General features: G+C 41.0%; 1 protein-coding gene and 1 non-coding gene across 7 annotated transcripts; one reads left to right on the forward strand and one right to left on the reverse strand.

Moving 5' to 3' along the window:
• Nucleotides 1-19,360: 19,360 nt before the first annotated feature.
• Nucleotides 19,361-19,467, forward strand: LOC131230119 (small nucleolar RNA R71). Its single transcript, XR_009163843.1, has one exon. It is a non-coding gene; the product is annotated as a small nucleolar RNA R71 (small nucleolar RNA).
• A 14,729-nt stretch (nt 19,468-34,196) lies between these two features.
• On the reverse strand, nt 34,197-106,854 carry LOC131228496 (uncharacterized). Of its 6 annotated transcripts, none has more exons than XR_009162983.1 (9): nt 106,698-106,854; nt 106,534-106,616; nt 90,945-90,983; nt 90,435-90,487; nt 90,265-90,328; nt 90,140-90,182; nt 89,955-90,002; nt 85,363-85,617; nt 34,197-34,607 (listed from the first exon to the last, which is right to left on the reverse strand). XR_009162983.1 is itself a non-coding variant. In XM_058224176.1 (8 exons), the coding sequence occupies exons 1-8, from the start codon at nt 106,779-106,781 to the stop codon at nt 85,453-85,455; spliced, it is 579 nt and encodes a 192-aa protein (XP_058080159.1). In that variant the 5' UTR covers nt 106,782-106,854; the 3' UTR covers nt 85,136-85,452. The 6 variants fall into 6 exon arrangements, 1 of the variants encoding a protein (XP_058080159.1); XR_009162985.1 differs by lacking the exon at nt 34,197-34,607 and adding an exon at nt 72,452-72,589; XR_009162984.1 differs by lacking the exon at nt 34,197-34,607 and adding an exon at nt 74,291-74,579.
• Nucleotides 106,855-144,179: the final 37,325 nt, after the last annotated feature.

A 144,179-nucleotide genomic window follows, 5' to 3' on the forward strand; every position in this document is an offset into this window, starting at 1 on the left:
ATCCCACCATTGAAACCCCTTTGGGTTACAGAAGTTTTGAATCAACATAATATTTATTTTCCTTCCCTGTTCAGGTCCTTGTGACCTTATGAATAGTATGGATGGGAAATAAATACCATGGTGGGCCAATTGGAATTTTACTGTGGAAGTCATTATTACCATTGCCATTTGTGGTATGGTCCAAATGATCCTTGGACATGATTCATTTTTTATGCTCTACAATGGTCTCTAACAATGGATGTACGGTGTAGTGGACTCGGCCCATTCAACTCGACCCATTCGACTTGGCCCATTGATTCGGCCCATTTGATACTTGATAGGACCTAATGTTATATATATATATATATATATATATATATATATATATATATTAGCCCATGAGTGAGGCCCAATGTGATGCGTATACGCCCTATAAGCGAGGCCCATGATGATGTATATTAGGCCCTTGTATGAGGCCGTGGACCCATTATACGATTAGCCCTATAAGTGTCATTCTTTGGGAGCAATGTTGGTTAAAGGTCCACATTGATGGGCAATGATGGTTAGACGTCCACATTGTGACCTTCCCTTAGGCCTTGTTAGGCCCATTCTCATCATTCTCTAGTGGGTTAACCCAAACACTTGGGCCCCATTGATTTTAATTGATCCATCATCGGTCATCCATCTATGAACCCTACCTTGCGTCGAGGTTGATTATCGATGCCGATTATCGGCGCCAATTGTCGATACCGGCTACCGTTGCCAATTATGAGTTTGTAACAACATAGTATTATGATACATACCCATACGCATCATCTGTATATTTGTTATGAGGTGTGATTGGCTATCACATATGGCATAGTGTAGGTGGTTTATGGGACTCCCTGATAGGTAAAGTTACCCCACATGAGCGCACAGTATGTGCAAAAGTGATGCATGATTGGACTGCGTGACTCATGCACTTTACATTTATGTGATTGTGATTACTGTATACCCTAGCAACATCAGGGTCATACCCTCCATAGACACATCATGGGTGGTCGGATTGGATACTAAAAATATTGTTACTAAGCATCGGGGAGCCATAGACGTCCTTGGATGAAAATTCCTAAACCCGATGATACTAGAGGATAACTCCAACGTCGAGACTGAGCGGATATATGAACACACGAGGACCGAATACTGAGAGGTCGCGTCTCCCACTGTGTCCTGGTCGGTTGAAAAGGGGTGTGACCTTACCCGCTCGAGGGTAGGGGAAATTACTAGGCTGAGTTTGACCAACTCGTGAATGGGTCCTCTATCGACGTGCCGGATAAATATTGATAGACTATTGGTCAGGCAGATAATGAAGTTTTTTATGCTTACTTGGACTGTGTGTCTGGGAAAGGGGCAGTGCCATTTGGAGTGTACTAAACCCTAGTGATTATCCAGAATGAGAACCGTACTGATATTTGATGCTCTAGTGAGGAGCTGCATTGATATGTGGATGAGGATTGGCATGCATGAGTTGCATTTCGCATCACATGGCCTTGATATGGCCGATAACATTCATATTTTGCACTGCATAGCCTTGATACGGCTGATTGCATTCATGTACTCATTAGCATGCTTACTATTATTCTGATATTGCATTCTGAGCACACTCATATTGCGTATACACTTACACCACCCTCTAAGCTTTCTATAAACTTATGCACGACTGATGCATGCAGGTGACGCTAGGACGCAGCCGTAGCTTTGCTACAGTAGGAGCGTGCAGTCGACCTTCAGGAGTTTTCGTTATTATTATTATCTTGTATTTCCCTTCATACGCATTGTACTCAAAGTTCTTAATCATAGTGGATTTTGTGATGGTGTTCTTTGTGGGTATTGTTCATGAGTTATGCTTATGGTTATGCTCATTACGAATCAAAATCATGTTAGAAATCCTTCTTATAGAATCCCAGGATCGGAACCTGGTGTATGGGTGCTGAGAGCCGAGAATGGGGTACTACGGATGTTGTCGGCGCCAAATTCGACAATCGAGAATTTTGTGAGCCTGGTTTTCGAGTTTGGGGCGTGACAGAAGTTAGTATTAGAGTATAACTTGGGAATAACCGAGAACAACATCACATGTTTGCTATGAGTTTAGGACGATTAGGTTCTGAGTGTGTAACCTTTGGATTTAGTTCCCTAACATGCGTGTGTACGAGAGATTCTCAAGGTTAATTAGCATCCTTGTTCTTTCCTATAGGATATCCCACCTAGGAGAGTGACTTGAGCGACTCTCACTCCACCACCTGAGGCTCCCGCTTTACCACCTACGACTCACGCTCCACCCCCAGAGATCCGTGCTCCCCAGCCTGAGGATGACGTTCCTCCACCAGAGACTGGTGTGAATCCGACCGTACCCGTGAGTGCCTCCCAGTTACAGCAGATGTTGCAGGCTGTGACGGCTGACCCTCAGCAATAGGGTAGGCATCTTATTGTTTCGCCAGCCCAAGCAAAGCAAGAGCGCGTGAGCACCCTTCTTCGAGAGTTCTGACAGCTCGATCCTCCACGTTTCCAAGGCGAGCCAGATCCGACAGCAGCCGAGAGGTGGCGCTCTGATGTGGAGAAGATTTTTAATACTATGGCATGTACGACCCAGTAACGTGTCTGGTTAGTCGTATTTCTTTTCTAGGGTGAGGCCGAGTACTGGTGGACCTCTATTACTCGTGTTATAGGGCCCGATTTCTTCTAGACATGGGAGGATTTTGTGGACCGATTCGACCAGCAGTACTTCCCCGACCACAATCGTCGACAGAGAGCGTTAGAGTTCGAGACTCTGGTGCAAGGGGACATATCCGTGGCGCAGTATGCTACCTATTTTATAGAGCTATCAAGGTTCACGCCGTATTTGGTTGATGATGAGGGGTGGAAGGCCCGCCGTTTCGAGAACAGCTTGCGTTACAGTCTTAAAGGCCGTGTTATTGGGCATTAGCTCCCAATTTTTCAGGTGATAGTGCGGAGGGCTCAGATTTATGAGACTGAGTGGGTCAGCGGGCAGAGCGATCGAGATCAGAGGAGGGGTCAAAAAAGGCAGGCCCCCTCCAGTAGCTCCCATCAGCATCGACGGCCACAGAGGTACATGAGCCACCCATCTGCCAGAGCACCAATGGCACAAGCGACACCTCCAGTGCCACCCCAGCAGCCATTTATAGGGACTTATTTTGGATGTAGTGGGACAGAGCACCGCATGTATGAGTGCCCCCACCCTTATCTGCAGCAGTCAAGAGGGCCACAGCAACCTCCAGCATAGCAACGACTGCAACAGCAGTGACCACAACCACCTCAGCCGCCGAGGCCTTAGCAGCAGCAGAGACAACAGTACAGGCTGTCATAGAGGTAGCAGTAGCAGGGACCTCAAAGGGGATAAACATCTCCCCAGCCAGCTCAGGCTAGGTTCTACGCGGCTCAGCAGGATCCGCAATCATCTGGAGGAGTCATTGAGGGTATTTTTTGTCTCTGTATGTATCGCACCTGTATTGTTTGATTCCGGTGCATTGTATTCATTCATGTCCGAGAATTTTTGTCATTCGACTGGATTACCGACAGAGTCTGCTCACGAGGGGCTAACCATATCGACGCCCTTGGGGAAGACTACAGTATTAGGTTGCTTCTGTTCGTCTTGTCTCATGTTAGTGGGAGAGATTTTCTTGCCCGCCGACTTATACGTGCTACCGATGTCAGATTTTGACATTATCTTGGGCATAAATTGACTTGCTGAGTATTACGTCATCTTGGACTATTTCGCAAGAACAGTCACGTTCTGCATACCAGGCTTACCGCAGTTTAAGTTCGTTGCTGAGCCCAGAAGAGATCCGTTATCTTGTTTGATGTCCTGTGCCGCTGAGGAACCTATTGCCACATATATTGACCTGTTGCTGATTGTTTGTGATTTCCCCGACGTGTTCCAGGAGATTCTGGGGTTGCCGCCTCGCCAGCATATTAAGTTCTAGATTGATCTTGTGCCTAGTACCGCTTCTATCTTGAAGGCCCCGTACCATATAGCACTAATGGAGTTGCGAGAGCTGCAGCGGCAGTTGGACGAGTTACGTGAGTTGGGATTCATTCGTCCGAGCAATTCACCTTGGGGAGCACTGGTACTCTTCGTCAGGAAGAATGATGGCTCGTTAACGCTCTACGTGGATTACCGCGAGCTCAACCGGGTCACGATCAAGAACAAGTACCTGCTCCTGAGTAGAGGTGGGCATCGAGCCGAGTCGAGTCAAGGTGGGCCAAGCATGGCTTGGCTTGTCCATGATGTACTCGAGTTCGAGCTCGAGCTCGAGCTTGGCCTCGAGCTCAACATTGAAGCTTGGCTTGTTTACCAAAGCTGTCGAGTCGAGTTCGAGTCGAGTCGAGTTTACCTCGAGTCAAGCCCGAGCTTGTTGGGTGAGAGAGTAATGGATTCTGTTCTTGATCCTCCTCCATTGATGAAAAATTCAAAAATCTTAAGAGAATCAAAACAAAACTCGATGAAAAAATCAAACAAAGCTTCGAATCGGATGAGGAAACCTGTAAGAACCGATCTGTTCTTGATCTTCTTCCACCAGTAAAAATCCAAGTACTAGAGAAGAAATAGAGCATAATATAGATCAGAAATCCAAGTAAAGCTCTAGCCAACCAGATCATTGGATTTCCTTGAAGCTCTAACAAATCTGAGAAGAACCCATCTCGGATTTCTTGGGTTTCTCGCCTAAAAAGTAGATCTCAAGAGATTGAAATCATATTATTGTGGAGCTGAAATAAAAACTGGTGGTGGTGGTCCGGGTGGACGTGCGGCTGGCAGTGGGCAGAGAAAGAGAAGAAAGGGAAAGAGAAGGGAGTGCATGCGGTCTGGTAGAAACTCTAGAGTTTGTTTTTTATTTTTTTATTTTTAAGTTTAAACTTAAAACTTATATATATATATATATATATAATATTTAATATTTAATATTTAATATTTTTATTAATCGAGCCGAGTCGAGCTCGAGTTCGAGCTTCGAGTCGAGTCAAGTTCGAGTTCGAGTCGAGTTGAAATGCCCCCTAGTCGAACTTGGCTTGAACTCAACTCGAGCTTCAAATAATTAGCTTGACTTGGCTTGAATCAGTCATTCAAGACGAGTCAATCTGAGCTGACTCGAGCCGAGTCGAGCGAGCTTTTCGAGCTAGCTTGACTCGTGAACAACCCTACTCCTGAGTATAGATGATTTGTTTAATCAGCTACAGGGTGCACAGTTCTTTTCAAAGATTGATCTGTGTTCCGATTATCATCATATTCGGGTCCGAGAGGAGGACATCCCGAAGACAGCTTTCAAGACACGTTATAGTCATTTTGAGTTTCAGGCATGTCCTTCGGACTGACCAATGCACTCGCAGTCTTCATGCAGTTGATGAACGAGGTCTTCCGTCTATATCTCGATCAGTTTGTTGTGGTATTCATCGACGACATCCTAATATATTCAAGGACCCGTGAGGACCATATGCAGCATCTGGAGATCGCATTGCAGACCCTCCGTGCCCACAAGCTATATACGAAGCTGGAGAAGTGCAAGTTTTGGCAGTAAGAGGTGAAGTTCCTTAGTCAAGTGGTGAGAGAAAGGGGGTCGCAGTGGACCCCTTGAAGGTCGAGGCAGTGCGTCTATGGGGCTAGCCCACGACTATGTCCAAGATCCGTAGTTTCCTTAGTTTGGCGGACTATTATCGGCATTTCATTGAGGGCTTCTCCTATATCACGGCCCCATTGACCAAGTTGACTTGAAAGGGCATAGATTTTATTTGAACTGACACTTATGAGTAGGCATTTGTGGAGTTGAAGGACCATCTCACGTCCGCTCTTGTCCTCACTCTTCCCTCTGGGAGTGATGGATTTGTGGTATTTACCGATACCTCACATATTAGTTTGGGTGTTGTCCTGATGCAGCACGGGAGGCCATTGGCCTTCACATCTCACCAGCTCAAAGTCCATGAGCTAAACTACCCCACACATGATTTGGAGTTGGCAGCAGTCATCTTCGCGCTAAAGGTGTGGAGACACTATCTCTATGAGGTTAAGTTCAAGCTTTTCTCTGACCACAAGAGCTTGAAGTATCTATTCTTTCAGTCTAAGCTGAACATGAGGTAAAGACGCTGGATGGAGCTTTTGAAAGACTATGATTTCAATATCCAGTACCACCCAGGCAAGGCATACGTGGTGGTGGATGCCCTCAGCCATCATCATAGGGCCTGGTGGCACACATGATGATTCAGGAGTGGAGGATGCTCGAGTATGTAGCAGAGTACGACTTCAATTTTGGTCTACAGTCTTCTATCGTTCAGCTATCGAGCCTTTCGATTCAACCCTCTCTTATCGCAAGGGTAATGAAGGCTCAACAGACAGACGAGTCATTACAGGACTACCAAGCAGAAGCAGCATCGAAGAGTCAAATAGATTGGCAAATTGCTTCTGATGGTGGATTTCGCTTCAGAGGCCGATTATGTGTCCCGGATATTCTTGAGTTGTGCAGAGATCTTATGACCGAAGCACATCGATCGTGGTTTTCTATCCACCCTAGCTCGACAAAGATGTATCGTGATATGAAGAGATAGTATTTTTGGGTAGGGATGAAGCGCCAGATCGCCAATTTTGTGGTCGAGTGTGACACATGCCAGCGTGTCAAGGCCGATCATCAGAGACCCCTTGGTCCATTACAGCCTTTGAGCATCCCGACGTGGAAATGGGAGCACATATCAACAGATTTCATCATGGGTTTGCCAAGGACTCAGTGTGGTCATGACGCCATATAGGTTGTTGTGGACCGTCTGACGAAGTCGACACATTTCCTTACGATTCGTGAGACTTGACATTCGGATCGGCTTGCCAGGTTGTTTATTGATGAGATCGTGAGACTGCACGGCGTTCCAATCTCGATCATTTCTGACCGAGACCCGAGGTTCACGTCTCAATTCTAGAGGAGCTTTCAAAGAGCGACGGGGTCTGTTTTACAACTCAGCACTGCGTACCATCCGCAGACCGATGGGTAGACTGAGAGGGTCAACCAGATCCTTGAGGATATGCTTCGGGCCTGCGTGATTGATTTCAGGGGTAGCTAGGATGAGCATCTACAATTGACTGAGTTCGTATACAACAACATCTATCAGGCGACTATAGGCATGGCTCCTTTTGAGGCATTATATGGCAAATCGTGTAAATCTCCGAGTTGTTGGACCAAGGTCGGAGAGTGGCATCTGCTAGGTCCCGAGCTTGTGCAGCAGACGTCAGAGGCTATCGATATCATCAGGCAGAGGATGCGCACAGCTCAGAGCTAGCAGAAGAGTTTTGCTGATCGCCGGCATCGTCCCTTGAAGTTTGATGTAGGGGACCATGTGTATCTCAAGGTCTCGCCCATGAAGGGTGTAGTTTGATTTGGAGCGAAGGGGAAGCTTGCCCCGAGATTCATAAGACCTTTTGAGATCACTAGGCAAGTTGGTACCGTAGCCTATCGTCTTGCCTTGCTATGTCAGTTGTATGGCATCCACAATGTTTTTTATGTCTCTATGCTGAGGAAGTGTGGGTCAGACATCGTTCCTGTTATTGATTGGTAGCCGTTAGAGGTTCGAGAGGACGCTTCTTACATTGAGCAGTCAGTCCGCATCTTTGATCGGAAGGAGCAGGTCCTCAGGACTAAGGTCATTCCCTAGGTGAAGGTTTAGTAGGGTCATCAATCTGTCGATGAGGCGTCTTAGGAGCGCGAGGCCGAGATTCGAAGCGTTATCCCCATTTCTTTGATGATTGATGATATGTTGTATCTTGTATGTTGTCTCCGATTTTATAAGATGATATTATGTTTCCTATTTCTTTTTGAGTTAGGTCTAGTTGGATGATTATGTAAATTTTGAGGATAAAATTTTTATTTGGAGGGGAGAGCTATAAGACCTGTATCCTAGAACGTACCGTTTCATAGGCTTTCGCGGTCTTCTCGGTCGAATTTCGGCAACTCTCGACCTGTATCCGACCTTTGCGTGCGATCCTAAGCTGAGTCTTACATACTGAAGTCGGCTCGACCCGAAACTTATACCCCTACGATGGCGCCATCGCCGTAGTTCCAACGCTGCGACTCTTGCACCGATCTAATACCCAGGCTAGAAGATGTGGGCCCACGTTCATTTCGAAGAAACGCTTCATGTTACGAATTTTAAGAGAATCTCTACAACTTATCTCATCAATCAATCAATCAATGTCAAGTACATATCATATCACAAGTATAAGTCAAGTACAAGCAACCCATCTCTCTCCCATTCCCAAAGTCAACTCTCTCTCTCTCTCTCCAACCATCCCTTTCTTACAACTCCATCACTCTTCCCATCACCCATCATCCCATCCCTTTTCACCCATCACATCTCTCTCCCTCTCATTTCTCTCTTCACTCCTAAGCAAAAAAAATTTTAAAAAAAAAAAAATCCAACGTCCAACTCCCCAAGCTCTCTTCCAAAACTAAGTGTGGCCCACTTTCCCACCCTCTCATCTCCCATCTCAACCATTCATTCTCCATCAACTTCCATTAAAATTGAAGGCAAGAAGCATACGAGTCCAAGGAGCTAAAGAAGGAGGCCGATAGGTGGGTGATTCACCGTCGATTTCAATTTTAGGGCCCACTTGTTGTGGGACCCACATTGATGTATGCAATGTAGAGAGGGGCCCATAGTGGCAGGGTCCCTCTATCTCCCCGTTTCCCTCTTTCTCTCTCTCTCTCTTCCTCTCTCCCTCTCTCTTGTATGGATGGTGTGTGTGTGTGTGGCCCATCATGAGCAAGTATTTCATCCATGTCGTCCATCGAGTGGGCCCTCATGGCAGTCCATTTGAACTGGCCTAATCGAAGGAAAACACAAGTATCGGTTTGATCTGAAGCTGATGTGGGCTGCACGTGTGGACCCACCATGGTATATGCATCAAATCCACACCGTCCAGAGGTCAGGACGGTGGGGCCTACCCTCATGGTGTGGTGGATTAAATCCACACCGTCTAAAGCGTCCAGACCCCCTGAACGCTGGACCTTCCATAAATAAATAAATAATAATTATAATATATTCTATTGATATATATATATATAACATATATTCATAAAGCTAAGATGAGGTGGGCCACACGTGTGGACCCACCACGATATATGCATCAGATCAGCCCCGTCCAGATCATCAGACCCTCTAGACGGTGGCTCTTTATAGTTTGTATATATATTATATTATATTATAACATAATATATTATATTATATTATAGTACATATATATCTAAACCTTCTGGAGGTGGGCCACGTGCGTGGGACCCACCACTGATGTATCTATTGTATTCAAACGTCCAGACTCCTAGATGGTGATGGATGGGCTACTCCTCATGTGTGGGCCTCGTCCACACGTCCAGTAAACTAGACAGGTGGAGCCCACCGTGATGTAACCAAGTCATCCATCCATCATGAGTCCACACCGTCCGTCTGATTTGAAGGTGGGCTTAGGATAGCCGCCGATGCTAGCTGCTGCTGCACGTGCAGCAAGCGTGTCATCCATGTCGTCCATCCATTTTACGGGTGGAGTCCACCATGATGAAAGCCATGCACGGTCCCACCATGATGCACATGTTGTATCCCTACCGTCCATCCATGTGACGACTGGCCCCACCATGATGCATGTGATGTATCCCTACCGTCTATTCATTTGGCGAGCTTGTTTCCAGGCTTGAGACTAAAAATAAAGCAGATGCAATATCAAGTGGACCACACTGAAGAAAATAGTGGAATGAAAGTCCACCATTGAAACCCCTTTGGGTCACAGAAGTTTTGAATCAACATAATATTTATTTTCCTTCCCTGTTCAGGTCCTTGTGACCTTATGAACAGTATGGATGGGAAATAAATACCATGGTGGGCCCATTGGAATTTTACTGTGGAAGTCATTATTACCATTGCCATTTATGGTATTGTCCAAATGATCCTTTGGACATGATTCACTTTTTATGCTCTACAATGGTCTCTAACAATGGATGTATGGTTTATTGGACTCGGCCCATTTAACTCGGCCCATTCAACTTGGCCCATTGATTCAGCCCTTTTGAATCAGCCCTTTTGAATTGGCCCATTTGAATCAGCCCATTTGATACTTGATACGAGTCGATGTTATATATATATATATATATATATATATATATTGGCCCATGAGTGAGGCCCAATATGATTTGTATATGCCCATAAGCGAGGCCCATGATGATGTATATTAGGCCCTTGTATGAGGTCGTGGACCCATTATACGATTGGCCCTATGAGCGCCATTCCTTAGGAGCAATGTTGGTTAAAGGTCCACATTTATGAGCAATGATGGTTGGACGTCTACATTGTGACCTTCCCTTAGGCCTTGTTAGGCCCATTCTTATCATTCTCTAGTGGGTTAATCCAAACGCTTGGGCCTCATTGATTTTAATTGATCTATCATCGGCCATCCATCTATGGACCCCGCCTTTGTCGAGGTTGATTATCGATGCCAATTGCCGATACCGGCTATCGTTGCCGATTATAAATTTGTGACAGCATAGCATTGTGATACATGCCCATACGCATCATCCATATGTTTGTTATGAGATGTGATTGGCCATCGCATATGCCCTAGTGTAAGTGGTTTATGGGACTCCCTAATAAGTAGAGTTACCCCACATGAGTGCACGGTATGCGCAGGAGTGATGTATGATTGGACTGCATGACTCATACACTTTGCATTTGTGTGATTGTGATTACTGTATGCCCTAGCGACATCAGGGCCATACCCTCCACAGACACATCGTGCGTGGTCAGATTGGACATCGAAAATATTGTTACTAAGTATCGGGGCGCCATAGATGTCCCTGAGTGAAAATTTCTAAACCCAATGGTAGCAGAGGATGACTCCAATATCGAGACCGAGTGGATACATAAGCTCACGAGGGCTAAATACAAGGAGGTCGCGTCTTCCACTATGTCGTGGTCGTTTAGAAAAGGACGTGGCCTTACCCGCCCGACGATAAAGGGCATTACTAGGCTGAGTTTGACCAGCTCATGAATGGATCCACTATCGACGTGCCGAATAGATATTAGTAGACTATTGGTCAGGGGGATAGTGAGGTTTCTTACACTCACTTGGACTGCGCACCTGGGAAAGGGGCAGTGCCATTTGGAGTGTACTAAACCCCGGTGATTATCCAAAATGAGAACCATACTAATATTTAATGCTCTAATAAGGAGCTACATTGATATGTGGATGATGATTGGCATGCATGATTCGCATTTCACATCACATAGCCCTGATATGGCCGATAGCATTCATGTTTTGCACCGCATAGCCTTAGTACGACTAATTGCATTCATGTACTCATCAACATAATCCCATATTACTCTGATATTCCATTCTGAGCATGCTCATATTGCGCACACACTTACACCACCATCTGAGCTTTTTATAAGCTTATGCACAATTGATGCGTGCAAGTGACGCCAGGACGCAGCCGTAGCTTCGCTACAGTAGGAGCATGCAGTCAAGCTTTAAGAGTTTTCGTTATTCATTATCTTGTATTTCCCTTCATACTCATTATATTTAAAGTTTTTAATCATAGTAATTTTTGTGATGGTGTTCTTGTGGTTATTGTTCGTGGGTTATGCTTGTGGTTATGCTCATTACGAATCAAAATCATGGTAGAAATCCTCCTTGTAAAATCCCAGGATCAGAACCTTGTGTATGGGTGCCGGGAGCCAAGAATGGGATACTACGGAGGCTGTCGGCACCAGATTCAATGATCAAAAATTTTGTGAGCTCGGTTTCTGAGTTTGGGGCATGACAAAAGTGACCACCACAGGCCTGTGAGTGACAGAATGAGATAACACTCTGATGTTCATCGTCTGGCACACATCTCCTTATGATTTGGTCTGGGCAATATTTAAACAAATATGGATCGTCCCAGAAAACGTTGCGCACCTCAGTAAAGAATTTCTTCTTATCTTGTGCAGTCCAATGTATCGATATGGAACATGTGGCAAGATAATTAGTAATATCAATGAACCAAGGTGAATGGGAGACTCTGAACAGTTGTTCATCAGGGAACATGTCATTGATATAGGTCACCTTAAGGGAATCAGAGGTATTAAGGCAAGAAAGGTGATCGGTCACTACGTTCTCTACTCCCTTTTTATCTTTAATTTCCAAATCAAATTCTTGGAGTAGAAGGATCCATCTTATCAGGCAGGGCTTAAAATTATTCTTAAAAAGAAGATACTTGAGTGCCGCATGATCTGTGTAGATAATGATCTTAGATCCGATCAAGTAGGACCTAAATTCGTCCAAGGCGAACACTACAGCTAAGAGTTCTTTTTTCGTAGTCGAGTAGTTCACTTGGGCTGGATTTATAATCCTACTCGCATGATGAATGACATAAGGCCTCTTATCTTTTCTCTTACCTAGAACCACTCCAGGAGTGTAATCAGAAGCGTCGCACATAAGCTCAAAAGGAAAGCGCCAGTTGGATGGCTGCATGATAGGTGCAGTGGTTAACATGCCCTTAAGCTTGGTGAAAGCTTCCTGGCATTGCTTAGTCCACTCGTATGGTGCATTCTTTTGAAGAAGATTACATAAAGGATGAGAGAGGAGACTAATCCTTTATGAATCGTCTGTAAAACCCTACGTGTCCTAAGAAGGATCGCACATCTCTGATGCTCTTGGGTGGAGGTAGGTTAGAGATAAAATCGATTTTTGCATTATCTACCTCGATTCCCTTAAATGAGATGATATGCCCAAGGACAATTCTCTTCTGAACCATGAAATGACACTTCTCCTAATTAAGTACCAGATTTTTTTCTTCACATCTTTTCAGCACACATTTAACACTTTCTAAACACTCACTGAAAGATGAACTGAAAACAAACAAATCGTCCATGAAGACCTCTAGATATTTTCCAATCATGTCAGAAAAGATACTCATCATACATCGCTGAAAGGTGGCAGGGGCATTACATAACCCGAATGGCATCCTTCAATAAGCAAAGGTGCCGTAGGGACATGTAAATGTGGTCTTTTCCTAGTCCTCAAGGGCGATTTCAATCTGATTATATCCCGAATACCCGTCAAGGAAACAATAACAGGAATGACTAGCTAGCCTTTCCAAGATTTGATCATTGAAGAGCATAGGAAAGTGGTCCTTCCTCGTGACGGTATTCAGCTTCCTGTATTCAATGCACATTCTCTAACCAGTAGTAACTCTGGTTGGTACAAGTTCATTATTGGCATCGGCTACGATGGTGATTCCGGACTTCTTAGGAACCACCTGAGTTGGACTCACCCATTGACTATCGGATATAGGGTATATGATACCCACATCCAATAGTTTCAGAACCTCGGCCTTAACCACTTCTTTCATGCTTAGATTGAGTCTACGTTGTGATTACTGTGAAGTATTTTTATTATCCTCAAGATATATACGGTGAGTACAAATCAAGGGGTCGATTCCCTTGAGGTCTGCTATCATCCATCCCAGGGCTCCCTTATGCTTAATGAGAGTAGATATGAGCATACTCTCCCGTTCTTTCTCCAGGTGGGCAGAGATCACCACCAGGTATGTCTCATCTTGACCTAAATAGACATATTTCAAATCAAAGGGCAAAGGTTTTAGGTCAAGCTTCGGCGGCTTGAGGTTAGACGGTAGAGGCACTACATCGGTTTGAGGTAATTCTTCAAATTGTGGCCTCCACCGGTTAACTTCAAGTACCAACACAGTATCAAGCAAGGCACACGTTTCCGTAATTATGTCATCATCCAAGTCATGGGAGTGGGCCAGGCACGTCTTTAGAGGGTTAGAGGATAAAGTCAAAGGCGTTCTATCTTTCACGAAAGAATCAATCATGTTAATGTCGTGGAAATCATCATCATTTATGGAATTTCTGTCGTTATTGAAAAATATGTTTGACTCCAATGTCATATTCCCAAAAGACATGTTCATGACTTCATTCCTGCAATTGATAATTGTGCTTAAAGTGGCCAGGAATGGGCGACTAAGAATGACGGGAATCTGAGTGCTTCCATTATTGATGGGTTCAGTATGCAGGATGATGAAATCTATAGGGTAGTAGAATCTGTCGACCCGAACTAACACATCCTCAATTATCCCTCTTGGTATACGAACAGAACGATCTGCGAGTTATAATGTGGTTAAGGTGGTTTTCAATTCACTTAACCCTAGCTGTTTATATACTGAGTAGGGAATCAGATTGACGCTCGCTCCTAAGTCAAGAAGTGCGTGCTCAATGCGGTAGTTACCGATCATACATGATATGGTTGGGCTACAAGGATCCTTGAATTTTTACGGCACGTCTTGCTTTAAGATGGCACTCACTTTCTCAGTCAAGAAGATTTTCCTTTAAATACTCTGTCGTCTTTTGGTTGTGCATAGGTCTTTCAGGAATTTGGCATATGAAGGTATTTGTTTCATGATATTAAGTAAAGGAATGTTAACTTTTACTTCTTTCAACACCTCTAGAATATCCTGAGAGTTAGAGAAAGGTTTTGGTGTAACCAACCGTTGAGAGAAATGGAGGAACTAGCTTCTCTAGAAGTTCCGGTTCTAATTTTTGTGGGACATCACTAGTCCATCAATGTTGCCCTCTTCTGGTTCATGAGGCTTTTTGGGCCTAACCGGAAGGTTTTTATCAATAATCTTCTCACTCCTAAGAGTGGTGCTGGATTTAGCATGCTCCATCTGATTTAAAGAGCTGTGATCACTTATCTCGTATTGCGGTTTAGGATTGAGGAGCGTTTATGAAGGAAGCATCAACTTTTCTATAACCGTCATATGTGAATCCATCTTTTGTATAAAATTTGTAAGTTCTCGCACTGCCTGAGCCAGCTCTTGTGTAGAATTTTAAACTGGTTCTTCTTGAGGTTTCCCCTGATCTCCGTAGAACCCCATTCTCGGCTCCCAGCGCCCATTCACCAGGTTCCGATCCGGGATGCTACAAGGAGGATTTTCAACATCAGTTTGATTCGTAATAAGCATAACCAAAGGCATAACCCACAAATAACAACCAAAAACTCCATCACATTTCCACTATGATAAAAAACTTTACAAGTACAATGACCATAAAGGGAAATACAATGATAATAGACCAAAAGCTCCAAAAAAAAGATCTGCTACGTGCTCGAGCCTCAGCGCTGCTGCGATCCAACGTCACCTGCACACAACGGTCGTGCATAAGCTTATAGAAAGCTTAGAGGGTGGTGAAAGTGTATGCTCAAGGTGGTAATGCAACTATGCAGTATCAGAGTAATGTGGAACATGCTGATGAATGCCAAGAATACCATAGCCGTACTAAGGCCATGCGGTGCAAAGGATGATGTCAGCCATACCAAGGCCATGCAATGCGAAATGTAACTCAAGCATACAAATTCTCATCTAAGTCCACATGTCAATACGGCTCAAATCTGGAATATCACCGGGGTCTAGTACACTCCAAGCCAGATTGCCGCCCCGTCGCGCGCAATAAGGTGAGTGGAAAAGACCTCACTATCCGCCTGCCAATATAGGGCTCGGCTCGTCAATAGCGGACCCATTCCTTCAGCTAGTCGACTCAACCTAGCATTGCCCCCTACTCTCGGCGTGTAAGGCCGCACCCCCTTTCAACCGACCACGACACGGTGGAAAGCGCAACCGTCTAATCGGCACTCAGCGCTCATTCACCCACTCGGTCTAGCGTTGGAGCAACCTCCGGTACCATAAGGGTTTAGGGACTTTCACCCAGGGGATATCTATCGCACCCCATGTAGAATAGTATTTCCGGTATCCAACCTGCCAACCACGATATGTCATGGCGGTTAGCCCCGATGTCGCTAGGGCGTATAGTAACCATATCACACAATGCGAATGCATGAATCACATTATCCAGTCATGCAGCAATCCTGCGCGTATCGGCGCTCATGTAGGGCAACACCCCCTGTACGGGAGCCCCTCAACCATCTGCCCGAAGGCATATGCTATGATCAGTCATTTCTCATATCAAGCATACGTATGATGCATATGATCATGAATCATGGAATTAAATATGTTATATGGGATAGATGATATTCATAATGAAGATGGGCCTAGACGGCCTACACATTACACACATGGGCCCAAGGGAAAGTCATAATGCGGACATTTAACTAACACTATACTTGCAATGGGGACGTCAAACCACCATTGCTCCCAAGGTGTGGCCCGACGTAGACATCATTACATAACCCATGTTGGGATCACACATTGCAATGGACCTTAGGTACATCCCATTGGGCCGTAAATACATCAAATGGGCCAAATCACATGGGCCTTATATTCATTAAGTGGGCCACATCAATGGGCCGCACCAATGGGCCTTATGTACATTGCAATGGGCTATAACCCGTGGGCCTTAGAGTGCGTTAAATGGGCCTACTCACATGGGCCTTATGTGTATCAAATGGGCCTCGCCAATTGGGCCCCATATGCACATCAAATGGGCCTTAACTCGTAGGTCCTAATACATCTTAACGGGCCTTAATCCATGGGCTCCTAACACATTAAATGGGCCTCGACCCATGGGCCCATAACACATCAAAGTGGGTCTCAATCATGGGCCAACAATAACTAAGATGGGCCTCCCACCAATATTATATATGATATAATATATAATATATATATATATATATAATACATATGATATTATATATAATATAATATTATATATATATATAAATATACACACACGCACACACCACACACGCACGCACGCACACACGCATGCACCTACCCACACATGCACGCACTCCCACACAGTGGGCTCCACATATCACAGTGGGCTCCACGTCCACTGTCCAGCGGACGGTGAAACACATACATCATTGTGGACTCCATGTGGGGCCACATGGGCCTAGATGAAGGGTGAAAACAAATTTCACCCTGATCCAAAACTTCTGTGGACCCCAAAAGGATTTCAAAGGTAGAAATCCAATCCCACTGTTTCCTACGGTGTGGGCCACCCGAGTCTTGGATCAAGCTGATTTTTGGGGTGGGCCCACGTCGGGAGTGGCCCACCCGATGGACGGTGTGCTCGATAAGCATCAAGGTGGGGCCAACTAGCCGTGGGTAGCCGTACGTGCGTCCGTCCGGGCGCTGGCGTGCGCAGGCAGCGTCGACACACGAAGATATTGTATATATATATATATATATATATATATATATATATATATATATATATATATATATATATATATATTTTAATTTCTTTAATTTAGTGGATTTTGGGGTCCACATCCAGTGAATCCACTCCGTCCAGTAGCCCTCTATGGCTCAAGACAAGCAAACCAAGCCCAATATTGGGCATATTTCAACGTATAAAAGATTTAGGGAAGGTTTCAATGGTGCAAACCACCATTTGCTACGGTATGGCCCACCAGGACCTCGAGTTGGCACCATATCTTGGTTCAACGCCTGAAATGGGGTCAAGAAAGGAATGGACGGCGTGGATTGAATACATGCATCAAGATGGAGCCTACACAAGTGGACCACCTCATTGGCTTGAAACCAAGCTAATTTTTTTGCATTTTCCAACAGAAACGTCCAGCGTCCGTGGACGCTGGACTTTGTAAATACATTAGAGGTGGGCCCTGCTTAGGTGGGCCACCTCATTGAGGATGGTGTGGATACTAAGCACAAAGTGGGCCCCACTTGTAGATGGCTTGAGTAGGATGTATGCTTCAGGGTGGGATCCATCCAAGTGGGCCATACAAGCATGATATAATCACACATAAAAAAAATGAAATAGAGAGAGAGAGATAGAGATAGAGAGAGAGAGAGATAGAGAGAGAGAGAGTGGGACCCGCGTGATGGAGGGACCCCGGCACTATGGGCCCTCCCTTGCACTAAATCATACATCAAGTGGGTCCCATTACATGTGGATCCATGAAATCGAAATCCAACGGTGGAGATCCCTTCTCCACTAAAATAGACGGTCTAGATGACCCTAAGCATGCAAGGAAATAAACATCATGATGGGGTCCATGGAGAATGGCCCCATCATGGAATGATCATGATGATCCAAGTGGGCCATCGGCCACATCTTAGGGTCCAAAGTGAGATCCAAACCATTGATCGGTTGGTCTCACTTGGCCCATCATAAAAATATCAAAATCTACCCTATCAAAACACCCACCACTTGATCCTCTTGCTCCCTTGGCTTCCTTAGCTCCTTGTGCTTCTCTTTGATGGAGGAAGATGAGAAATGGATGGTTGAGATGAGAGATGAAGGGGTAGGAAAGGTGGGCCTCACAAATGAAATTTTCTCACCATGGGAGGACTCATACGTATGGGATTTCTTGCTTAAGGGAGAGTTTAAAAATGAGAGAGACTTGTAAGGGAGAGAGAGAGAGAGTGATGGGTGATGGAGTGATGGATGGGAGAGAGAGGGATGGGTGTAAGAGGCTCTTTTTGACTTTTTTGGCAAAAGTTGTAAGAGGAGTTATGGGTTGTAAGAAACTTTTGACTTTTGGGGCTTGCTTGGGAAAGGGTGAAAGGTGATGTGTCCTTGACCTGATGGGATTGATGGGATTGATGTGACACCTCGTAGAGATTCCCTCGAAATTCGCACGCGCGGCGTGTCCGCGCACCGAACGCTGGCCCACATCTCCCAACCAGAGCATCGCATCAGCGCGTAGCATGCTCCATCTGATTTAAAGAGCTGTGATCACTTATCTCGTATTGCGGTTTAGGATTGAGGAGCGTTTATGAAGGAAGCATCAACTTTTCTATAACCGTCATATGTGAATCCATCTTTTGTATAAAATTTGTAAGTTCTCGTACTGCCTGAGCCAGCTCTTGTGTAGAATTTTGAACTGGTTCTTCTTGAGGTTTCCCCTGATTTGGATTTTTATTGAAGAAACCTTGAGATGTAACAATTTGTCCATTCCTCCAACTAAAATTTGGATGATTTTTCCAACCAGGATTGTACGTATTAGAGGTAGGTCTATTAAAAGGTCTTTGATAGTGTGTGAATGTTGTAATCACAGATGCCGTAAACAATTTCATTAACCTTATCCTTCTTTCCTTCTATGGCCTCGAATTTTCTTATGAGATTAGTCAATTTATAATTGAGATCCTCTTCTTTCAAGAGATACAATCCACCTTTCTCATTAGATTGAGTTGACCTAAATGTAGTGATCGATTTTGGGTAATAGTCCCATGATTGTGCGTTCTTAGCAAGTCTATTGAGGTAATCCCATATCTCATCGACATCTTTATTCATGAATTCTCCATTATACATTGTCTCGATCAATTGGCACATAGAAGATGTCAGTTCATCATAGAAAAACTTTGTAATGCGCCACATTTCAAAGCCTTGTTGTGGGCATGAACTGACAAGATCCCTGAACCTTTCCCAACATTGGAAGAATGTTTCATCCTCCTTTTGGGTGAAGTTCATGATTACTTTTCTAAGGATAATCGCTTTATGATGTGGAAAAAATTTCTTTATGAATTCCTTCTGCATATCATTCCATGTGCCAATGGATCTAGGACACAGTGAATGTAACCACGTCTTAGCCTTCCTTCAAGGAAAAGGGAAAGAGTTTCAGCCTGACTGTATCCTCAGATACATTAGGAAAGTATAAAGTGGTTATGATCTCATCGAATTCTTTCAGATGTAAGTATGGACTTTCTGATTCAAGCCTATGGAATTTAGGAAGGAGTTGGATAACCCCTAGCTTGATGTCCATATGTCCTGTATTTTCAGAAAAAATCATGCATGAGGGTGTACTTACCCCCGTCAGTTGTAAATAATCTCGTAAAGTACGAGGCGGGGGTGCTTGATGCACCTCATTCTCATCCAGAGTGTCCTCCACCCTAGGTGGAGGTAATACTTCCGATTGATTTGCAGCCATTACTTCAATTAATTCTGGGGATCTTGAGCGATGTCTAGTCCTGCGATGGACAGTCAACCCCTCAACTAATCCTCCTTCAGTTAAGAGATGTCGAGTGTTATCATGAACCCACTTGGGCATGAAACACTCACAACCCTCAGTTCAGATTCTAACCCTAGACCTAAGAGGAAGAATAGAAAGGAATTCTAGAAATAAAGAGGAAAGATGGAAAGAAGTTACCGAATTCGAAGTCCTAAGTTAAGATCCTGCAAAACAAAACAAACCAAGTTAGTTTCTAGAAGATAAAACCGAATCTAAAGGTTAGAGAAAGTAAGGAAATAAGGACGAAGTTACCATATTAGAAGATCTATCAAAAATCCTACGAAGTAGGAAAACAAGTTAGTTCTAGAAATCAATAAGAAAGGAAAAACTAGAAATAAAACCTAATCTTAAACTAATCTTAAGACTAATTAATTTTAGAAAAATGAAACCGTCAGTCCCTGGCAATGGCGCCAAAAACTTTTTCACTTCCCAAGTATATGGTTGTGATGTAGTAATAAACTCGGTGAGACCGAGGTCGAATCCCAAGAGACTGAACCCGTATGTAATCTGAAATTAAGTAGAACTAGAACTAGACTAAGATGAAATATAAATCGAATGAATTTGAGGAAATAATTGTGAAATATTAGACTAAAACTTAAAGAATTCAGAGGTAGGAAACTAGAGATTCAGAGGATCCACTTGTAGAGATCAGGAGATCTTATGCCTGTTTCAAGAACTCAATTGTTGAATATCTTTTATAAGTTCTTGCAGTCTTTGGAGTGTATTTTGTTGGCTAAGCTCTAGAGTTTGGAAGGAATTTTGAATTGAATTCTCTTAAATTATTTCTGGTTGAATTTTAAAGGTAGGGTATCCAAGAGAATAATCATTATAACATGTTGTTGGTTTATTTTCCTAGTTTTAATGTTTCCACTGGTTATAGTCATACTGATCATATGTGGGAGAATATGATGGATGATAATAATCCTCATTCCCACAATTATGATCGCGTACGGACTTATTAACCGATGAAGCATAACGTTCTAGTCGATTCTCAATGTCGGTTTGAGAAAAATCTTGAGATATAGGTTGTTTCTAAGCATAAGCATCTAATACTTTTTCACGGAACCTCTCGTTTTCTAAAAATAGATTACCATACTCACGTGCCCACTCTAGCTACTCTTGTTCGTTCATGGTGAAACCTTAATTCTGAATCTAATCCTAAAAAAAATAAAAGAAAAGATCTTACAACAGTATGGAAAGTAAGAGGAGAAGTGGAGTCGGTGGAATGTTCTGCACTCCCCTTTACGCGGCCGAGAACTCCCCTGCGTAACCTTTGTTACGCAGTCACGAAGACAGCGCCAAGATGCCCATTTTCCTTGCTTTCTTCCCAAAGGAATAATGTCCCCTGGGACGTTTTAGGGTGGCCTACAAGATGAACGGACTGGATCGTCGAAACGATCAGAGATGGTGGGCCACGAATATCGCTGCACGTCTGTTTGTGAAACAAAACTCGCGCAGCCTCTTGCGTTGTGACGTTGGTGAGGCTATGATCATCGACGATTGAGAAATCCACACCGTCCACTGCATTCTACTCAGAATTTCGGTCGGGAGTGGACCTTTTTTATGTGTTTCGGTGTGGCCCACAAAGTTTCCAATCAGCCGTCCGTCCTGCGTTTAAACGGTTAAAAACCGATCTCTGTTGTTCTCTAGAATTCCGTCACCTAGGAGTGGGTTGTGGCTACCCCACGAGACGAATGGACGGTTTAAATTGTTGATCTGGATGATGAGTGGGCCTCACAACTGAAAAAATGGACGGACAGCGAAGGACGCTGTCTGTTCTTGTGCAGAGGAGAGAGAGGAGTAGGGTCAACCTTGTGTTGACCGGACTCTTGGTCCGATGTGGCGCTCGTGAAGGTGTGTTATGTACACACACATCCCATGTGGGATCCCTCGTGATGTTCTTGAGAAATCTTCTCCATCATCCTCTCATGCACTTCATTTAACACGTTGAGACAAAACTTAAAACAAATCCAGATATCAGGCAGGCCCTAATTCACAGATCTATGGGCTGATCTATCCGTTGGGCCACTTTCAGAGAGATCCAATGGCTAAAATTTATTGTGTATGGTTAACTTATGGTCCTTAGGTCATATATGAAGTTTTGAGCCAAACGGATGGTGGGAACCCTATTGTCTTGCATTCTTGACGCCTTTCAGGCCACTTGAGCTTCAGTTTCTCGAATTTCTTAGACTTTGGTGTGAAAATCTGTCGATCCTGGTCCCTTGGGATCCGTCCCTTGCCTTGGTGAATTCTGAGCGTTAAATTCATGCTTTTATCATCCTTTTTCAGTCCAAGCCTATAAATTCACCTTGCAGTACAAACACAATTAAAATAGGCCATTAAACAATATCATGTTCGTAAACCCAGGTAATAACTGGGGTCTAATATGCAATATTTGACCCTCAACACTCTGCAGCCTGATCTACATCAGTCAAGTATGACTCTAACATGCCCGCACATCTTAACCGTATATAATATAAACACAAGCCCTCGCTCACACATGTGGCCTCGTGTTTGATTGAATTCAACCAACAACATACATAATGGCCAAATAGTAAACTTACTATTTCTTAGATCATCCTTTTTCAGTCCAAGCCTGTAAATTCACCTTGCAGTACAAACACGATTAAAATAGGCCATTAAACAATATCATGTTCGTAAACCTAAGTTGTATGTTGGCCATTAAATTAGTGACGACTATAGTTCAACAATCAATACCGTTTATTTTGTCACGTCCCACCATGGATGTGATGCCAAAAATTTTGATGTCTTATAACATCAAAATTAGTAACATAAAATGATAAAACTAAGAAAATTCATATATATTAGACTTATTAGACCTATTAATGCGGGGCATTTTCACAGCTCGAGTAGGGTGGCCTATGGGATGCAGGGACACACTTGGGGTGGTCGGCTCGTGTGAGGTGAGTGGCTTGTGTGAGGCAGGCCCCATTCATGTGAGGCGGGTGACTTGTGTTAGGCGGAACCCATGTGATGTGGGGCCCAAGAGGAGGTCGGCCAAGAACCTAACCCATGAGATGTGGGGCTTAGGCTATAAGTTAAAGGAATTAATTCGCCACGCTCTATCAGTTCGAATTTATAGAGCAATTGGTTAATTGTCATGCATCACCCAATACCAAGTCAAGTATCTGAGCCATGTCTAGATCTAAGTTGTTGGACCCTAACATGCTTGACACGATTATTTATCATGCCGAAGATATGATCGAATTTGATGCCATGCTTGGAGTGAGTGCCTATGGATCCAAGTACCCATTGACAGCTCTATCAAATGAAAAAATTTATTTTTTTTAAAAAAAAGGCTATGTTTTATTAGGATGAGTTTTGGCTAGTGACCCCAAAACCAGCCAGCTAGCTGGTTGCAAAGCTCCATAGGCCCCACCTTGATGTGTGTGTTTTATCTACGCCATCCATCTATTTTTCAACCTAAAATTTGAAGATCTGCCTTATTTTTAATGCCCTAAAATGAGATGACAAAAAAAAACAATAGTAAATAAAAATGTATGGACAACATGGATAAAACACATGCATCATGGTGGGGCTCACAAAGCTTTCACATCAGCTAGCTGGCTGGTTTTGGGTCACTATTCAAACCACGTCCATCTTCACCTCTTTGAAACTGAATAAATACAGTATATAAGCGACCTATATACGTCTTATACACTATACATGGTATTTACAAGGAGTCTATATATTGAAATATTATGTGGACCCACTTTCGTATTATCTCTACACTTTAATCTATCATGACCCTCTCCTTCATGGTTTTTTTTTTTTTTTTTTTTTTTGTTCTTAAAAAAAAAAAAAGCCGAAGGCTGATAGCTTGCAAGGGCCATCTGAATGTGTGAAATGAGCCCCCCACCTAAAGTGATGGTGCCTGTTGTGGTTGTGTGTGGCTCCACTTCAACAACTGATGGTGACTCTAATGGTGACTCTAGTCATTGTGGACAATAATGTGAGAGGACTGTTAAAGTGGGCCATAAAAATAAAAGTTTAAACTAGTTGCAGCACATCCATCCATCCATCCATTCAAAGGAAACCCAAGTGCATTGCAGATTATGAACCAGATGACATTTTTAATAATTGGATCTAGATGCTAAGCCCAACCTACTAGCATTTGGGTCGGGTTTGGGTTGGGTGTAGACCATGGTTTAAAGACTCAGTGACTTGGTCTTGTTCGGCCCTCAGTTGAGTGTCTTGGGGTATCGATCCTGATCGGGTTAGACTGAGTCCTTTTTCCAAATGGGCTTTTAGATAAGTTGTTAAACTTTAGTTAAGAAGAAAATTTTCAGCTACATTGTGAATTTGATGGGCTAGGTCTGAATTGACTCAAGTTCAGGTCTAGTGGGTCCATTTCTAAGTAGTCCAAATGTGATGTAGAACAGGTTGCGCATGATTTCATGGCCAAGATGGACCAGAAAAGGCCCGATCAGATGTGAAATTGATCCAGACCGTCAAAACCTTAAAACGAACGTATCTCGCAAATATGAATAAGTTATCCTACGTGCCCTATGTGATTTTGGGGTAGGATGAGCTACTTTAGCCACCCAACCTTCTATGTCATGTTGTCCATGCCGAATTTGCGAGATTCCATCAAATTGATGGTTGAATTTCCATTTTATTTTCATTTTTACTATTTATAGTAAGTTTTAGTTTAATTATAACTCTTCTTCCATTGGGTTTTAGAAGTTGCATCCAACATGAAAAGTGCTTAGAATAATTAGGAGAATCACATGGTTGGGCCAAACAGGACACTATTTTTGGCCAAAAACCTTGATGACTAGTAGGAATAACGACCGTCTATAAAATAGTAAGTTTACTATTTATAGTAAGTCACGATTTCTAGGAGTTTAAGTTGTAGTTTAATTCTGAAACTACTTCCAAGGTTCTGCATCCCTATTTAAAGGGTTGTAAACTCGCTTATTTCAATTATTAATCAATTCACGAATTTCTAGAAATTATTTCTATTTTCTTCTTTTCCTCATTGATTCAAGGTATCTTCGTGAGGAGTCTAGGGAAGCTCCGCGGATTCAGAGTAGTTATCCCCCGAGGAAGACGGTGCTTGACCTCATCAAGTTCATCCCTGCATCAAATTGCTGACTGACCCCTTCCAAAAGTCAGGTTTGAGTCAGCTGAATTTTAAGAGGTTCGACATCTAACCCATTTAATAATTAGGTCTGGGTTTTGGGCTCAAACTGGACAATTGGTCTGAGTCCATATTCATAACCGTTCATCATCGGATGGGATGGCCCATTGCATCAATCTAAAACCTATTTGCACCCTAGATTTCCTTTCTTGCAAGGTTTAAATGATGGACCCAACAGGTCTAGAACCTCTCAAAAACGAACCAACCCCCTACACGGTCAGATTTCGATCGATCAAAAATGGACCGGGTGTAATTGTGACTCAAACTCAATCTAGAACTAACCGTCAAAAAATATTTCTTCATGATACTTAATAGTAATTTCTTTTTTAATACCCACATTTTAAAAATCTCAAACCCAACCCATTAAAACTTGGGTCGCATCCAATTTTCTTTAGAGGATTTGAGGGCAATGAACTTGTTCTTAGAAGCTTTGAAATTTTTTTTGGTTTGGCTTTTTATGGTTCCTTTTTTTTTCAAAAGAAAAACAATTAAAAGGGTTTTTTTTGTTTTTTTAAAAAGGGGGAAATTATCAATGCATATCATCAATAAAACCCACTTTTAAGAGTTAAAAGATACACAGGCAGCCCAAGATACTTGATATGCAGGCACTCATAAACTATACACATGGCATACATGAACTCACAATCACAAGACTCCTTTTTCATGGGCATTTGTTTGTGTAAATAAGACATTGGATATTTTCATTTTTAACCGACTAACAAGTGGCGACCAATCTAATAGTCAGATAACCAAATAAGAATATTTTTAATTTATTATACATCTAAATTGAAAAATATAATTTTTACAATTTAAATCACTTAATGGCATACCTGTGTATCATTCAACGTATGCCGTCGGTGTATTAAAGCTCTTTCTCTCTTTTATTTTCTTCTTTGAGCATTGTCAGGCTGTCCTTTTCACCCATCATTTTCTACTCCCTCCTAACACCACTTCCTTCTGAAAATCATAATCCTATTAAAGAGAGGTTGGAATCTGCCTTCTTTCACTGGGACAAGCAGGCAGGTATTATTGTGACCCATTTACATAGTTTGGGGTCCCTTCTTTTCACAATCATACAAATTCTGGGGTCCACAATATTTATCAAACTAATCGCAGGGCCTGCCCGCCCCCTGTGGCGATATACTTTGCAATATCTTGGGGTTCATTTTTCAACTATCAGACAGATGCTTGTACAACCTTCCCCATTTTCCTGACCTATTAGTCCTAGTGTGGTTGCTTTTGTTGTTGGTGGTAGTATACGCATCATAGTATAGTAATCCAGACCGTTCAAATCGCTGATCCAATTGTCGATGGAACATATAATCCAGAAAATTATTATGAGAAGACGATATCTGAGCTTTCCCTTGAAATTTGGACCACTTGCTGTTCTACTTTAGCCATACATATTGTGGCTATAAATTGGAAGGTTGGGATTGCCTGATCAGTTTGAGTTTAAAGATAGGGTCCATCCATAGTATTCCCCATAATTTGGATGGTCTGGATAGAGTTGTGCATGAGCAGCACATGGAAGGAGGATTGGGAGTCTAGCCACATAAATGCCATGGCTACTCTTGCTTGGGCGAGGGTTGGATACCGATAAGGTCAGAAGTGAAATAGAAAGTCATAAGTTCACTAAAAAATCATGATTCCACTTTTAGGTAGGAAAATATATGTAGCTATGTGTGGACCCTCATGTGGGGAGCAATCACAACCACCTTAAAATTTATAAGGCCCCGTGGGATATATTTTAGATCCAACCTTTTAGTACGTAAATAAATGAAATAAAACAAAAATATTAATTGGAAACATACCCCTGAAGTTTTGAAATGGAATCCTTCCCCACTTTTTATATATGGGTATTTGGAAATTGATCTATCCATTTTTTTTTAATATCATAAAAGATTCAAAAATTTGGAGGCAATAAACCAGGCACATGGGAGGAGGTGGGGCGCCACTTTATGCCATTTGGCTACTAACTGCCGTTTGGTACCGAAAAATGTAGGAAGTGAATCATAAGTTAGTGGGCCCGCCAATGATTATGTTTTATCCAATCCATCCATTAAGAGACTTTTAGGGTAACCCAAGAATGAATAATCCAAAGTCAGTGGACCCCACAGAAAATTGGGAGTACACCACCTTAAAAATTTAAGCCCAAAGTTTTATTGTATTTTGTTTTCCCCTTTTTAAGTCTTTGTTAATTTTGAACATTCATTTGAAAAAACATCATGGTGAGCCTTAGGAAGGTTTCAACGGTAGGCATCAATCTTCCTGCTGTTTTCTTTTGTGGGGTCCGCTAAAGCTTTGGATCTGCCTCGTTCTTGGGTCATGCCTTAAAATAATATATTCAAATGAATGGACGTTGTGGATACAACACACACATCATAGTGGGTCCACAGAAGTTGGTGACGTGGAGTCTCCCTGCTCGACCTGTCAGTCTCTAATCCGCGTCCTCTTACCTGTGGCACACGTGCCTACGTGTCACGTGGGTATGCGAATCCCCCGTCTGTAGGCCATGGGGCCACCGTGCCAATGTTTTGGCCCAAAAATCTCATTCATCCAGTAATCATTTGGACCATGCATGTGCGCTGAATACAGACCATTGAACTTTTCTTTCTAACCGTTCATTTTCTACAGTGCATGTGGCTGTACCTGATGATTTGAACATCCTAGTTTATGAAAGAGCATGTTCATGGTGGACCATAACTGATTACTGGCTCGGATCATACACACACGAGGTTGATACATGTGGGGAGTGTACCATTTTCTTGGATACTCTCGCGGATTCCTGCAACCTGTTACAGTCACTTGCTGCCACAATGAGCCTTGTGGGGCCCACAGAGAGGTCTATATAAAATCCATACCGTCCATCATTTTCTGCAGATTATGTTAGGAACAGAGCCCAAAAATGAGGTAGATCCAAGATCCAACCATGGAAAACAGCAGGGAAGGAAAAGCCCATCATTCAAGTCTTCCTGAGGCTCACCGTGATGTTTATATTCCATCCAACCCGTTCATGAGGTGAATCCCACCATCTTGAAGGGGAAACAAAAATATCAGCGAGATCCCAAACTTCTGTGGGGCCAACAAGAATTCAACAGTGGCCGTCCAGTCCCCACATTATCTAACGGCGTGGCTCACTTGAAATCTTGGATCTCATTTATTTTTAGGCCCTCATTGTAAAACGATCTAGCAAAACTGATGGACGAAGTGGATTTTACACGGACATCACGGTGGGGGCCCTCAGCTCATTGTATTGCAGGAACTCCCTCCAAAAGGTCCTTACTCTTGCTCGGGTGGCAGACTCTCCCGGTGAAGGGTTCGAGTACCCATAGGTGGTGAAATTCCACCAGTGTGAGTGTAAAAATAAATAAATAATAATAATAATATATATACATAGACGAACAACGCTCCAGTGCTCTCAGAGCATGACAAGTTATAGTGCTCCTAGTTGCATGGGCTCACTTGGACAGCCTAATCGATTGATCTGAACGGTTCATTAAGCTTAAACAGGCTACCATGCGAAACATCACTGATTGGATGATCTAATCCATCATTGATTTGGCCTTATTTTCTATAGCCATGGATGGGATGGTTACGATTGCCTAACAAAAATAATTCTCTAGAATCAGGATGGTTCCTAACAAATAAATAGAACAGATTGTTGATTGGACCTATTTTTTCATAAATGATCTTGATCGTCCATCTTAAAAGGCATTCATCCAACCGCTAATATATTTCAGACCAGTGTGATGCTTTTATGGTTGCTCATGAAATTTGCGCTGAACCTAATTAACCGTCTAGATCAATGAATTGAGCTGTGTCCCAATGCAACGGGAGCATCTCTCATTGTAACTTGAAAGTCCACAAAAGATGAAAAGAAAGAAAGAAAAAGAAAAAGAATGAAAGAAAGAAAGAAAAATGACCTTTTAAAGATGATTTTGGAAGCTGGGCCACAGGAATTTACCAGTGCGGCCCACCATGACAAGATCATCATGGTTAGTTGCAATAACTGCAATTGCTAGAAATTTGGGTGGCAGACATACCTGGAATATACTTTTGCACGAACCGTCCTATCAACTGATTGAGGCAATGTGGTATCTCAGGTGAGACTTTTTTACTCTCTTGACAAGATCCTTCCAGAATCTACAAATGGAAATTTACCACCTTACTTCATGCGTGGGCCACCTTGGCATCTCCTCTCAAGGGGCCATTTTCTGCTGCAATTGGTGATGTTGGTCTGGTGGGCCACCACTAGAGGTGTACACGAGTCGATCCGAGTCAAGCTTTGCCCAGCTCAGCTTGACTCAGCCAACAAGATACCTCAACTCGAACTCGGCTCAGCTTGGTCATCGAGCCTAGATTCGCAGCTCAGATTGGCTCAGTCAGCAACTCGGTCCAGTTCGAGTTGAGTTCAAGTTCGAGTTTTCGAGCCAAGTTCAAGTTCGAGTTTTCGGGTGGGGTCTGACTGTCTGATTGGGCCATAGTCACCAGGCCAGTGGTCAGGTGGGGTCTGCTAATCGGACAAATGCTGGAGAATAGAGAGATGATGAGAGGAGTAGGGGAGAGTACCTTTCAGTTGTCAATCATCCAAGCGGACGCTGAAGAATAGAGAAAGTATAGGAGAGTAGTCGTCGATCATCGTTCGGGCACTAGAGAACGGAGAGAGAGAGAGAGAGAGAGAGAGAGAGAGAGAGAGAGAGGGTCTGTGTTGGGCGCTGCCGCTGGACAGCTAGAGTAGATTAGGGTTTTTAGGGTCAGGCGCTGGAGAACGGCTGAGACTCGAGTGGGTTAGGATTTAAAAAATCTATATTTTTTAAAATATATATACCCGGTCAAAAAATCGAGTCAAGCCAAACGTAGTCGAGTTCGAGCTCAAGACCGAACGTTGATCATGTCTTCGCTCAACTATTTTATAATGTACATTAGTGTGCCGTTCAATGCCCCAACTAAGACAGTTTTGCAGATATAAAATTTTCGGCTATGCTCTATAAATTTGATGGCCCACCACATCAACAATTTTGATCACACCCAGAATGCCAAATGGACGTTGGAGACGTTGGACATGGGCGAGCAACCAACTGAGACTTCACTTACCCAAAATGTCTTCAAAATTTTATTTATTTGATCCAAACTTGTATTGGTAAAAATAAAATAAAATTGCAGGTATGACTTGTTTTGAATGAGGATCGGTGGATCGTGCGGTCCCGATCTTCGATAGGTGCTACTTGCTTTCATGTATGAGGCATGGACATACTTGAGCCATTGAATTAGCTCAGGTGATTTCTAATAATTTCAGCTGCCTCACATGGGCCAATAATGTTATTGGATGTTTAGCTTGTGGGGCCTACCATTACTAACCAATCCTTCTATAGTCACTTTGATCTAATGATCCTAACCGTCTTCATAGATGGTAAATGTACAACACATTGATTATAAATGTCTGATCAGTAATTTGTATTGTCCATCTGATTTGCCCACCTTTGATTAACAATTCATTTTAAAGATTACTTTCATTGGATGATTCTAACCATCTGATCCATGGATTTTTTTTTTTTTAAAAGGGGCAATTAAAATTTTTATTCTACAAAAAGTTAGAGCAAAGAGATATGGACCGTCCATTGTGTGGGGTCCACTATGGATTGCCAGTTCCTATTGATAGTCACTTTGATACGGTGATTCTAACTGTGAGAGTTTCTATAATGTACCTGTGTGTAGGAGGGGCATATGCATAGATGAGTATTTTTGTCCTTTTACATAGTTCGAGTCCTTTGTATTTATTGCATGAGAACGAGTTGCATGGGCCTAACCGTGATGTTCGCCGCATATCCACCCCATCAATCATATGCGGGCCACAGGCCTAAAAATCAAGCCAATCAATGACACAAGTGGACCACACCATAGACAACAGTTAATAGTAGATACACACCCACATAAACCTTCATAATCATTTATAGCTCATTCTTTTTTGTTATCTTTGTTGATAATTGTTTTAGTTACAAATGGATTTATATGATACATAATCGAGTAAGACTCATAAAAATTATAATTCGAAATTTCTGCCATAATTCATGTTGAATTCTACTCCAACATAAAATAAAATAAAATCTAGCGAGTATGTTTCCCATAGCAATGTGGAACCTCCTTGTATCCATCCCATGGACCAATCCTCAATGTTCCTATCCTCATCTCCTCAATAAAATTGCATTGTTGAATGAAAATATCGGCACATTCTCAACACTACATGTTTTATGAAACTAAGGAAAACATGTAACTAAGGCCGTCCTTATTGCAGTTTATTTAATCAAGCTTATTCATTCATCTATCATCCCTTATGTTTTTTCATTTAAACGAATATCATCATCCTGACTACTCCTAAATCTTTTAAAGTGGTTGTTTTTCTTTACTTTCATTGTCTGAATGTGACAAATTATCTCTAGATCCCCACAATATATTTTTTAAGGTATGGAATCCATCAAAAGAGGTATAGATGTCCACGACCTAGATATCTTTGGGTTTCTTACCATATCTCATTCCTTCAAAAAAAAAAAAAATAATAATAATAATAATAATAAATCATTTTTTATATCTCACTTCTTTATTTAATTGACTATTTGGAGATTAGTATTAATTCTTTATCCCTCCACACTTTTGTCCCTTGAATTCATTGTTTTAGACATTTTAACCACTCGTAACCCAAAAGCTTTCATAAATATATTCGATACAACCAACCCATGATTCTATCTCTATGCTCGATACCAACTCGAAGATATCCTTCAATCTCATCTCCCTCAGATCACTGTGGATGGTTGACTTCCAATGAGTCATTCTCCAAATTAATATAAGTCCATTCTTATAATAAACCTATGTTATCCGGAAGCAGGCAATGACAAAAGAGTTTAGAATACTAAAAAAGGACTTTACGTGAAACTTAATCTCCTTTTCTTTTTAAAATAATAATAATAATAATAATAAATAAAAAATCAATTGGTTGCAAATGGATTAAAAATAAATAAAATTAAAATTAAAAAAATTGATTGCAAATAAAAAAAATAAATAGAAGGCTGGCTTGATTTCTAAGGGCAATAATTAAGAAGATGGGATTGATTATGATGGGACATTTGCTTTGGGCACCAAAATGGTGTCTTTTCACACTCTAATTATGGTTATTGTTGTTAAGTGGTAGAAGATATTCCGAATGGAAGTGAAAGGTCTTTTCTTCATGGTGACTTCCATGAGGAGGTGTATAGGGTTCCTCCTCCATGTCTTCCACACTCCCATAAGTTTGTTGCTTAGGTCATGCTCCACTGGTGTTTTGTTCTGATACCACTTTTGTGAAGGGCCTACATGATTCTAAATTGAAGATCATTCAAGGTGGTGGCCCACTTTTTATCATGATCAAGGTCCATCGAACCAATCCATTCCAATGTGTCCAACATGTTTTGGGCATCAAATTGATGTGGACATCCTTAGACATGTAGACCATGAGAAAAATAAATTTTCTAATTAGTTGTCCATTGATCGGGCTATATCTCACTAACCGTATGTAGATTGACCTAAAAATTGGTCACTTTGAACATTTCTACGGGATCCACGAGATGATCCGATTGGATAGGATATTTCACATCCAGATCCAGATTAGATTTAATTAGAGCCATTTATCTTGATTTTTGTGAATCTCATCATTTGAGATCGAATTGGCCTTAAACTTGAACCCTAGCCCAATGGATGCATGCTGAAGAAATATAACGGCTCACATTGGTCCATCGAAACCATCAATTGTTATTGCATGACAACATCCGAGCCATGATCCTTGGTGTGGATGTTGTCACTCTTAATCGAGAGTATGGAGGTGACAATGGATGGTAAATTTTATGACCTATCACCATTATCTAAGACTTATACCAATTACTCGGGGGTTTGGCTATATGAATGTTGTTATGCCATTCTACATTATTAAGGGTCATACCTTTAGTTAGGTACTTAGGATATAGTTTAAAGTCTTTTCTTACCATCCCGCCCATATCCTTTTAGGCCTTCACCTTGCCCTTTCAAAGCCTTCAACTTTACCAATTTACTATTTCTAACCCGTGTAATTCTTCGTCTCTATAGGACGTCGCTAAACCATCCAAGTCTACGTCTACTTTCCCTCATCTTATTACCTAATGGTGTTGCTCTTTAAGTTCCCTTGAATGCACACATTTATAACCCTATTCTCCCTCGTCTTATCACTCTCCCATCTCAACATCCTCATTTTAGCTACAATCATCCTATAGACATTCTGTTTCATAAGACATGACTAGTCTCATAACTATTTTAAAAAAATTCACCTTTCAGTTTGAGTGATACAAGCAAATCTCCCTTTCTTCCACCCAGCTTGAATTATATCCTAACCTCCTTTGCAATCTCTCCCCTCTCATGGATTATTGACTCAAGGTGTCAAAAAATCATTATGGGAAACTTTTTGGTCAGCGATCTTAACTAATCCTCATTTTAACTTCTATTGTTACTAAAAATACAACTTCATATACTTTATTTTCGTCTAACTTTAAATCCTATAGATCCTAGAGCACCCCTCCATATATTTTGTCTTTGATTGTACGAAAAGAATGAATAACCAATTGTCTAACTGAAGCCATGGTCATTGATAGAGTGGAATGGAACAAGATTCATGTAGACAACTCTAATCAATTAGGATAAGGCTTTAATGATGATGACAAAATGAGATTAAAGTAAATAAATAAAATAAAATAATTAATTAAAATAGTTAAAATTTGTAAATGCATAAGCAATGATGTATATTTGCAATTGAATAGAAGGTTAATGTTATCTTTTGCCTCTCTTAAATCCTTCCTTTTCTAGTATTCCCCATATAAATCGACCCATCTTTATTAATATCCTATTCCACTTACTCAATTGTTTTCATAATGGGTGACCACCAATTTCTATTTTTAAAATATTCCTAAAAGTTTTTTTAACAAAATGTTTTTAATTTAGTTTGCCTAAAAAAAGGGTCTATTTGCCCGTAAAAATACGAAGTTTTAAATGGTCAATTATATTAACTTTTTTTTCAAAAAATACAATCTAAAATGGGTTTTACTAACAAAAGGATCCGACCCATTGCCACCTTTGCTTGAAATGAGGCCAAAACAAAGTTCCCATACAGGATTATAATGTAATCATGGGTTCAGTTGGCATTCTCAAATGATAATCATTAATCAAAGAGAGGGCATGGATTGGTGGGCCACCCATAACTCAACAGTGCCATCGCATTTTACGCAGGCCGTGAATTGTCCATTCAGGTTCCTAATCTTTTCTGATGATATGTAGCTACATTTGAGTTATATGTGCAACTCATTGCTACACATAGCCCAACCATTGTTGAAAGGAAAGGTTTCAGTCTTGCGCATGTTCCCACGGTTATTGAGATTGGATGATCACGACTGTCCAATTAAGAGCCTGCAATATGGTCGGATGGAAAAATTAGAGCGGCCCACTAAGTAATGACCATGCACTAAAAGGACCTGATGAATGCCCCTAATCCCGCACATGTGCCACATTGGCATAGCAAATTGGGTATTTTTATCCATGAAAATGGCTTAATTTAATATGCATAAATGAGAAAGGAAAACATCGCATCATGGAAAATCTAATATGTGAGAGAGAATCCTAAAATCAACTTTTCCTATATAAAACCTAAGAAGCAGATAATTCAGAGAATTCTCACTTTTTGACCATTTGACGCAGGGATGAACGTGATGAGGATTAAATCCACGAGGAAAAGAAAGCAGAAAATAGAAATAAATTCTAATAAATTCGAAATTGATTAATTGATGATTAAAAACGAGTTCACAACCCTTTAAATAGGGCTACCAAGTAATGGGAAAGAAATTAGAAGCAAACTACAACTCAAACTCTTAGAATCCGCGACTTACTATAAATAGTAAACTTACTATTTATAGGCACTCATGATCTCTAGACTTCAGAGTTTTCGGCCAAAAACAGTAAGTGTCCTATTTGGCTTCACCAAACCGTTCTCCTAATTATTCTAAGCTCTTTTCACGTTGGGCGCAACTCCTAAAGCCCGACGGATGAAGAGTTATAATCAAACTAAAACTTACTATTTATAGTAAAAACGAAATTAAAACGGGGAAACGACCATCGATCCAGGGGTTTTTCGCAATTCCGGGCTACGCAACCCGACGTAGCTGGGTTGGTTGGCTTCAGTAGCTCGTTCTACCCCAAAATCATATATTTTACGTCAGATAACTCATTCCGGATTGCAAGATACGCCCAATTTAAGGTTCGATGGTCTGGATCACTTCTGTCGTCGACCGGGCCTTTTCTGATCCATCTTGGCCATGTAATTATCTGCGACCCGCTCTACATCACCATTGATTTTATATATATATATATATATATATAGAGAGAGAGAGAGAGAGAGAGAGAGAGAGAGAGAGAGAGAGAGAGAGAGAGAGGAATGCTCACCTGCGCACCTTCTTATGTCAGCACCCCTACGCACCTTTGCACATGGGTCATGGGCACATAATCTGAACGGTCCACATGATGTGGCACCCCTTAAAACTCTTTCGGCTAATTTTCAGCCTGATCCAAAACCCTAGTGGGTCATAGCAAAAAGAAATGCAAAAAAAGGGAGGAAATTGTTTCCTTTTGCCATGGCCCACCAGAGTTTTGTATTGGGCTGAAAATTGGGTTAGTGAGGTTTAAGGGGTGCTGCATCACATAGACCGTTCAGATTTTATGCCTAAGACACGTGTGCAAAGGTGCACACAGGTGGTCACATAAGAAGGTACTGGTGACCATTCCTCTCTCTCTCTCTTTATATATATATATATGGCGAATGCTCAACAGCGCACCCCGGATCCTTCAGCAGCATCACAGCTAGCAGACCCACTTCCATTCGCAGTTACAATTCCAATGGATCCCGCCTAAGCAAGCAGTTAATAGACAATTGAGTGCAATCTAGTAGCAGTAAAAGCACAACCTGCAATCCCCACCAGCCTAGCCAATCCCAAAAGTGTTGGATAGTCGAGTGGGCCTGATGAAAAGATTCTATCTCCCAGCCGAGAATAGCCTTATATATATATTGAATGCTCAGCAGCACACCAGCTCTCATGCGAACTTTTTTGAGAACTTATACTACATTATTTGACTCCAAAATCTGAACGGTCCACGTGAAGCAGCGTTCTCGTGCAAACTTTTTTGAGAACTCATCCTAAATTATTTGACTCCAAAATCTAAACGGTCTACGTGAAGCAGCACCTCATGAAACACCAAGTGAATCCGATCCAAGTTTAATCGATTCGAACAGAGTCAAGTTTCGAGCCGAGTTGAGTCGAATTCAGTCTAGCTCAGACTTGGCTCAAAAAAAAAAAAATCGAGCTCAAAAAATCAGCTCGACTCAACTCGAATCCAGTTTCAAGTCAAGAGCGAGTTAACCGAGCTAACTAGGTTCGTGTACAGCTCTACCGTCAGCTTTGAAGCCATTGACTCTGCAATTGAAAAGATTTACACAAGTGCCCTAATTCCTGATACGAAAACGAAAGAAATGAACAAAATGCCAGCGCCATTATCCTTTGAAATGATGACTAGGGGTGGAAATGGGCAGGGTTTGGCCCGGGCTTAGCTATGTGCGGGCCTGATATGAAGCTTATGACCCAAATGTCCAAGCTCGAACCAAAAAAAAATATAAATGATAAAAACCCCTCATTCCCAATTGTATGTTCCTAACCTATCCAAAGTTCAAGTGGGGCTGCATGCAATGAAAATAACATTTCACAAGAATGAAACTGACGGTCAACATTCAAGATGATGGGTTGACTAAGGATTGCAATTGCATATTTGCAGCTGAGCCCAAGCTAAAACTGAAAATTGATCAGGCAATGCATTTTGAAGCCCAAGTCCGGCCCACATGCTTGGCTAGTGGTTCCATGCCCAGTCCATGGGCACGTTGGGCAGGCTACCCGGCCCATTTTCACCCTCATGATGATAAACCATTCATCGAACGGATGCCCACTCACATGGGTGGGTAACACACCTGCCATACATCCGTGCGTATGACACGTGTTAGAAATCCAGGCCATCGATCGAGGTACACAGTGAAGCGTACTATCACTAGGTCACAATCCCAAACTCAGATGTTCAAAGGATCCCAACCATTGGATTCATATTGGAGTCCTTCCAGTAATCAGTTTCCAAGTTCCATGCAGATGGAACTTCCCATGCCTTGTGGCTGGTTTTATTATTTCCTTTTTTTTCTACTCCTTCCTGTTCAATACTTGCTGCTCATGGAACTGGTTTCCATGAGAACTCATGAGCACTTTTTGAGAACTCACCAAGCCTGATATGTATATGCAATCCGAACAGTCCACTAGATGAGTCACCTCATGAAACCCCTACAGCCCAAAACCCCGATCCAAAAATGTAGTGGGCCATATCGAAGTGTGAGGCAAATCAAAGAAGTAAATTACCTCTCGTTTGGCCCACTAAGTTTTTAGATCAGGCTAACTTTTGGGCTCTAGGAGTTTTATAAGGTAATTCATCCAATGAACCATTTGGATTTTGTGCACACATCACGTGTCAAAAAGTTCTCAAGAGTTTTCATGAGAACCAGTGCAGAGCTAACCATTTCAATATATATATATATATATAAAGAAAAGGTTGAGAGATGAATTTCACGAGAGAAAAAAGATAGTGGTATGAGGTGTCATTACCAACAACAAAGAATGGCAAGTTCCATCAACATCTTATACGATAAGGAAACTTGGAAGCTGTTCTGTCATGCCATTTAAACTTCCCTGTGACAAAAGACCCCATTTAGTGGTCCTCAGTAATCCGTAGTCCTGAAATACCATGACCTTCCATTGGCGGACGAAATATGGGGCCCTTAGGTCCTGACAACAATTTACTAGAACTAGCAACCTTTTCTCCCATACCATAACCAAATGGGAACAAAATAATAGTGAAGTACAATCAAGACTTCCCATTGCATGTACACGGGGTTTTATAGCTAACAATTCCAAATTACTAACAAGTACATATGTACATTTGTATATTATATATCATCAGCTTACATTTGTATATTATATATCATCAGCATCATCATCATCTAAGCCTTATCCCAACTAATTAGCGTCAGCTATATGAACCCTTCTCTGTCATTCCACTCTATCAAGGGCAATAACTTCAATCAGACCAGAGGTCACTAGGTCTTTTCAAAATACCTCCACCCACATGTCCTTTTGGGCCTTCCCATTGCCCTTTCAGATCCTTCAGCTTGTACCAACTCACTTTTGACTAGCATAGTTCTTAAGTCTCTATTGCACATGACCAAACCATCTAAGTCTACTTTCCCTTATCTTAGTACCCATTAGTGGTACTCCCAAGTTCCTTGAATGCATTCTTTTCTAATTCTATCCTTACTCGTCTTGCTAGTCACCCATCTCAACATCCTCATTTCAACTACACTCATCCGATGAACATGTTGTTCCTTAACTGCCCAACATTCTGTCCTATGAAGCAAGGCTAATCTTATAGCTATCCTATTAAAATTTCCCTTTTAGTTTGAGTGGTACAAGACAAGTGCATAAAAACTCTAAAGCCCTTTTAGTTTTGAGTGGTACACAACAATTGCATAAAAACTCCAGATGCACAACATCCTTCTTAAATTTTTATTTTTATTTTTCATTTTTAACCATCTAACAAAATTTCCACCAATCCCATACCTAGGTAATCAAATAAGCCTACGTTTTATCCCATGATACATCAAAACTGACATGCACAATTTGGATAGTTTAAATTGAAGTTCATGTATGCAATGGATGCAATCTCTACATAATTTTTTGGATAGTTATATTGAAGTTCCTGTATGCAATGCTTGCAATTTCTACGTAATTTTTTGGATAGTTTATATTGAAGTTCCTGTATGCAATGCATGCAATTTCTTTGTAATTTTTTGGATAGTTTATGTTGAAGTTCCTGTATGCAATGCATGCAATTTCTACATAATTGCAAACTACTTGAATATCATCCATCTCTATAGAAAATGTCTTTTTTTTCCCGTCTTTTAATGCCTTCTAGCACATTCTCTTACCCTTATGTTAGTCTTGCACCATTTAAAAAATGGTGGCAACTCTTCAACTGTACTATGGCACAGTTGTACGGCAATCCATTCCATCCAAAATAGCAGAACCAACTTTGGATGGAGCATGACTGAAAGTCCTCACTAAAAAAATACAATGCTTAACTATTTGATTTTTTTTTCCTTTTCAATTCAGACCCCTCACCAACTATTTGAATAGTCTTGATTGGACTCTCTCACCATTCACATAGGGCAAACATGATAGGATGCAATCCATGCCATTCATTAGTTAGGATGCACTGTGCATGCCATATACAAAAAATTGGTGAAGGGCAATGTTACAGTGTACCCAACAGTCTAATGAATGATGCATGGATGCATCACAGGTGTGCCACTGCTTGTGTGAGTGGTGCTCACTAGATGGATGTCACCCAAAAATCCTAAGCCAAACACCCTCTTTTAAAAGGATGGCATAATGGTAATTTCCCTTTTCAACAGCAACGGCATAACGGCTATTAATGGCCCATTGCAGCAGAGGGTAATTGCAATTGTTAGCAAAAATTGGGGAAGGTGGATACAAATATGAAAATATGAGGGGAAATCTCTGATTATCACAAAAGCGAGGGTATATATAAATTTCCCTTTCTACTCCTCGAGGAACTCAAGACTGGCACATTAAAAGTATTAATGGATATGAAATCCTAGTACTCCATTGTCGGCCCCCACAAAGATGTCCTTTTGCAAAATTCAGACCGGTCTGCCTCCCATATGTACATGTACAAAAGGAATGGGTGGTTAGAAAACATCCAACAGCATTACAAATTCAGATGTGTGTCCCACCCACAGATGAGTGGAGTTGCCAGATGCTTGAGCCTGGATAGAGCCTGCACGATGAGCTGCTTGGATCCATGCATGTGTTACAACTTGGCACAGATGAGACACAAGTCGCCTGGGTGCAGCCATCACATTTGTTACTCTATTATAAAAAGCGCCATATGATCCAGCATACTCAGGTTTCCCGTGCCTAGAAGCTGGACCAATGGATCATTGATCCAGACCATAGGTTTGACACCATTCACTGCAGATGGATTAAACCTCTCTCAATCACATCTTTGCCGTTTCTCCTTTGAACATTCAAAGAATGAGCAATCAGAAATGATCATATGATCATTGTATGATGTATGTAAGAAAGAATGTTATAGAGTGATTGTATATATTCATATACCGTATATGAGAAAATGTCTAAACTTAGATGTGTTTGACTTGGTCAACATACTTACATGGTTAGACAAGTCTATTATGGATAGTGCTTGCAATTTAAGCAACTTATGATGATTGCCCTAGAGAGATCCCTTTGTGACAAGAAAAGTCGAGTGTCATAGACCACCTTTCTTTTTTTACACACATACCCACCCACCCACATGGGCAGTCAAACCCATGACTTCAGTGTTGGAACGTGCATCTATCACTAACCCATGCATTGAGACCCCAATATAGGAGAATAGCCTATGGAGCTCTACAAGGTATCAAGCTCTCGAAGGGCTCCTTTAGCACATAGAGTAGGAATTCTGTGATCGTTGTCCTCTTCCAACCATCATTAAATGTGTGTTTTTATCATTTTTTTATTTTTTTATTTTATTCATGCATGCCTAGAAGTAAATCCAATTTGATTTTGTGTTGTTTTTGTCATGTGAAAACTCTTTCAAAATGATAAGAAAGTGAATCTACACTTGGCAAGTCTTAAAAAGTGTAAATTTTATCAAAACTGTGCTTTTCAAACACAAGAAAATGACCAATTTAACCTAGTAGGGTCTGGATTCGCACCCACCTGAGTGCAAGTATCATGTAGACACGTCCGATTGACTGATTTTCTGATTGATTTTTCCCTTAAACAGAAGTTCCACATGCATACGGGCTAGAGCATGTTATAAGAATATTCACATGGCTTAAGAAATATATCTTTATAATGCTCAACTTTTCTCATCATCTTTCTATTTACAATAAAGAAAACTGCAAGCAACTATGAGAAACCCACATATTTGAAAACCTACATTTAAAATTAAAATTAAAATTAAAATTAAAAATAAAAAATAAAAAACCATTTATGTTTTTTTTTTTTTTTTTGGCATGAGATTTGATCATACGACATGTTAATATGCTGTATGTCAAGATTCACAATAAATAGAATTAATGTTATGGACTTTAATTCAAGGGTTTTTATCGTATCGAAATCTTTTTTCTTAGATGTGCAAAAGTTGTCTCAACTTTGAGTCGCTAGATTTTGCAGATTTATATCAGGTCGGTACGAAATTTTAACTGTGGTTTGCATAATGTATCATGCTTACAATTTTAGCCCAATCCAACAGCTAGATTTGTTGGAATTACGTTTGTACTAAAATTTTAGGGCGCGTTTAGTTTTCCAATTACAACGATAATTGGCTGGAAATGGGTAATGATTACATACCCCTGTAATTGTGTGATGACATCACTTACATTTGACTGCAATGATTATATTCTACCATTGTCTGTTTCACAAAGCATCGCTGCAAAAATGTTAATTTTATAATATAAAAATGTAACAATTACAATTTCCTTTACCACTCTCGTTCTTTGTGCCTTAGTTCTCTCTTCAACAAATACCCACAAAGGATAATAATGAAGGCTCATTTACTTTGAATTATGCCAGAAATTGGAAAACCAAACACCCCCTTATAGAATATGGACCAGAAATAACGGTCTACAATATCTCCTAAAATACACATCTAATTAATGTGAAATTGTATATGCAAATATTATAGAAAGGGTCTCCTAAAATACACATCTAAAATACACATCTAATTACTCTCCACGTAATCTTGATTTTCACTATGAAAAAGGTTTTCTCAGGGTCACCTTAAAACCTGATACAGTTGTGATTTTACCGGGCAATAACAATCAAACCCCTCACTGAGATTTTCAAGCTATCTTAGACAAAACCTACACTAGAATTTTTTAGCTGTCTTAGAAAAACCAAAATAAGAATTGAAGGTATACTTATCTTCACCGTAGAAGACATTTCAGAAGTTATAGCGAAGAACCGCTTTTCTTGAATATCGATTGTTCAATATTCAATTAAATAGAAAAGGACTAGGGTTCTATTGTTTTTAATTAAGTTAAAATCAATGGCTACTTGAGTTAATTTTCTTAAATATCAAAAGAAGAGTAGCATTCACCCTCTTTAGAATCAAAATGACAGAATCTGAGATTAAGGGAATTAAACAAAAGCTATAAAAGTAATTTGTAAATACCATTTAATAGCTTATTAATAAATGGAGCTTCTATCTCTCTCTTACAGTAGAATTTTGATGATGATAATTGATATTTCGGATTAAGAGAGAACCTCAATTGTTAGGCAAAGAAGTTGAATCTTCGACTAGCCCGAGCACCGGATTCTGTTCAACGAATTTTCAGATTTGAGTGGGACAGGATTTTTCCAATCTTCAACTAGTCGGAGGCCCAATTCGACTAGTCAAAGAGCTTTGTTCGACTAGTCGAAGGTGATTTTCGACTGGTCGAAGATCTCCAAATCTAAACTGTTTTAGTTGTTGGACTTCGAGCCGAAATTCCTTGGGCTGGTCGAAGGTCCTTCTTCGACTAATCGAACCTAAAATTTGACTGGTCGAATTTGCAACAAAAAGTCCGTTTTACTTCGACTTGAACTTGGACTGGCCGAGAAAACTTAGACTAGTCGAACCAAACATTAGGCTGGTCGAATTTCAAGCAATCACAAGTATAAAAACCCAATTTAAATTATTTCTAAAAGCACCTAAACTTAAGGTCTTTATAGGGTTTTATATTACCTGAAACGTGTAATAACTGAACTTCTTTGTCTTAAACTTGGTTAGTAACGTCATCTTATCTTTTAAAGCTTTATCTTCTATTAGAACATCAGTTGATCTTAAGCTTGATCATCTCTTGATCTTCTTTTAATCTTGGACTAAACTTGAAGATTTCTTGACAAGTTGTTTTGACAATATGAAATTTGACAACTAAATTGTGCTTTAATCATTTTATCACTTACATCTTTGAATCTACATTTGAAGATAAGTATTTTACTATTTTATTTCATTTTAGGTTTGTTTAAGATAGCCTGTGAAAATCTCAGTGGGTTTTTATTTGTGATAGCCCGTCAAAATCATAAAAGGAATTTTTATTGTGATTGCCTATGAAAATCACAAGGAACTGTATTAGGTTGTTAAGGTGGAACCTTATTATAGTGAAAGCCAAAATAACGAGGGTATTAGTTTTGGAGGCAGAGTAGGTGTGGTTGTTTTAAGCACTGAACCATTATAACTCTTTTTGCCTTGTGGTGAATGTTTTATTCTTTTAGTAGTGTATGTTATTTATTTCATTCTTCTGGTAAATGTTATAATTATTTTATATTCTCTTGCTAGTTTGAAAGATTGATTTTAAAGACATTCGTGAAATAAGGTTGTCCTGCCTAATATTTTAAGTAAAAGTTATCCTACAAATCATTTAGAATCAAGGTTTCAATACTTAGGTGATTGAGATTTTTGTACATATTTCGCATTTATTTCAATTATTTGGCATTATCCTATTCACCCTCCCCCAAAGGACATCGCTAGCTCTCCTTTTCAATAGGATTAGATTAAATGTTCATAACGCTAAGCTGTTAGATCTCAATCAACTGAATTCTTACTTAGGCGATCACACCTCTCTAGTCACATCCTACAAACCATTCACCTTAATCATCTGTTCTTATAGACGGGTCAGGTATTTATCTCTCATTTGTTTGTCTCTAGGTTATTTTTTATACTTTGTCGATTGTAATGGGCCACATATTCAATTAATTAAAAATAATAGTATTGTTTAGCCTTACAGTTATTTATTTGTTCATCTTTATTTCTTTGAGAAATTTATTACATTTATCGATGAAAGAACAAGTCCTTAAAAAAAAGGCAAAAAGAATCCATCAGAAAGGACTAACCTAATGCAGGGACATATGATGACCTAATCCTATATGTATGTATAATCAAGTTAAAGAATATTCAAGTAAATAAACGAATCAACTAACTGTTTCTAATTAAAGGGATTAGGTAAACTTCAAAACAAAGATGAGGTCATTCCGTCAGGATCATGCCTCTTAGCATAAAATTACGTAAATAGTAAAAAGGAATGACCTAGGGATATGAGGATATATTAGATCTAGCATAAGTAGTCCACGGTCAAGTTTGGGATCTGATTCTATTGATTAATCATCCCTCTTTTCCGTTCAAACTAGAAAAGGGGTATCTAAAAAGGAACGAAAGGGGTGAAGAATGAAAGGTTCGAGATGAAGAAAGTACAGGTCTTTTTGTCATCAAAAGAAGAAGATGATTCTTACCTTTTCCTGCACTTTAAATATCTAGAAAGAATGAAACCTGAAATCGGGGTGGAATACTCAACACCCAAGGGTCAATCCTGAAACCCTAATATCTTGAATAAAGAGAAAGAAAAATACGAATTTCTATTCATTCAATAATAATAAAAATAGGGTTCTCACAATGTATATACAAGCTATAGAAAAAGTAAAAGTGCACTAAAGTCCCTAAAAATAAGAAAAAAAAAAGAACAAAAATGGCTAAAACTAAAACACCTGTGTGGTAGGGTGTGGAATCCGACCCATGAATATATGGTCAGAGTGTGGTCATGCCACTCTTACACTCATAGTGCGTTAGAAAATGGGTCTAATGGACTCAAAGTCTATCCACATCAACTCCTCTACTTCGGCACTCTGTCAGCGACGTCTCCTCCTACACTCTAAAGGGTGCACCACTGATGTTCGCATCATAACCCCTACCCTTTGAAAATTTGCATAATCACTGATCACAAACGGTGGTTGAGAGCATAGTTGGATCATGTGTCCAGTCCCTAATCAATCTAAGTTAACATGGGGGGCACCAGTGTTCAATCAAACATTATGTCAATGACACAGGGAAGGGTATGAAGGGATATGGAAAAAGATTATCATCTTCCTCAAGTGAATAAGACCTTAAATTCACAAGGCGTAATGGCTCTCAAATCCATAAGAGTTAAGAAAATGCATAAATACTTTATTGAAATCTATCTCTCAAACAAGATTTTTGAGCTTTAGATAATAAAACGAAATTCTAATTAATTGTCCTAACGTAAATAAACTAAAATTTTTTAAAAATAATACAGCCTATTAAAAATAGAAAGTTATAATCTAACTACGCATGATGATTCCTTGCATGTTAAGAAGCAAATTCTTAGAAAAACATGAAATATTAAAACTCTAAGAATAAAAAGCTATGTCTGACCTAAATTTTACTAAAAATAGTAATTTTTTTAAAATGGAAGACTTGAGCATAAAGGAGTTTCTCATGAAACAGAGCCACACGACATGCTTACAGTGTTGGTTGGCCTCGGAATGAAATTTCAGTTGAAATTCATAGGTCGTACGTCCCTTAATTCATTCTATATTAAAAGTTATGGTTAATTTATGGTTTGCACTTTGAATGACACTTTTTCTTAATCTAAAATGAATTTTTCTGATCTGGACGTGCCTGGGGCTAAATTACATTATGCCTCATGTAAGCCTGGCCCAAATTTGATGGATTACACCCACTTCCATTCAAGCTTTTCTCAATCTATATGGGCTAGGAATAGCTCTATGTTGAGGGTCGAATATTGCATATCAGACCCCAATTATTACCTAGGTTTACGAACATGATACTGTTTAATGGCCTATTTTAATCGTGTTTATACTGCAAGGTGAATTTATAGCCTTGGACTGAAAAAGGATGTTAAAAGCATGGATTTAACGCTCAGAATTCACTAAGGCAAGGGAAGAACCCCAGAAGACCGGGATCAACGGATTTACATGTCAGAGATCCGAGAAATTTAAGAAACTGAAGCTCAAGTGGCCTGAAAGGCGTCAAGAATGCAAGACAACAAGGTTCCCACCATCCGTTCGGTTTGAAAATTCATATATAGCCTAAGGACCATAATTTAACCGTACACAACAAATTTCACCATTAGATCTCTCTATAAGTGGCCCAATGGACAGATCATCCCATAGATCTGTGAATTGGGGCCCGCCTGATATCTGGATATGTTTCAATTTTTGTCTCAATGTTCTAAATGAAGTGCCAGAGAGGTTGGATGGAGCAGATTTCTCACGAACATCACGAGGGACCCCACATGGGGATGTGTGTGTACATAACACATCTTCATGCGCCGGACCGAACCTAGAGTCCGGTCAACACAAGGCTGACCCGACACCTCTCTCTCCTCTATGCAAGGAGGACTTCGTTGTCCGTCCATTTTTTCAGTTGTGAGGCCACTCATCATCCAGATCAATGATCTGGTTCGTCCATTCGTCCGGTGGGGTAGCCACAACCCAATTCTAGGTGACAGAATTCTAGAGAACAACATAGATCGGTTTTTAACCGTTTAAACGCAAGACGGACGGCTGACTGGAAACTCTGTAGGCCACACCGAAACACATAAGAAAAGTACACTCCCAACCTAAATTCCAAGTAGAATGCAGTGGACGGTGTGGATTTCTCAACTGTCGATGATCATGGCCTCACCAACGTCACAGCGCAAGAGGCTGTGCGAGCTCTGTTTCGCAAACAGACATGTAGCGATATTCGTCGCCCACCGTCTCTGATCGTTTCGACGATCCAGTCCGTTCATCATGTAGGCCACCCCAAAACATCCCAAGGGACATTATTCCTTTGGGAAGAAAGTAAGGAAAATGGGCATATTGGCGCTGTCTTCGTGACTGCGTAACAAAGCTTACGTAGGGGAGTTCTCGGCTGCGAAAAGGGGAGTACGGAACATTCCACCGACTCCACTGCGTAAGCAAGGTCGGTTCCTTGCAACCGACCTCTCCACCGCCTCCATCAGCTTATAAAGGAAAGATCAGTGTGAGAGAGAAGAGCATCCCGGGAGTGTGAACGTGGAGCCGTTTCCAACAGAGTTTTTCTTTCCTTTGTGTTTTTTTATTGATATATGTTTTTTTTTTTTTAGAGATTAGCCCAATCATGATTTGCTAAACCTCTTAGCTAGGGCTAAGAGGTGAAGCTTGTAGCGTTATGGGAGACTTTGTGCCTGTGCCTTTTGTTTAGACTGAATGGATCTTAATTTAATTTTATTATGGGAATGTTTTTAGTTTTTAATGGTCTGTTGTGACCAAATTACAATGGGTCTGAGATAACTTTGAACATGTTCTTTTCCTTTTTATGATAATGATGTCAGGAAGTCCTATTGTTCACCATCGTCTCCTGGGCATGGTTGGATGTTGGAACCCTTCCTAACCTTCATATATCTGTTGATTGATTGTTAATTAATTTAATTCTATTGTTTACTTTGTTTCCTGGGTATGGTTTGGTGATGAAATCCATTCTAATTCTTATACCTTTCATCTCTTGAAAACTAGATCAAAGGAAGTTCAGTTTTGATTTCCATTATTACACCCTTCAACTGGATGAAGATGGGACTCTAAGTTCAATTGAGTTACCTAATCAAAACACTGATTAGGTAACCTAATCTCCCACTACAGGGTTACCTAATATTCCTGAAATGAGTCAAGAATACAAGACAACAAGGTTCCCACTATCCGTTCAGCTCAAAACTTTATATATGGCCTGAGGACCATAAATTAACCGTACACATCAAATTTCAACCGTTGGATCCTTACGGAAGTGGCCCAACGGATAGATCAGCCCACACATCGGCAATTTGGGGCCCACCTGATCTTTGGATATGCTTCAATTTTGGTCTCAACCCCTTAAATTAGATGGAAAACCATATGGATGGTGTGGATTTGTCAACAGCATCAAGGAGGGATGCACTTTACGTGAGTGCGTGTGCACAGCACACGTACACTCACCGTGCACCAAAACACCCAAAGTCGGTCAGCACACACTGAACGACTTACTTCTTCAAATCTCAAAAACGCAACAGCGCCTTACGCCATACCCAACCTAAAATCTACATTGTCCTCAATGTAAAAGATGTAAGCATGCAATGCATATAAGACAACGAAAATAAGGGATAAGTGATGGAAAGATAGTACCTGGGCGAAGGAATCAAGAAGCTTTTTCCAAAGAGAACGCAACGTGAGAGCAGCTAAGCACAAGAGTTTAAGCAAACTATCCTAAAGCAACTGGAAAGCAAACTAACCTACTAGTATAAAATCATCTAACCTAGAATGACATAAGCAAACTACCATAGTCCTATGAAAGCGATAAACCGACCTATACCTCCATCAAACTAGGAGATTAATCCTGGTAAACAGGATCAGTTAGAGGCATGGACATGTCCTCTGAATCAAATTTCTCTACAAATGGTTTTAATCAATGTTCATTTACTTTAAACTCCTTGTCATTGTCGGGATCTCTTATCTCGACGGCCCCATGACGATACGCAGTGACAACAATGTAAGGGCCAGTCCAATGAGATCAAAGCTTACCTGGAAAGAGATGCATCGAGAGTTATACAAAAGGACTTTCTGACCTGGCATGAATGATTTTCGCAAAATATGTTGATCATGAAACATCTTCATCCTGTCCTTGTAAATTCTCGAGTTCTCGTATGCATCATTCCGGATTTCTTCAAGTTCATTCAACTGAAGTTTACGTAGCGAGCCAGTGTTGTCCAGATTGAGATTTAGATTTTTGATCGCCCAGTAAGCTTTATGTTCCAACTTCACAGGCAAGTAATAAGCCTTCCCATAGACAAGTTTAAAGGGAGACGTTCCAATAGGGGTTTTAAAAGCAGTACGGTACGCCCATAAGGCATCGGTTAATCAGGTTGACCAATCCTTACGATCAAGGTTAACCATTTTCTCCAGGATATATTTGATCTCTCTATTGAAAATCTCAGCTTGTCTACTTGTCTGTAAATGGTATGGGGTGCTCACCTTATAAGAGATACCGTATTTCTTCATTAAGCTCTCGAATGGTCTATTACAAAAGTGTGAGCCCCCATCACTAATGATGGCTCAAGGCGTTCTGAACCAAGAAAGGATGTTCTCTTTTAAGAATTTAATGATTGCGTGATGGTTATTGTTTCGACATAGAATTGCTTCGACCCATTCTGTAACGTAATCTACAGCGAGCAAAATATATAAATTTCCTAAGGATTGAGGGAATGGTCCCATAAAATCAATGCCCCAACAATCAAATGCTTCTATGATAAGGATGATTTTCAAAGGCATCATATTTCGACGAGACAATGCTCCTAATTTTTGACAACACACACAAGCCTTGTAAAACTCATGAGTGTCCCTGAACAAGTGAGCCAATAAAAGCCACACTGCAGAATCTTGGCCGTGGTCTTTTTAGTAGAAAAGTGACCACCACATGCCTGTGAGTGACAGAAGGAGATGACACTCTGATGCTCATCGTCTGGCACATATCTCCTTAGGATTTGGTCTGGACAATATTTAAACAAATATAGATCGTCCCGAAAAAATTTGCGCACCTCGATAAAGAATTTCTTCTTATCTTATGCAGTCCAATGTGTCGGTATGAAACCTATGGCAAGATAATTAGCAATATCAGCGAACCAAGGTGAATGGGAGACTCTGAACAGTTGTTCATCAGGGAACATGTCATTGATATGGGTCGCCTCAAAGGAATTGGAGGTATTAAGGCGAGAAAGGTGATCGGCCACTACGTTCTCTATTCCCTTTTTATCTTTAATTTTCAAATCAAATTTTTAGAGTAGAAGGATCCATCTTATCAGGCAGGGCTTAGAATCATTCTTAGAAAGAAGATACTTGAGTGTCGCATGATTTGTGTAGATAATAATCTTGGATCCGATCAAGTAGGACCTAAATTTGTCCAAGGTGAACACTACGGCTAAGAGTTCCTTTTCCTTAGTTAAGTAGTTCACTTGGGTAAGATTTGGAGTCCTACTCGCGTAATGAATGACGTAAGGCCTCTTATCTTTTCTCTAACCTAAAATCGCTCTAAGAGCATAATTAGAAGCGTCCCACATAAGCTCAAAAGGAAGGCTCTAGTCGGATGGCTGCATGATAGGTGCAGTGGTTAACATGCCCTTAAACTTGATGAAAGCTTCATGGCATTTCTCAATCTACTCATATGGTGCATTCTTTTGAAGAAGATTACGTAAAGGACGAGAGAGGAGACTAAAGTCCTTTATGAATCGTCTGTAAAACCCTGCGTGTCCTAAGAAGGATCGCATGTCTCTGATGTTCTTGGGTGGAGGTAGGTGATCGATTTTTGCCTTATCTAGCTCGATTCCCTTGGATGAGATGATATGCCCAAGGACAATTCCTTTTTAAACCATGAAATGGAACTTCTCCTAATTAAGTACCAGATTTTTTTCTTCACATCTTTCCAACACACATTTAAGACTCTCTAAGCACTCGCTAAAAGATAAACCGAAAACAGAGAAATCGTCCATGAAGACTTCTAAATATTTTCCCACCATGTCAGAAAAGATACTTATCATATATCGCTGAAAGGTGGTAGGGGCATTACATAACCCGAATGACATCCTTTTGTAGGCAAAGGTGTCGTAGGGACATGTAAATGTGGTCTTTTCCTGGTCATCAGGGACGATTTCAATCTAATTGTATCTCGAATACCCATCGAGAAAACAATAATAGGAATGACCAACTAACCTTTTCAAGATTTGATCAATGAAGGGCAAAGGAAAGTGGTCCTTCCTCATGACGGTATTCATCTTCCTATAGTCAATGAACATTCTCTAACCAGTAGTAACTCTGGTTGGTACGAGTTCATTGTTGGCATTAGCTACGATGGTGATTCCGAACTTCTTAGGAACCACCTGAGTTGGACTCACCCATTGACTATCGGATATAGGGTATATGATACCCACATCTAATAGTTTCAGAACCTCGGCCTTAACCACTTCTTTTATGTTTGGATTGAGTCTACGTTGTGATTGCCGTGAAGTCTTTACATTATCCTCAAGATATATGCAGTGAGTACAAATCGAGGGGTTGATTCCCTTGAGGTCCGTTATCGTCCATCCTAGGGCTTCTTTATGCTCAATGAAAGTAGCTATGAGTATACTCTCCTGTTCTTTCTCTAGGTGGGTAGAGATCACCACGGGGTATATCTCATCTTGACCTAAATAGACATATTTCAAATCAGAGGGTAAAGGTTTTAGGTCAAGCTTTGACGGCTTGAGGTTAGACGATAGAGGCATTACATCGGTTTGGGATAATTCTTCAAATTGTGGCCTCCACCGGTTAATTTCAAGTACCGGTGCAGTATCAAGCAAGGCACACGTCTCCCTAATTATGTCATCATCCAACTCATGGGAGTGGGCCAGGCACGTCTCTAGAGGGTCAGAGGATAAAGTCAGAGGCGTTCTATTTTCCACGAAAGAATCAAGCATGTTAATGTCGTGGAAATCGTCATCATCCTCAGAATTTCTGTCGTTATTAAAAAAGATCTCCAATATCATATTCCCAAAAGACATGCTCATGACTCCATTCCTGCAATTGATAATTGCGTTTGTAGTAGCCAAGAATGGGCAACCAAGAATGACGGGAATCTAAGTGCTTCCATTATTGACGGGTTCAGTATACAGGATGATGAAATAACAGAGTAGTAGAATCTGTCGACCTGAACTAACACATCCTCAATTATCCCTCTTGGTATACGAACAGAACGATCAGTGAGTTGTAATGTGGTTAAGGTGATTTTCAATTCACTTAACCCTAGCTGTTTGTATACTGAATAGGGAATCAGATTGACGCTCACTCCTAAGTCAAGAAGTGGGTGCTCAATGCAGTAGTTACCGATCATACATGATATGGTTGGGCTACTGGGATCCTTGAATTTTTACGGCATGTCTTGCTTTAAGATGGCACTCACTTTCTCAATCAAGAAGATTTTCTTTTGAATACTCTACCGTCTTTTGGTTATGCATAGGTCTTTCAGGAATTTAGCATATGAAAGTATTTGTTTCACGACATCAAGTAGAGGAATGTTAACTTTTACTTCTTTTAATACCTCTAGAATATCATGAGAGTTAGAGAGAGGTTTTGGTGTAACCAACCATTGGGGAAATGGAGCAACTGGCTTTTCTAGAAGTTCCGGTTCTAATTTTTGTAGGGCATCACTAAATCCATCATTGTTGCCGTCTTCTGGTTCTTAAGGCTTTTCGGGCCTAACCGAAAGGGTTTTATTAATAATCTTCTCACTCCTAATAGTGATGATGGATTTAGCATGCTCTATCTGATTTAAAGAGCTGGGATCACTTATCTCGTATTGCGGTTTAGGATTGAGGAGCAGTTGTGTAGGAAGAATCCCATTTTCTATAACTGTCATACGTGAATCCATCTTTTGCATAAAATTTGTAACTTCTCGCACTGCCTGAGCCGGCTCTTGTGTGGAATTTTGAACCGGTTCTTCTTGAGGTTTCCCCTGATTTGGATTTTGATTGAAGAAACCTTGACGGATAACAGTTTATCCATTCTTCCAACTAAAGTTTAGATGATTTTTCCTACCAGGATTGTACGTATTAGAGGTAAGTCCATTATAAGGTCATTGATAGTTATTTACAGAATTGGCTTGTTCATTCAACACTCCTCGAAAAGCAGGTATTGTAGGACAATTTTCAGTTGTGTGAATGTTGCAATCACAGATGCCGCAAACAATTTCATTAACTTTGTCCTTCTTTCCTTCTATGGCCTCGAATTTTCTTATGAGATTAATCACTTTATAATTGAGATCATCCTCTTCTTTCAGGAGATACAATCCACCTTTCTCCTTAGATTGAGTCGGCCTAGATGTGGTGTTCGATTTTGGGTGATGGTCCCATGATTGTGCATTCTCAGCAAGTCTATCAAGGTAATCTCATACCTCATCAACATCTTTATTCATGAATTCTCCATTACACATTGTTTCGACCAATTGGCACATGGAAGATGTCAGTCCATCATAAAAAAAGTTTGTAATGTGCTACGTTTCAAAGCCGTGTTGTGGGCATGAACTGAAAAGATCCTTGAACCTTTCCCAACATTAGAAGAATGTTTTATCCTCCTTTTGGGCGAAGATCATGATTGCTTTTCTAAGGGCAATCGTTTTATGATGTGGAAAAAATTTCTTTATGAATTCTCTCTGCATATCATTCCATGTGCCAATGGATCTAGGACGCGATGAATGTAACCACGTTTTAACCTTCTCCTTCAAGTAAAAGGGAAAGAGCTTCAGCCTGACTGTTTCCTCAAATACATTAGGAAAGTATAAAGTGGTTATGATCTCATCGAACTCTTTTAGATGTATGTATGGACTTTCTGATTGAAGCCCATGGAATTTAGGAAGGAGTTGGATAACCCCTGGCTTGATGTCCATATGTCCTGTATTTTCAGGAAAAATCATTCATGAGGGCGTACTCACCCCCGCCGGTTGTAAATAATCTCGTAAAGGACGAGGCAGGGATGCTTGATGCACCTTATTCTCATCCTGAGTGTCCTCCACCCTAGGTGGAGGAAATACTTCCAGTTAATTTGCAGCCATTACTTCAATTAACTCTGGGGATCTCGAGCGATGTTTAGTCCTGCGATGGACAGTCAACCCCTCAACTAATCTTTCTTCAGTTAAGAGACGTCGAATGTTATCACGAACCCACTTGAGCATGAAACACTCACAACCCTTAGTTCAGATTCTAACCTTAGACCTAAGAGGAAGAATAGAAAGGAAATCTAGAAATAAAGAGGAAAGATGGAAAGAAGTTACCGAATTCGAAGTCCTTAGTAAAGATCCTACAAAACAAAACGAACCAAGTTAGTTTCTAAAGATAAAACCGAATCTAAAGGCTAGAGAAAGTAAGGAAATAAGGACGAAGTTACCAGATTAGAAGATCTATCAAAAATCCTACGAAGCAGGAAAGCAAGTTAGTTCTAAAAATCAATAAGAAAGAAAAAACTAGAAATAAATCGTAATCTTAAACTAATCCTAAGACTAATTGATTTCAGAAAAATGAAGCCATCAATCCCCGGCAACGGCGCCAAAAGCTTGTTCACTTACCAAGTATATGGTTGTGATGTAGTAATAAACTCGGTGAGACCGAGGTTGAATCCCGAGGGACTGAACCTGTACATAATCTGAAACTAAGTAGAACTAGAACTAAACTAAGATGAAATCTAAATCGAATGAATTTGAGGGAATAATGGTGAAATATTAATCTAAAAACTTAAAGAATTCAAAAAGAGGAAATTAGGGATTCAAAGGATCCACTTATAGAGATCCGGGAGATCTTATGCCTGTTTCAAGAACTTAACTATTGAATATCTTTTATAAGTTCTTGCAGTCTTTCGAGTGTATTTTGTTGGCTGAGCTCTAGAGTTTGAAAGGAATTTTGAATTGAATTCTCTTGGATTGTTTCTAGTTGAATTGTAAAGGTAGCGTATCCAAGAGAATAATCATTATAACATGTTGTTGGTTTATCTTCCCAGTTTTGATGCTTCCACTGGTTATAGTCATACTGATCATATGTGGGAGAATATGATGGATGATAATAATCATCATTCCAATAATTATGATCGCATACGGACTTATTAACCGATGGAGCATAACGTTTTAGTCGGTTCTCAATGTCGGTTTGAGAAAAATATTAAGATATAGGTTGTTTCCAAGCATAAGCATCTAACACTTTTTCACGGAACCTCTCATTTTTTAGAAATAGATTACCATACTCACGTGCTCACTCTAGCCACTCTTGTTTGTTCATGGTGAAACCTTAATTCTAAATTTAATCCTTAAAAAAAAAAAAAAAAAAAAAAAAAAAAAAAAAAAGGATCCTACAGCAGTATGGAAAGTAAGAGGAGAAGTGGAGTCGGTGAAATGTTCCGCACTCCCCTTTACGCAGCCGAGAACTCCCCTGCATTAGCTTTGTTACACAGTCATGAAGACAGCGCCAAGATGCCCATTTTCCTTGCTTTCTTCCCAAAGGAATAACATCCCCTGGGACGTTTTGGGGTGACCTACATGATGAACAGACTGGATCGTCGAAACGATCAGAGATAGTGGGCCACGAATATTGCTGCATGTCTGTTTACAAAACAAAGCTCACACAGCCTCTTGCTTTGTGACGTTGGTGAGGCCATGATCATCGACGGTTACGAAATCCACACCGTCCACTGCATTATAATCGGAATTTCGGTCGGTAGTGGACTTTTTTTTTATGTGTTTCGGTGTGGCCCACAGATTTTCCATTCAGTCATCCGTCCCGCGTTTAAATGGTTAAAAACCGATATTTGTTGTTATCTGGAATTCCGTCACCTAGAAGTAGGTTGTGGCTATCCCATCGGATGAATGGACGATCTAGATCGTTGATCTGGATGATGAGTGGGCCTCACAACTGAAAAAACGAACAAACAGCGAAGGACGTTGGCCGTTCTTGCGCAGAGGAGAGAGAGGAGTCGGGTCAGCCTGTGTTTACTGAACTCTCGGTCCGGTGCAGCGCGCGTGAAAGTCTGTTATGTACACACACATCCCCATGTGGGATCTCTCGTGATGTTCTTGAGAAATCTTCTCCATCCATCCTCTCTCGTACTTCATTTAACACGTTGAGACAAAAATTGAAACATATTCAGATATTAGGCGGGCCCCAATTCACAGATCTATGGGCTAATCTGTCCGTTGAGCCACTTTCAGAGAGATCCAATGGCTAAAAAATTTTCTTTACAGTTAACTTTCGTCCTTAGGTCATATATGAAGTTTCAAGCCGAACGGATGGCAGAAACCCTATTGTCTTGCATTCTTGACACCTTTTAAGCCACTTGAACTTCAGTTTCTCGAATTTCTCGGATCTCTTACGTGTAAATCCATCGATCCTGGTCCCCTGGAGTCCGTTCCTTGCCTTGGTGAATTATGAGTGTTAAAGTCATGCTTTTAGCATCCTTTTTCAGTCCAAGCTTGTAAATTCACCTTGCAGTAGAAACCCGATTAAAATAGGCCATTAAACAGTATCATGTTCGTAAACCCAAGTAATAATTAGGGTCTGATATGTAATATTTGACCCTCAACACTCTGCGGCCTACTCTACATCAATCAAGTATGACTCTAGCATGCCCGCACATCTTAACCGTACATAATATAAATACAAGCCCTCGCTCACAGATGTGGCCTTGTGTTTGATTGAATTCAACCAACAACATACATAATGGGCAAATACACTTAGTCCAAATTAGTGACGACTATAGTTCAGCGATCAATACAGTTTATTTTGTCACGTCCCTCCATGGATGTGATGCCTAAAATTTTGATGACTTATAACATCATAAAACTTCAATGAATGGCTTCAAACAAGATGGTTAAGAATCATCCAGATGTTGGATGGCTAGGATCTAAATCATGAGAGTTTCCAAGAAAAATATAGGCATTCATGATAGGCCCATCCGACCAACTAGATGTTGGATGGCTAGGATCTAAATCATGAGAGTTTCCAAGAAAAATATAGGCATTCATGATAGGCCCATCCGACCAACTATTTTGTAGGGATGTCAATGTGTCCGTTTAAGGTTGGATTGGTGGACCTTTGTTTGGACCCAACAATAGAATTTTGATTTGGATCTACCATGCCCTCATACGGTCATCATAGTACTATCATATATTATCCGTATCTGATTGGATTTGGGACCCATTAGTTCCTACCACATGTATTTTACCATAGTTCTAAATTCGGTGAATCAACTCAAAAAATGGCTGAGGTATTGACTCATTGTGATCTTGATTTGAGCGGGCCTACTTGATATGACTTTAATCGAATCGCTCGCCAGCCAAAAAAAAAAAAGATTAACATAAAAAAGAAAGAAGATTCTAACCCACAATCTCAACTACACCATACCAAGGAAATATTATTCTTGATTTAGTCATTAAATATCGATTCGAATAGAGTTTTTGAGTCGACTCCGTTCGACCAGATCCAGCTGGATAGTGAGTCAAGTCCAGTTTTTGAGTTTTTGAACCATGAATTAGGACTCAAATCATAATTATGTTTAGAATTGGGTCCATGCCACAAATATACCTTCGAAATTTTCAAATAATTAGTAAAATAAAATGATAAAACTAAGAAAATTCATATACATTAGACTTATTAGACCTATTAATGCGGGGCATTTTCACAGCTCGAGTAAAGTGGCCTATGGAATGCAGGGACACTTGGGGTGGTCGGCCCGTGTGAGGTGAGTGGTTTGTGTGAGGCGTGCCTCATTCATGTGAGGCGGGTGGCTTGTGTTAGGCGGAACCCATGTGATGTGGGGCCCATGAGGGGGTCGGCCAAGAACCTAACCCATGAGATGTGGGGCTTAGGCTATAAGATAAAGGAATTGATTCGCCACACTCTATCAATTTGAATTTATAAAGCAATTGGTTAATTATCATGCATCACCCAGTACCAAGTGAAGTATCTGAGCCATGTCTAGATCTAAGTTGTTGGACCAACATGCCTGACACGATTATTTATCATGCCGAAGATATGATCGAATTTGATGCAATGCTTGGAGCGAGTGCCTGCGGATCCAAGTGCCCATTGACAGCTCTATCAAATTAAAAAGAAAAAAAAAAAAAAAGGCTATGTTTTATTAGGATGAGTTTTGGCTAGTGACCCCAAAACCAGCCAGCTAGCTGGTGTCAAAGCTCCGTAGGCCCCACCATGATGTGTGTGTTTTATCTACGCCATCCATCTATTTTTCGACCTAAAATTTGAAGATCTGCCTCATTTTTAATGACCTAAAATGAGACAAAAAAAAGAAAGTATGGACAGCATGGATAAAACACATGCATCATGGATGGTGGGGCTCACAAAGCTTTCACATCAGCTAGCTGGCTGGTTTTGGGTCACTATTCAAACCACGTCCATCTTCTTCACCTCTTTGAAACTGAATATATACAGTATATATATAAGCGACCTATATACGTCTTATACACTATACATAGTATTTACAAGGAGTCTATATATTGAAATATTATGTGGACCCACTTTCGTATTATCTCTACACTTTAATCTATCATGACCCTCTCCTTCATGGGTTTTTTTTTTTTTTTTTTTTTTTAAGAAAAAAAAAAAAAAAAAAAACCCAAAGGCTGATAGCTTGCAAGGGCCATCTGAATGTGTGAAATGAGCCCCCCACCTAAAGTGATAGTGCCTGTTGTGGTTGTGTGTGGCTCCACTTCAACAACTGATGGTGACTCTAATGGTGACTCTAGTCATTGTGGACAATAATGTGAGAGGACTGTTAAAGTGGGCCATAAAAATAAAAGTTTAAACTATTTGCAGCACATCCATCCATCCATTCAAAGGAAACCCAAGTGCATTGCAGATTATGAACCAGATGACATTTTTAATAATTGGATCTAGATGCTAAGCCCAACCTACTAGCATTTGGGTCAGGTTTGGGTTGGGTGTAGACCATGGTTTAAAGGCTCAGTGACTTGGTCTTGTTCGGCCCTCAGTTGAGTGTCTTGGGGTATCGGACCTGATCGGGTTAGACTGAGTCCTTTTTCCAAATGGGCTTTTAGATAGGTTGTTAAACTTTAGTTAAGATGAAAATTTTCAGCTACATTGTGAATTTGATGGGCTAGGTCTGAATTGACTCAAGTTCAGGTCTAGTGGGTCCATTTCTAAGTAGTCCAAATGCTATGTAGAGCAGGTTGCGGATGATTTCATGGCCAAGATGGACCAGAAAAGGCCCAATCGGATGCGAAATTAATCTGGACCGTCAAAACCTTAAAACGAACGTATCTCGCAAACAGGAATGAGTTATCCTACGTGCCGTATGTGATTTTGGGGTAGGACGAGCTACTTTAGCCACCCAACCTTCTATGTCAGGTTGTCCACACCGAATTTGCGAGATTCCATCAAATCGACGGTTGAATTTCCATTTTATTATCATTTTTACTATTTATAGTAAGTTTTAGTTTAATTATAACTCTTCTTCCGTTGGGCTTTAGAAGTTGCATCCAACATAAAAAGTGCTTAGAATAATTAGGAGAATCACATGGTTGGGCCAAACAGGACACTATTTTTGGCCGAAAACCTTGATGACTAGTAGGAATCATGACCGTCTATAAAATAGTAAGTTTACTATTTATAGTAAGTCACGATTTCTAGGAGTTTTAGTTGTAGTTTAATTCTGAAACTACTTCCAAGGTTTAGTATCCCTATTTAAAGGGATGTAAACTCACTTATTTCAATTATTAATCAATTCACGAATTTCTAGAAATTATTTCTATTTTCTTCTTTTCCTCATGGATTCAAGGTATCTCCATGAGGAGTCTAGGGAAGCTCCACGGATTCAGAGTAGTCCCCCCGGTGCATGACCTCATCAAGTTCATCCCTGCATCAAATTGCTGACTGACCCCTTCCAAAAGTCAGGTTTGAGTCAAGTGAATTTTAAGAGGTTCCACATCTAACCCATTTAATAATTAGGTCGGGGTTTTGGGCTCAAACTGGACAATTGGTCTTGAGTCCATATTCATAACCGTTCATCATCAGATGGGGTGGCCCATTGCATCAATCTAAAACCTATTTGCACCCTAGATTTCCTTTCTTGCAAGGTTTAAATGATGGACCCAACAGGTCTAGAACCTCTCAAAATCGAACCAACCCAACCTACACGGTCAGATTTCGATCGATCAAAAATGGACCGGGTGTAATTGTGACTCAAACTCAATCTAGAACTAACCGTCAAAAAATATTTCTTCATGATACTTAAAAGTAATTTCTTTTTTAATACCCACATACTCATACACATTTCAGGCCGTTGATTATTTGAAGCTTGATGTGGCTATCCATTTTCAAAGAAAAACAATTAAGTGTTTAAAGGATTGAAATAATCAAATGTAAGAGGTTTCATATTTTAGTAAATTCATATGAATGGTTTGGATCATTGAAAAATGACTCCAAGTACATCAACACCTTAGGATCTATATATTCTATCAAACCTCTAAAGGAAAACATGCAGTTTGGTGCATTTGTCACTTAAACAATACAATTTGGAATCAAATCCTAATTTGTGTTGTGTGTTTGGATATATAAAATAGGCACTAAATAGCTGACTTGATAAAAACGAGGCACAAGAATCCTTCTGCGGAAACTCTCTTTGGGGGAAGTGCATCCGAACGAGCCCTTCGAGCTAACCCAAACCCAGATTAGAGATAAACGAGTTGAGTTTGAATCCTCTTAAAATTGGCTTGAATGCTAAGGCTTAGACCCAGCTTATTTAAACTTCAACCCTACTTAGACTCAACCCTATTTACTAATATATGGAATTTAGGGCTGAAACTTAGACCCCATTATTAAATGGGTTGGGTCCAGACCTCCCCTCAACCCAAGCCAGGTGGACCATTCCATAGACACATGTTTCTTTGTCAAATCTCCCTCACTTTTATACCTTATCCGGATCCTCTGCTTATCACATAGAAAAAATCTGTTTGTTGCAATGTGATTGAGCCACATCATCACTGATCACATTTAATGCAGCAGTGTTGACAACGCAAATGATGTCGTAGACTAATCACAATGCAGGAAAATGGGTTTTTACTGTTTGTGGCCAGCAGGGGTCCGGATTCTTTTATACCCATACATTCTGATTCCATTACAAGGTGGACCAATCAAAATACACTTGAGTTGGGTTTTTTCCCAAGTAGCATTACTCATTTCTTAATCCATCCTTCCATCCGCCCATCTGTCAAATCATGTGCCCATCCATCCATCTGTTTCCATCAATGCATATCATCAATAAAACCCACTTTTAAGAGTTAAAAGATACACAGGCAGCCCAAGATACTTGATATGTCTGCCCTTTTACTGGCATGGGTACACCTGATACATTGTTTAGACTGGCACATACAGCAATGGACTCAATCTAATGTCAATACATCGGAAGTTTTTATGTGTAAGCATGTCGGATATATTTTTACCATTTTGCCGACTAACAATGTGGCACCTGATTATCATTCAGTATGCAGTCGTATAGACTCTTTCTTAATCTATTATACATCTTAGCATTGTCAGGATTGATCTACAATCCATCATGTATTGCTATGCCCCCTAACACCACTTCCTTCTGAAAATCATAATCCTATTAAAGAGAGGTTGGAATCTGCCTTCTTTCACATAACAGTGTAAAATAAGAAAGAAAAAAGGATATTAGTGAATGGCCCACCTGAGTTTTGGAATGGTCTGAGTTATGGTGTGTCCCTTCTTACTGGTGGGGTACACCTGATGACTGGTTTAGATGGCACATACAAAATGCAATGAGTCTCTATGTTACATCTGGAAGTTTTTATGGGGGGTGTCCCCTATTGTTCCTTTTGGTGTGGCCCACCTGAGTTATGGCTGATCACGATGGATTTCGGAATCATATAATCTTGATACTGTATTATGATGGACAACAAATCATGAGCTTTCAGTCTGAAATTTTTGGACCACTTGTGTTCTACTCTTAGCACAACTCATTTGGATAATCATAATTGGAGAGGTTGGGATCTGCTTCTGATACGTGTAAAATAGGCATAATGACCAAATTTGGATGTCTATGATGGCACCACCTGAGAATTGGTCTGCAATAATTGTGTGTACTCTTTTACTGGTGGGGTATGAGTACTAAGTTCCAGAGCAAATCACTGAATGCAGATTGGTCATGCATGTTACATTAATCCATGAAAAGTTTTATGAGATGACCTATTGAGCTTCACACCATTTTGAAATTGGCCCACCTGAGTTATGGATCGATCACGATGGATTTCGGAATCCAGGGGAGTAGCATCTTATGGACGGATTGGATGGCACTAAAAAATCATGATGGCCCCATATCTCGAATATATTTTAGTTACCGTACGGTTGTGATGTTTCGTTACAAGGAATCTCATGTTATGAAATCACCTGAAGAGATGGGTCTCCTGTTCATTGCTGAGGTGACGTTTGCTAACTCCTTTGACAGCTCACCACCATTTTAAAAATTGGTGACTCTTGGTATCTGTGATAGAGTTAAGATGAACAGACTAATGAAGTGATCAAATTATGTGGAACTTAATGAAAATTATTATGAGCTCACTAAGAGTTTTGAATGGTAGCCACTGCATGTATCTACTTACCATCATATTGTCTACTAAAGAAAGTTGGGAGATGATCAATTAAGCTTCTAATGTCACAAAGTTTTAAATCAGGCGTATCATATATTTTTCCCTATCTTTAATGTCATTTGGTAAACTGAAGATGATTTCACAAAAGCTCATGGTACCTTAGGAAGGTTATAACGGTGGAGTCATAATCTCTACGTTACTTTAGTGGTCACTAAAGTTTGCTATCTGCTGTTCTGTATTCCTTAATCATTTTAAATGATTGACGTGTGGATACACAAGCATCATAGTGGGTCACGACTTGGGTATGGAATCGTGATGTCATCAATCCGCGTTCATTTATGTGGCCACTGATGTCACTGTTTGGATCCGACCCGTTCTTAGGCCATGCTAAAAGATCAAAATGTTTGGATAAAATCTCATCATCCAAGAATTTTGGAATCACTGCCGAAACTGCCATATGAACTCTCTCTACCGTGCAATTTCTACGTGCATGTGTATCAAACATCCTAGTTTATGCAAGAGCATGTTCATGGTGGGCCATAACTGATTACTGGCTCGGATCATACACACACGAGGTTGATACATGTGGGGAGTGTACCATTTTCTTGGATACTCTCGCGGATTCCTGCAACCTGTTACAGTCACTTCCTGCCACAAAAAGCCTTGTGGGGCCCACAGAGAGATCTATATAAAATCCATACCGTCCATCATTTTCTGCAGATTATGTTAGGAACAGAGCCCCAAAAAAGGCAGATCCAGGATCCAACCCTGGATGACAGCAGGGAAGGAAAAGCCCATCATTCAAGTCTTCCTGAGGCTCACCGTGATGTTTATATTCCATCCAACCCGTTCATGAGGTGAATCCCACCATCTTGAAGGGGAAACAAAAATATCAGCGAGATCCCAAACTTCTGTGGGGCCAACAAGAATTCAACAGTGGCGGTCCAGTCCCCACATTATCTAACGGCGTGGCTCACTTGAAATCTTGGATCTCATTTATTTTTAGGCCCTCATTGTAAAACGATCTAGCAAAACTGATGGACGAAGTGGATTTTATGCCTAATTAATCATTTGTTTGTCTTCTTGGGTCCTTACTCTTGCTCGGGTGGCAGACTCTCCCGGTGAAGGGTTCGAGTACCCATAGGTGGTGAAATTCCACCAGTGTGAGTGTGTGGGGTGTGTGTGCGTGTGTGTAAAAATAAATAAATAATAATAATAATATATATACATAGACGAACAACGCTCCAGTGCTCTCAGAGCATGACAAGTTATAGTGCTCCTAGTTGCATGGGCTCACTTGGACAGCCTAATCGATTGATCTGAACAGTTAATTAAGCTTAAACAGGCTACCATGCGAAACATCACTGATTGGATGATCTAATCCATCATTGATTTGGCCTTATTTTCTATAGCCATGGATGGGATGGTCATGATTGCCTAACAAAAATAATTCTCTAGAATCATAAGCAATCCAGGATGGTTCCTAACAAATAAATAGAACAGATTGTTGATTGGACCTATTTTTGCATAAATGATCTTGATCGTCCATCTTAAAAGGCATTCATCCAACCGCTAATATATTTCAGGCCAGTGTGATGCTTTCATGGTTGCTCATGAAATTTGCGCTGAACCTGACGAACCGTCTAGATCAATGAATTGAGCTGTGTCCCAATGCAACGGGAGCATCTCTCATTGTAACTTGAAAGTCCACAAAAGATGAAAAGAAAGAAAGAAAGAAAAAAATGACTTTTTAAAGATGATTTTGGAAGCTGGGCCACAGGAATTTACCAGTGTGGCCCACCATGACAAGGTCATCATGGTTAGTTGCAATAACCGCAATTGCTAGAATATTGGGTGGCAGACATACTTAGAAGATACTTTTGCACGAACCGTCCTATCAACTGATTGAGGCAATGTGGTATCTCAGGTGAGACTTTTTTACTCTCTTGACAAGATCCTTCAGAATCTACAAATGGAAATTTACCGCCTTACTTCATGCGTGGGCCACCTTGGCATCTCCTCTCAAGGGGCCATTTTCTGATGCAATTGGTGATGTTGGTCTGGTGGGCCACCACTAGAGGTGTACACGAGTCAATCCGAGTCGAGCTTTGCCTAACTCGGCTTGACTCGGCCAACAAGATACCTCAACTCGAACTCGGCTCAGCTCGATCATCGAGCCTGGATTCGCAGCTCAGCTTGGCTCAGTCAGCAACTCGGTCCAGTTCGAGCCGAGTTCAAGTTCGAGTTTTCGAGCCAAGTTCAAGTTCGAGTTTTCGAGCCAAGTTCGGTCTGACCGTCCGATTGGGCCATAGTCACCAGGCCAGTGGTCGGGTAGGGTCCGCTAATCGGACGGACGTTGGATAATAGAGAGATGATAAGAAGAGTAGGGGAGAGTACCTTTCAGTTGTCGTTCGTCCAAGCAGACGCTGAAGAATAGAGAAAGTATAGGAGAGTAGTCGTCGATCGTCGTTCGGGCGCTAGAGAACGGAGAGAGAGAGAGAGAGAGAGAGAGAGAGAGAGAGAGAGGGTTTGGGTTGGACGCTGCCGCTGGACAGCTAAAGTGGATTAGGGTTTTTAGGGTCAGGCACTGGAGAACGCTCGAGACTCGGGTGGGTTAGGATTTAAAAAATATATATTTTTTGAAATATATATACCCGGTCAAAAAATCGAGTCAAGCCAAACCAAGTTCGAGCTCAAGACCGAAAGTTGATCATGTCTTCGCTCAACTATTTTATAACGTACATTAGTGTGCCGTTCGATGCCCCGACTAAGACAGTCTTGTAGATATAAAATTTTCAGCTATGCTCTATAACTTTGATGGCCCACCACATCAACAATTTTGATCACACCCAAAATGCCAAATGGACGTTGGAGATGTTGGACATGGGCGAGCAACCAACTGAGACTTCACTTACCCAAAATGTCTTCAAAATTTTATTTATTTGATCCAAACTTGTATTGGTAAAAATAAAATAAAATTGCAGGTATGACTTGTTTTGAATGAGGACCGGTGGATCGTGCGGTCCTGATCTTCGATAGGTGCTACTTGCTTTCATGTATGGGGCATGGACATACATGAGCTATTGAGTTAGCTCAGGTGATTTCTAATAATTTCAGCTGCCTCACATGGGCCAATAATGTTATTGGATGTTTAGCTTGTGGGGCCTACCATTACTAACCAATCCTTCTATAGTCACTTTGATCTACTGATCCTAACCGTCTTCATGGATGGTAAATGTACAACACATTGATTATAAATGTCTGATCAGTAATTTGTATTGTCCATCTGATTCGCCCACCTTTGATTAATAATTCATTTTAAAAATTACTTTGATTGGATGATTCTAACCATCTGATTCATGGATTTTTTTTAAAAAAAAGGGGCAATTAAAATTTTTATTCTACAAAAAATTAGAGCAATGATATGGACCGTCCATTGTGTGGGGTCCACTATGGATTGCCAGTTCCTATTGATAGTCACTTTGATACGGTGATTCTAACTGTGAGAGTTTCTATATTGTACCTGTGTGCATGAGGGGTATATGCATAGATAAGTATTTCTGTCCTTTTACATAGTTCGAGTCCTTTGTATTTATTGCATGAGAACGAGTTGCATGGGCCTAACCGTGGTGTTCGTCGCACATCCACCCCATCAATCATACGCAGGCCACGGGCCTAAAAATCAAGCCAATCAATGACATAACTGGACCACACCATAGACAACAGTTAATAGTAGATATACACCCACAAAAACCTTCATAATCATTTATAGCTCATTCTTTTTTGTTATCTTTGTCGATGATTATTTTAGTTACATATGAGTTTATATGATACATAATCGAGTAAAACTCATAAAAATTATAATTCGAAATTTCTGCCATAATTCATGTTGAATTCTACTCCAACATAAAATAAAATAAAATCTAGCGAGTATGTTTCCCATAGCAATGTCGAACCTCCTTGTATCCATCCCATGGACCAATCCTCAATGTTCCTATCCTCATCTCCTCAATAAAATTGCATTGATGAATGAAAATATCGGCACATTCTCAACACTACATGTTTTATGAAACTAAGGCCGTCCTTATTGCAGTTTATTTTATCAAGCTTATTCCTTCATCTGTCATCCCTTATGTTTTTTCATTTAAACGATTATCATCATCCCGACTACTCCTAAATCTTTTAAAGTGGTTGTTTTTCTTTATTTTCACTGTCTGAATGTGACAAATTATCTCTAGATCCCCACAATATATCTTTTAAGGTATGGAATCCATCAAAAGAGGTATAGATGTCCACGACCTAGATATCTTTGGGTTTCTTACCATATCTCATTCCTTCATAAAAAATAGTAATAATAATAATAATAAATCGATTTTATATCTCACTTCTTTATTTAATTGACTATTTGGAGATTAGTATTAATTCTTTATCCCTCCACACTTTTGTCCCTTGAATTCATTGTTTTAGACATTTTAACCACTCGTAACCCAAAAGCTTTCATAAATATATTCGATACAACCAACCCATGATTCTATCTCTATGCTCGATACCAACTCGAAGATATCCTTCAATCTCATCTCCCTCAGATCACTGTGGATGGTTGACTTCCAATGAGTCATTCTCCAAATTAATATAAGTCCATTCTTATATAATAAACCTATGTTATCCTGAAGCAGGCAATGACAAAAGAGTTTAGAATACTAAAAAAGGACTTTACGTGAAACTTAATCTCCTTTTCTTTTTAAAATAATAATAATAATAATAATAATAATAATAGTAATAAATAAATAAAAAATCAATTGGCTGCAAATGGATTAAAAATAAATAAAATTAAAATAATAAAAAATTGCTTGCAAATAAAAAAAAAAAAAAAAATAGAAGGCTGGCTTGATTTCTAAGGGCAATAATTAAGAAGATAGGATTGATTATGATGGGACATTTGCTTTGGGCACCAAAATGGTGTCTTTTCACACTCTAATTATGGTTATTGTTGTTAAGTGGTAGAAGATATTCCGAATGGAAGTGAAAGGTCTTTTTCTTCATGGTGACTTCCATGAGGAGGTGTATGGGGTTCCTCCTCCATGTCTTCCACACTCCCATAAGTTTGTTGCTTAGGTCATGCTCCATTGGCCTTTCGTTTCTGATACCACTTTTGTGAAGGGCCTACATGATTCTAAATTCAAGATCATTCAAGGTGGTGGCCCACTTTTTATCATGATCAAGGTCCATCGAACCAATCCATTCCAATGTGTCCAACATGTTTTGGGCATCAAATTGATGTGGACATCCTTAGACATGTAGACCATGAGAAAAATAAATTTTCTAATTAGTTGTCCATTGATTGGGCTATATCTCACTAACCGTATGTAGATTGACCTAAAAATTGGTCACTTTGAACATTTCTACGGGCTCCACGAGATGATCCGATTGGATAGGATATTTCACATCCAGATCCAGATTAGATTTAATTAGAGCCATTTATCTTGATTTTTGTTAATCTCATCATTTGAGATCGAATTGGCCTTAAACTTGAACCCTAGCCCAATGGATGCATGCTGAAGAAATATAACGGCTCACATTGGTCCATCGAAACCATCAATTGTTATTGCATGACAACATCCGAGCCATGATCCTTGGTGTGGATGTTGTCACTCTTAATCGAGAGTATGAAGGTTACAATGTATGGTAAATTTTATGACCTATCACCATTATCTAAGTCTTATACCAATTACTCGGGGGTTTGGCTATATGAATGTTGTTATGCCATTCTACATTATTAAGGGTCATACCTTTAGTTAGGTACTTAGGATATAGTTTAAAGTCTTTTCTTACCATCCCGCCCATATCCTTTTAGGCCTTCACCTTGCCCTTTCAAAGCCTTCAACTTTAGCAATTCACTATTTCTAACCCGTGTAATTCTTCATCTCTATTGGACGTCGCTAAACCATCCAAGTCTACGTCTACTTTCCCTCATCTTATTACCTAATGGTGTTGCTCTTTAAGTTCCCTTGAATGCACACATTTATAACCCTATCCTCCTTCGTCTTATCTCATAACTATCTTAAAAAATTCACCTTTCAGTTTGAGTGATACAAGCAAATCTCCCTTTCTTCCACCCAGCTTGAATTATATCCTAACCTCCTTTGCAATCTCTCCCCTCTCATGAATTATTGACTCAAGGTGTCAAAAAATCATTATGGGAAACTTTTTGGTCAGCAATCTTAACTAATCCTCATTTTAACTCCTATTGTTACTAAAAATACAACTTCGTATACTTTATTTTAGTCTAACTTTAGATCCTATAGATCCTAGAGCACCCCTCCATATATATTGTCTTTGATTGTAAGAAAAGAGTGAATAACCTATTGTCTAACTGAAGCCATGGTCATTGATAGAGTGGAATGGAACAAGATTCATGTAAACAAACCCTAATCAATTAGGATAAGGCTTTAATGATGATGACAAAATGAGATTAAAGTAAATAAATAAAATAAAATAATTAATTAAAATAGTTAAAATTTCTAAATGCATAAGCAATGATTTACATTTGCAATTGAATGGAAGGTTAATGTTATCTTTTGCCTCTCTTAAATCCTTCCTTTTCTAGTATTCCCCATATAAATCGATCCATCTTTATTAAAATCCTATTCCACTTGCTCAATTGTTTTCATAATGGGTGACCAGCAATTTCTATTTTTAAAATACTCCTAAAAGTTTTTTTAATAAAATGTTTTTAATTTAGTTTGCCTAAAAAGAGAGTCTATTTGCCCGTAAAAAAAACGAAGTTTTAAATGGTCAATTATATTAACTTTTTTTCAAAAATACAATCTAAAATGGGTTTTACTAACAAAAGGATCCGACCCATTGCCACCTTTGCATTTTACGCAGGCCGTGAATTGTCCATTCAGGTTCCTAATCTTTTCTGATGATATGTAGCTACATTTGAGTTATATGTGCAACTCATTGCTACGCATAGCCCAACCATTGTTGAAAGGAAAGGTTTCAGTCTTGCGCATGTTCCCACAGTTATTGAGATTGGATGATCATGACTGTCCAATTAATATTGGAGCGGCCCACTAAGTAATGAACATGCACTAAAAGGACCTGATGAATGCCCCTAATCCAGCACATGTGCTACATTGGCATAGCAAATTGGGTATTTTTATCCATGAAAATGGCTTAATTGAATATGTATAAATGAGAAAGGAAAACATCGCATCATGGAAAATCTAATATGTGAGAGAGAATCCTAAACTCAACTTTTCCTATATAAAACCTAAGAAGCAGATAATTCAGAGAATTCTCACTTTTTGACCATTGGTTTTATATATATATCTATAGAGAGAGAGAGAGAGAGAGAGAGAGAGAGAGAGAGAGAGGAATGCTCACCTGCGCACCTTCTTACGTCAGCACCTGTGCGCACCTTTGCACACGTGTCATGGGCACATAATCTGAACGGTCCACATGATGTGGCACCCCCTAAAACTCTTTGGGCCAATTTTTAGCCTGATCCAAAACCCTAGTGGGTCATAGAAAAAAGAAATGCAAACAAAGGGAGGAAACTTTTTCTTTTTGCCATGGCCCACCAGAGTTTTGTATTGGGCTGAAAATTGGGTTAGTGAGGTTTAAGGGGTGCTGCATCACATAGACTGTTCAGATTTTATGCCTAAGACACGTGTGCAAAGGTGCACACGGGTGCTCACATAAGAAGCTACTGGTGACCATTCCTCTCTCTCTCTCTCTCTCTCTCTCTATATATATATATATATATATGGCGAATGCTCAACAGCGCACCCCGGATCCTTCAGCAGCATCACAGCTAGCAGACCCACTTCCATTCGCAGTTACAATTCCAATGGATCCCGCCTAAGCAAGTAGTTGATAGCCGATTGAGAGCAATCCAGTAGCAGTAAAAGCATAACCCGCATGAACCAATCCCCACCAGCCTAGCCAATCCCAAAAGTGTTGGATAGTCGAGTGGGCCTGATGAAATGATTCTATCCAAGCCGAGAATAGCCTTATATATATATATATATATATATATATATATATATATATATACACACACACACACGGAAACGCTCGCCTGCGAACCAGTTCGTACGTACTACATACGAACTTTTTTGAGAACCCATCATACATGATGTGGATCTAAAATCTAAACTGTTCATGTGAAGCAGAACCTCGTTAAACCCCTTGGGACCAAGTTTTACTTTGATCTAAAACTTTGATGGGCCATGAAAAATGAAAACAGTTTCCTCACTTGATTTGCATTTCTCTTTTCTATGGCCACCAAAATTTTAGATCAGGGTGAAAATTTATCATAGGGGGTTTCATGGGATTCCGCATCACATGGACCGTTCACTAGCCTAGCCAATCCCAAAAGTGTTGGATAGTCAAGTGGGCCTGATGAAATGATTCTATCCAAGCCGAGAATAGCCTTATGCTATATATATATATATATATATATATGGCGAATGCTCAGCAGCGCACCAGTTCTTGTGCGAACTTTTTTGAGAACTCATCCTACATTATTTGACTCCAAAATCTGAACGGTCCCGTGAAGCAGCGTTTTCGTGCGAACTTTTTTGAGAACTCATCTTACATTATTTGACTCCAAAATCTGAAGGGTCCACATGAAGCAGCACCTCAAATCCGATGCAAGCCGTATCGATTCGAATAAAGTCAAGTTTCAAGCCGAGTTGAGTTGAATTCAGTCTAGCTCGGACTCGGCTCAAAAAAAAAAAATTCGAGCTCAAAAAATCAGCTCGACTCAACTCGAATCCAGTTTCAAGTTGAGTTAAGAGCGAGTTAACCAAGCTAACTCGGTTCGTGCACAGCTCTACCGTCAGCTTTGAAGCCATTGACTCTGCAATTGAAAATTTACACAAGTGCCCTAATTCCTGATACGAAGACGAAAGAAATGAACAAAATGCCAGCGCCATTATCCTTTGAAATGATGACTAGGGGTGGAAATGGGCTGGGTTTGGCCCGGGCTTAGCTATGTGCGGGCCTGATATGAAGCTTATGACCCAAATGTCCAAGCTCCAACCAAAAAAAAAAAATTGATAAAAACCCCTCATTCCCAATTGTATGTTCCTAACCTATCCACAGTTCCAAGTGGGGCTACATGCAAAGAAAATAACATTTCAAAACTGACGGTCAACATTCAAGATGATGGGTTGACTAAGGATTGCAATTGCATATTTGCAGCTGAGCCGAAGCTAAAACTGATAATTGATCAGGCAATGCATTTTGAAGCCCAAGTCCGGCCCACATGCTTGGCTAGTGGTTCCATGCCCAGTCCATGGGCACGGTGGGCAGGCTACCCGGCCCATTTTCACCCTTACAATGATAAACCATTCATCGAACGGATGCCCACTTTCATGGGTGGGTGACACACCTGCCATACATCCGTGCATATGACACGTGTTAGAAATCCAGGCCATTGATCAAGGTACACAGTGAGGCGTACTATCAATAGGTCACAATCCCAAACTCAGATGTTCAAAGGATCCCAACCATTGGATTCATATTGGAGTCCTTCCAGTAATCAGTTTCCAACTTCCATGCAGATGGAACTTCCCATGCCTTGTCGCTGGTTTTATTATTTCCTTTTTTTCTACTCCTTCCTGTTCAATACTTGCTGAATACTTGCTGCTCATGGAACTGGTTTCCATGAGAACTCATGAGCACTTTTTGAGAACTCACCAAGCATGATATGTATATGCAATCCGAACAGTCCACTAGATGAGTCACCTCATGAAAACCCAACAGCCCAAAACCCCGACCCAAATATGTAGTGGGCCATATCGAAGTGTGAGGCAAATCAAAGAAGTAAATTACATCTCATTTGGCCCATTAGGTTTTTAGATCAGGCTAACTTTTGGGCTCTGGGAGTTTTATAAGGTAATTCATCCAATGAACCATTTGGATTTTGTGTACACATCACGTGTCAAAAATTTCTCAAGAGTTTTCATGAGAACCAGTGCATATATATATATAAAGAAAAGGTTGAGAGATGAATTTCACGAGCAGTAAGTGCCCAAGAGAAATTAGTATAAAAAAGATGAGAAAAAAGATACAGTGGTATGACGTGTCATTACCAACAACGAGGAATGGCAAGTTCCATCAACATCTGATAAGATAAGGAAACTTGGAAGCTGTTCTGTCATGCCATTTACACTTCCCTGTGACAAAAGACCCCGTTTAGCGGTCCTCAGTAATCCGTAGTCCTGAAATACCATGACCTTCCATTGGTGGACGAAATATGGGGCCCTCAGGTCCTGACAACAATTTACTAGAACTAGCAACCTTTTCTCCCATACCATAACCAAATGCCCAAAATAAATCCAATCACCACTAACAAAATAATAGTGAAGTACAATCAAGAGTTCCCATTGCATGTACATGGGGTTTTATAGCTAACAATTCCAAATTACTAACAAGTACATACTTACATTTGTATATTATATATCATCAGCATCATCATCATCTAAGCCTTATCCCAACTAATTAGGGTCAGCTATATGAACCCTTCTCTGTCATTCCACTCTATCAAGGGCAATAACTTCAATCAGACCAGAGGTCACTAGGTCTTTTCAAAATACCTCCACCCACATGTGCTTTTGGGCCTTCCCCTTGCCCTTTCGGATCCTTCAGCTTGTACCAACTCACTTTTAACTAGCATAGTTCTTAAGTCTCTATTGCACATGACCAAACCATCTAAGTCTACTTTCCCTTATCTTATTACCCATTAGTGCTACTCCTAAGTTCCCTTGAATGCATTCTTTTCTAATTCTATCCTTACTCGTCTTGCCAGTCACCCATCTCAACATCCTCATTTCAACTACACTCATCTGATGAACATGTTGTTCCTTAACTGCCCAACATTCTGTCCTATGAAGCAAGGCTAATCGTATAGCTATCCTATAAAAATTTCCCTTTTAGTTTGAGTGGTACAAGACAAGTGCATAAAAACTCCAAAGCCCTTTTAGTTTTGAGTGGTACACAACAATTGCATAAAAACTCCAGATGCACAACATCCTTCTTAAATTTTTATTTTTATTTTTCATTTTTAACCGTCTGACAAAATTTCCACCAATCCCATACCTAGGTAATCAAATAAGCCTACGTTTTATCCCATGATACATCAAAACTGACATGCACAATTTGGATAGTTTAAATTGAAGTTCATGTATGCAATGCATGCAATTTCTACATATTTTTTTGGATAGTTTATATTGAAGTTCCTGTATGCAATGCTTGCAATTTCTACATAATTTTTTGGATAGTTTATATTGAAGTTCCTGTATGCAACGCATGCAATTTCTACGTAATTTTTTGGCTAGTTTATGTTGAAGTTCCTGTATGCAATGCATGCAATTTCTACATAATTTCAAACTACTTGAATATCATCCATCTCTATCAAAAATGTTGTTTTTTTCCCATCTTTTAATGCCTTCTAACACATTCTCTTACTCTTATGTTAGTCTTGCACCATTTAAAAAATGGTGGCAACTCTTCAACTGTCCTATGGCACAGTTGTACGGCAATCCATGCCATCCAAAATAGCAGAACCAACTTTGGATGGAGCATGACTGAAAGTCCTCACTAAAAAAATACAATGCTTAACTATTTGATTTTTTTTCCTTTTCAATTCAGACCCCTCACCAACTATTTGAATAGTCTTGATTGGACTCTCTCACCTTTCACATAGGGCAAACATGATAGGATGCAATCCATGCCATTCATTAGTTAGGATGCACTGTGCATGCCATATACAAAAAATTGGTGAAGGGCAATGTTACAGTGTACCCAACGGTCTAATGAATGATGCATGGATGCATCACAGGTGTGCCACTGCTTGTGTGAGTGGTGCTCACTAGATGGATGTCACCCAAAAATACCAAGCCAAACACCCTCTTTTAAAAGGATGGCATAATGGTAATTTCCCTTTTCAACAGCAACGGCGTAACGGCTATTAATGGCCCATTGCAGCAGAGGGTAATTACAATTGTTAGCAAAAATTGGGGAAGGTGGATACAAATATGAAAATATGAGGGGAAATCTCTGATTATCACAAAAGTGAGGGTATATATAAATTTCCCTTTCTACTCCTCGAGGGACTCAAGACTGGCACATTAAAAGTATTAATGGATATGAAATCCTAGTACTCCATTGTCGGCCCCCACAAAGATGTCCTGTTGCAAAATTCAGACCGGTCTGTTTCCCATATGTACATTTACAAAAGGAATGGGTGGTTAGAAAACGTCCAACAGCATTACAAATTCAGATGTGTGTCCCACCCGCAGATGAGTGGAGTTGCCAGATGCTTGAGCCTGGATAGAACCTGCACGATGAGCTGCTTGGATCCATGCATGTGTTACAACTTGGCACACATGAGACACAAGTCGCCTTGGTGCAGCCTTCACATTTGTTACTCTATTATAAAAAGCGCCATATGATCCAGCATACTCAGGTTTCCCGTGCCTAGAAGCTGGACCAACGGATCATTGATCCAGACCATAGGTTTGACACCATTCACTGCAGATGGATTAAACCTCTCTCAATCACATCTTTGCCGTTTCTCCTTTGAACATTCAAAGAATGGGCAATTAGAAATGATCATATGATCATTGTATGATGTATGTATGATAGAATGTTATAGAGTGATTGTATACATTCATACACCGTATATGAGAAAATGTCTAAACTTAGATGTGTTTGACTTGGTCAACATACTTACATGGTTAGACAAGTCTATTATGGATAGTGCTTGCAATTTAAGCAACTTATGATGATTGCCCTAAAGAGATCCCTTTATGACAAGGAAAGTCGAGTGTCATATACCATGACGAGTCTATAAATATAGGAGAATAGCCTTTCGTTTTTTACACACATACCCACCCACCCACATGGGCACTCAAACCCATGACTTAAGTGTTGGAACGTGCATCTATCACTAACCCATGCATTGAGACCCCAATATAGGAGAATAGCCTATGGAGCTCTACAAGGTATCGAGCTCTCGAAGGGCTCCTTTAGCACATAGAGTAGGAATTCTACGATCGTTGTCCTCTTCCAACCATCATTAAATGTCTGTTTTTATCATTTTTTATTTTATTTTATTTTTATTCATGCATGCCTAGAAGTAAATCCAATTTGATTTTGTGTTGCTTTTGTCATGTGAAAACTCTTTCAAAATGATAAGAAAGTGAATCTACACTTGGCAAGTCTTAAAAAGTGTAAATTTTATCAAAACTATATGTTTTTCAAACACAAGAAAATGACCAATTTAACCTAGTAGGGTCAGGATTCGCACCCACCTGAGTGCGAGTATCATGTAGACACGTCCAATTGACTGATTTTCTGATCGATTTTTCCCTTAAACAGAAGTTGCACATGTATACAGGCTAGAGCATGTTATAAGAATATTCACATGGCTTAGGAAATATATCTTTATAATGCTCAACTTTTCTCATCATCTTTCTATTTACAATAAAGAAAACTGCAAGCAACTATGAGAAACCCACATATTTGAAAACCTACATTTAAAAATAAAAATAAAAATAAAAAATAAAAAACCATTTATGTTTTTTTTTTTTTTGGCATGAGATTTGATCATACGACATGTTAATATGTTGTATGTCAAGATTCACAATAAATGGAATTAATGTTATGGACTTTAATTCAAGGGTTTTGATCGTATCGAAATCTTTTTTCTTAGATGTGCGCAAAAGTTGTCTCAACTTCGAGTCGCTAGATTTTGCAGATTTATATCAGGTCGGTACGAAATTTTAACCGTGGTTTGCATAATGTATCATGCTTACAATTTTAGCCCAATCCAACAGCTAGATTTGTTGGAATACTAAAAGTTTAGGGCGCGTTTGGTTTTCCAATTACAACGATAATTGGCTGGAAATGGGTAATGATTACATACCCCTGTAATTGTGTGATGACATCACTTACATTTGACTGCAATGATTATATTCTACCATTGTCTGTTTCACAAAGCATCACTGCAAAAATGTTAATTTTATAATATAAAAATGTCATAATTACAATTTCCTTTACCACTCTCATTCTTTGTGCCTTAGTTCTCTCTTCAACAAATACCCACAAAGGATAATAATGAAGGCTCATTTACTTTGAATTATGCCAGAAATTGGAAAACCAAACGCCCCCTTATAGAATATGGACCAGAAATAGCGGTCTACAATATCTCCTAAAATACACATCTAATTAATGTGAAATTGTATATGCAAATATTATAGAAAGATTATGTAGTGTATGTATATTAAGGTAGTGTTAGTGTGTGGGTGTGAGTACACTATCTTTGTGCTCCTCTGAGTATGTAATAGTGCCCTCTTCTAATATAATAAAGTGAGTGTGTTACGGTGTGGAAGGCCCTAAGGCATAAGGCACAATACTCCCTTTCTCTCAAAATTTCCTCTCCATCTTCTTCTCTCTTCTTTTTCTTCCCTTCCCTTCCCTTCCAAACCTCTCAAATCTACTTGGTATCAAAGCCTGGTGCATCACATTGACAGGTGTTACAGGAGATTGCTGATGTCAGCAATTGTATGGATCGTACGGCACCCTTTCAATCGAGAAGAACATGGGTTGGTAGATCTCGATTTTAGGAAATTTATGGTGATTTTTGTGAGATTTTTAGGAATCATCTGAGGTATGTTACACTCAGTTTTCCCTTTTGGTGGAAAAAACCCCAAATCTCGATTTATTTTTTTTTCAATTTCTCCCAAATCGGTAGTTTCTCTGGATTCTTCTCACATGGTGAGTCGGTTTGACTGTAGTTGACTCTCCATGATGTTGTTTTGGATGGAGGATGTGATTTGGAGGGGCTATGAAGCCAAATTTGGTCCGGCTGTACCATTTTTTTTTTTGTTAAGGGAGGGGGGGGCGGCGGCTAACTGTACACCAGAACTCTTGGTTTATGTGCTGGTGGTTGATTCTCATATGCGAGACGTGTTTGGTGTGTGCCTTGGTGGTTGATTCTCATATGTGAGACATGTTTGTGTTGGGTTCACCCTGTAATGACTCGTTTTACTGAGTTCCTTCTTCTTAACTACTTTTATATCTTCTAGGGCACCATTTGGAACTCAAGTTTCACAGTTCTTTTTTGTGAATGTTGTTGTACCCTAGCCCTCTCTTTGAGTTTGTTTGTTGTGTGGCTGTATGGAGGACAAGATGTTATCGAGTTCTAGTGTGGCACCCTCAGAATCTCATCATTTGTTGATCACCACCGTGAAGTTGAATGGTGATAACTATTTACAGTAGGCTCAATCGGTAAAGCTGTTTTTAGGGGTCCGAGATAAGACTTTCGTATATACTGAATGACACTTCAAATTCTATCGATGCAAAATTTTAAGTCTTAGACCAAGAACCAACTGTGAGTAACCCGTCACGTTTTTAACTTTCGCAAAAAGGATATGGGATACACTTCATGACATGCAGTCGAAAGCTCAGAATATATCAAGAATGTTTACATTGATCTCAGATACTAGAAGGTTTTAACAAGATTCACGATTCCTGAAGGAGTACTTTGTTCTTTAGAGTATGTGGAATGAGTTGGACTTCTATCCTCTTCCCTCTAACTGCACTACAGACTATGAGCTCGCTTGGAAGTAGTGTGAAGAAACCAGAAGTACGTTATTTCTTTTTTGGCTCAACCCTGAGTATTATGGTGTGCATAGACAAATCATTGTCATGAATCCTCTTCCCTCTTTAACAGCTATCTACGCAATGTGTCAAAGGGTCACTACATCATTCGACTCTCCTTTTGTTTCCTTGAATCAATCTGCACATGCTATTGGAGATCAATCTTTATTTTGCCATGATACTAAAGTTCCTACATGGAGTGCTCAAGGACGTGGACGTGATTCTGGATTGACTACTCAAGGCAGGGGGTGTGATGTTGATCGTGGAGGATGTGATAATCATGGTCGCAGTGGACAAAGACATGGGCGTGATGGTCCTTGTTATTGCACTCATTGTGGAGGTACCAACCACTTTGTCGATTGTTGCTGGAAGCTTGTTGGTCGCCCATCTTAGGCAAGTATGTCTATGGCTGGTACCGTCTCCACTATTGTATCTGGATCCAGTTACATCAAGCTCTCTCCTATTATGAATGTCCTCCGTTTTGCATGTTCCTAGTTTCCCTCTCAATCTATTATCCGTTAGCTCTCTTACTAAATCCTTAAATTGTTCAATAACCTTCACTATGTGTTTTAGGACCTCCAAACGAAGCGGATGATTGGTGGAGCCCTGAACGTGGAGGAATTTATTTGTTTGATGATGCACCCGCAATAGCTTCTAGTTCCTTGTCCCTATATAAGGAGTCAGTGTCTAGATGGCATTGCTGTTTAGGGCATCCATCCATGTCTAGGCTCAAAACTTTTGTTTCCTTCCATATCTGTATCTAAACCTTTGTCTTAGAGGAAACCCATGCCATTTGAGTTGGTCCACTCAAATATTTGGGGTCCTGCTCCTGTTACCTCATTTTATATATATATAAATATTTTGTTACATTCATTGATGATTGCACACGAATGACCTGGGTTTATCTCTTAGAATCCAAGGGTGAAGTTTTTGATATGTTTAAGTTCTTTTAAAATGAAGTGCTCAATCAGTTTCAATGCTTTATTAAGGCTTTACATTCAGATAATGGGGGCGAGTATATGTCGAATGCTTTTCTGTCTTTCTTGCAGGATCATGATATCATGTCCCATACAACATGCCCTCACACCCCTCAACAAAATAGTGTAGCTGAGCGAAAAAACCGTCACTTGGGAGTAATGATAAGTTGAGTCCTCGGGCCATAAAGTGTGTTTTCTTAGGTTACGCTAGGTCTTAAAAGTGGTACAAGTGTTATGATCCCTTGACCTGTAAAAGGTATGGATCTGCAGATGTCACCTTCTTTGAAGAAATTCCATACTTTTCTACTGAAGGGAGATCTCTACACAATCATTTTGCTAGTCAAGGGGAGGTTATACAATCTAATTACACACTTCCTCCAATTGTCTTTCCCGACAATGATGTGGTATCTTCCCCGTCTGTTTCAAAGCCTATTGTGTGTCATCAACGAACTAAAACTTTTATTGATCACCCTCCTGCCAGTTCGTACGCTTGTCCTGGTGGTTCAGGTATAAGCTCTCACCCTGATCCTCATCCTCATGACAATCTTCTCATCGCTTTACATAAGCCTTCCTACACATGTATAAAGCATCCCATTGGTAATTTTGTCTCCTACCGTCATCTTTCACCTTCTTTCAAGTCTTTTACAACTTCCATATCCTCCTATGCTACCATGCGCACTTTAAGGGAAGTCATGTGTAGCCTTGACTGCACTAAGGCTATGATGGAAGAAATGCATGCTTTGGAGTAGAATAACACTTGGGAGCTGGTTCATTTACCTGAGGGAAAACAAACTGTTGAATGCCAATAGGTTTACACCACCAAGTATCGTCCCAATGGTTTCATCAACCATTAAGGCGTGATTGGTCGCAAAGAGTTTTAGTCAAACATATGGTGTAAACTACTTTGAGGCATTCTCTCTAGTGGCAAAACTTAAACTTTGTTCATGTGGTTATCTCTATGGCTGTGAACATCGTGGCCCATATTCCAGCTAGATGTAAAAAATGCCTTCCTACATAATGATCTTGTTGAAGAGGTCTATATGCATCAACCCCTAGGTTTTTCATGCCTCGGGCGCTCCTGATTCACCCCTTGTGTGTCAACTAAAGAAATCAATTTATGGTCTCAAACAATCTCCACGTGCTTTGTTTGACAAGTTCAATAGTGCTTTTTCTGGAATTTGAATTTATTCGAAGCCAAGCCAATCCTTCTCTCTTCGTGTGTCTCGTCGACCCACAAGGGTTATTGCGTTAATTATCTATGTGGATGACATTGTACTATCTGAAGATGATATAAATGGAATGATGGATGTCAAATAATATTTTCTCAAAACTCATTTTGAGATCAAGGACCTTGGGACTCTTCGGTACTTCTTAAGGATTGAAGTCGCTTGGTCGAAGTCAGGTGTGGTTCTCTCTCAAAGAAAATATGCTCTTGACTCTTCGAGACATGGATGCTAGGATGCAAGCTTGCCACTATGCCTATGGATACTACAATGAAACTCTCTCCTGATGATGGTACTTGCCTCTCTGATCCGGGGGATGTACAGTCGATTGGTTGGCAAACTTGTTTATCTCACTATCACTTGGTCGGATCTTTCTTATGTCGTTGGTGTTGTCTTCATGCATTCCCCTCGTATCGCACATCTAACAGTTGTGTATCATATCCTTCGATATCTCAAGTCTGCCCCTGGTAAGGATTTGCTCTTTTAGCAGCACGGTCATCTTCATCTTTCTGGCTACTCTGATGATGATTGTATTGGAAGTCCACATGATCAACGATCTACAGCTGGATATTGTACATTCGTTGGTGGCAATCTTGTCACCTGGAAGGGTAAGAAGCAGTTTGTTGTTGCTCGCTCTTCTGCTGAAGCCGAATATAGGGCAATGGTTCATGCAACATGTGAACTTGTTTGGCTTCGCACCCTGTTACAAGAACTCAGCTATCCTCCTTCCAATCTCAATCCTTTGCACTATAACAATCAGGTTGCCATTCACATTGCCGGCAATCCTGTGTTTCATGAGTGCATGAAGCACATTGAGGTTAATTGTAACTTCATTCGGGAGAAAGTGGCTAACAAGGAAATTGCAACTCCCTTCGTTCACTCTGGGGACCAACTGGCCAACATCCTAACCAAGTCTCTCAAGTGGGATGCTCTTCTCTATATTACTAGCAAGTTGGGCATGATTGACATCTATGCTCCAACTTGAGGGGGAGTATAGAAAGATTATGCAATGTATGTATATTAATGTAATGCTAGTGTGTGAGTGTGAGTACACTGTCTTTTGTGCTGCTTTGGAGTATGTAATAGTGCCCTCTTCCAATACATGATAAGTATTAATTAACATAAAATGAGTTTTGGAGTATGTTTTCAAGCAAAAATAAGCTTTTGGGTTTCTCATGGTTGCTAGCACTTTTCTTTGTCCACGTGAATGTATAACAAGGAAAACTTAAGCTTTGTAAAGGTTCATCTTCCTTTAACCTTGTTAATAACTTCATGTGCTTACACTAAGCTCTATCCCATATATACATGCAAGCTCAACTCGAGGGAAAAACCGACCAGAAAACCAGTTAACTAGGCGTATTTGCATGATATTCGCATGCGAGGGGGTACTACTAGCCCCAGTATACTAAATCATGCTTTTCCTTGAATCTAGTAAAGGCTTAGTTTTGCCAAAATCTCCATCTTTTTTTAAGACATGCAAAGCCTAAATCTACTGTAATATCACTTAGAAAGAGTTTGTGCATGGCAAAAGCAAAACAAAATCAAATCAAATCTACTTCTAGGCATGCATGAATTAATAAAATCGTAAAAACACAACATGATTGATGGTCGGAAGAGGGTGATCAGGGCAGCACTTTTGCTCCTCGTAATCTCTATTCTCTTTCCATAATTCCTACTATATGTACCAAGGGAGCCTTCTGGGGGTATGGAGCTCTGTGAAGTTTCCGAGGCTACTCTCCCACATTTAAAAACTTATTGCCTATGGCACCTAGGCTTTTCTTGTCATAGAGGGATCTCTTTAGGACAATCCTCATATATGATTTAAATCACAAGCAACACCCACAATATACTTGCTTGATCATGTAAGGACTTTGACCAAGTCAAACCCATCCAAGTTTTAACAATTCCTCATGTACATTGCATGGATTTATACAATTACCCTATTACATGCTATCATACACTCATCCTTCTACGTACCGCCTTAAGGCCTAGTCCAATGTAGGTGACTTAGCTTATGGCTCCAACTCAATATGATGACCCACCTCCCTTTGTAGAGGTAGCAATTTCCGCAACCTTAAACTCAACAAGGACCTCAATCTCCTTGGGAAGAGCTTCACTTGTCGCACTCTCCTCTTACTCTACCAAGCCACAAGGTAGGTGGTCTCTCCCTTCTTAAGATCGGTCACAAGTTGTAAGGCTGAGAAGGTCTCTATCTTTGCCTTACTGGCATGCACAATAGGGACCATACAAGGAAATCCCTCATCCATGACGCCATGACACTAAGGAAGGGTAGAGGTGTCACCTTCGCTATGACTTGAAACTCCATGCTCAAGATCACTTTAAAATCATCCATTGGAAGTGAGGAGAAGTTAGCCCTTCCAGTCCATCCACCAACGCATAGCTCAAAATCCTTCATAACACTATGAATGGGTCAGGCCTCCAAGTTCACTTCTTCATATAGTTGGACTCCTTAACCAATCGTAACCCCAAGCAGTCTGCCCCCTCGCCTGAGAAAAAGTTGTGAGTTGCACCCTTATTAACTAAAGCACGAATCGGCTTCATGTTGATGTAGATGGCCGCATACATCAACCCTTGGCTTGGTGGTTTGGCATCTTTCACCAGTGGACTCTACAAGTCATTCAACAATTGGATCGCCCCCATCCTTGACTCCTCACCATCCTCCTTGGCTTAGACCATGTTCAACGCCTTACTTTGTGGGCATTCCCTGGCCTGATGAACCCCATCACATATAGAGCACCCTAAATTCTTCAAGGGAGTTTTGGTCTTCCCCTTGTCTTGCGGCTTTGAAGGCCTTCCCATCATTGGGCATCTTGTCTCTCCCATCTTTTCCCTTGTTGAAGTAGTTGGCCTACTTGGACTTGGAAGCTCCATCATTCTTGTTGTTGAACTCCACAGGTCACTTGGCTGATATCATAGAAGAAGCAGGACCTTTCAACCCATGCCGTTGCAACTAGACCAACCATGAAGAAGAAGAGCTTGTCATTCTCTATCATGTATGTGAAGTCCGGCAACAGTGTCATGAATTACTTTACATAGTCCTTGATCGATCAAGTTTGCCTAAGTCGCTTAGGACTCTTCCTAGCCAAGTACTCCACATTCTTAGGAAGGAATTGCAACTTGAATTCATTCTTGAGATCCTCCCAAGTAGTGAAGGTGCTGAAACACCTTTTGATGCTGACATGCTTCCTACCTACGCAACTAGAACATTGCATGGTCAGAGGTACATGATCGTGATTTGCATCTTGGCTTCCTCATCCTCCAACTTGGAAGCTTTAAAGTATTGCACTATCTGCCACAAAAACGTTCTCCAAGCCCTTGGCATCCCTACACCCATTGTAGCACTTAAGTTACAGACCCTAAGCCAAGTCGCCTACCCTGGAGTAGGCCCACCATCAGCCAGTCTTTTCAAAGATGGAAACTTAAGTACACAGCACTTTAATCTCCTTCCACATTTCTTCACGAAGGTCAGCAATTTGAACCTTGACTACCTCCATCGTACTTGCCATAGTGTCATCAACTTGCTTGAATGCCTCGGTGTGCTCTTGTTGGGTTGCCTCCTACTTCCTCAACCACTCCTTCAGCTATGGCAATCCCCAACTTGCCGATGCAATCCTCTGATGTTCTAATGCCCATGCTCACCCTTGAGTCATTGGACCAATCCCTCTTGCGGTACCTATACTGATGGCACTTCTCTACATGCTCAAAACCATCCGATGACACCATGACGTCCTCATAGAACCATCTACACACTAATAACAATTGTCATGAACTTGCTAACTCATTTGCTCCAATGCCCATGAGGCACTCGTGCAATGCCCCAAGGCGACTGATCAGCCTAACTCCCACTTGCACCAACAAGTACTATACCTAAGACTCGGTGAAAATTCAAAAGAGCACCCAAGGGTACGCTACAGAGTGAAGTGGAACATGCATTCCACTAGAGTGAAGAATGCTTACAATTCTTGAGTGAGTCACTGAGTTACAAATGAGGGGTCTCCTCCTTATATGGACCCAAGAAAACTCTACAAACTCTAATCTACAGCTAGGATTGTGCATGTGGCACTCATCCAATGGTTGGTGACCTTACAAAAGTTCTAGACAATCTCACACAACTTTAGCACAAGATTCTCACCTTCTACTAGCCTCATATTGTACGAAGAGAGCTAAGAAATGGCTAAGTCATGAGAAACCCTCATTGTCTATTATGACAATCAACTAAAAATTGATGTGGGTTCAGGCTCACCAATTAATTGTAGTAGTCGTCACTTCAATATTGCAGTCCAGGTTCAAATCCAGGTTACTGAATTGATGTAAAATATCTCAAAGCATTAAAATAAAAGAGAAAACCAAAGAAATCTTAGGTTAGCCATTTTTTGTATTGTGTTCAATGGAGGCCTTTGTTTGTTTGAACAGTTAGTTTTAATAGGGGGCTAATACTAATAATATGAAATCATCGGAGTGCACCTAATCATAGCATGCCAAAGTGATTAGATTGTGATCAAGCCAGTTTAAACAAGGGAAATGACCAAACTGTAATAACCTATCCAAGTAATCACAATGAGGAGCCCCAAATTAAAGTAACATTAATTTCAAGTACACATGGAAGTAACTAGAATTTCATCATTTCCACTTTGTTATATTCTGATTTGAAATCCAACTCAAGTGTGCACCAAGCATGCCCCTTAGCCTCTCCTTGGGAGGTTAAGTAATAAATAGACCAATGTAAAGGGAGAAATTGTTCAGTGCTCTCAGAGCCTATTAGTTCTAGCACTACTAGTTGCATTTAGACAGTTGCACCAACTGACTGCACTACCTCAGTGAATCAGGACACTAGTCAAATACCTAAGAAAATATGGTGTTTCTAAGAATCAAACTCCTCCAATGCCAGAATCAGTTAAACCTTAGCCTTCGCACATAATCCATCCAAAATAGCATACTTTCAACGAAACATGACACGAGTTGCAATCATAAAGACTCGCAAACATGGCCTTGAACATCTATATTAAATGGACCTGAAGAAATCATAATCAAGCAAAACAGGACACCAATAAAGTTATGAGCATGCTTCGTGCAATACTCCTGTGAAGAGTTTTTGGGAATAGTACATACCCTGCCCCTCGTGATGTCGGTGGCCCACCACAGCCCATGTATAAGAAGTTGATGATGCAAGTATCAGGAATTTCTCTAATGTTCTCCTTGTCAGTTGCATATATGGTCTTCTTCATCACTGCCCTCGTCGTCGTCATCCTCTCTACTGAGATCAGCATACTCATCCACTGATTCTACAGGAAATAAATCACCCTCTCTACTTCGGTCTCCAACTGTTGGGGTTTTCGTTGCACAGCTGCTTTTACCCTTGTTCATCTGTTAGTAAAATGTGGTATTAGCATGGAGGTTGAAAAGGATGGGAAAAAGCAATTGTACAGCTGAAGTAGTTCCAATCAGCATAACATGGCAGCATCAATTCAAAACATGGACATAAATTTGCCATAAGTCATCCTAATGGGTTCATGGATCATGCCAGTTCTGATCAATCTATGACAATGCTTTGAGACATGGACACTTCTTGAATAGATAACAATCTCTGCCATATCAGGCAGGCGGGAATGAGAAGGATCTTAGAGAAAACACTAACAATAACTTCTTATTTAAGAATAAAAAAGATACAAGGGCACCTGAATCCAGTGCTTTAAAAAGCAAATATGTGAAGGGGGCCATCTAGACCTCCTAAGAGGCAATGCACTTGCCTCTTCACAGTTCACACACATACCAAATTATCTTTTATTTTCTTTAATTAAAAGATCAAATTATGGAAAAATTGAAGGAATTTAAGAAAATGTTAAAAGTACAGAAAAATAATTGAAGCACAGGATGTCAATATACCATGAGATTGAAAGAACATACTACAGGTGATTATTTATGTCATGTAATAGTATAGTTAATGATATAAAATTGGGAAAAGGTCACTCAATTGTATGGTTAGGATCTTCCCATAAGTGAAATTTCCCCATTGTGACCGTTCCATAGTAGGATGTGGACAGTGAAATGTCTAGATCCTTGAACATCTAACCATGTGTTTCGCCAATTACCCCAGTAACTGAAGGGAAAAGCGATTTTACCACCATCAAACCAAACACAGGAATCGTCAGTCAAATTCAGATGTATTCAAGAGACAGGTAAAGGACTATAGGTGATTATTTATGTCATGTAATAGTATAGTTAATGATATAAAATGGGGAAAAGGTCACTCAATTGTATGGTTAGGATCTTCCCATAAGTGAAATTTCCCCATTGTGACTGTTCCATAGTAGGATGCGGACAGTGAAATGTCTAGATCCTTGAACATCTAACCATGTGTTTCGCCAATTACACCAGTAACTGAAGGGAAAAGCGATTTTACCACCATCAAACCAAACACAGGAATCGTCAGTCAAATTCAGATGTATTCAAGAGACAAGTAAAGGAACTTATAATCATTGCACTTTTTCATGGCTTTACCATGAAAACTCGAATCCAAACAGCAACATCATTATATTTTGGTGATGATTTAACATTAAAATAATGTAAAAATGCCATCATTATGATTTTTGGGTGGTACTTTTTTCAGCTTTGACTTTTGTCTTAGCAATTTTTTAATAAAAATAAATCTATTACCCTATTACAAAAAAAAAAAAAAAAAAAAAGCCATCATTACAATTTTACCATTGATAGACCAAACATAGGAATCGGTGGTCAAATACAGATGTTGTTAGGAGATGGGTACAGGAATTTGTAATCATTGCACATTTCTTTTACATTACCATGGTAACTGAAGAAAACAAACAGGCCCTAAACAATTTTTTTTAAAAAAAATAAGAACAGTATATAAAACACTACAAGAACTTGTTCTTCCATCACCACCAAGGTATTCAATAATGGTAATGGTGGCTATAATGGCTAGCATTATGGCCATTACAATACGGGCCGTAACAGCCATTGCAGCCCCTGTAAAGGCTATTATGGACTTGTAACAGTAAAAAATTCAAAGGAAGAAAATGCATCAGCCCCATATCAGACCATCATGGGCCCGTATCAGCCTTTACAGTCATTACAGCTCCATTACGGACCAATTTTTTCAGAATGGCCGTTACGACCCTGTATTGCGTAACGGCTTCCACTGTGACTATTATATAACAGCTGTTACCATGGTGATGACATGAAGATTTCAATCAAAAGAGTCTGAACAAACACATCAACATGTTGCAGGTAGATGAGAATGGATTGCACCCATGATCTCATGATTGCACCATCCAATTAAGCAATGCTTCCAACCCTAAAAAATATCTTAGTAAGTTCACAAAGAAAGCAGATGAGAAAAAAGAAGACAAGGAATAAAATGATTAAAAGCATCTTGTTTTTAAAATTTCAGCCCCTTGATTGAAAAAGATATCTCAATTGGCCTGAGGCTTAGAAGAGGCCTATGCCTCACAAGTGCATTAGCATAACACCTTGAGGATTACTTGGGGGCTGTGAGGTGAGGGATTTGGGGCAGGTATTTAAATTGAAATCCATGGATTTCAAATCTCTTTTGTTTGTCTTTTGTTGGGGATTTGCCAAATCTATGGATTTCCCAAATCCACACCTCCATGAATCCATGGATTTCAGGTAAATTCAAATCCCAAAAGAACTAAAGACTTAGCAAATCCTCTGAAGTGAGAGCGATCTGATCGTGCGCAGGGTGCATATAGCACTTGGCTTGTTTTTGCATAGTCAAGGGTCAAAGTAATTCTTTTGAAAAAAATGTTCTACCATAGCAATAAATGCTCCCCGAATCCATGGATTTATAGCTTGATTCCCAAACAATAGACTTTGGTATTTGCTAAATCCAAATCCAATACAAATCCATAAATTTAACAAGTTCATGGATTTACCAAATTCACATCCTCATTTCCTTGATCCCAAACAGGGCCTTGGGGTGTTTAGGAGTGATTCACGACATTCCCAAGTACTGATCAAATTATTTAAGTATCAATATAATTTCAGAGTTTTCAGCCACTATGTGGCATCTTGTATCTGTGTTTGGACAATGCAACATCATTTCAGTGACTTCTAGAAATTTCGGGAGCAAAACCCAAAGAGAGAAGTTAAAACTGTCACAGCATAAAAATCCACAGATCGTGAGTTTCAAAAGTCAACTTCAGCGAGAAATCATCTTCCTCAAAATTAGTGGAAGCTGCAGCATTGAGCAATGGGATGTGGGGTCTTCCAGTTCTGCTGCCCCGATACATAGTACGGGAATGGGTGCATAGTACACTACTTCCTCCAATACATGGTACACTAGAAGTGGGATCATGTGGGCTGCTCCAGTACATACACTAGGCATATTTAATATAAATTTATATACAAATTCATGTTCTAATTTATACATGAAATGATTAATGTTATTAATACAGACACTGCAGGCATAGTCCCATATCATTTGCATGCTTTTGCATGATCGAAGTATCAATCTTTATGTTCTAGATATAGTTTCAGATTACAAAACACTAGGGGTGAAGAACCATAATTTTAGGTGGTAAATATAGAAATCAAGATCGCAAATGACTCATGATCTGGACCGCGTGATTCGGAACAGAAAACGTTGGGGATTGGGATACTGGTAACATTGCCTCAACCCCTCGATTATTGCAAAGGATTCCAGCTCTCGTTAACTTAGAGATGCATACAAGTTAACATCACATAAGAAGTGTCAGGCACAACAGCACAGAAACCTGAAATGCTAACATACATATGATTTTTGTTTTCTTTGAGAGGTAACCAATTATATTGAAATTGGATAAGGGAAATGTTAATTCCACCCTACCAAGGTAATTTGGTCAAGATAACTCTTTTAATATGACTAGACTTATCAATTTATGCAATGACCAAATTACTCCCGTGAGTAACTGATAATTTTAGGGGAGCGGATTAGGTGAGACCCCGGACTCACCCAAGACGGTGCGACCCTTGCCGTGGGGCCCACCTTGATGTATGCATTCTGTATCCATGCCGTCCATCTGCTTTTCCAGATCATTTTTGGGCATTATCCCAAAAATGAAGCAGATCCAATTATCAGGTGGACCATACCATAGGAAGCAGCAGTAATTGAACGTGCTACCATTAAAAACTCAGTAGGGTGCACCTTAATGTTCCAGTAGCGTTTATTTGCCATCCAATCTGTTGATAAGGTTACATGAGCCTGGATGAAGGGGGAAAAAACAAATATCAGCGTGATCTAAAACTTTTGTGGCCCATTAATGGTCAATTACCACTCTTTCCTATGATATGGTCCACCTGATGATTAGATCTGCTTCATTTTTGGGATAACGCCCTAAAATGATCTGGAAAAACAGATGGACAGCATGGACACAGAATACATACATCAAGATGGCCCCCACGATAAGGGCCGCACCATCTTGGGTGAGTCTGGGGGTCTCACCTAATCTGCTCCCTAATTTTACAGGGTGGAAATAACAAATGCCAATTGACAAATACTTTTATATGAATAAATATTATTAGATCATAAAGGCATAAATATATTCTATCAAATCTGATTCCCATTCTTCATAAATGAGTCCTTTGAAATACAATCCATAAATAGATGGTTTCATGTTTATAAACACTCTCACAGCTTCATCAATTATAAAATTAGCAAAAGCAACGCAACCCATAAAAAATCTTACTGCTCGTAGTAGCGTTCTCCGATCTCTCTCTCGAGCACTCCTAATTGCCTGTGTACAATCACAATTAAAGCTCACTTAGTAGTTGAGTTGGTTAGGGCATGCCCCTTCCACTCATTGATGTACTGGTTTTGGTCTGCCTAATTCGATTATGAGATCCAACCAAAGATGAAGACAAAAAATCCAACCTCATCAAGAACCTTTTGCTCAGCCTCTACTTCCATAATATCTCTACATAATCACAAGATCAATAACATCAATGAGTAAATTCAATTTACAGATAAAAACCTTAAAACAATTTTCTCATTGAAACCTTCCAATGATGCGATCCACATGGCAAGAACATTTAGCGCAAACGCCCAAAGCCTTCGAACACGCTGCAGAATGAGAAACAACAGAATAAAAAAAAAGAAATGATAAGAAAAAACCAAAAATCAAGGAAAACAGATGTATGCTAATAATTCAAACATAAAATGAACTTTCCAGAACAGATGCTATGGTACGCTTGTCGAACTGCCCGTTTTCCACACCGTTGACTACACATTCAAAGTAGATATGTTTCAACAACACAAGATGAGAATAAAATAAAAATCAATTGCACAGAACAAATTAGTCCAACTTAGTAGTCCGCTGGACTCCTGAAAATTGTCATCTACTACCTGTGAGGGTGGGCCCACTAAAGTGAAGGACCAGTAGATATAATTTCAGCAGCCACATTGACTACCTGCTTTTTCCATTAACACAGACCAGTTTAGTAGTCAACAGGGTTTCTAAAAATTGTAATCCGTTGGCCCCCCAAGGACTCATCTAGTTAGGAGTTCAGCATCATGGGGGCCATCCATGATGGAGCGCTGGGAGAATGGCTCAAACCAATTTCAAACCAATTGATGGTGGGTCCTATGGTCCACCAAGGGCCTGAGAAACAAATTTTCAGGTAGGCCTCCAGACTACTAGCTTTTCCATACCAAAAGGAATTGTATGTGCTGTACGTACCATTTTGCAGGCTCAACAAGAGACTTGTATTTACCGTACCTACATAGAAGGGAAAGCACTTAAGTGTAGGAGAGAGATTTTTTATTCTGTTAATTATCAATTTAGTTGAGATTATCATCCTAATTTTAGTTTTCAAGTTTGTGTGGTGTAAAGTAGTTCTTGCTGCACCTAGTTTAGAGGCAGCCCCTGGTATACACTTTGAGGAATATTTTGTATTTTATTTAAATTTTTAGCTATTAGAGTTTTCACATTAGAAGCTAAGAAAAATGATTCTAGGCATGTATTAAGTCTATAAATATGCTTTGTGTCAGAAGAACACAGAAGATGTTTAACTCATAGAGACAAGGAGACTCCTCCTCTCAAAGTTACAGGGAGATACAGTAAAGAAGCGCTTTATTGCAGCCCAATTGGAAAATGCAGAGTCAAGAACGGGTTTTTATTGCATAGATGTGTGGGGATAACTGGTGACAAAATCTGTAGAAGCAAATAGCAATACAATGACATCGATGATGATGATGATGATGATGTAATGATAGATGGGTGTCATCCTGAAAGGCCAAACAAAAAAGAAAAGAGGCATTGAGGTAAAGTCATCTACGGACCCAGGTTTTGCTCAAGAAACCATTGTTGTTAAAATCTTATGACTTATATTTAGATTCTTGCAATTCACTTCTAAGCTTAGGGGAAATTATTTGAATCTTAGTTTAAATCTCATTCTCTAGGGGGGGAGGGGGACGGGGAACTAATTGGATCTGACGATATATTGGTTAGTCATACAATGCATGATTTGAAGCTTACAATTTGACTTATTAGGTTAAACGATTCAATCATAAAACAAGGATAATGGTTGTGGGCTAAACCATGATCCATCAAATTGCTAGTTGCTTCCTTTTTTTTCTTTCAGAAGTTGTTTGGGGCCTTTAAGCCTACATAACATCTCTCGCACTTGCATTAAGCACTTGTTCGAGGTGTTTCAGTTTTGTATCATTTCAAAATGCATTATACATGGACGACTCAAGACAAAGATGCCAATTCAACTGAAATTGATTGACTATTCGCAAAGATTGAGATTTGAGAGCTTACCTTTCATTCATTAGGGGTTTTAGTTTTTTTTTTTTTTTTTTTTTGGGGGGGGTTGGGGGTTGGTTAGCTCGTCAGTACACACCCCACCGTCAGTACACACTCCACCGTTAGCCACCCCCACTAGGGAATCAATACCATGACCTCAGTGTTAAAACGAGGTATCTTCTCTCAGTCTACCACTTGAGATAGTTTTTGGAACTGGTAACTTGAAAGTTGGAAGTTCAAAAAAAAATGTGTATTATTGACTTAAACAGCAACAGATAATTTGCTGTCATATTATGTTGATATTTTGCACATATCCTGATGTGGTATGACAAATTTTAGAAGATCTGATCATATTCCATTTTTTATGTTTTAATATTATTATATTGTTACCTTTTAAAAATATTCTTATATTTTTCTATATCTCATGAAACAAAATCATAAAGATCTTACAAGCTTGCGATTTACAATTCAGGATTCAGGATTTACTATCTCATCTCTCTTACAATTTTAGGATCTAATACCACTTTCCGAACATTACAGGAAATAGAAACTAGGTTGCATGTCAATAGCCATTTGTAGTTTTTCATAGGATTTTTAGAGTAGAAGTGGTCATGGATTTACCAATGTGGGGCAAAATGGGGGTGTTTAGGGATTCTTACAACTGACAAGACTTTAACAGCTAAGTTAGGAATGTAGCTGTGCTGTGTTAGGACTGTTTTAGATGAAAAGAAAATAGAATCTTTGGAATTGGTTTTTTTAATTAATTAAATTGATACAGAAGTATGATATTTATAGGCTTCTTGAGTCTACTTAGGAAGATTCTAGAAATTTTCTCAAGCATATCAAGAGAGATCTTGAAGAACTTCTCAAGCCCATCTAAAAGATTTTCAAAGATTATGAGAAGACCTTCATAAGTACACAAAGAATGCCCTTATCGAATTACACCACTATTTCTCAATGCTCCCTCTCAAACTGTAAGAACGAAGGCTACTTTCTAGTGATGACCATTTGAAGGAAGCTGCGTAGTACAAATATCAGTCAACTACTGAGAAGAAGGAACAAAAATAATGCGAATATTCCCTGGAGCAACTTGCACAAAATGATGGTCAATTTTCATGCATTTGTGCATGCATGAAATACTGGTTTTGCCACGATATAAATAGCACTAACATTATCACAACAAAGAATTGAAGGCCGGGCAATGAAATATGAAGATCCTAAAGCAGATATTGTAGCCGATTGCAGTTGTAGATGACGTAGCAATCAACTAGAGTGTGAAACAATTGGTTGTTTCTTGGCACATTATGGGAGAAGAGTGCACCCAAGAAATACATAGTAGCTAGAAGCAGATAGTCGGTCAACAAGTGATCCATCCTAGTCAACATCGAAGTATGCAGGTAAGAAAAGAGAGAAACTTGAGCTAATGTGAAGAACATGAGAAAGATTACCTTCATACACCAAAGAACGCACTTTACAAGATTGAAATAGGACGTAGTAGGAGTCTAGGACGATGCATAAACTGACACGTTAAATTCACAACATAACTCAAGCCAAGTAAGATAGACATACTATAAATCCCCAACCATGCCGATACACAGGTCAAGGAGAAGAAAGAGAAGGCTTAAAGGTAAGAGCAATAGTAGTAGTGAGAGGTTTGCAATCAACCATGTCAGTGTTAGATAGATTATCCTAAAATATTTCGATACAACAAAGCTCAAGTCATGAGATCGCATGAAGAGCGGGCCTTGTCAATCCCAACATCTTAGGTCCCACATGAGGATTTGATGACTCATTTGGAACCAAGTTTCCTGACCTTATCTCATTTCCCCTTATTTTAGTGTTTCTCATCTAATTAATTAGTTATGAGATTAACTTGGACTTTAAGCAGAAGATCGTCTAGAATTTGAGCTTTAATAAGACTTGAAGTTAACCCCTCTTAAATCTATTGGTATGTGTAATTTGGATACTTCGCTACGGTTAACGAATTGATTATTTCTTCTACGAATTTGAGATTATCTTCGCTAGTTTTCAAACAAGCACGCCAAAGCTTGATGTCTAGGTCCTACTGAGCCACATAGGCCTTTCTGTTGATTGGGTGTCACTAATGTTGTCAAATGGCATATATAATCCCATGCGACCTAGGAGGGCTACGCCCATGCAATCACATAATCACATATGTGGTCGCACGACCACTTGAACTTTTTTATTATTATTATTTAAAAGAAAAAAAAATTGAAAAATAAAGGGAAAATGGAAAATTTTATGAAAAATATGTAAAGATACTAAAAGCGTAGGGAATTATTTTTTATTGTTTTATTACCAATTTCATTATATTTATCATATTTATTACATCTATTAGGCGATTAGACGTTAACAACTTGTAAGTCGAGTAACAAGTACTCAAATAAATACATATACTAAAAATTTTGGGGAAAAAAACAACATAGAAATTTTATTGATGTAGCAAATACATTGTACAAATTCAAAATTTTAAAATTTTAATTAATGTAGAAATATATTATACAAATTCAAACTTTAAATTTAAAATAGGTAATACACATTGATCCCTAATCCATTGTGGCACATCTCCACCATCATTGGCATCATCATCATCATCAAAGTCATCTCCTTCTTCAATGCATACTTCCTTTTCTTACATTTCTTTGTCATTAGTTCCCACTAGGAGAGACTTCTAGGCTTGTAACTTCAAAGAGTCACCTTGATTCTTGAAACTTAAAAGAGTGAGACCCTTCTTCTCAACCATGTAGACTTATAGTCTTGGATAGAATGAGGGGAACTTTACCACCAAATTCCTCAAGAATTGATATTTTACCAAATAATGGTTGGATGATTAGAAATCACAAGGAGGTGTTTTTCTAGGGAGGAAATTACAAGAATGCCCTCATTTAATTATTTTTTTCTTTAAAACTAGTGAAAATTGAGACTTATGGGGCCCACGTGGCATGTGTATAATGTCCATGCCATCCAACATATGTACCCAACCGTAATGATCGTACGAACCAAAAGTCAAGTAGATCAAAGCATCAGATGGGCTACATTTGAATTTGGATGTTTTGAATGGTGTCTATTATTTTTATGGACAGGCCCACCTTATGATTGGATCAGCCTTTTTTTTGTTTGCCTAATAATTATGTTGGTGTGCATCTTTTGGATAGGTGGGGTGTCAGGCATGCTATGTGGGCTCCACTATTCTGAATTCTCCACTTCATAAAGGAAAATTAAATAAGGGTAGTAATATAATTTCTACTTTGAAAGAGCATCATGCAGGAATATCAATTCCGAAGGCACTGTTACATAAATCCAAATTGTAGAAGAATTTTGCGGTAAAAATCCATACAATGAGAGAAAAAGAGTAAGAGATCTGAGAGAGAATGAGGGCATTAGAGTAAGAGAGTAAGAGAGTTAAGAGAAATTGAGAGAATGAGTACTAGAGGGGGGAGAGGGAGAGATCTAAGAGAGAATGAGAGCATTAGAGCAAGAGAGTTAAGAGAGATTGAGAGAATGAGTACTGGGGGAGAGAGAGAGAGAGAGAGAGAGAGAGAGAGAGAGAGAGTTAAGAGTATATATTTGTATTACAGAGAGAGAGAGAGAGTGGCGCAGCCGGCTGATGGGAAGGATCCGCCAAAACATAGGCACCTTCAATCTTAAGCACAAGAATAGAATCAAATAAAAGAGAACAACTCAAGAGATTTGTTTCAATTTCCATATCCTCCATACTACTCGTCTCAAACCCTTATATAGGCTTTTAAGACGTACATACAAGGAAAAATATAATGTCAGTGACAATCAATGACTTATTACAAATATGGAAAAGAGATTAAAGAGATAAGAATGCATTAAAAACATTTGACTACTGGATTATTCTTAGCTAGCGTATTGATTTTGCTAGCTAACTATCTAAATAGGTTATCTGCCTAAATAAGATGCTTGGGTCTCCTTATTGATGGGCTAACTATTGGGCTTGGATTTAATGGTCATGGGCCTGACCCATGGATCGTGGATCAGATTAGCCTACATCAGTCCTCCCTCGCTTGAAAGAACTTGACTCCGGTGAGTTAATGGCTTGATATTGCTTATAGATATCAGGATTCATACACTGGAAGTCAGTAGCTATGATCCATGTGGCATCGGAGAGAGGTCGTCCTTGCCAACGGACAAGAAACTTCTGGTAACCACCTTGGTGCGTGGAGACAATCTGATCATTGAGAACATCAACGATCGTATCGGTAGGTGGCAAAACAGTCAAAAGTGTGATGGCTTGTTCTTCACTACCATTGTTAGAATGATGCCCATGATAGATGGAAAGATCTTCCACATTAAAAGTTAGGGTTGACAAGTAAATTTAGTGGGAGATCTAAAACATAAGCATTGGCACTGATCTTCTTTATGATTTTGAATGGTCTCGCATTACGAGGATGGAGCTTCCTTGAGGTGCCGAGAGGCAACTGTTCAGGATGAATATGCGCCATAACCATGTCACCTTCCGCAAATTCAACAAAACGACATCTCATATCTGCATGATGCATATAACTCTCATTACTTAAGGCGATATTGTGTCGAACTTCATCATACACTTGTTGCAGATGGTGGATGAAGTCATCAGCTTTTGCGCTTGGTCTTGACTCCACAAGTAAAGCAAACAAATCAACTAGGAGACGCGGCATGTACCAATTACTGCCTCAAAAGGTGACATTCATGTGGACCTGTTGATTGAGTTATTATAAGCAAATTCAGCCATTGGTATTATTAGGTCCCATGTAGCTATGTGATTGAGGACAAGACACCATAGTAACTTGCCCAAGCTACAGTTGACCACTTTTGTCTAACCATCGGTCAAAGGGTGGTAAGCACTAGAGAACTTAAGCTTAGTTTTCGTCGCTACCAAAGAGTTTTCCAGAAATAACTCATGAACTTAGTATCATGATCAGACACAATTGTCTTTGGAAGCCCAAAAAGATGAACAACCTCTCGAAAGAATAATTGAGCAATCTTGAGAGCATCTGTAGTATTCGAGCATGGTATGAAATGAGCCATTTTTTAAAATCGATCAACAACCACAAATACTTAATCAGCTTTCCGAGCAGTCTTTGGCAATCCCAGAACGAAGTCCATGCTGAGATCTTCCCATGGAGCATGTAGGATCGAAAATGGTTGATACAATCCACTGCTTTTCTTTTGACCCTTAGCGAGCTGACAAACCCTGCAAAACTAGCAAATCTTAGCAACATCTGATTTTATACGAGGCCAAAAGTATCTATCTCCAACAAGAGCTAAGGTCTGTCTTATCATGACCCAAGTGTCCACTACACCCACCGGCGTGCAACTCTCTCACAACATACTCACGGATGGATGTACTGGGTAGGCAAAGTTGCATTCTTTGGAACAAATAGCCATCATGAATGCTAAAATGTGGGTGTCTTGCATGCTCTCCACTTAGAACGACGGTAAAAATACGCCCAAAATCCTTGTCGTCAATGTACTCATGCCGTATCTCTTCGAATCCCAGAATAGTGACCGCCATCGATGACAATAAATGTGTGAGACGGCTTAATGCATTACCAACCTGATTGCCCTTGCCAGTCTTGTGACGAATGACAAAAGAAAACTCCTAAAGGTAAGCGCTCCACTTAACACGACGAGCACTCATCTTCTACTAGGAATTTAAGTACTTGAGAGCTTCATGATCTGAGTACAGGACAAACTCTTTGCCAACCAAATAGTGACGCCAATGCCGCAAAGTTTGAACAACAGCATAAAACTCCAAGTCATAAGTGGAGTGTCGCTACTTCGCATCAAAGAGCTTTGCGCTGAAGAAAACTATTGGATGGCCCTCCTGACTGAGAACTCCACCAATACCGACATTAGAGGCGTCACAAGTCACCTCAAATACCTTCTCAAAGTCCGGAAGGCGCAAGACTGGAGCTTCGATCATCTTACATTTGATCCTATCAAACGCTTGTGTTGCTGCACTTGTCCATCGAAACTCCCTTTGTTTCATACAATTGGTGATTAGAGCCATGGTGCTGCTGAAGTTCCACACAAAACGTCTGTAAAATGTAGCGAGGCCATGAAAACTGCGGACTTCAGAGATAGTGGTAGGTGTCAGCCAATCAACTATGGCTTTCACCTTGGCGGGGTCCACCTCTACACCTTGCTACAAGACCATGTACCATAAGAAAACCACCAATGCACTCATGAAGGTACACTTTTTTAAGTTGATATAAAAGTGCTCGCGACGAAGGACTCTGAAGATAAGACATAGGTGATTGAGGTGCTCATTTCTTGATGTACTATAGATAATAATGTCATCGAAATAGACAATGATAAACTTACCATTAAAAGGGCGCAGCAAATGCATCATGACACGCATGAAATTGCTAGGCGCGTTTGTGAGACAGAATGGCATAACTAGCCACTCGTAGAGGTCGTCTTTTGTCTTAAATGTCATCTTCCATTCATCACTAGGTCGGATGCGAATCTAGTGGTATCCACTACGAAGATCAATTTTGGAAAAGACGCTAGCACCTAGCATCAAGTCTAGCATATCATCAAGCCAAGGAACGGGGAAACGGTACTTCACTGTGATTTTATTAATAGCTCGGCTGTCTACACATGCGGCAACTTCCATCCTTCTTGGGAGTAAGGAGGGTTGACATCGCACATGGGCTTAGGCTCTCTCGAATGTAGCCCTTTTTAAGCAACTCATTAACCTGACACTTCAACTCGGCGTGCTAGACAAGACTCATCCGGTATGCCGGTAGGATGGGTAAGGATGCTCCAGGAACCAAATCTATAGTGTGCACTACTGAATATCTCGCAATGGAGGAAACTCCTCAAGCAGATCATTGGGGGTCAAATCTTGGAAGTCATGCAGCATAGATTTGACTTCGTCAGGAATAGGCTCATCCTAGTCAATAATAGGCTCTTGCACTTGTTTTGTAACTAGAGCAAACATTACGCCTTTTTTCCTTACTCTCTTCTTCAAACTTCCGCATGGTGAGAAAATAGGAGTTTGAGAGAGCAGCCGATGTCGATGATGAAGGCATACACGAAGGAGGTGACGTAGGTTACAACGGGTGAAGAAGGATACGATGACCTCACTATAGGAAAGTAAGCATGTTAGCTTCACCGTCACTTTGTACCTTTAGGTCAAAGAGCAAAAGTCGACTGAGAAGGATGTGCAAGACATTCATCGGAATTATGTCACACCAAATATCATCCTCATATATGCCAATTTTAAATGATACCAAACACCTTCGAGTCACAGGGATGGTAGTGTCGTCGACCCACGCAACCTTAAATGGTTTTGGATGCCTTTCAGTTGGCAACTTGAGCTTATCAATCACCTCTTGAGATACAATATTCATTGCACCGCCGCCATAAATGATCATATTACATAACCTGCCCTGGAATTTTACCCACGTATGGAAAAAGTGGTCCATCGCCAGTCTCCCTCTCCCTCAATGGTGGTAAGGAGGCGGCGTATGATAAGAGTAGGGCCTTCATTCCCAGCTTCAACTGCAGCTTTAGCAAAATGGTCATCTAGCTGTGATGCAGGTTCTACATAAGGTTGCTCCATCCCGATGTGCTCATCGTAATACTCATGGTCGTTCGGGTAGTAGGGATCCTCCTCATTACCACAGTAATGGAGGTTCCTAACTTGTGGACACTCATTAAAAAAGTGCCCCATCTGTCCGCAACGATAACAATCAACACCCCACCGCTCTCTTCTAAGGGAAGGATTAGGATTAAGACCTCGCCCCCTGGTGTCATGTCCTGGCACCGATGATTGCTTTTGGTATGAATTATGTAGCGGAGGATGTTGCAAAGGTTGAGGTTGCCTTATAAGAGGATCTTGCATTTGTGAGCGTGGTTGAAAAGGGTGGAGAGGTGGACGGTAGCCCTTTGGTGGAGTTCGATTGAAATGCGGATTTGAACCCCTTCTCACAGAAGGTTCCCCAACCGGAGAACCAAAACGTCGGAGAGTATGCTGTTGCAGCTCCTATTCAACTCGTCAAGCCTTCCAATGAACATCATCAACTGACTCAAAATCATACATGACCATCTCGCGCTGGATCTCTTGCCATAACTTGCCTTATAACGGTTGGCTGTTACGCGGTCTATCTCTACAAGCTTACAATGGACAGAAAGCTCATTAACTTTTTGTTGTAGCCATCCACCGATAAAGTTTCTTGTTTGAACGCAAGGAGCTCCTGGAGAAGAGTATCCATGTAATCTAAAGGCAAATACTTACTTTCCAAGTTCTCCTTCATGTCAGTCCACCTGGTAATAGCAAGACAACCCATGATGAGATTGTTGTTGTCAATGCTTCGCCACCAAATTCTTACTGAGCTCTTCAACTTGACCTTAACAAAGGCCACTCGTTGGGCATCATCCATGTCGTACCATGTAAAATAATCTTCCAGCATTGTAATACAACCGACAAAAGTCTTTGCATCAAGACGACCAGTGAAGTCTCGAACTTCAACCCATACTTTCTTAGTAATATCATCTTTCTTGGGCGCTTCCATCGCAGTGTCATGAGCTCTTTCTGCAACGAGTCGTTGCATGAAGACATAAACGGACTCCTGAGGACCCGTACCATTTTGATTCACCGAAGGTTCTGGTTGGAGCCCTTGTTGTGGATTTGGACCACCATTAGGATCTCTAATAGGATCAGGTTGCTCACCATGTTGTTCTCCACGTAGTTGGTTAACAACGATTTCCAGATTGGCTACCATTGCAAATAGTTCAGTGATGCAATTGTCTCGTTGTTGATCGGTAAGTCTCCCTCGATATATGTTACCACTAGAAGTAGACATCGTGACGTTGGAAAGTAATGGACAGAATACGACTGATTTCTTCTTGTTGGAATATGGCTGATTTTCGGGATTTTTTTTAATGGGTGAACTAGGGTGATTTTTTGGGTTTTAATGGGTTAGGCTAGGGCTGATTTTTTGGGTTTTAATGGGTTAGGCTAGGGCTGATTTTGGGGTTTTAATGGGTTGGAATGGTGCTGATTTTGGGGGTTGATGGCCAGAAACAAATTTGGCAGAGTCTACACTTGTAAATTGGACTTTTGGGTTTTGTAAAAGAAAGAAAAAAGGTGAATGGGGGTAGGATTACTGGATGCAATGAAATAAATAAATGAGATTAGGCAGAATTTTATGATCAAAGAACCTGGAAACAATAATAGTGAGATTGTTGTTACTCCAGAACTTCAACCTAACTGTTAGAACCTGCTATAATACCAAACTGGCGTAGCCGGCTGATGAAAAGGATCTGCTTAAATGTAGGCACCTTCAATCTTAAGCACGAGAACACAAACAAATAGAAGAAAACAACTCAAGAGATTTGTTTCAATTTTCAAATCTTCCGTACTACTTGTCTCAGGCCATTATATAGGCTTTCGAGACGTACATACAAGGAAAAACATAATGTCATCGACAATCAATGACTTATTACAAATATGGAAAAAAGATTAAAGAGATAAGAATACATTAAAAATATTTGACTACTGGATTATTCTTAGTTATTTGATTGATTTCGTTAGCTAACTACCTAAATAAGAGGCTTAACAAGCCAACTATTGGGCTTAGATTTAATGGCCCTGGGCCTGACCCATGGATCGTGGCCCAGATTAGCCTGCATCAGAGAGAGAGTGCTAGTTAAGAGAATATATATTTGTATTACAGAGAGAGAGAGAGAGAGAGAGAGAGAGAGAGAGAGAGAGAGAGAGCAATAAAGTATGGAAAATTGAGTTGAGGGTTGTCTATTTATAGGCAAAAAGAGAGAGAAATGGAAGAAAAATATTTACGTCCCAAAGGTCATAAATCTGACAGCTTAGACATTATGCCATTGCATATTGAGCATAAAATGGCATATTCGCATGATTTATGTGGTGGCATAATTGCAAAATCATGCTTATGTAGTCACAAACTTCTCTATATGACCGCATAAAACCCAACGGTCTAAAAACCACATATACCACTATGGCATATGCGGCCCATCCTTCCAAAATGGCATATGCGATCACATATGACAACACTAGGTGTCACTATTTGCTAAGACACTCGTGAGGTTGCGTACCCAACTATTTCATGTTAATGCTATTGGAGTTCCAACATCATTGTGGTTTCAAGCACGTCGACAACTCAACCCATCGAAGCCCACATCCTTTGGTATCAAAGAAGTACGATCTCAGCGTCGTTCACCGCAACCAACTCTCCACCCTTATCAACCATCACATCAACCTCAAACCTTTGTCCACAGCCCATCAACTTCCTAGTCAATCTACAACTCTTTCAAAAAAATTACAACAATTGTCTACCATCCTCACGCCCACTAACCCAACCACCTTTGCCAGACCTCTGCCTACACTTCCCTTGCAAACCACTATCTCCAAACCCACCCAAAACCCCTTCTTCATCCATCTGTTAGGATTGACCAACGTCCAAAAATCAGCATAAACCATCTCTATAACTTAAATAAATCAAATCGCCCATCATTGTTGCCTGCACAGCAACTGCACACCACCATCATCATATGGAAACCCCTTGTCCAACAGCAAAAAACTGATAGCCCACCCCATCCCTATCTTCAACTGCAAACCCTTTACAGCCACCATCATCATCCCTACAATTTGCTCGAAAACACATTCTTAGCCCACACTTAGTCCAACCACCACCACAACCTCTGTCAGAATCTACCAACACATGTGATCGTCTTTCCCCTTTGCAAATCCATCCATTGTTGTCTCTACAACTGGCCATTGCACAACCAACATCATCCTCTTCAACTATTAAGCAATGTCTTTGCCATTACCGACAACTACCATCAGAGAAACCCATTGGATCCGGTATCCCTCAACACCAAATCAATACCAATCCAATTGACATGTGGATCACCATCAGCAGTCACACATTTTCAACTTGGTCGTTTAACGCAAGACGGGGTATCATCATCACTACCAATTCTTGAACCTACCAACAGATTCAACATCGATATCTTAATCTTCTCTAGCCACTGCCTCGCAATGCCTCCACTACTGGACCCCTCTCTGTTGAATGGGTCTGATGGACCCGGCGTCCATCCACATCAACTCCTCTGCTTCGGTACTCTATCAGCGGGGCGTCCTCCTCTGGTACACTCTAAAGGGTGCACCACTGATGTCCGCATCAGGCACTAATGGAAATGCCATTTTGGTCATCTAAGTATTGTTTTTTTTTTTTTTCCTTTTTTGGTTAGAAGATAAACTTTCAATTCCACCAAGCGTCCAATGAAACACATAAAAGAATCCAACATAAGAGTATTTACAAGCCACCAAAGGGGAACTCTCCTTCATTCTCGATAATTAGACATATCCAACGAGGCCAAAATGTCGGCCGCAACATTTGCTTCTCTGAAAACATCTCTCGCTAAGTTCATGAAGCAGTAAGCAACAGTTTTGGATCATCCCCCTCATTCTCCAACACAGCTCCTCCTAATAACAAAGAGAATTTACCATGAGATGAGAGTCACCTTCAACATGTAAGCTTTGTTTTCCTAGATTCCTCACAAGCTTGAGGCCGAGTGGTAGGGCCATACACTCAACAACATTTGTGGAGAAATTGTATACCTTTGGCAGCATAGGCAACTACAAATAGACCATGATGACCTCTAACTAATCCACTCACTTGAATCGATACAACTATGTTTGTGGAGGCATCAAAATAAGTCTATAAGAGAACTTGGTTGAGGCAGATCCCATTTAACATGGATACATCTTGTCAACTTAAGTGTAAGCCGAGAATCTTGATTCCACGTCTAGAGCCTATATCAGCCGTGCCTTGAATATGCCTTTGCAACCTCGATACATACATACATACATTTATATATAGGTTCCTGACTAGCTCTGGGTTGTATCTTTTACCATTGAAGATGGACTTATTTATGGTCATCCAGCTACCTCATAAAGTGTAGGGATAGATGGCCTTCCAAATAGATAGAATGTGACCCTTTCCCACCTTTTGGTTCCATCATAGAAATGCATCCCGTACCAAGGATAGCTAATCTAAGAGGATCGAGAAGAAGTGAGCCCAATGTTGCCAAATTTGTTTTGGGAAAACTAGCATTCTAAGAATAGGTGGTGCCCATTTGATGCATTCTATCTACAGAAAATTACACAATTTGATTGATCAATGATCTGTCTCTGGATTAGTTTATCCTGCGCCAAGGTCGAGTTGCATATGCATATCCAAAGGAAGAAACTTTGGACTGGCTGGAAATTTCCACATAGATCCCAAATGCCAGCATCTGATTCTGGATGAACCCCATCCTCCTCTAAGAGTAGCATATAAGCCAAATTACTTAAGAAAATGTTGTTCGAGGATCTAGCCTAGATCCTCGAGTCATTAGCTCTTCTCAAGTCAACAGGTGTTTGGAGGATCTAGTTCACAAGTAGTTCAGCCATCTATCCCTTATCACCAAGGTCTTCCATGTGATTCTCTGCTCATCTATTAGCTCACTAACTGTTATCAAGGGGTCCTTATTGGTGTTGCTAAGAGTGGGGTATTGGTTCAAGAGTTGGGGTCACATTGCCCATCAGCCAAAGGCTAGTAGAGTGGTCGTTGCCAAAATACGCCAAGTCATTTTGGACATGCGTACCTGTGACGAGAATATTTCTCCATACGGCAGATGCTTTGGCACTGGCCTTTACTTCCCAAAAGGATTGGTTTTGGAGATATTTGGCCCTAATGATGTTCCCCCATAGACAATCCTCCTCATTTGCAATTCAGCACCTTAGCTTCATGATAAAGGCAAGGCCGCAAGGTTGAATTTTTGAAGCAATCGTATCCCTAGTCCTCCCATTCCAATTGGAAGGTAGACCTGGTTCTAGTTAATGAGGTGTTTGGTTGTTCTTGTATGAGCCGAATTCTGCATGAGATCCTGCTCAAGCTTCTCCATTTCAGCTAAGAATTTTTGAGGGGAGTCTAGATGTTGACACTAGGTGCATTGGGATACCAGAAAGAGCATACTTCATTAATGTGAGACGACCCTTAGAGGAAAGGGTGCTACTGGCTTTCCATCCCGCAATTTTTTTAGTGAATTTTTGCACCACTGGCATGTAATCCATTCATGAAAGTCTTACCTCACAATAGGGGATCCCAGGTGATGTAGGGTTCCACTGGCTCTAGGAATTTTAAATGCACTACTAATGGATCGAGATTCTTTGTGGAGTGTTCCTCAAGAAATAAACCAAAAACTTGGAAATGTTTATTGTTTGCCTACATCCCGATAATAATTAGCCATGATGTATATTGTGTTTCTGGAGGACAAAAGTTTGGAGAGGAGAAATACATCATCTGCAAATAGGTGGGAGATCATTGGCCTATTCTTTGTGGATCATAGAAAGCTATACAAGCCTAATTCTGATAGCCTGGTTATTATATCGATATAGCTTCTACCAAGGTACTAAAAAAATGGTTACGTAATGGCCGTTACATAATAGTAACAGTGGGAACCATTGTGTGTTATGGGGCTGTAACGGTTGTTAAGGAAATAATGGGCCCCTAACAGCCTATTACAAACCGATACAGCTTTTTTTTTTAAATGGCCGTAACAGCCATTGTGGCCTGTATTGCAACAGTAATTACGGTGGCTGTTATGGCCATCATTACTGTTATTGAATACCTTGCCTTCAACGCATAAGATGAACAGGTATGAGGACAACATGTCTCCTTGTTAGAGAACCTTCATGTGAATATAGTTTCGGAAGGAGAACCACAAATTAGGATCGAGAGGGTAGGCGTGGTTACGCATTCATTGATCAATTCTATCTGTTTTTCCAAGAAGTCGAATTCTTTTACGACTTCCATAAGGAATGGGCCACTCAATACAATCATAGGCTTTCTCAATGTCAAGCTTAAGGTGCGTGAACATATGTTTGCCTCTTTTCATCGACATGGAGTGGAAAAGTTCCCCTGCAATCGGTATGCTGCCATGGATTTTACAGCCCGGTACAACGCTACTGGAAGTGGTGATACTAGCTTGGTTAGCAGGTCCACATCTACAAAAGATTACCTCAAAGAGAAAAGAAGACGAAAAACAAAAAACACATTTTAAAAAAGAAGGAACCTCATCTCTTCACTGTATCTACTGGTTTTCAATTCTTCCAATCAGGGCCGTAGTTCAGTAATTCAGAAAGTTGGTCTGTTGCTACCCACCATGAATTGCCTACACCACAAAAAACCTCAGGGAAATCTGTAAGCTTTAGCTTTGTGGCTCTTAGATAGACGGTTGGGAAGAGAAATACAACGACGATCCAAATTCAACTATAAAAAAAAAAAAATGCAAGATTGGTTGCTGGTATCTTCCAATATGAAAATTTTTGGTAAGACATGGTCAATCCACCTAGGGCTGCAACAGACCAATGGTCTGGATTGCTGGACCATGGGCCCTACTTGTCAGAATTGAAAACAGGCATAGACGGCGCAAAGACACTGGGCCACGAAAAGAGAACCTGCGTTTCCAATCGATCTGGTCTTTGCAGCGGGCGCATACACCGGTTATCTGTGAGTATGGTCGAAGCCTTCCTCCAACTTCCTACAGCCGATACAATAACCGTATCGTAACGTATCGGATCCAGAACGAAAAGTAGAAAGAAAGCGAAAAACAGAGAAATACCGTTTCGTTTATCTTGTGGCCAGCGTTGGGTTTCCAAGCGTACTGGTTTTGGTGTTTCGGAGGGCCGCGACGATTCGATGACATTTCGTCTGATGGAAAGGAACGGATGCAGAGAGGGTTTTGGGGAGAGAGGCGCGAACGCCGCTTTCCTACAAACTCATGTTATAGACGTTCAACATAAAGCTCGGTAGGGCCCACCAAGGAAAGGGACTACTCGACTCGTCCGACTCGATCAGAACCGAACCGACGGGAACCGAATGGCTGAGCCGGTTTGGGTCGAGTAGCCTTAGCCTGATCCGACTCGCCTGAAACTCAATCCGGTCATAATCGACCCGATCAGAAACCCGACTCGACTCAGGTTGTCAGGCATGATATATATATAACAAAAAACTAAAAAAACAAAAACATATCCTTCTCTCTACCCTACCGTCCATGCTCGCCCCTGACTAAAATCTCCGATCCGAAGACCCATCCTGTCCGGCAGGCAGTAGCAACCCTCCTCTCTCTCTCTCTCTCTCTCTCTCTCTCTCTCTCTCATATTTCGAGCACAGGCCCTGGCATGTGAGAGCCACTCGATCAATTGATTCAACAGTCCACACACTCGATTCAGAGGTAATTTTTAAGGTTTCTTTTTTACATATTAACTGTTATTTTGGTTGTGCGGGATCAAGTGCAGCCTGGGCTCATTGTGGTGCGTCTAAGTTGGCTCAAGTGCAGTCGGGCTCGCTGTGGTGTGTCTGGGCTGACTCGAGTATAGCCGAGCTAAAACCTAACCCTAATCCCTGATCCCTAAACACTAAAACCTAACCCTAATTCTAAACCCTGATCCATAATCCATAATCCCTATACCTAAACCCTAAACACTAAAACCTAATCCCTAAAATCTAAACCCTAACCCTGAACCCTAATCCCTAAACCTAAACCCTAAACCTAAAACCTAACCCTAACCCTAACCTTAAACCCTAAACCCTAAAATTAAATCCTAAACCCTAAAGGCCTAAACCCTAAACCCTAAACCCTAAACCCTAAATCCTAATCCTAATCCTAAACCCTAAGACCTAAACTGCTAAACCTAATCCCTAAACCCTAAATCCTAAATTGCTAATATGTTTCATTTATTTGAATTAAACAATTAGTGGTTTGTTAATATGAAATATGAATTACATTGCTTATTGGCTATCATATTATTGTGCATTAAATAGTTAGCTTAGTATGTATGGATTACATTGCTTTTTTCTTAGCTTATTATGGTGCATTAGATAGTTAGCTTAATATGCATGGATTACATTACTTTTTGCTTAGCTTGTTATGGTGCATTAGATAGCTTAATATGTATAGATTACATTACTTTTTGCTTAGCTTATTATTGTAAGGTAGATAATTAGTTACTCATTTGAGGAAACATAGACATAGTGTGTTTTTGGTAGCATAGAAATCTTTCAAATTGTCCCATTTTGTACAATTTAAGGTTAAATAGATAGTATGCTTTCATATAACTTATTTAAATGTTCATGTCTGATCTGTACTCCATCTCCCCATTTCTCTCTGTATATGTTTATTCATTTGCATTTTTCATGTCAAATATCTTCACATTACTTAGATATTTGACATCGGAATGTAATGAAAGATCAACTTATCTGGAGGGACATGGGGAGATGCTGTCGAAGTTTTGGCATGGCCATTTAAATGGAAATATGAAAGTATTACAATCTAACCTTAGATGTGTGATTAATTTAGGGTTTAGTATAAACCTTTAAGGCATTAGAGTGTTAATACAAATTTGATTTAATATCTTTCAATTAGTAGATGGCTAGTGAAGAAATTTCCAATACCCCCAACGGTTCGTCAGTCACATAGCCGATGATCTTGAATGATGAAGGATTAAGTCTAGAAGACGAAGAGGTGCCCATTGATATTAGTACATCACAGTTACAGATTATAGAAAAAGTTTTTTTTTTTAAAGATCGGTAGTGTGGGAAGATTTTAAAGAAGTAACCTTAAAAAACAGCACAATGAAGATACAATGCAAGTATCGTAAGGCTCGATATGCTAAACAAGTAGATGTGTCGACTACGACTTTGAAAAGACACATTTTGAAGTGTCATAAAAAAATGAGAAGCTATACCTCAGGGCAACAAATACTTTCATTTATCTAATTTTTAGTGGGTCCATTGCAAGGTACATTGTTCATCTATAAGTATAATAGAGACCAGGTGAATGAGTTGATGGCCATATTTATTATTGTTAATAAAAGACCATTTCAGATGGTAAAGAGTCATTCTTTTGTCAAATTAGCCAGAGGCCTTATCCCCATATACGAAAAGGTCTCCCATACAACAATAAAGAGAGTGTGCATGAAGATGTATGTAAGGAGAAGCTCAAGTTAAAAGGACAGTTGAAATCTATTTCCCAAATCAGGCTGACATCAGATTTATGGACGACATTCAATCAATGAAAGGGGTATATGTAACTAACTACCCACCACATTGATGCCTAATGGGGGATATGCAAAAGAGTTATAAACCTCCGTTATCTTGCGCCTCTTCACACTGGATTGATGATTTTAGACTGCATCTACAAATCTCTTGTGGAGTAGGGCATTGGGAATAAACTCTCCTTAATAACTTTAGACAATGCCTCTATAAACAATAGCGTGATAATGAATTTGTGAAACCAGTCTAGGGCCATCGGTGACTTGTATTTTGGTGAAAAATATTTTCATGTTATGTGTTGTGCCCACATCCTAAACTTGATTGTACAAGATTGGCTTAAAAGAATTGAACCAACTATCGAAAACATAAGAGAGAATGTGAAGTACATATGGGGGTCACCTTCACGATTAAATACGTAGAATGAGATCGTGAAACGGTTGAATTTGTCATCTCAGATAACGATGAAGCTAAATGTCATGACACATTGGAATTTAACTTACGAAATATTAGATCAAGGATAGCTTTCAGACATGCATTCTCTCACTATATGGAGCGTGATAGTGCATATTAGCGGTTGCCTTGTGATGATGATTAGACAATAGTTAAAGCAGTTTACAAGTTCCTTTTGCTTTTTTACGACACAACGAAGAAATTTTTATGAAGAAAGTATCCAACAACAAATATATTTTTACTATAACTTTGAAGAGTGAAAGATATTTTGTACAGAAGTTGTAGTAGATCAGACTTTTTATAATTAATAATTATGGGTATGTAGTTAAAGTTTGATAAGTATTGGTTTGAGTGCAGTCAAGTAATGGTTGTTGTAGTCATTTTTTATCCTTGATACAAGATATCCATGGTCATATTCATCTTTAATAGGTTGTATGGTGAGAAGAGTGTCACTGAGGTCGATAAGATTCGTGATGCAGTTGATGATTTGTGCAATTTATATGTACAAACTTTGGGCACCGCAAAATTAATATTGTAGCCACAGGTCTGACTCTTAAAGTGGGTTCTAGTTCTAGCGTTGATGAACAAAGAAACAATATCAATGATTCCATGTCTCTTATGGCACAGGTTAAGACTCATATGCAGACAACCAAAACAAAACTTGATCACTATCTCAAGGAGCCACTTGTAAAGTACAAAGGACACGAATTTGATGTTTTAGACTAGTGGAAGTCGAAAGCTCGTGATTCACAGTATCATGTGCTCTCATTAATGGTACAAGACATATTATCAATTCCAATTTCAACCATGGCGTTAGAATCTGCTTTTACTATGAGGAGTAGAGTCGTGAACAAGTATCGAAACTCACTTACACCGAAATCAGTTGAAGTGCTCATTCATACACAGGATTGGCTGCATCCAATCTGGGTGAAAGAAAACTCTATTGATGAGGAGTTCGAGGAAGACGAGAGTGATAAGTAAGATGAGACAGTACTTGCATCAATTGCATAAAGCATGATAAGACACTACCTTCTATTTCTTTTACATTTGCTTACAACAAGATTTTGATAATTATTTTTTATGGACTTAAATTGTAATATTTGATGCGTGGATGGATATTTTTCTCTTTATTTCAAAATACACACTTATAGATATGTCATCGAAAGATGATCTAGCGATAAATATTTGGGATTATAAAGCCTAAGTCTACTTCTAAGATCGAAAGATAAAGTTGTAATGTAAGTTATGTGAAAAATAATTTGTAAACAAACCATAATGATTAAAATTATATTTGGCTTATTGAGGAGGAGACATTACCCCATGTAACAAAGCTCCTCAAGAAGTCTGAGATTTATTTTGAACCATTCTCGACTTGAATACAAAGACTTTCTCCATTGTCATGCCCTAAACTCGGAAACTGGGTTCATAAAATTCCCGATCACCGAATTCGGTGCCGACAGCCTCTGTAATACCCCATTCTCGGCTCCCAGTGTCCATACGCCAGATTCCGATCCTAGGATCCTATAAGGAGGATTTTTCAATGTACATTTACTCATAATAAGCATAACCACAAGTTTACCCAAATCATAAAGGCAACATCATCGTCACATATCTACTGATATAAACATTTGAATACAATGCTGAAAGGGAAATACATAAGTCAAAATCAAAACTCCAAAAGTTAGCTACATGCTCCAAGCTCCACGCTACTGCAACCTAACATCACCTGCACACATCTATCGTGCATAAGCTTATAAAAAGCTTAGAGGGTGGTGTAAGTGTGTGCACAAGGTAAGTGCCAAGTATTCAATACAATGTCATAATCATACAATATCGGAAATACTGGTAAGATCCTGAATCATACGATATTAGAGTAAGTGGAAATGCTGACAAGTCCATGAGTCAATCAATATCAAAATACGCAATACAGATTAACTATGCAAATAAGGAGTCATAAAGAGCCAAATATCAGATGCCGATAATACAATACAATCTATAATTCCTGATGAGTTCACGAATACCGTCAACCGTATTTAGACCATATAAATGCAAAAACACAGTGACCCAAAATGTTATATGCCACGGATGTAATGCAATATGCGGTGCGAATGGAATAACTATGCTGGAGTGTGAAGTTGGGATGATTGTACGTAGTATCACAGGCTATGGGGTCCATCACAAGGGACTTCTATCAAAATCAGTCCCATACCTAATTTGGATAGTCAGACTCAATGTGGTAAACTCGTGATCTCAAGTTAGTCGCGCGCCCTAACCAAAATCCTTACCATTGTGAAGGTACACGTAACAAATGGTTGCACACCACTAGCCCGAGTGGGTAGTGAATGAATGAATGAGTATGCAACTCTTACTCAATAAGTTCACATATCAGTACGGTTCATCTCTAGGATCATTACCGGGGTCTAGTACACTCTACACTAGCTTACCACCCTATCAAGCACACAACTAGGTAAGTGGAAGAGATCTCACAATCAGCCTGGCCAGTAGTCGGCCAATATCTACCTGATACGTCAATAGCGGACCCATTCATGAGTTAGTCAAACTCAGCCTAGCTATGCTTACTCCCTCAGGCGGGTAAGGCCACACCCCCTCCTAATCGACCACGGCATAGTGGGAGACCCGACCTACTGGTATACGGCCCTCATGCGCTCATATATATCCACTTAGTCTCGATGTTGGGGCGTCCTCTGGTACCAAGAGAGTTTAGAGACTTTCACTCAGGGCCATCTATAGTAGCCCGATACTAATAACAGATTTTTGGTGTCCCATTTGGCCATCTGCAATATGCCTATGGAGGCTACGACCCTGATGCCGCTAGGGCGTATAGTAATCACAACACACAATGCAAGGTATATGAGTCATACAATCCAGTCATGCATCAATCCTGCGCATACCGTGCTCTCATGTGAGACAATCTCCGCTTATCAGGGAGTCTCATAATAACCTACCCAATGACATATGCAATGGTCAACCACATCTCATAACAAACATACAGATGATGCGCATGGGCTTGTATCACGATGCTATGCTATCACATACTCATAATCGGTATCAATATCCGGCGTCAACAATCAACCTCGACAATATGGACATTTAACCAACATTGCCTCCAAGGTATGACCCACATAGAGCCTAACATATAGTGGACTCATGACCTCACATAAGGGTCAAATATGTAACACCATGGGCCTCACTCAAGACCTTAAGACACATCATGATGGGCCTTTCACATGGGTTTAACATACATCACAATGGGCTCCATCGACTGGCCCTCAAATACATCACAATATGCCTCATCACATAGGCCTCATATACATCACATTGGGCCTTAAACACGGGCTGAATACACATCACAATCGGAATCGGCCTTGATAATCGGCTTCAACAATCGAAATCGGAATCGACAATCGAAATCGGCCTTGACAATCAGAATCGGAATAGGCCTCAACAATCAGAATCGGTCTCGACAATCAGAATCAGAATTGGCATTGACAATTGGAATCGAAATCGACCTCGATAATCAGAATCGGCCTCAACATTTGGAATCGGAATCGACCTCGACAATCGGAATCAGAATCGATAATTGGACTCGATAATCAGAATCGGCCTCAACAATCGACCTCGACAATCAGAATCAACATTGATAATCGGCCTTGACAATCGGAATTGGAATCGACAATTGAAATCAGCCTCGATAATCGGAATTGGAATCGGCCTCAATAATCGGAATAGAAATCAGCCTCGACAATTGGAATCGAAATTAGCCTCGAGAAATCAGAATCGGAATTGGCCTCAACATTTGGAATCAGAATTGACCTCGACAATCAGAATCAAAATCGATAATTGACCTTGACAATTGGAATCGGAATCGGCCTCAATAATCGGCCTTTACAATCGGAATCGGCCTCGATAATCAGCCTCGACAATCGGAATCGGAATCAACCTCAACAATCGAAATCGAAATCGGCCTCGATAATCAGAATCAAAATCGGCCTCGATAATCGGAATCGGCCTCGACAATCAGAATCGGCCTCGATAATAAGAATTAGAATCAGCCTCAACATTCGGAATCAGAATCGTCCTTGATAATCGGAATCAAAATCGATAATTGGCCTCGACAATCAGAATCAGCCTTAACAATAGGAATTGGAATCGGCCTTGATAATCGAAATCGGCCTTAATAATCGGAATCGGAATCGGAATCGGCCTCGACAATCGGAATCGGAATCGGCTTCAACATTCAGAATCAGAATCGGCCTCAACATTCGGAATCAGAATCGGCCTTGATAATCGGAATCAAAATCGATAATTGGCCTTGACAATCAGAATCGGCCTCAACAATAGGAATTGGAATCGGCCTTGATAATGGAAATCGGCCTTAATAATCGGAATAGGCCTCGATAATCGGAATCGGAATCAGAATCGGCCTAACAAAGCCTAAGGGAAGGTTACAATGTGGACATCCAACCATTATCGCTCATCAATGTGGACATTTAATCATCATTGCTCCCAAGGAGTGGCCCACATAGAGCCAAACATTTCGTAGGCCCATGGCCTCATACAAGGACCTAATACACATCACTATGGGTCTCACTCATGGGCCAAATACTCATCACAGTGGGCCTCGGCACATGGGCCATGATTACATCACATTGGGCCTCGTCATAAGAGCCTCACATACATTACAATGGGCTGCAATACATGGATCTCATATACACAACAGGTGGGCCCTGCTCATGGGCCTCAAATACATAACATGTGGGCCCTACACATGGGCTTAATACACATCATGATGGGCCCCATCACATGAGCCTTGAATACAACTCAATGGGCCACGCCAAAAAGGGCCATAATTACACAACAGGTGGGCCCTACACATGGGCCTAATATACATAACAGGTGGACCCTGCACATGAGCCTCATCACATCAAGTTGGGTCACATCAATGGGCCGCACCAATGGGTCTCATAACATCAAGTGGGCCGCATCAATGGGTCGCACCAATGGGTTAATATACATCAAGTGGACTGTATCAATGGGCCGCACTAACGGGCTTCATATATAACAAGTGGGTCCTGAATATACATTACAGGTGGGCCTCAAATATATATCACAGGTGGGCCCTATCACATGGCCGATCGGTGGAAGGATGGCGTGGACAAAAAATACATATATCATGGTGGAGTCCTCATCACCGTCCAAACACTTCCTGGACGGTGTGGATGAACAAATACATCGCGGTGGGACAGCATAGCACCGTCCAAACTGCCTAGCATAGATGGATGGAGTAAATACAACACGTACATTACATGGGGCCCACATCCCATGTGGATGGTATGAGTACTACTCATTATCAAGGTGGGCCCCACCCATCCAGAAACAGATGGACGATGTGGTTGTAACATATACATTAAGGTGGTATCCCACCGTCAGATGGATGGACGGATGAAACATGCACATCAAAGGTGGGGTCCACGACCACGTCCAAGGATGGACGATGTGGATACAATAAATACATCAGGGGCCCCACAGAACTTACTAATGTCATACAGCAGCTATACATCTGGTGGGACCCACAGAGCTTGCTAATGACAGTACATTAGTTGTACATCTGGTGGGTCCCATGTCTATCAGTTGGACGATAGGGAAAAAAATACATACATCACATTGGGCTCCACATGATGGACATCATGCACATATATCTAAGGTCAATTCCCACTGTCCAGAATATTTTAGACGGTGGATGAAACACACATACAAATGGGGTTCACATCAGCGTCCTAATGATGGACGACTGGGAATAAACACCTACATCACAGTAGGTCCCACCGTCAAAAGAGCTGGACGGTGTGGATGTACCCCACATACTTCATGTGGGACCCACAGCTGCTGACGTCCCTCTAGCGACTACAAGCTGGTAAGAGGTACTCCAGCCAATCCACTCGATGGTGTGAATTTCACATGCAGATGGACTCCACCATGCACGAACGGTGGATGGCTTGGATGAAAGACATGTCAAGTGGGTCCACATGTGTGGCCCACCAGAGATATAATATATATATATACATATATATATATATATATATTACATTATATTATATATTTATATAATATATATAAAGACAACCAGCGTCCAGGAGGTTGGACGTCCATTGATGGACGGTCTAGATAGGTGCATTGTCTAGGTGGCCCACCTCCCTATCTGGACGGATGGCCTGGGTAAACAATCAAGGTGGGGTCTGTGCTTTGGGGTCCACGTGCCATTAGAGTGGGTCCACACAGATGGACGACTAGGGCAAAACACATGCATCAGGGTGGCTCCCACACGTCCAGTTTCTAGACGGTGCGGATAGGCCCATCCATCATGGCTGGCCCCACAGCATGGATGAAACGCATGCATCATTGGTGGCCCACACATCAAAGTAAGAGAGAGAGATAGAGGGAGATAGAGAGAGATCAGTGAGATAGAGGGAGGGACCCCGCCACTATGGGCCCTCCCTATATAATGCATACATCAAGATGGGTCCCACCAATGCGGGCCCTTAAATCACAAAAGATAAATACAAGATCACCCACCTTTAATCTTCTTGGACTCCTCCCTCCACCGATGCGATCTAGAGCTCCAAGGGGTGGATTTTAACTGTGGGGTGGATTTTAACGGTTGAGATTGGCTTTAAAGGTCACACAAAGCTTCTCTCATGGAGGCCATGGACGTTAGGTGCTTAGGTTGCTCTTGGGAGGAAATGAGAAATAAGAGAGAGAGAGGAGTGATATAGTAAATGGAGGGTAAGGTGCTTGTTAACTTGTTGGTAAGAAAGGAATGGGATGAGTAACGGTGTTATTGACTTTGGGTGAGAGAAGGATGGGTAGGGTATGGGTTGTACTTGACTTGATTGATTGATGGATTGATGTGATGTGTCGTAGAGATTCTCTCGGTATTTGCAACGCATGACATTTTCCTCGAACTAAATGTAGGCCCACATCTCCTAGCCCGGGTTTGCCTCGGCACGTCATACGAGGCATCAGAACAGCGGCGACGGTGTTGTCTCAAGGGTACAAGTTTCGAGTCGAGCCGACTTTAAGATACGGGATATGACTCAAGATCGCGTACAAACGCTAATAACAGATCGTGGGTCGTCGGAATTCGACAGGAAAATTAATTAAAAAAAAGAAGAACCCATATTAAAGAAAATAAAAGAAATTAAAGGAAAAAAAAACAATTTAAAAGAATGTGGATGAGAATCATTCAAAATGGCATGGACCAAAAACACCTGACGGCACACTCGAATTTCCTATCATCAGTGAGACAAGTACTATCATATAAAGTTTCTTAAAAGTGCCCGAAGTTCTCTTGTAGTTGAAGTCGTAAAAAGAGAACCAAATGATGATTTTAGCGATGAAGGTGGAGGAAGGGGTTACTATTATGAACAAGGTTATTCAAGTTACATGCCACAAATGCATTCATTATACAGAGAATATTGAATGAATAAAAGGTTTATTGGTTTGTATGTGAACGTGGTTTATTTACTTTTGATTTTTGACAATATTTATTTACATTGTTTGTTTTATGGACATGGTTTATTTACTTTTGTTTTCAAAATAAGATCGGGTAAGGTCAGCCTTAACTCGGTCCAACTCAACTCAATACCCATCTATAATGGATTAGCCATGTTTCAATGATCAAATATTCAAAATCATGTGTATGAAACAAACCTACATTTTCCGACCACTTCGTCTTTCCTCTCCCATCTAGTGTTAAGAGATAAGTCATGCAAAATTTAAAATAAGCATAGTCTCATTTTCTGCATGTTACAACTTACAAAGCAAAGAAGACCCCATTACGCCCTTGCGATAGTAACCCAGCCCGGTGACCCGATCCGACTTAGTGCTAACTTAATCCGAATCAGTATTTCTAACCAAGTCGGACTTGGTTTGGATCAGTCTAGCCCAGAGTCAGACTTAGATCAAGTCAGGCATGCTGGACTTGGTACTGAGTCAGATCAAGTTTCGATCAGGCCTTTTTCAAAACCGGATCGAGTTGGGACAGCCCTAACTCGGTCCGACTCGACTTGATGCCAGCTCTAGCGAGGGCATCGGGAGTGGATTAGGTGTGACCCTTACTGTGGACCCACTTTGACGTGCGTATTTTATATTCATACCGTTTATCAATTTTTCCATATCATTTTAGTTTTAGAGGCTAAAAATGAAGTAGATAGAAATCTCGGGTGACCATATTAGAAGAAACTGTGGTAATTGAATGCTTTACCATTAAAAAATTCCTAGGCCCCATCATAATGTTTCCATGATGTTTATTTGTCATCTAACTTGTTGATAAGGTCACATAAATGTGGATGAAGGGGATATATATATATATATTAATTCAAAAATTTTGTAGCCCACAAGACATTTTTAATGATTATTCACCATTGTTTCCTACCATATGGTCTATCTAAAACTTGGATATATTTATTTTTCTTAGCTCGTGCTATAAAATAATATAGAAAAAGAGATGAACGACATAGATAAACATTACTTTCATTAAGGTGGGCCCCACGGTAAGTGCTGCACCATCTTCAGTTAGGTTAGGGCTACACCTAATTAGCTACTGGGAAGTCAAAATCGGTAGTGATTGGATGCGATTTGTCCAATGACGCTGCCATGAGCCGGGTGGTTAGTGCTATGTGGGACCCACAATGATGTGTGTGTTTCATCCACGTCATCCATCCATTTTCCAAGTCCATTTAAGGGCTTGATCCCAAATATTAAATAGATCTAAATCTTAGGTCGACCACACCATGGGAAAATAGCAGTGATTGAATGTTCACCACTAAAAACCTCTTAAGGTCCACTGGAATGTTTATTTGACATCTAACATGTTGATTAGGTCATACAAAGATGGATGAAGGGAAAAAAACAAATATTAGCTAGATCCAAAACTTTTCTCGCCACAAGAAGTTTTTAATAGTGGGTGTTCACTCAACACCGTTTCCTGTTATGTGGTACACTTAAGATTTGAATCTACCTCATTTTTAATATTACAACATAAAATAATATGAAAAATGGATGGACGGCACGGATGAAACACATACATCATGGTGGGGCCCACATAACACTTGTTATAAGAAAAATGGACCTACGAACTATCTGCAGGTCAAGTCAACATTTCAAACAACAGCAGGTGCGACCCAATGATCTGACTCTCATCTCCTCGACCAAGTGTAGATAAGGGCCGAACTTGATCTCTCGGCATAAGGTCGGGATAAACGTTGACCAACCATGATATAAAAGAAACGAGCTACTCACTTGACCTCAATTGCATGAACCAGGTCGGTGGGACCCGTCCTCTGACGGATACGATCGGACCTCAATCGCATGAACCAGGTTGGATCACCTCAAGTCAGCAAGACCCGCCCTCCACAGGATCCAATTTGTCCACAATCTCGGCTGAAGATCCAAGAAACCAACCCTAGTACGGATCTACCTAGGATTCTAGCCGAGTATTTAGAGAGATCCTCCCACCAAGTAAAGGGTCTGAATCCTACTATATTTCATCCAGGGAGAGTATCGCCGATGGTGAAAGGTACACATAATCTCCAACTCAAAGTTCTCCTTTCGACTAAGACCCATATTCCCTGTCTAAGTTAGGCATCGGAGGGTCCCTTATGTGAGTCAGGGTCTTCCTTGCCTATTCTATGTGCAGGTTCACCGGTCTAGGAAGGGCTAACCAAATTTCTACATCAACAGTTTGGCGCCGTTTGTGGTAACGACATTGAAAGCCATTCTTGTCTCTCCAGACTCAATGACGATAAAAGGGAAGAAGAAGACGACCCCCTTCGCTGCTGCCCCTAATCTCATGCCATCAGAGCAGTTCGCTAGCCATCAGGACTCCTCTTCCTAGCTTCAAGCTGACTCTGTGCCCGCAGGACCAATGCAGCGGACTAGGAACTGGGGAGGTTGGCTTACCTCCCTCGAACATCAAGTTGAGATTCTGAATAAAAAATTAAACTCAATGAAGCAGTTATTGGAATAATTGCAACCTCACCCCATGTAAAGGATTGCACAAGCTTTAAGACGAGTGACTACAAAAGTACTCGACTCGTTCGAAGCGCTTGTTGGTTCTCAAAGAAGTAGGCAAATTAGAACCTCAAAGCCACCGCCTTCTCACATCTTGGGCTCCTCTGCGTTGGTTGCATTTGACATACGCCACGAATTAGAGGAAAAGAAGCGCAACAAAATTCCTGAAGTAGTGACCGAGGTGATGACTAAGAGTGGAGACCCCTGGGAAGCTGAGCTCATTGTGTAACGACCCCAGTTTTAGGTAGCTAGTGGTATACGTTTGTACATATAGGAAAATAATGAATGCCTAAAATCATCACAAATTATATTATCATCGTCCCTAATCATAATAGAAGCACTGAATTTTGAGGATGAAATTCTCTTTAAGGAGGGTAGATTGTAACACCCCATACTTTCAGTAGTCAGGTGTTATCATAAATACTTAGCTTTTTGAGTCATTCACTTACACTCTAATCATTGGGAGTAATTTTTATCCATGAATTGAACTAAATTACTGTCTAGTTATAAAATCAATATTTAGATTTCCAGTTAGAAAATTTTTAGGACTCCTGGGACTAGTGTAAAATGATTTTGAACATTTTATGTGTTGAACCTCATGATCTGACCATTGAGATTGGAAATAGATTATTTGATAGATATCGATCATTAGATTAGACCTCACATCAAATGATAAAGGATCTGACCATCAAAACCAATTATTAGATTCATTTATATGCTTTAAAGACTCTTATACCGTCATGATCGGATTTGAACAATTTAACCGTTTAAACTCGTGATCATTCATTCAACCGAGTTACTAAATAGGACTACTAACCCTTATGACCATTGAAGATTTAGATCAAAGGCAATCTGGTCGTTAGATCGACAAAATCCATAATTAAAAGGCCATGATCAAACATTATGACCCACCTGAACGTCAGATCCGCCTCATCTTTGGTGGGATGGCCCAACATCGGTATTCAAGACGAATGGGTGGATCAGATTTCATTAAACATCACTGCGGACCCCACACAAGGGTTGTGTGGACCAGGAATGGTGCACTCGATTTTTGTGCTAATCTTTCCTTAAGTAGTTGTTTTTGGGGTAATTAGCGCTTTACTCGATTGCTTGTGAAATTCGCATCAATCACTTTAAATTGTATCTGCATGGCTCTAAACGTGTAGATTAGTGAGTGCTACGTTACTCTGAAATCTGGGATCCATCGCTAAATCCAGTTGTTCTGGGGAATTTTTGGAAGATCTGGATCGGACCTGGACCGTGCGTCGAAAGTCCGATGGCGATGATCTTAGGCTGTTGCGGTCACCGAGTTGGGCTTGACTTCACCTCAAAAATTGAGTCCATCTGATGTTCTGGATCGATTTGCTTGAGCTCGGAGTGAAGAGTGTGAGAACGGTTGGAATTTATTAAGTTTTTTATGAAATCTGAGTCGTGTCGCTTGCGCGACGATTTTAAGCTATCTGACCATTGGATTCTGACCCAATTTCACCCTCTGATCAGGATAGTTGGTCCAGGCATATCCTAGTGCTTGTGGACCTGATCGAGTTTCCGTGACCGTTGAATTGAGTGTGGTCCGCCACGGCTGATCTGAAGAGCCGGTCGGTACGAAAACTCAGCTTGACCTAGATCCATGGTCAAGGAGCTTAAGTCCGACCTTTCGTGGTTATAGGCCCACTAGAAGTGCTTCGTTGGATCGAGAAAGGCTTACTTTGGTTATAACCTAAGTATACCTTGACCCTGGGGTTATTTTCATCAAGAATAGACCTATTTATAGTCCTTAAACCCTAGCTCTCTTTTCCATACTATTTTCTCTAACCCTAGCTTGGAAAGAGAGTGGAAAAGAGAGAGAAAGTGAGAGAGATAAGTTGGTGAATCATCTTGGTTTCTTCCTTGTTCTTCTTCATCTTTGAACCTTCACTTTGAATCGTTCTTCTGACGATTCTGAGTTTCTTTTGGGGTAAGTTAACCTAACCCTAACCAGTGTTAGAGCTTAGATTAGTTTTGGTGTTGTTGTATCTCATTTCTATCCTTGTTCTAGGGTATTATAGCGCTGTTGACGAAGACAACTCGTCTAAATCAGTTCGGTGGTTCTTTCTTTGCTTAAGGTGCGGACTTTAAGTGTATAGGTTATGGTTTTTAAGGCTTTCAACGCCAGTTAGTGATTTATTCTTATTATGGATGAGATTTCACATGCCAAATGTTGTGTTTATATTGCTTTCCTGATATGCATGTGCTATATTGAGATTTGTGTATTATATGTGTATTTATAAAGTACCGTATATGTATAAAATATGCACTTGTGTTTGCCATGATTATTTGTCATGCATGTGTGCTAGATGCATGTATGACGACTCCTTGGTAAAAGGAATTGTCTAAGTGCATGTGTTCCAACATACGTCATGTATGTTGTTCCATGTATGCTAAGTGTTTGTAGAAATGCATGAATGATCTAAAGTGTAACTTATTACACTAATTGTGGGCGTTGAGAAGTGATTCTCAATACTCCTATTGATGCGCATGATTTCCTTTATGCAGTTACATTCCAAGTTATTTAAATTCAAGCATTACCTATGCTTACATTTATGTTAAGTTGATATTCTTCAGATGCGTATGTACCATGATTTGAGTTGTTGTTCCATTACTGTTTTACATTCCATATGATTATCTGTAGTAGTGTAAGGTGTTTGGGACTATGCCTTAGTCCAGGAAATCGGTAATTGACCCTATATTCGTGGTTGAGATTGCTTTCGCCACGTAGGACGTATTAGACGAACCCGAGTCGTATTAGAGTTGTCGGCAGTGGTTTGGCCACGCGGAGTGTTTGCGCACTCTATGTCGTTCAATTCAACGTGCGCTCGTGCTAGTCGAGTTCGTCAAGTAACCCGATTGTCCGATGTATGTTTACCATGTATGGACGCTACTGCTTGAATCTAGGGTACCGAACTTACCAGTGAAATCCTATTAACTATGGTACTTGATCCGCTAAGACTCATGAGCCGGACATGGTGGTATGGGACACCGTGGTCGAGCTGTCGGCCTACGCTGGGGTGACGAGCCTCCCCGTAGTGACCAATGAGCAACTAAACTCGTGAGCCGATTATGGTGGTATGGGACACTATATTCGTGCTGTCGGCCTACATTGATTGGTGACGAGCCCTTTGTAGTGACCTCGAGCATACCTGGATACCGCAAGGAGGTGACGAGCCGAACTGTGGTAGTAAGGGCATGAAAGGCATGCATTGATTGGTGACGAGCCCTTTGCTACGACCTCAAACATATGATCGTATGAGATGCCTAGGATTGACGACCCTAGCATGGATCACTGTTTGGATGGTGATATGAGGAAGGTATCTTAGCTTCCCAATCCTGCTGTGTGAAATGGACTAATAACAACTTGGTAATCATATCCATGCACCGCATTTGCATGTGCTTTGTAGATGTGGCGCACTTTGAGGCGATGTCATGCGTAACGTAAGATGAAGACGCTGAGGGTGTACGCGTGAGGGCACGCATCATATTGCATACATCCTTGCATTAACAAGAGTACTTAGGATTTATTTAATTGTGTTGCTTTATCATTACTGTTTGATTGAACTGATAACATGTTAACCTAGTGCCTTATTGTTCCACCGAGTTGATCACTCACTCCCACATTTCGGGTAGTGTTAAACACCCACCGACTCTGCCTTAGGCCCTAATGTTGCAGATGTGGATGCGACGTCCGAGGCAGAGAGCTGGATGACGACGAGGTGCCTTCTCCTATATATGCAGTTTTAGACGGGTTCTAGCGAGCCTCGTGCTGATGCGCGGGATCTTTGGGATTATTTTTGGGAACTCAAATGATGTAATTTGATACTTATAATTTTGTTAAATAACACTTTTATTCGACTTGGCTTGTATATGTACTTCGTGGATTTACACTTGTACACATAATTTTCTATAAGTCTTCCGCTTGCTTTATTCACTTATCCCTGAATCATATCTGTGTTTTGGCTTAATCTATTCCATGTTTTATGCACTAATACAGTCAACATACATCCTTCATTAAATATGTTGCATAAGTGATGTTTTGGAACTCGGGAGCTGAGTTATGCTCGACCCCCGAATTTCAGGGCGTTACAAGTTGGTATCAAAGCATGATCTGGATTAAACCGGACCTGGGTTATGGTCACACACCACACGTTGTTGCCACTTTAGTGTATTTGGGTGCGAGTCTATCATCAATTTTCTGTTTGTGCTCCGTAGTTTCTATCGGCGAAAGTTTCTTGAAAACCTTCACCGAGATCGAGTCTGTACTCCTACCTGATCACACACAGCGACCCGAAACCTTTCCTAGACCCTCTATTAAGGAGTTTAGACGGTCTATCTTCCCTTTTTCACCTTTAAACCTTCAAGAAATCGCTATTTGAATCAGATTTCTATCAGAATGACCCGATAGGCGTCAAACTACGCAAGGGGCCAATCGGGGCATTTTCTGTGGGACCCAGGGGGGAACCACGTGTTTTGGACCATGGGGGACCAGGAGGGCCTCGCCAAAACGGTGAGGCATCGCCGATATGTCCAGAGACCGGCGATGCCATCGCCGGTTCGGCGAGGGATCGTCGGTCAGCGGGCCGGGCCGCAGCAGGCCGATCGTTCCTAGGCCTAATGTGGCCCACCTCTCCACGGTTTTCCCTTTTTATCTTTCTTTTACCTACTTCCTTCACAAAACCCACTCCCAAGCTCTCCCTTTCTTCAAAAACCTCTCCAAACCCTCTCAAATCTCTCCCAAATCTTCATCTTCCTCCATTTTTCATGCAAACCCATCACCCCATCTTCAAATCTTCCTTTCCATTGCTGATTTCTCCTTCTTTCCTTCTCATTTGAGCCCTTGCTTTCCCTATTGGGCTAATAGTTGTGTGGAAGCTTCACCATCTTCCTATTTCTCTCTTTCTCTCATTTCTCATGGCCCTCTTTGAGATTGTGACGGCCATCTTTTCCATTTCTTCCCTTCTTTCCTTGATGGGGAAGAAGAGAGCGCCCGTGGATGAAGCCGGGCCGAGCCGCCCAACCCGTGCACGGAGGCCGAGAGGTGCCGCCGCTAGCACGTCCGCCACGCGTGAATTCCAGACGAAGCGAGACCTCGATCCTCGAGCTCCCGTTAGTAGGACTTTGTTGGCGGAATTGTCGCATGGAGTCTATGAAGGCCGTAGAGTCCTTTTTGAGGCTCATGTTGATCCGCGGCTCTTTGGTGAGTTTTTCTTGTTGGAGCGCCTAGAAGGGGCTGGTTGGGGTCCCTTGTTCGAAGGCGAGTATCGCGCGAATGCTAGCACTGTTCGGGCCTTTTATGCCAACATTCTGGAGCCTTCGCTGGAGCCTCTGCAGTTCAAGATTCCTTGTGGTAGTGGTCGTGTGGGTATCGTCGATGTTGCTTTGATATCCCGCCTCCTGAGAGTGCCACTTGGTGAAGTGCATGCCAGCGAGAAGAATGTGGACAGTGTGCGCGAGAGGGATCGTCGCACCCGATCCTTGTGTGGTCGTCTGGTCGAATGGCAGCCGAATAGGAGTCTTCTGGCTTCCTTCATGACGGACGACTTCCGTTTGCTTCACCACATCTTTACGTTCAATGTATATCCAAGGTGGAGCAATCGCGGAGTGTACGCCTGATGGTGGATTTTCTATACAGGTAGGGTAGGAAGCGAAGTTGTGTGTGCCGACGTGCGCCAGATTATTCTCATCGCGCGTTCAAGGAGAAGGACCGAGTCACTTCCCTTTGGCCGCCTTATTTGCAAGATTGCACATGAAGTTTGGCTATAGGCTTGGAGCCGAGAAGCCGGTTCTGTCGTTATATCAATGAGGACTCTTAAGCGCGATGGAGGTTGGTTCGTCGGCTTGCCTCGAGGGTGAGGCCGAGTCCGAGAGCGGTGATGAAGAGAGTTATCTGAAGGTGGTGCGGAGTCTTGAGGAAGAAGCAGAGCAAGACGAGGAAGGAGATGAGGCACGAGGATTCGAGTGATAGCCTCTCCCGTGGTGCGAGCAGGCGCAGAGCGTGCAGAGATGCCCGTCTTTCACGGCTTGAAGAAGGGCAGGTTGTTTTACGCCAGGATATGGTTGATCTTCGAGCCCTTGTTAAACATAAGTTTAAGAAGGTGTCTCGAACTCTGAAGTCTATCCTGTGCTGCTTGCAGGATAAGGGTGCTCCGCCTCCATCTCCTGATTCCGACGAGTAGCTGTCGTCGTGGCCGTCTTTTGCTTTGTTTGTGTTTTTCTTTCTGTGTGTAGCCATTGTTGGCTTGTAGTTGGAGTGTTGTAGTGTTGTAGTTGTGGTAGTTGCTGTGGTTGTTTGAAGTTGTAGATGTTGTTGTTTACATGCTTTCCTAGTCGTGATTCATGTATTGCTGCACTACTTGTATTGCGACGATTTTGATTAATGGAATGCATGTTGTTTGCCTTTGGAGTTGTGCTGTGTTGTTGTGTGGATGGATTATGTGACTTAGAATCTGACAGGTTGCATCCTCTGATTGAATGTAGGGATGCCTCTTAAGGGTTCGAAGACTTCGGCTCGTCTCTCTCTGATTGAGTCTCTTGCTGGGGTTCCTCCCTTGAGCGATAGCCAGTCGAATCCGCAGGCGGGTCCATCTCGTGCCGGTGTTGGGTCGATACCGATGGCTCCTCCGGTCACACCCTCAGTTCCTGAGCCGAGCCGTACACCTTCGTCTGCTTCGCCTACTGATAGGTTTGAGCAGATGATGTTGTTGATCCAGCAACAACGCAGTAGCAGCAGCGGGAGTTCCTCTCTTCCATGGGGCATCTTTGCTCGTCGGTGGGCGACTCCACTGTTTCATCTTGCCTCCATCTGGGAGTGCCGGTGCCACTTTGAGTGATTCCAGCGCTTGCGACCTCCTACTTTTGCGGGTTCTCATGGGCGAGGAGGCCGAGTATTGGATAAACCACATCTCTAAGATCTTGAGACGCCGCATTGCTCGAGGTCGAGCGGTGAGCTTGCCCTTCATGTTTGAGAAGGAGGCTAGTGTGGTGGGACAGTTTCTTCGCACTGTCGAGAAAGGTTTTGAGTGGTCATGGCAGGCGTTTGAGGCACGCTTCTACGAGAAGTATTTCCTGATTACGTACCGACATGAGAAGGAGAGTGAGTTCCTTCGCCTCCGAGTATGAAAATCGGTTCGAGTATGAGAACCGGTTTATTGAGTTGGGGCGGTATGTTCCTTTGATCCTAGGTGATCGCCGATGAGGATGCGGCGTTTCTCGGAGGGTTGAGGACTGAGATCCGATCGAAGATTTCTTTGCTAGCATTTCTTCGTATGCGACTAGTGAGCATGTCCTTGCGAGCAGAGCAGAACGGGGATAGGGCGTCCCGCATGCGAGCACCGATGACTCTAGGCCGCGGCCGGACTTTCAGTGCACCTTTCCTCGGCAAGAGGCCGCGAGTTGATTCTCCTCTGAGGCGTTCAGCGCCGCTCAGCAGATGAGAGCTGATCTTCGATGTTCCTATTGTGGGAAGGTGGGGCACTTGGGACCGTTTTCTTCTCCGTATGCGAGCGGTGGTTTTACTCCACCGAGAGGGTTAGCCATCCGATGCCTCGGTTATTTCTCCTCCTCCTCTTCGATCGGCGCCGCTCATCCAAGACCTGCAGTTCCTGGTTTCAGGCCACCTCAGCGGCCCATGGTTCCTCCGCTGAATCGTCAGTAGTAGGCTCGTGTTCATGTGCCTTCAGCTGAAGCGCTTATGTCTGACTTAGTGTCGAGGTCCCTTGAGGTGACAGCGCATATTGAAGGTATTCCCGTTTCTATGTTAGTGGATACAGGGTCCACTACTTCTCTTATTTCTTATGCGGCAGTTAGGCGTTTGGGTTTGAGATCTGTTCCTATGCAAGGAGTGACACTTACTACCGCTACGGTGATGTCCTCTGCTTTGGGCAAGCGTTGTATGGATTATTTGGTCGATCTGGGGAGTGGATCGATCCGTGTTGATTTGCTAGTCGCACCGCTTTATCACTATGATGTTATTATGGGTATGGATTGGCTCACGAGGATGCGAGCTGAGATTGATTGTGAAGCAAGATCAGTGACGATCCATGGACCTGAGGGCGAGATTGTTACTTTCCCAGTTCAGGTCAGTTACCCTCTTCGTATTGATTTTTATTCTTCTTTGTTGGAGAGTTCGGCCGAATCGGCGTTGGTTAGTACGCCGGATAGTCGGGAGTTTGAAGATGTGTTTGAGTCGATTCTGGATTACCTCCTCAGGTGAGATTAATTTTGCTATCGATCTTATGCAGTGCGGCGCCCATTTCTTTACCCACCTATCGTATGCCTCAGTGAAATGGAGGAGTTGAGGAAGCAGATAGATGGTTTGTTGAAATTGGGTTTTATTCGGCCTAGTGTGTCTCCTTGGGGACAACTGTTTTGTTTGTGAAGAAGAAGGATGGTTCCTTGCGATTGTGTATTGATTATCGCAGGTTGAATTTGTAGCTGTGAAGAATAAGTACCCTTTCCCGGGATTGATGATCTGTTTGATCGGTTGAAGGGGGCACGGTACTTTTCGAAGGTTGATCTGCGATCGGGGTATCATCGTTCGCGTCAAGGATGGGGCGTCGAAGACCACTTTTAGGACCGGCTTCGGTCCATTATGAGTTCCTTGTGATGTCGTTCGGTCCGACGAACGCATCGGCCGTGTTCATGGATCGATGAACAGGGTGTTTGCCATATCTGTTTCGATTCATCATTGTCTTCATTGATGACATTTTGATTTATTCGGTGAGCCGGACGAGCACGAGGAGCACTTAAGAGCGGTTTTGGATACTCTTAGGAAGCATCGGCTCTTGTGCAGTTCAAGAAGTGTGATTTACGGAAAGAGGAAGTCAAGTTCTGGGACATGTGGTGTCCAAGGAAGGAATAGCCGTCGACCTTGCCAAGGTAGGTGCAGTGCAGGAAGCCTGGTTCAGTTTCTGAGGTGAGGAGTTTTCTGGTCTTGCAGGCTATTATCGACGCTTTATTCAGGACTTCTCGAAGATTGCCGACCGTTGTCGCGGTGACACGGAAGGATTTGAAGTTTGTTTGGAGTGAGCAGGCGGAGTTAGCTTTTCAGAGCTGAAGGACAAGTTGACGTCCTCCCTTGTGATAGATTGCCGAGCAAGGGGTTAAGTATATTATATATACTAACGCCTCTCGCGTTAGGGCTGGGTTGTGTCCTTATGCGGAAGGACGGGGTGATTGCTTATGCTTCGGGTCAGTTGAGAAAACACGAAGAGAATTACCCTACGCACGACTTGGAGGCAGCTGCCATATTCGCATTAAAGCTTTGGAGACATTACCTCTATGGTGAGGAGTTCGAGCTCTTTTGCAACCACAAGAGCCTTAAGTATATTTTCACGCAGCGTGATTTGAATATGAGGCAGCAGATGGATGGAAACATTAAGGACTTCAAGTTCGATGTTTCTTACCATCCTGGTAAGGCGAACCTTGTGGCGATGCGTTGAGTCGCAAGAAGGCTATTGAGTTTGCGGCTCGCTGATATAGCAGAGTGGATATGTTGGAGTTCGTGCGTGATTTTGAGCGAAGCTTACGGTGGTTGAGCCGTATGAGGTTATCGCATACATTCGTATACCCGCTATCGACGAGAGGATCGTTGTAGCTCAGGGGGAGATGATGAGCTTTTGGTGAAGATGAGGCGGCGGGTTGGTACAGGATGAGAACTCCGACCGGAGTGTTAGTTCGATGGGGGCCTACGTTTTCGTGGCGGTTATGTGTTCCTGACATCCCTGACTTGAGACGTGAGGTTCTTGATTTAGCCCATAGTTCTAAGCTTGCGATGCATCCAGGTAGCACGAAGATGTATCAGGATATGAAGAGGTCTTATTGGTGGGACAATATGAAGGTCCAGATTGCTGAATTTGTTTCTCGTTGTCTCACGTGCCAGCAGGTCAAGGCAGAGCATCGCCGACCTCCTGGGTTGTTGCCCATGCCCATAGCGAATGGAAGTGGGATTTCATCTCTATGGATTTTATTTCTGGGTTGCCGAGAACGAGGAAGGGATTTGACTCTATTTGGGTGATCGTCGATCGATTAATGAAGTCGGCGCATTTCTTACCGATCAGAGTCACTTACTCTGCAGACGAGTTGGCTAGGTTGTATATCAAGGAGATAGTGCGTCTGCATGGAGTTCCCCTAGAGATTGTGTCTGATAGAGACACGCGTTTTACATCTATCTTCTGGACTCGTATCCAGGAAGCAATGGGTGTGAAACTGAAGTTCAGCACTGCATTTCATCCGTAAACAGATGGGTAGACGGAGCGCGTGAATCAAGTCCTGGAAGATATGTTGCGAGCTTGTGTTTTGGATTTCAAAGACAGTTGGGATGATTGTCTTCAGTATGCAGAGTTCGCGTATAATAATAGTTTCCAGGCGAGTATCGGCATGGCTCCCTATGAGGCGTTGTATGGTCGCCCGTGCAGAGCACCACATTGTTGGGCAGAAATTGGTGAGCGTAGTTTGCTTGGCCCGGAGTTGGTGCAGGTGACTTCAGAGAAGGTTGACATCATTCGACGTCGACTTCTGACAGCCCAGAGTAGGCAGAAGAGTTATGCTGATACGAGGCATCGACCGCTTGAGTTTGAGGTTGGAGACCATGTATTTCTGAAGGTCTCTCCTATGAAGGGAGTTCTGCGGTTCGGTAAGAAGGGGAAGCTGACGCCGAGATTTATTGGTCCATTTCAAGTTCTGGATCGAGTAGGAGCGGTAGCATACCGCCTTGCTTTGCCCACACCTCTTGCGGGCGTGTATAACGTATTTCATGTATATATGCTGAAGATGTACGTTCCTAATCCTTCGCATATTATTAGTTGGGAGCAAGTCCAGTTGAGTGAGGATGCCACTTATGTACTGCGACCAACGCGTATTCTCGACAGGAAGGAGCAGGTATTGCGTAGCAAGGTTATCCCTCTTGTGAAGGTGCTATGGATGCATCATGGTGTGGAAGAGGCTACTTGGGAATCTGAAGCTGAGGTCAGGAAGACCTACCCTCTGATCCTTGAGGCTTATATGAAGGTATGAATTTCGAGGGCGAAATTTTCTTTAAGGGGGTAGATTGTAACGACCTTGGAATTTTCTGTGCTAATCTTTCCTCAAGTAGTTGTTTTGGGGTAATTAGCGCTTTACTCGATTGTTTGTGAAATCCGCATCAATCACTTTAAATTGTATCTGCATGGCTCTAAACGTGTAGATTAGTGAGCGCTACGTTACTCTGAAACCTGGGATCCATCGCTAAATCCAGTTGTTCTGGGAAATTTTTGAAAGATCTGGATCGGACCTGGACCGCGCGTCGAAAGTCCGATGGCGATGATCTTAGGCTGTTGCGGTCACCGAGTTGGACTTGACCATCACCTCGAAAATCAAGTCCATTTGATGTTCTGGGTCGATTTGCTTGAACTCGGAGTGAAGAGTGTGAGAACGGTTGGAATTTATTAAGCTTTTTATGAAATGAGTCGTGTCCTTTTGCGACGATTTTAAGCTATCTCACCGTTGGATTTCGACCCAATTTCACCCTCGAATCAGGATAGTTGGCCCGGGCATATCTTAGTGCTTATGGACTTGATCGAGTTTCGTGACCGTTGAATTGAGTGTGGTCCGTCACGGATGATGGTCGGTTCGAAAACTCAGCTTGACCTAGATCCATGGTCAAGGAGCTTAAGTCCGACCTTTCGTGGTTATAGGCCCACCGAAGTGCTTCGTTGGATCGAGAAAGGCATGCTTTGGTTATAACCTAAGTATACCTTGTCCAAGGGTTATTTTCATAAAGAATAGGCCTATTTATAGTCCTTAAACCCTAGCCCTCTTTTCCATACGAATTTTCTCTAACCCTAACTTGGAAAGAGAGTGGAAAAGAGAGAGAAAGTGAGAGAGATAAGTTGGTGAATCATCTTGGATTCTTCCTTGTTCTTCTTCATCTTTGAACCTTCACTTTGAATCGTTCTTCTGACGATTCTGAGTTCCTTTTGGGGTAAGTTAACCTAACCCTAACATGTGTTAGAGCTTAGATTAGTCTTGGTGTTGTTGTATCTCATTTCTATCCTTATTTTAGGGTATTCTAGCGCCGTTGACGAAGACAACTCGTCTAAATCAGTTCGGTGGTTCTTTCTTCGCTTAAGGTGCAGACTTTAAGTGTATAGGTTATGGTTTTCAAGGCTTTCAACGCCAGTTAGTGATTTATTCTTGTCATGGATGAGATTTCACATGCCAAATGTTGTGTTTACATTGCTTTCCTGATATGCATGTTCTATATTGAGATCTGTGTATTCTATGTGTATTTATAAAGTACCGTATACGTATAAAATATGCACTTATGTTTGCCATGATTATTTGTCATGTATGTATGCTAGATGCATGTATGACAACTCCTTGGAAAAAGGGATTGTCTAAGTGCATGTATTTCAACATACGTCATGTATGTTGTTCCATGTATGCTAAGTGTTTGTAGAAATGCATGAATGATCTAAGTGTAACTTATTACACTAATTGTGGGCGTTGAGAAGTGATTCTCAATACTCCTATTGATGCGCATGATTTCCTTTATGCAGTTACTTTCCAAGTTATTTAAATTTAAGCATTACCTATGCTTACATTTATGTTAAGTTGATATTCTTCAGATGCGTATGTACCATGATTTGAGTTGTTGTTCCATTACTGTTTTACATTCCATATGATTATTGGTAGTAGTGTAAGGTGTTTGGGACTATGCCTTAGTTCAGGAAATCGGTAATTGACCCTATATTCATGGTTGAGATTGCTTTCACCACGTAGGACGTATTAGACGAACCCGAGTCGTATTAGAGTTGTCGGTAGTGGTTTGGCCACGCGGAGTGTTTGCGCACTCTATGTCGCTCGATTCAACGTGCGCTCGTGCTAGTCGAGTTCGTCAAGTAACCCGATTGTCCGATGTATGTTTACCATGTATGGACGCTACTGCTTGAATCTAGGGTACCGAACTTACCAGTGAAATCCTATTAACTATGGTACTTGATCCGCTAAGACTTATGAGCCGGACATGGTGGTATGGGACACCGTGGTCGAGCTGTCGGCTTACGCTGGGGTGACGAGCCTCCCCGTAGTGACCAATGAGCAACTAAACTCGTGAGCCGATTATGGTGGTATGGGACACTATATTCATGCTGTCGGCCTACATTGATTGGTGATGAGCCCTCTGTAGTGACCTCGAGCATACCTGGATACCGCAATGAGGTGACGAGCCGAACTGTGGTAGTAAGGGCATGAAAGGCGTGCATTGATTGGTGACGAGCCCTTTGCTATGACCTCAAACATATGATCGTATGAGATGCCGAGGATTGACGACCCTAGCATGGATCACTGTTTGGATGGTGATATGAGGAAGGTATCTTCGCTTCCCAATCCTGCTGTGTGAAATGGACTAATAACAACTTGGTAATCATATCCATGCACCGCATTTGCATGTGCTTTGTAGATGTGGCGCACTTTGAGGCGATGTCATGCGTAACGTAAGATGAAGACGCTGAGGGTGTACGCGTGAGGGCACGCATCATATTGCATACATCCTTGCATTAACAAGAGTACTTAGGATTTATTTAATTGTCCTGCTTTATCATTACTGTTTGATTGAACTGATAACATGTTAACCAGTGCCTTATTGTTCCACTGAGTTGATCACTCACTCCCACGTTTCTGGGGCGGTGTTAAACACCCACCAGACTCTGTCTTAGGCTCTGATGTTGCAGATGTGGATGCGACTTCTGAGGCAGAGCGGGAGCTGGATGACGACGAGGCTGCCTTCTCTTATATGCAGTTTTCAGACGGGTTCTAGCGAGCCTCGGTCTGATGCACGGGATCTTTGGGATTATTTTTGGGAACTCAAATGATGTAATTTGATACTTATAATTTTGTTAAATAACACTTTTATTCGACCTGGCTTGTATATGTACTTCAGGGATTCACACTTGTACACATAATTTTCTATAAGTCTTCCGCTTGCTTTATTCACTTATCCCTGAATCATATCTGTGTTTTGGCTTAATCTATTCCATGTTTTATGCACTAATACAGTCAACATACATCCATCATTAAATATGTTGCATAAGTGATGCTTTGGAACTCGGGAGCTGAGTTATGCTCGACCCCCGAATTTCAAGGCGTTACAAAACTAGTTTGACCTGTGCTTTCCAGGAAAAAAGAGATTTCTCTCTTTTTCCCATTTTTCCCGTCGAAAGGGCATTTGAATGAATAGGCTCTCTCTAGCATGACCTGTGACCCACCATGAACCCCGTCTGGATGATTTGAACTATTCATTAGGTGCGGGATTGACGTTCGACCAAAACCTTGGTCACTCACACGTTTGTACGCGCATATGTACACACAATTGTGAGGGAAAGATGAACGTTAGGGGAGTTTTAAAATGAACACCGATACTGTGATGCATGCTAGCCCACCATCTTGAATTAGATCAACGATCCAAACCATCCATCAGGAGCGGAAGGTGAATCTAGCCAAGACCATTGGATTTGCCACATGAGTCGCATGCACATGGGTGAGCAATTTCATCCGCAAATGGTGCCTTGTGCGCACGATTTTTCCAAAAACGGAAAGCTCCATTTCTTCTTCTATTTGTCAGGTTGGCAATTTAAATGAAGAGAAGTTCTTTGATCTCAGCCCTTCAACTCATGCAATGCCAGCCGTCTAGGGTTGGCTTACTTTTAGGTTTTCCTCAATGAAGGAAGAGACGCGTGCGAAGGGAATCTTCCTGTTTTTGATGCTAGCACCATCTCGACCATCCTTTAACTTTTAGAAGCTCTTCTAGAGCATCCCGAGCTTCAATCTTAGGGCTTCTAACAATCCCTTTCGCTTGGGTAGAAATTCTCACGAGAAATCTCATAGCCACGGGAGTTTTTGACCACAACTGAATATCTCATATCCCACCGGGTTTTAAGAAAACCTCTACGAATGGTGGGTCCCACAATGATCAAGAGGCCCATTTGATCCATCCAGAAGCATTAGATCATCAGATGCGGCCCTAGACAAGAAACCATCATGATTGGACGCCTCATCTTTTCCGTCCAAGCAAGAAACCCATCATCATGGGATGGGCCTGATTTGTTGATCAGATACGTCATGTTGACGGGCCATACGATCAGAAGATCATCCATACCGTCTGATCATAGCCATGCAAACAGGATTCAATTATAACAATGCAAAACGACACGAATTAAACAACTATAGATCGTAACTAGTCCCTTGATTAGTTACACTTCCAAACCGTCTAGAATAGGATAAAGAAGAGCCTATAAAGGCAGTATTTTAGGGAAACCATTTTTAAAAAGCAGAAAGTTTTAGAGAAAGGAAAGGAGCACCATTTTCCTTGCAGCACTAAGTTAGTTAACTCGGTTCGAGTCACAGTCGAGCACGAGCCGAGTCCAGGTCCTCCGGGTCGAGTAGTAAGAGAAAGAGAGAGAGAGAAGTAGAAGAAAGAAAGAGAAAGAAGAGAAGAGAAGGGAAGAAGAAGGTGCATGTAGTGACTACTCGCCGCACTAGCTCGACTCGAGCGAGTCGAGGAACTAAGTCGGACCGAGTCTAGGTTGGCTTGGTCTAAGTATTGTTGGAATTCCAGCAAAGAATGAGAGAGAGAGAGAGAGAGAGAGAGAGAGAGAGAGAGAGAGAGAGAGAGAGAGAGAGAGAGAGAGAGAGAGAGAGAGAGAGATGGAAAGAAGAAAAGGAAGGCTAAAGAAGAAAAAGGAAGATAAAGAAGAGGGTAAGGTAAAGAGGAAGAAGATAGAGAAAGAGAGAGTTGTGGGTGGTGTCGAGTTCAAAAGCTTGACTCATTGCTGAGTCTAACTTACCTCTATTACACCCTTGTCCAGGGGAGTTATAGGACATTTCGAAAGAAAGAAGGTAGAAGAAGAAGGAAGAAAAGGAAATGGCAGGGGGAGGAAGCAGTCGGACTGAGTCGACTCACCGAGTTTTCGGGCGAGTCAAGTTGAGTTTGGCTAAGTCCAGCTAACTGCTGGACATTCCGACCTGGAGAAACAGAGAACTCGAGAAAGGGAAGAAAGGAAGTAGAGAAAGGAAGAGAAAGAAGAAGAAAGAGAGGGTGAGGGAGTTATGGGCCGCTGAGTTAAGCCGAGTTGACTCAGTTGGGCCTGAGGAGTCAAGCATCTTATGCTATTTGGGTGGGGCTGATTCACTTCAACATCCCATCGTCCGATTCTTTAGATCTAAGCCTCCAAGTTCAGATCAAAGTAGGAATCAACTAGAGACTTTTCCCCAAATTCCTCATTTAGGATGTGTTCTAATCAAGCGAGAAGAGTACCCACATCCTAAGGTGAGGAGTCACCCTCTTTGCTTTCTGCGTTCGTTGAATTCCATATTAGTTAAGTTTATTAAAATATGAAATCTATAGAATATAATTATAATATGCAAAGTCTTGTGAACTTGATCTCATTACTACATATCTGCTTTATTTAATAAACTTTGTGTGTTTACATTTACTTCTAATACTCATGATATGAGTCTTGGAAACATGTTATATTCTATTATTACATCTTGTGAGAAATATCATGTTACAATATTCTTGTCTGAGTTGGAGAATTGAAATTACTACATGGAACAAATACACATGTATGCTAGCGTTCTATACTTGTGTGATCCTATCCAATCTAAAAATAGAGGAACTATGAAGAATTATATCAAAGTGAGATCAAAGTCATGACCCAATGTTGAAGGTCTTACCAAGGACCTTAAGATTTGATAGCGACCACAAATTAAGGAACATTATTGCTAAATTTAAGAGTTGAGCATGAGAATCATGATGCATAACATTCATGCATAACATATGAGCTTTACCAGGTGCTTGATGTGAGCTACCTCCTGTTAGGTCTACTAAGAATTCTATCATTCTAGTATAACCCTCAGGTTGAGTGCATTCATGCCATTATGGGCCGCTCTCTTTACATGAGGCTTTTTCGAGTTTTTAGGACCTCCTCAGGTGTATCTCGAATACTTTTTCAGGAGGCTAAATTACCTTGGGCGCTCTCACTACATGGTCTTTTCCAGATAGTTAATCTACTGCAGGTGACCCTTTCTTTTTGCCAGTTGGATGTGCATCCCTAAGTTTGTGACTTTCGACATACATCCATACATTCATGCACATGTTCATATGATATTACTCTCATTATAAATTACGAAGTTGGTTTAAACCCACTGAGTTATCACTCACCCTATCGTCCGGTTGCACCAAATAAATGCAGGTTTAATGATGGAGGAAGAACCTCCAGTTGAGATTCCAGAGATGACTGAAGAGGAGTTTGATGAGGAAGGACTCTATGCTAGTGTAGTTGAGCCATTGAAGCTTAATTAATACTCTAGGATTTACATACTTTTGTCATTTAGACTTTATGTTTTGTTTAAATTTTGAGGATTGTAATTAAAATTCCCCGCTGAGGGATTTCATTTTGATTTCACTAAACTTCTTTGTTATTACTCATGATATCCTTAGCTTATGCAATAGTTGTCTTACTTTATGTTATGAAATTTGCTATTAATTAAATGTATGGTAGCTCACTTCATAGCATAATACTCGGGTTCTCAATGAGGGTCGATCATCCTCGAGTTATGAGAACCAGGGTGTTACATAATGACTTGCGAAGACAAATTGGTGACATATGGCAGGCTTATCGCCTGATTGGTCTGACCTCGGTCGAAGTGATATTGGAGGGAATTGACCCGTCATTCACTGTAAACATCATGCATGTCCAACTACCACCGAGATTTTGTATGTCACAGATCACCCCGTACTCTAGGACCACTGATCCAGCTGAGCATCTAAAGTCCTTTAAGGCATGGATGGAGCTCCATGGCGCATCAGCCATAGTCATGTGCTGAACATTTTTCCTAACCTTAACAGGAGTAGCTAGGAAGTGGTTCCGATAACTAAAGCCACAATCGATCAGCTCTTTTACATAGCTCAATAAGGTATTCATTACCAACTTTCTCAAAGGAAAAGAAAAAATCAAGCTGGCCTCCTATCTCCTTAATGTCATCCAGAAGGACAACGAATTGCTAAAAGGCTACATTAAGTGTTTTAATCTAGAAACGATGCAAGTACAAGGACATTCAAAGGAGATCGCTCTGAACGCCCTGATGGGGGGACTCAGAGAGGGAAGATTTCTCTTTTCACTCAACAAAAATTGTCCGACGACAATGGTCGACCTCCTTAATAGAGCTTAGAAATACTCCAATGTTAAGGAGCTTGCGAGTCTACGAAAAGTTGTTCGGAATAAGGGAGGCTCGACTAGAGAAAAGCGACCTAAGGAGGAGCCGACCTCAACCAACAACAATAAAAGAAGGAAAGACGACGACGAGCCGATGACTTGAGAGCAGGTTCAGCATGTACACCCCTCTTAACACGGTGCTTGAGCAAGTCCTCATGGAAGTTCGGGACAAACAAATTCTTAAGTAGTTAAAAAAGATGAAATCTGACATCGACAAGCGAGATAAGCAGAAGTATTGTGTCATGCCCCAAACTCAGAAATTGGACTCACAGGAATCCCGATTGTCGAATCCGGTGCCAACAGCCTCCGTAGTACCCCCTTCTTGGCTCCCAGTGCCCATATGCCAGGTTCCGATCCCGGGATCCTACAATGAGGATTTTCCAACGTACATTTATCTCGTAAGAAGCATGACCACAAGTTTACCCAAATCACAAGGCAACATCATCATCATCATCACATATCCACTAATATAAACATTTGAGTATAAAGCTGAAAGGAAAAAAATACATATGCCAAAATCAAAGCTCCAGAAGTCAACTACATGCTCTAAACTCCACGCTGCTACAACCTAACATCACCTGCACGCATCTATCGTCCATAAGCTTATGGAAAGCTTAGAAGGTGGTGTAAGTGTGTGCACTAGATAAGTGCCAAGTATTTAATATAATGCCATAATCATATAATATCGAAAATACTGGTAAGATCATGAATCATATGATATCAGAGTAAGTAGAAATACTGACAAGTCCATAAAGATATCGTCAACCTCATTTAGGATATATGATGAAAAGACATAGTAAGCCAATGTCATATAATAAGAAAGTAATGTAAATCGGCTATGTAATGCGGAAACATAATGAACCAGATATCAGATATCGAGGATGCAATACAATATGTAATTCGGAAGAGCTACGAATACCATCAACCTCATAAATGTAGAAACATAGCAACCCAGAATACTATATGCCGCGAATGTAATGTAATATGCGGTGCGAATGGAATGACCATGCTGGAGTATGAAGTCGGGATGATAGTATGTAGTATTGCAGGCTATGGGGTCCATCACAAGGGACCTTTATCCAAACTAGTCCCATACTTAATTTAGATAGTCAGACTTAATGTAGTAAACTCCTGATCTCAGGTTAGTTGCGCGCCCCAACCGAAATCCTGGCCATTGCGAAGGTACACCTAACAAATAGTTGCACACCACCAGCCCGAGTGGATAGTGAATGAATGAATGAATATGCAACTCTCATTCAATAAGTCCACATATCAGTATGGTTTATCTCTGAGATCATCACCGGGGTCTATTACACTCTACACCAGCTTGCCGCCCCTATCCGAGCGCACAACTGGGTAAGTGGAAGAGACCTCACTATCCGCCTGCCAATATCGGGCCCAGCTCGTCGATAGTGGACCCATTCCTCAAGCTGGTTAAACTCAACTTAGATATTGCCCCCTCACTCAGGCGGGTAAGGTCACACCCCCTCCTAACTGACTACGACATAATGGGAGACGCAGCCTACAGGTATACGGCCCTCATGCGCTCATATATATCTACTCGGTCTCGACATTGAGGCATCCTTTGGTATCAAGAGGGTTTAAGATTTTCACCCAAGGCCATCTATGGTAGCCCAATACTTAAACCAAACATTTTCGGTGTCCTATTTGGCCATCCACAATATGCCTGTGGAGGCTACGGCCCTGATGTCGCTAGGGCGTACAATAATCATAACACACAATGTAAGATACATGAGTCATACAATCCAGTCATGCATCAATCCTGCGCATACCATGTACTTATGTGAGATAACCTTCTCTTATTAGGGAGTCTCATAACAACCTGCCTAATGACATATGCAATGGTCAACCACATCTCATAACAAACATGCAGATGATGTGTATGAGCATGTATCATGATGCTATACTGTCATATACACATAATCGGTATCAATAACCACCATCGACAATTGACCTCAACAATGTGGACATTTAACCAACATTGCCCCCAAGGAATGACCCACATAGATCCTAACATATAGTGGACCCATGGCTTCACACAAGGGCCAAATATACAACACCATGGGCCTCACTCAGGAGGTTAATACACATCATGATGGGCCTCTCACATGGGCCTAATATCACAATGGACTCCACCGCCTGACCCTCAAATGCATCACAATGGGCCTCATCACATAGACCTCATATTCATCAATTAGGCCTTAAACATGGGCTGAATACACATCACAATGTGCCTTAAATACGAGCTGCATATATATCATATAGGTCTCGATAATCGACCTTGGCAATCAAAATCGGCCTCGACAATCGAAATCGGCCTCAACAATCAGAATTGACACTTGGAATCGGCTTCGATACTCAGCCTTGACAATCAGAATCGGCCTCGATACTCGGCCTCGACAATTGGAATCGGCCTATACAATCAGCCTTGACAAATCGGAAGCCTTGATACTCGGCCTCGACAATCGGAATCGGCCTATACAATCGGCCTCGACAAATCAAAATCGGCCTTGATACTCGGCCTCGACAATCGGAATCAGCCTATGCATTCAGCTTCGATAAATCGGAATCGGCCTTGATACTCGGCCTCGATAATCGGAATTGGCAATCGGCCACAACAATCAGAATCGATCAATAATCGGTCTTGATGATCGGAATCACCAATTGACCATAATAATCAGAATCGATCAATAATCGGCAATCAGCCACAACAATCGAAATCGATCGATAATCGGCCTCGATAATCGAAATCGATAATCGAAATTAGCCTTGACAATTGACCTCAACAATCAGCCTATACAATCGGCCTCAACAATCGAAATCGGCCTCGATGATCAGAATTAGCAATCGGCCACAATAATCAGAATCGACAATTGGCCATGGCAATTGTAATTGGCAATCGGTCATGATAATCAGCCTCGATTGCTAATCTACAATTGGCCACGACAATCGGAATCGATTGATAATCGGCCTGGATAATCAGAATCGACAATTGGCCACAACAATCAGAATCGATCGATAATCGGCCTCGATGATCGGAATCGGTCAATCGGCCACGACAGTCGGAATCGATCAATAATCGGCCTCGATGATCAGAATTGGGAATTGGCCACAACAATCATAATCGATCGATGATCGGAATCGGCAATTGGCCACAATAATCAGAATTGATCAATAATTGGCCTCGTAATCTGAATCGGTCAATCGGCCACAACAATCGGAATCGATCAATAATCGGCCTCGATGATCTAAATCGATAATCAACCACAACAATCAGCCTCGATAATCGGAATCGGTATCGACAATCGGAATCAGCCTAAATTATCTGAATAAGCCTTGACATAAGGCGGGGTCCATAGATGGACAATCGATGATGGATCAAGCAATATTAATGGGGCCCAAGCGTTTGGGTTAATTCACTAGAGAATGATGGGAATGGGCCTACCCAGGCCTAAGGAAAGGCCGCAATGTGGACATCTAACCATCATTGCCCATCAATGTGGACATTTAACCAACATTGCTCCTAAGGAGTGGCCCACATAGGGTCAAACATATAGTGGGCCCATAGCCACACACGTAAGGGCCTAACATATATCACAAGGGACCGCCCACATGGACTTCATATACTTCACATCGAGCCTCACTCATGGGCACAATATACATTGCAATGGGCCTCTGACATAGGCCTAATATACATCACAAAAGGCCACATCAGATGGGCCTTATACAACACATTGGGCCTCATCATATAGGTCTCATATACAATATGTCGGGCCTCATACACGTCGTAATGGGCCGCATCATGGTGGGCCACATACATCACAATGGGCTGCACTAATGGGCCTCATACACGTCAAGTGAGCTGTATCAATGGGCCGCACTAATATATCAAGGTGGGCCCCAGGGATGGGCCACAAATATATCAAGGTGGGCCATAAAAACATCATATTGGGCCTTGACAAAGGCCACAAGTATATATCAGGTGGGCCCTGCTCATGGGCCCTCAAATACACCACATGGGCCATATAAGCATCAAGTGGGCCGCATTACATGGGCCTCATGGACGGCCTCAAATATATCAAGGTGGGCCTCATCATATGGGCCACACTAAAAATCATTTCAATAGTTGTAGGTGTAACATGTGTATCACTATACACATGGCCCATGTATGATGATTAGCACTGTCCAAACATTATCCATGTAAATCTACACCATCCAAACATTGTCCAGCACTATCCAAACATTGTGGACAGTGTGGATATGGGACATACATCAAAGTGGGGTCCAAAGCACCATCCAAACATGATCCAGCACTATCTAGCAATATCTGGATGGTGTGGATTAAACTATACATCATGGTAGGCCATACTCGTCTAGCAAACATGGTGAATGGCATGGTTGAAATCACATACATCAGGGTGTGCTCCATGGTGCACCGTCTAGGGACAGACGGCTTGGATATACAATGTATAAATCAAGGTGGGTCCCACCTACCCACATGTATCACACGTGTGGGGTGTGCCCACTCTGTTAATGGATGGACGACGGGATACAAAACATACAACATGGTGGCCTACAGCACACCGTCCACACGGACGATGTGAATAAATACATCATGGTAGTCCCTTAGCACCGTCCAGATTTCTTTGGACGGTGGGGCTCTTGGCATGGCACGTGGATCAAGGTGGGTCCCACGTATGTGGCTCACCTCTAGAGGGTATTATAATATAATATAATATAATATAATATAATATAATATATTATAATATAATATCTTATGTTATAATATAATATATATAAACTATAAAGGGCCCACCGTCCAGAGGATCTGATGTTCTGGACAGTGAAGATGTGATGCATAAATCATGGTGGGTCCACACGTGTGGCCCACCTCATCATAGTTATATGAATATAATAATATATATTATATGTATATTTATACACACACACACACACACACACACATATATATATATCAATATACTATATTATAATATTACAATTTATTATTCACTGAAGGTCCATCATCTAGTACAGGCCGTGGATGGCCTGGACAGCGTGGCTGGTCCACAGATGGACGGGTTGGATGCATCATGCATCAAGGTGAGGTCCACATCAACGTGGCCCACCTGATGAATCAAGTTGATATTTGTGTTTCCCCATCATCTAGACCTTCCAAAGGGGCAGCAAGGTGGTCTATTCGTTAGACGGTTTGGATAAAAATACATGCACCATGGTGGGCCTGTTGGCCCTGGACGGTCTGAATGTGCCGTGCACATCAAGTGGGCCACACATCATGATCATCATCACAAAAAGGAAAGAGAGAGAAAGAAACGACAGAGATGGGAGGAGCTCCACCACTATGAGCTCCTCCATGAACATACATCAAGACGAGTCCCATCACAAGTGGGCCTTACATCAAACTTAAGATCTAAGGCTATAAACACCCACCTTTTGCTTCTTCTTAGGCTCTTCCTCATCTTAGCTCCAATGGGATACGATTCAACGGTTGAGATCGGTTTTGAAGGGTGGGGGATGGGAGATAGGAAGGTGGGCCACACTTAGCTGTCTCATGGAGCATTGGACGTGGGTTGCTTGGGAGGAAAATGAGAGAGAGATGAGAGAGAGAGGTATGAGAGAGAGAGAGAGAGAGAGAGAGAGAGAGAGAGAGAGAGATGGGTGAGGGATGGGTGAAGGGTGATGGGTGGATGTCCTTATGTAAGGGAGAGAAGTTGACTTTGGGGGGTTGTTGTACTTGGAGATGGAATGGTTGTACTTGACATTTGATATGACATGTCGTAGAGATTCCCTCGGTATTTATAACGCGTGGCTTTTCCTCGAACTGAACCCGGGCCCACATCTCCTGGCCTGGGTATCGCTTTAGCGTGCGAGACAAGACGTTGGAACTGCAGCGACTACGCCGTCGTGAGGGTACAAGTTTTGAGTTGAGGCAACTCTAATATACGAGACATAACTCAGGATCACGCGCAAATGTCGATAATAGATCGCGGGTCATCGGAATTCGACCGGGAGGGCCGCGGAGGCATACGGAATGGTACGGGCTAAGATACGGGTCCCACATATTGTCATTACATCACGACCACGACCATTCAACTGGCGACTGCTTTGATCTGAAAGAAGAAATCAAAGCTCTCATTCACAATGGGCACTTGTGGGAATACATCACTAAAAGAGAAGAGTGG

The sequence above is a fragment of the Magnolia sinica genome, chromosome 16 (genome assembly GCF_029962835.1).
Source record: "Magnolia sinica isolate HGM2019 chromosome 16, MsV1, whole genome shotgun sequence".
In the NCBI taxonomy this organism is placed as follows: domain Eukaryota; kingdom Viridiplantae; phylum Streptophyta; class Magnoliopsida; order Magnoliales; family Magnoliaceae; genus Magnolia; species Magnolia sinica.

What these genes read in the sequence shown, in the direction of transcription:
- LOC131228496 (XM_058224176.1), bottom strand. Translation starts at nt 106,781, where the DNA reads ATGTCATCGAATCGTCGCGGCCCTCCGAAACACCAAAACCAGTACGCT. An exon ending in CAGATCGATTGGAAACGCAG is followed by an intron (nt 90,984 to 106,533) that starts GTTCTCTTTTCG and finishes CCTTCTATGTAG; the next exon opens with GTACGGTAAATACAAGTCTC. An exon ending in AGCAAAAGGTTCTTGATGAG is followed by an intron (nt 90,003 to 90,139) that starts GTTGGATTTTTT and finishes GATTGTACACAG; the next exon opens with GCAATTAGGAGTGCTCGAGA.